This window comes from Talpa europaea (genome assembly GCF_964194135.1).
Source record: "Talpa europaea genome assembly, chromosome: 15".
Taxonomy (NCBI): Eukaryota; Metazoa; Chordata; class Mammalia; order Eulipotyphla; family Talpidae; genus Talpa; species Talpa europaea.
The window spans coordinates 1,384,042-1,521,825 of record NC_140083.1 but is presented as its reverse complement, the minus strand read 5'-3'; the positions used below and the strand labels follow the sequence as shown (position 1 = coordinate 1,521,825).

The 137,784-nt window shown below is 62.5% G+C and overlaps 2 protein-coding genes across 3 annotated transcripts; both read left to right on the top strand.

Annotated features, from left to right (window-relative positions):
- Positions 1 to 10,531: 10,531 nt before the first annotated feature.
- On the top strand, positions 10,532 to 53,592 carry FBLN1 (fibulin 1; the record flags this gene model as incomplete). 2 transcript variants are annotated; one of them, XM_084256400.1, is made up of 17 exons in its annotated part: positions 10,532 to 10,607; positions 17,641 to 17,746; positions 18,648 to 18,783; positions 20,207 to 20,378; positions 21,513 to 21,572; positions 22,765 to 22,866; positions 23,324 to 23,461; positions 24,738 to 24,875; positions 29,243 to 29,386; positions 30,242 to 30,370; positions 31,100 to 31,225; positions 31,831 to 31,950; positions 32,529 to 32,660; positions 34,053 to 34,176; positions 42,135 to 42,277; positions 43,320 to 43,451; positions 53,453 to 53,592. In XM_084256400.1, 17 exons carry the CDS (start codon positions 10,532 to 10,534, stop codon positions 53,590 to 53,592), a joined length of 2,118 nt encoding a protein of 705 aa, XP_084112526.1. The 2 variants fall into 2 exon arrangements, with proteins under 2 accessions (XP_084112526.1, XP_084112527.1); XM_084256401.1 differs by lacking the exons at positions 42,135 to 42,277; positions 43,320 to 43,451; positions 53,453 to 53,592 and adding an exon at positions 37,995 to 38,373.
- A 28,516-nt stretch (positions 53,593 to 82,108) lies between these two features.
- On the top strand, positions 82,109 to 129,678 carry ATXN10 (ataxin 10; the record flags this gene model as incomplete). The annotated part of the gene is made up of 12 exons (XM_084255556.1): positions 82,109 to 82,224; positions 86,838 to 87,029; positions 89,094 to 89,176; positions 92,167 to 92,263; positions 94,147 to 94,305; positions 100,852 to 100,932; positions 102,762 to 102,927; positions 107,281 to 107,389; positions 108,713 to 108,882; positions 124,187 to 124,250; positions 128,880 to 129,067; positions 129,434 to 129,678. 12 exons carry the CDS (start codon positions 82,109 to 82,111, stop codon positions 129,437 to 129,439), a joined length of 1,431 nt encoding a protein of 476 aa, XP_084111682.1. The 3' UTR covers positions 129,440 to 129,678.
- Between the last annotated feature and the right edge of the window lie 8,106 nt (positions 129,679 to 137,784).

Sequence of the window (137,784 nt, the reverse complement as noted above, 5' to 3'; positions counted from 1 at the left end):
CCGGATCCCGAGGACTCGGGGGGCAGGATCCTGGGGTTCTCTTTTCCTCGTATCTCTTAGACCTGGAGATGAAGAAGTAGCATCTGGAAATGCAAAAAGAGTCAGAGAAAAAGAAAAAAGCCCCACGAAACCTGCTTTCTGGACAAAGGGCTAGGACAGGGCAGTCCACGCGTGGAAACCCAACACAGGGAAAGAATTTGACATAATTCAACTGCATAATAAAAATCCTCAGAAAATAGGAACACAAGGAAACTTCCTCAAATTGATGAAGAACATTTACAGAGCACCTAGAGCTGCCCTTGTCGTCATGGAGGGAGGCAAGTGCTTTTCCCCCTAAGACCAGAAACGGGCGAAGACGTCTTTTTTCACCACTCTTATTCAAAACAGTGCTAGAAGTTATAGCCACTGCATTAAAACAAGAAAAGGAGGACCTTCCCAGTGGCGCAGCAGTTGAGTGCTGGGTTGTGAAGCTGCCCGCAGCCTCTGCAACGCCAGTTCGATCCCCGGCCACAGGGCGAGGGTCCCACATGGCGCACAGACCTCTCCTGCCGCCCGCTGCTCCCCTCAGCAGTGTATTTCATCAGTCTGCCTGTTCTGCTCCCTGCTCTGGCTCTGGTGAATTCTCTCATCCTCCCGCGCCTCTGACTGTCCCCAGTGCTTGTATAAATAAATAAATAAATCTTTAAAAAAAATAAATAAAACAAGAAAAGGAAATAAAAGGTCAATAGATGGGAAAGGAAGAAAAAGGCTACTCCTATTGGGCATGACATGATTTTCTACTAGAAATTCCCAAAGAGTCTGCAAAAACTATTAAACGAGGGCATCCCTGTGGTGCAGGGTTAAGTCTCAGCACTATGAAACTATCCGCAGTCACTGCGGCCTGAGTTCGATCCCTGGCCAAGGAGCTACCCACATGGCGCAGCAGACCTCTCCTGTCTCCCGCTGCTCCCCTCAGCAGTGTATTTCGTCAGTCTGCCTGTTCTGCTCCCTGCTCTGTCTCTGGTGAATCCTCTCTACCCCTCACCCCACACACACCTCTGGCCTGTACCCCAGTTCTTGTATGCATAAATAAATAAATCTTAAAAAAAAGTGATCAGTTTGACTCCTCAAAATGGAGAGTATTTGATTAAGACCTGGAGACAATGACAGCAGACACTGTATGTGACTGATCACTTCTAGAAACTAAAGAATGTCCCGTGTGGGTCTGCATGGACTCACCCTCCTTCCCTGCCTTGCTCTTCTCTCTCTACTGGCCTCAGGTCGCAAGCGTCAGAGGAAGGAGAGCTTAGGACTTTATGCAGCCACTGCAGCAAAGTGGCAGCTCCTTCAAAGGCTCAGCAAGTCTGATGGGGCAGGGAGGGGAGAGACCGGGGGGACGCCGAGCTGGTACAGTGGGAAATCTGCCTGTGGCCTGTCTGCTCGGGGTTAATTTTCCAGCCCCAGGACATGCGGGGAGGAGTGTGGGGAGCAGCCTCAGACCAGCCTCAGCACAGGGGAGCAAGCCCGCGGCCAGCCGTCCGGGGGGGCGAGAAGGAGCTCCGGGTGGACATGGCCGTCTGGCAGCGGGGAAGGCCTGCTCGCTGCTGAACTGTCTTTGTTCAGCTCCCTATGAAAAGGCAGCTGGATGTGGAATGTGGAGACGGTCTCTTTATGGCGTCAAGCCCCCGTCTTCCAGACGCCGGCTGTCTGACAGACAAAGCGCACTTTAAAAATTCAATTCCCGCCTCTACTTCATTGGCACTCGGTGGTGACAGGTGGCCTGAACTCCGGTCTTCTGGTTACAAGTCCAGGCCCCGTCCGGAGTCTTGCTGGCCGTGTGCAGTGTTTGGGCTTTTCCTGGCCACAGGGCACCAGTGCACAGAGCCAGAACTCTCTGGGTTGTCTCTATGGCTTCTGCCCCTGCCCCTGCAAGTGTTTGGGGAGCAGATTCACTGCGGCCAGCCCCTCTCCCTGTGTCCTTCACCTGTGTGTTTCCCACAAGGAGGGCGGTCAGCAAACCTCTGTGTGTCTGTCCTGGGCTGGGCTGGGGCTGACAGCCCGCGCTGGGAGACTCGGGCCTGCCCAGGGAAATGAACTCACACGTTTCTAAAGCCAGGAAATGTATGCTACAGCTTGGAAACCTTTCAAAATCATCAAAATGAAAAACCAAAGTCTTGTCCCTCAGAGGGACAAGCTCCGTGCTGGGGTGCCGGGGGATTGCTCCCCTGGGGCCTGGTTCTTCTCCAAGCACACCTGCTCTGTGCCTCCCACTGCAGGGGTCTGAAAGGGGAGGCAAAGCTTGTCCCGTGAAAGCACAGGGTCTCACCTCTGGCCTCGTTTTAAATCTTGGGGTGACGTCAAAGTAGAAAATGTCAGGCTGACCGGTTGATGAGTTGAAGTTGGGACGTAGCCTGCAGACTGGAAGTTTCAGGGGACAGCTGATAAGCACCCTCAAGGCCGCGCGCCTCATGCATTCCCAGCTGACTGTACCCCTTGCTTTAGTCAATTAATATCCTGTGACCTAGTTGCTCAGGGCTCAGACTTTGGAGAGAGACCTCCTCTGGGCCTGCCGGAGTAAATAAAGATCTTCCCTCCTCCTCTCTGAGCGACGCATCCTTCCCTGATGGAATTCTGCTGTAACAACATGAGCAGAACACTTCTGGGGATCAGTTCTATAATCTCATGAATTCTGTGGAATGGGAGCAAATTCTTAACTCATCTCCCAAGTAGATCTACCTTTATGGTTTGTTTCATTTTCCGTGGAAGTTTAAAAAATATATTTGAATTTTCCCTGGCTTCAGCATGAAGTCACGAGGCCTCAGAGTTGCCCACAGATGCTCTTTCTAGAACATGGGTGTGGGGAGGGGGCAATTTATTGGCATCGCTTTGTGTGCAGAAAGAGAGTCGGCCCCTAAAAAGCTGTCATAAAAATTGCATAGCTCCCTAGTGAAAGTCTCAGGCTGGATTTGGGGGTTCAGTCTGCACCAGTAGTTTGTGGTATGCGCACTTTTGTTTGCTCTTTTAGTTTGGCTTGTTCCCTGTTTGTTTGGCCTCGCTCCCCACTGTGAGTCTATCTTGTCCAGACTGAGTGAGGCCTGGGGTTTGAGATTGGCCATTGAATGCTGAGATTATATACCTCCAAGTTTTTTCACGCATTTTGGACCATTTTGGTGCCAATGTTCTTTTCTGCCAATAATGACCACATGCTGGGAGCAGAGCAGGTTGTTAAAATTGCTTGCCAAGCGTACTTGTAAATCCACCCCATTAAGACCCTGAGGAGGGGGGCAGAATCGGCCCGCGCCATGCTGGCTGGAAAGCAATTCACCAGCGGTTGGTCCCCAATTGTTCCTCATTAAGTGTCGTGGAAAGGCACGTTCCTCAGCCCTCAGGAAAGACCAGCCTGGAGGTTGTAGCTCACCTCAGGTCCGCCCAGTGCCAGGATTGAATCCAACCCAAGCCTCAGTGTACCCACGTTTCGATGCCTTTAAAAATATGATTTTTGCAATTGATCCAGCTTTTCAGAACTGATACTATGAGAACCTTGGCCTGTGAAAACCTACTACTTACTTCATTTTCCAAAGTAGAAAAAGTGTCTCCTACATGGTTTTTCCATGTATTTACTTTTCTGAGTAATAGGATTAAAATGTGGTTGACAGAATTCTCAAAGATATCATTTCAGAAAGCCAGGCTTGGCCGTCAGCGCTGCCAGAGGTCTGCTCGCGAGACGGCGGCCCCGGTCCTTGTAAACGGGCACCGGCCTCCACTCAGCCGTCCCGGCCACCCTGCGAGTCCCTGATCTTCCGGAGAACCCCACACTCACGAGGCCCCGCCACCCTCCCGGCCCCGTGGCTCTGCTGTCCGCCTGGCCCTTCTGATTGCTTTGAAGACCCCGGAGCCAGGATTGCCCCGCGGAGGAGGGCTCCCTCCCAGGGGCTGCACGGCTCCCGTGAGGCCCCCGCCTATGAGCCTCAGTTTCTCCACCTGTCGAGTGGCCTGATAGGCCATTTGTCTGCCTCCCTTCGTCTCGTTGTCCTCCCCGTCAGCGTGTCCCTCTCCCTCCCTGTCAGCCCCGCAGCGGTCACAGTGTTAAGTGACCACCTCTGGCTTTGGAAAGTGCTTTGCGCGGGCGGGTCCTTTGCTGCGTGATGGCCGGTGTTTGCTCGTGTGGCTTGACAGCCTCCGCCGCACAGAATTCTCCCCACTCCTTCCATTTTGTTGAAAACGGCTGCTCGGCGCTTCTAACTAGGGTGCGTCATCATTTTTCCGGGCTAAGCGGTGCCCTGTGTGTGGACAGACCGGGTTTCTGGACCGGCCGGCTCCCGGTGGATGTCCAGGCTGCTTCCGTGTGGGCTTGACAGTCGGTTGCCCAGAGCCATGGTGGGTTCCGCGTGGGCCCTGGGGGGCCCTGAGCCTGGAGTTGGGGTGCGAGCATGGGGCAGATGCCGGGCTCAGGCGCTCACACCCAGCCTCTGGGCTGGTGGGACCAGAGGCTCACACAGCAGGGGTGTCGCCACCCACACGGAGGCAAACGCTTGGTGTGCACGAGCTCAGGGCATGTGCACGCCCCCCAGGCCAGCTGTGAGCTGGGGCCCCCAGGGGAGCCAGGACAGGCCCCGGGCTGGGGCCTGGAAGGACCCTTGGAGGAGGGCCCGTGGGGACTCTGGTGGGACATGGGCAGAAGGACCTCCGGGGCCCCGGAGAGAGCCGAGAGGAGAGGAAGGTCGCGCCGCAGCCTGCCCACTGACTGCCCAGCCTGCGCAGCGCCGAGCCCGAGAAACCCAGGGAGGCAGGAGGCGCCTGGAGCCCAGCGCACGTAAAACACGCTCGTAAATGACGTCAGCTCGTAAACTGTGAAATCCAAGCCACAGGCGGCTTTCCCGTCAGGGCAGACACTGCACATTTTGTGTCGAGGTTGAAACGGAACTAAAGATAAAGTTGGGGCCCGTTCTGGGGCGCAGACGCTGCCCTTGCTCCGGGCCGCTTGGCCCTGGAAGCTTCTGTTGGGCAGGCTCTGTGAGGTGTCCCGGCCCTGCCTTTCCGTGGCTCTGGGGGAGTGAGGGACCACTGGGAGGGGAGGCAGCCCCAGGAACAGGGAGGGTGGCCCGGAGGATGCCCACGTCTGACGCCCTGCTGTCCTGGGCGCGGGCGTGGGGGAGCGGAGCGGGGCTGGCTGGGCCCCAGCGGTGCCACGAGCATCACAGCTCCCGGGACCGCAGGCGGCAAGGACAAGTGGCAGCCTAGTAGGGCAAGTCGGGGGCTGGAAGGAAGGGCTGCCACTCGGAGCTGTGCCGATGCCACAGGCCTGTGTCCTGGGCAGAGGCGCCTCCGCCACAGGGAGCAGAGCCCTGAGCAGAGCCATGGGGACTCCCACCCCGGCATCTGCTGTGTCTCTTAAACGGCCCCTCCCTGCCCACTGGGCTGTGAGAACCACCAGCCGACCATGTGCCCACTTGAGCTCGGTGCCCGACCAGGGGCCAGGGGTTCTGACGCCATCACAGGCTGTGGCTGAGGAGGGGCCGGGGACTGTGAGTGGGCCCAGAACTGGAGTGTGCGGATGGCAGTTCAGGGCTGGCTCTGGGGCTGGAGGTGCCCCAGTCCTGCCAGCTCCCTAAGCCGTGGTCTCCTCCACTATCTCGTGGAAGGGGATGGGCCATCTCAGTGGGGGTGCTGTGGGGGACCCCGTGGCACTGCCAGGTGCGGGGAACTGAGTTGCGCCTGCCCCACTCCTGCACTCAGCGGGGATCTACTGAGCACCCAGGAAGTGCAGCCTCACCCTGGCCCTCAGGGAGCTCAGAGCCCTGGCCCTCAGTGGGTGGACTGAAAAATCACCCTCCAGCAAAGAATGCAGGAGGATGAAGAGGGAAGGAACCCAGTCATCCTGCCGCAGCCGTGCAGGGCTGGGAGAGCGGGCTGAGCACAGAGGCCGCGAGGAGGGGAGGGTGCAAAGGCCGGTGAGGGAGGGGTGTGGGGCCTAGGTGTGCCTGGAGGGGTAGCAAGGGCAGGGGTGGGGGCAGCCACTGTCCTCAGAAAGCCCCTGAGGGTGGGTGGCACCACAAGCAAGAACCAAGAAGCCTGTCTTCTGGAGCCTGGACAGTGTCAAGGCCATTTTTTTTTTCTGACTTGGAGACAAACAGCCCAAGGGGGCCAGCAGTGACCTCTCCAACAAAGGAGAGCTAGCTGTTTTGGGGACACGGGCCAGTTGCGCTCTCTGGATGGACATAATGAATGATTTCCTGCTTGGAGGGAATCCGAGGGGCGTGTGTCCTCCTGCCCCGGACCCGGGGGTCAGACGGAGAGGGGCCTCCCCAGATGGAACCCCAGATGGGAAGCCAGTTCCGCAATCCCCAGATGGAACCTCTCAGAATTCCAGTGGCATTGTCTGCACCCTACAAGCAAACAAGCCGCTCCTCAAGCCTTGGCCTCTTACATAAAGACCCAGAGGGAAAATGAGTGGGATTCTTGCCAGAAAGGCATGAAAGCTTTTGTCTCTCCTGATAAAACCTTAAACTCTCTTTGGTCCGAAAGCAGGATTGTGTAAACGATCATAATTTGATGTTTGCTTTAGTTACTAAGAAACTCGGGGTCCCGTCTGGGAGCAGGGATTGTATCACTCTAGGTTTCCAGCTCAACGATTCCTTCTCCCCCAATGGTTTCCTAAAAAAATTAAAATAAAATTTTCACTGGTCAGACATCACTGCCACCTCCCCGAGTTCCTTCCATCTCTGGGCCTGTGCTTCTGCTCCGGCCTCCTTTGCTGCTTCTCAGCGAGATGCCATATTCTGTTGCGTCCCTGCAGATCCATGTGGTCGCGCTAGACGTAGGCCGGCCCCTTCTCCTGCACTCTGACTGCGTTTGCTCCACGGGTATTGCATTTTTTAATTTAAGATTTATTTACTTATGCATTCAAGAACTGGGGTGCAGGCCAGAGGTGCGGGGGCGAGAGGACTCACCAGAGACACAGTGGGGAGCAGAACAGGCAGATCTACGGAAATCCACTGCTGAGGGAGCAGCGGGGAGACGGGAGAGGTCTGGCGTGTGGGTCACTCCCTGGCGGCTGTGGCTGCCGATAGCTTCATGGTGCTGCGACTTAACTAACCCCTTTGGCCACGAGGGAGGCCCCTATTGCATTTTTCCTTAGTAGAAGGTCGGGGACCACAGAGCAAGTGCTGGCCCCTGTCTCTGGTAGGGCAGATCCCGTTAGGAAACCAGGAGCGCTCAGAGAAGAGGAGGGAAGATCTTTATCTACGCCCGCCTGCAGGCCCAGAGATGCTTCTCCAAAGCCTGGGCCCTGAGCAATTAGGTAACAGGGCATTGCCTACGCAGGGGCGCGCTGCACTTTGAAGCAGGCAGGGAGCACAGAAGCAGGCTTCTCAGCGGTGACCTGGGTGTAAGTCAGGTGTGTGGCCTTGAGAAAGTGTATCAGTCACTCTCTGGAACTTTCGGTCTGTACTGAGGCTTTGTTGCGACACAACCTTAGGCATTTTCCACTTCATCTCTAGGTCACACGTCACCACGCTCCCCGCCCGGGGTTTCCCACCCTGAGGCAGCAGCATGTCGTAAACGCCACCTGTGCACACACTGGGAAGCCGCCTGGTTGGGGTGAGCACTTTATCGTGGGTCCCTTTATTGGGGTGAGGTGGCACCTCACTGCCAATGCTTCTGGGGTGTGCCTGCAGGATGGGAAGACCCTGCATTTGCCCCTAGATTTTCACTGTGACTCAGAATTCTCCTAGTTCAAAAATAAATAAACAAAAGTTAGGAAAGAAATCACAAAGAGGGTCTCCCCAGTGGCGCAGTGGTTGAGCGCTGGGTTGCGAAGCTGCCCGCGGCCTCTGCAGCAACGGTTCAATCCCCAGCTGCTCCCCGGCCCCCGGAGGAGGGTCCCGCATGGCGCGCAGACCTCTCCTGCCGCCCGCTGCTCCCCTCAGCAGTGTCCTTCGGTCCTCCTGCCTGCTCTGCTCCCCGCTCTGGCTCTGGTGAATCCTCTCACCCTCCCGCGCTTCTGACTGTACCCAGTGCTTGTATAAACAAAACAAACAAACAAATAAATAAATAAATAAAACAATAAAGTCAATCATTCAATCTACATTTATTTAAAAAAAAAAAAGAAATCACAAAGAACTCACAGAGGCCGACAAACGGGTGATGTCAAACAAAGAGAGACCAGGACAAGAGGGCGGGAGGCTTTGAGCCTGGGGGCGATTCAGCGTGTATTGAAACCGCGGTGGGATGGCCCGGAGGACACTGAGCTGTGCCTCCGTGGGGTGTCCCCTGGCTGGGGTCTCTCTCCAGTGTGGGGACCAGTCTTTTTCTAGGATGTCCTAGCGCATCTGCGCTGGGAGCGGGGCCTGGCGGGCTCCGGCTTCACCGCAGCAAATGAATGGAGAGGGCGCTTGCGTAAACGCGTGGACGGCTTCATTCTGCACCCATCCCACCCGCGCAACGATTTCTGCCAAGCCAGGAGATGTTGGCGCGATACATTCGGTGAGAACGCAGCTCTCAGATGAGCGGGCCTGGACGCACGCCCCGCCCGCCCGGGCCTCACCGCTGCTGCGGGCTCCAGCCTCCTCATCCGGATGGGCATGAACGCCACGTTCACACCACGCCTTTCCCGTTCTCTTCGCTCTCTCAGGGCCCCTTGTTCTCCTGTGGCTTGAGAACAACCCCCAGGATAGCAGAGTAATCATGAGTCTCCAATCTGTCTTCAGCTCAGGGCTCCCCACGCACCCTGGATCCAACGCCTGCAGAACCTGCCACCTTCACGGGGCATCTGAGCTGCCCAGGGCCTCCAGGGCGCCCCAGTCTTTGCAGATGCTGTTCCCTTGCCCAGGAAACCTTCCGTCCTCTGCTCATCTTCCAAGGGCCAGCCCCCCGCCATCTCTTCTTGGAAGCTGCCTCGGCCTAGGGAGCGGTCAGCCAGCAGGCCCCTCTCGCGAGCTTTCCTGGGCTCTCTGCAGACCGAGGACACATCTTCTAAGGAAATGAGATGATTTTTCGTTTTTGATTTTTAAATCTAATATTTATTCAGAAGGAGGCATGTGTAACCAACACGAAGATCAAGAAAGCATCTAACCAGCCCCCAGGGCCCTGGCCGGCCCCACCGGGAAGGCCCCTCCCTTTCCTGCCTCCCGTCTCTCCTGCCCGGCTCCCGAGCCCTGGGCTCTGGGCGCTGAGGTTCAGCTGTGGCTGCCCCAAGCACAAGGCTTTCATTTTTCGCAGCTGTGTAGGGCTCTGGGGTGGGGGCGCCTTCCTTTCAGTCTTGTGCTGTGCCCCAGGCTGTGGGCTGCGGTGGGATCCCCCCTCCAACCCCCCCCCCCCACCCCCGCACCTCACGGCCCCCGGAGGCGGCTCCCCGCCTTGGGGTGCACACTACAGGCCGCTGCCAGGCCGTGCCCATCAGGTCCACACCTCAGCGATGGGTCTTGCGCCATGGCACCAGCACCTGCGCCAGGTGGGGGTTTCTTTGAAAAAGAAATGTATGCGTGGCTCCCCCAGACTGCCTCAGCCTCGGCCACCCCGGCCGGGGCGCTGCGAGCCCTCCTGGGCCCCCCAGAGTCCTGCAGGGCCAGGCCCTGCCAGGGACACCCCCGGGCGGCCCCACCCGCTGACCTCTGGACTCCGCGGGCCGGGCTGGGGCTGTGACGAGGCCCGGCCCGCGGGAGCTCCCGTGGCCGACGCGATCCGGTTCGGGATCCCGCCCAAAAGGCGCCTCCGCCCCTGGGGACCCCGGTGTCCCCAGCTCAAAGGAAAACCGGAGACCCAGCCCGCCCGGCCGCGGGTGGGGCGGGGCGGGTTTCGCGTCGCCCCAGTGTGACCTCCCCCCCCCTTCAGGGAGAGGTTTGGGGGCCTCGCCCACTCCCAGCGAGAGCCTGCGCGGCGCCCCCACCCGGGCCGAGGGGCCAGCGGGGGCGCCCAGAGCCCGGGCAGGGGGCCGGGTGGGGGGCCGGGCGGGGGGCCGGGCGGGGGGGGGGCGGCAGGGGGGGAGGGGGCCGGCAGGGGGCCGGGCGGGGGGGGGGCAGGGGGGAGGGGGCCGGGCGGGGGGCAGGGGGCCGGGCGGGGGGGGGAGGGGGCCGGCAGGGGGCCGGGCGGGGGGCGGGGGGCCGGGCGGGGGGGGGGGGGGCCGGGCGGGGGGCCGGCATGGGGGGGGGAGGGGGCCGGCAGGGGGCCGGGCGGGGGGGCGGGGGGCCGGGCGGGGGGCCGGGCGGGGGGCCGGCAGGGGGGGGAGGGGGCCGGCAGGGGGCCGGGCGGAGGGGGGGGGCGGGCGGAGGGGGGGGGCGGGCGGGGGGGGCCGGGGGGGCCGGGCGGGGGGGGGCGGCAGGGGGGGAGGGGGCCGGCAGGGGGCCGGGCGGGGGGCAGGGGGCCGGGCGGGGGGGGGGGGCCGGGCGCCCGCGGCCCCGCCCCCGCCGCGCCCCCCTCGGGGCGGGATAATTGAACCGCGCGCCCGGCCCAGCGTCTGCCGCGGAGCGGGGGACCCGGAGCCCGCGCCGCCCGCCGGAGCCGCCGACCCCGCGCCCCGAGCCGAGCCCGCGCCTTTGTCGGCCCCGCCGCCCCCATGGAGCGCCCCGCGCCCCGCCGCGCCCCGCTGCTGCCGCTGCTGCTCGGCGGCCTCGCGCTGCTGGCGGCCCCAGGTAGGGCCCCGCGGGGCGCCCCCAGACCCGCCGCCCCCAGACCCGCCGCCCGCGCGCCCCGCCTCGGCCCCCACGGCCCCGGCCTGCACCCCTCCCTTAGCCCGGGCCGGTCCCCGCGCTCACCTGGGGCTGCCTGGAAGCGCCCCCGCCCCCCCCCCGCCGCCCCCCACATCCTCTGAGGCCGCCGGTGCCACCCGCCGGGCGGTTGGGGGCGCAGCGCGCGCCCCGAGCCGGCGCCGGGGTGCCCAGCCCGCGGCTGCACCCTTGCCCCGTGGGCGCCCCCGCAGCTGGTCCAACCGCCCCCACTTCCTCCCCTCTGTGGGGGATGGGTACCCGCTAACTGATGGAGAACTGAGCCTGGGGGTCTGGGCCGGCGTCCGCCTGCCTGGGGGCGCAGGGGTGGAGGCAGGGGAGGGAATGCCGGGGTTCGCGGGGGGCGAGCCCTGCCTGCCCTCCTGGGTCCCGGGCCTGGCCGCGGCTCCATGCCCAGGGGGCTGGGCCGGGCGGGGACCTGACCCCCCCCACCCGCGGGGGTCTCCCCGGGGCTCCCCAGGGCGGGGGGCTCCCCGGGCTCCCCAGGGCCCACACAGCCGGCCCGCCTCCGGCTCCCTGAACCCTCAAGGCCCAGCCCCGCCCGGGAGGCCCCGGAGGCTGCTCAGAACCTTAACCTCTGACCTCTCCACTGACCAGGGTTCATCCAGATAAGTGTCCCCCACCCTTGGAATGCCAGTTCTTTATCTCCGGCTTAGTTTAGTTTCTTCTCAGCTCCCCGTGACCCCCTCCTTGGCCAAAAGGTCGCCTGTCCCGGCTAATCCTGCAGCCTTGGGGGTGGGGTGGGTAGGGAGACCCTGCGGCTTCCTTGGCTCCCCCCGCAGCAGACTTTCCCGGAGCCTCCTGACTGCTCCGGGCACTGACTGTCCCGGGCATGCCCGTGGGGTGGGGATGGCATGGGGCTCGGTGTTGCCTGCCAGGGCCATCCTGCCCCCTGGGGCTCTGAGAACTTTAACCCCTGGTGGCCCGGCTGGGAGTCACAGGGCTTGGGTAGGAGCTGGCCAGGCCCCTGGGACATCTGGGTGATGCTGCTGGAGTGACCGCCCAGAGGGGGCTCCGATGCGGGGCGACACAAGACTCCTGTGGGGAATTGGGGGGACCCCAGAGCCGCCTGTATTTTGCAGCCAAGGGCAGTGAGGCCCAGAGAGCAGGCGCCGTTGAACTTTCAGGAGTCTGCCCCGGGGATCCTGAGCCGCTGGTCTTCTCTGCCACTTATGCAAGAAGGGACCCCGCAGCTGGCAGTGTCTAGCTTGGCGTGAACCCCAGGACTTGCTTGGCTGAGTTCCAGGTTCACTGGAGGGTTGCAGCCACCCTCCTTCACGGAGAAGGCTCTGCCTTGAGCAGTGTGGGAGGACTCCCGGGGCTGCCTGCGTCCTGCAACGTCTGCAGTGTCCCGGGCCCTTTGTTTCTTTTGGGGAGCTCTCTCTCTTAGTTTCAACAACTCTGGCAAGATTTGGGGTGGGGAATTAGAAGACTATCTGGTTCCTCCCTGCAGACACAAATTGGAAGCTGCGAGGTTCCCTGAGGCTCTCGGGCTCGGGTGGCGCTGTCCCCCACCTCCGGAGAGTCTTGGGGTCCGCCAGGAGGCATGCAATTAAAGAGTCACAGGAAAGGCCACAGGAGGGTGAGCCCGCCAGCTCGTCTGCTGGCTCCCGAGCAGAAGGGCTCTGATCTCGCGCCAAGGGATCTGTCCCGAGTCTGTCTGTCCTTTGGGCGCATGGGGTGGGCGGGAAGGGAGGGTGTTGGGAAGGCACTTATGTTTTCTATGTTTTCTCCAAGACTTTCTTGGTCTCTGGCTCGGTTTCTGACTGATTACAGAGAGAGTTGCTGGGAGGGAGGAGGAACAAAGGCGAGCGAGGACTTGGCTTGGAGACATGTGGCCCGCGCTGCAGCTTCTTCTGGAAGTTTCCCAGGCCGGAGGCGGGAGGGCAGACAGGCTCAGGGGCTGCTACAGCTCCCAGTGCATGAGAATGAGACTGAGGGACAGAGCCGGGGCCTCTCCAGTGGCCCTGCCCCCACTCTGGCACTGCCCGAGCCCCCACCCCGGGGCTGCTTAGACTCTGGACTATGATGGAAGGTGGGGAGCAAGGCTCACTCTCTTGGGGTCCCAGCAGCTGGGGAGCATCTCCGTATCGCAGATGTCTTTCCACGCCACCCACAGCACAGGGCGGCTGGCTTGGTGGTTTTCACATCTGCAAAATGGAGAGGGCAGAGGCCGGTGTCTTTGGTCGCCTTGGGGCTGGGGGCAGGACACAGACCTGTGTTGGGAGCTCCGCCACTGTCACTTGTGGGCCCCTTTCCTGGGGCTGGAGCACATCTGTCCCCCAGGGTTGCTCTGAAAGCTCTCCTATGGAATTTCCCCGACAGGCCCGAGCCGGCAGCCTAGGTTGTCCAGGGGGGCCTCAGCTGGCCCGCTTAAGTGGCCCTTCCTCCCACGGGGTCACACCTCCCCACTGGGGCAATCCAGAAAATAGAGCAGATAATTACAAACCAACCTGACAGTCAGGGAGCCAGGAGGACTTCCCGAAGGGAGCAGCATGCAGCTGGGATGTGAAGGAGGGGGCTTAGCTAGGATTGTGGGGCCGGGAGGATGGGGCACGGGCGTTCCAGGCCGAGGGAGCAGCGGGGCATGGCCCAGGGTGCTGCTGGGAGTCCTGCCCCCCAGTGCCTAGGTGTGGCTGCGGTGGCTCCCCTCCCCCACCCCCACCCCCCCTTCAAAGGCCAGGCACTATGAGCCGCTGGCGCCCCCCCTGCAGGTCAGGTTTTCAAGAAAACAGCTCTGCGGGGAGGCTGGTGGCTTCTGTTATAGTGACTGGGTGATCAGCAGCTCGCGGACCCCGTGGGGGGTCCAGTCTCCTGTGATGGACACAGACACGGGTCTGTGTCCCAGATGTGGCTGCGGAACTGTGTGGGTGGCAGGAACACCCACGAGGCCTCCTTCCCGGGGTCAGCGCCCTTAGCTGGGACGGGAGCTGGGCCTGAAGAGGTGAGGCCAGTTAAGCTCTGCCCTGTGCGGGGGCTACAAGCCTGCAAAGGCCCAGAGAGTTCAGTGCTTGCCCGGCCCAGCGGACCCTGCACCTGCTCCCTCCACCGCCTGGCCTTGATCTTCAGGAGGGCGTGGAGACTGTCTGGCGGCACTTCCACCCCATCATGAGAGCAGGGCGCTTGAGAGGCACCCTAGGAAGAGGGGTGTTTTCCCATTTGGGGAAGACCACAGCATCAGGAGCCACGGCCTGGGCCCCTGCGGGGCACCCAGCTGACCTGACAGGAGGTGACCCAAGGTGACGAGCCTGTCCTGTGCCAGTGGGGAGGCCTGCTGACCGGGTGGCCAGCTGGGGCCTGGTGTGGCCCGACCTCTGGGACCCTGCCTCTAGGGTGGGGCTCAGGAGTCCCCCAGGGGACCTGGACTGGCAGTGTCCCCCTGTAGTTGGGGAGACGGTTTCTGGGGTGGTTGGTTTTGATTGCGGGACTGGCCATGGTCTGAGAGTGTGTGCTCGGGAGAGCTCCTGGCGCCTCTGCACAGGAAAGCGTCCTGGCCGTCCCGCGTCCCGGCGCTGCGGGGTGGCCGAGATCTGCAGAGGGCGGCCTGGAGATGGTTTAGGTCAAGTGCCTGCTGATCCCGCAGGATTCTGCGCCCGGCCTTGCCACGTGATCCTGCCGGAGGCCTGTGCCGGCCTGGCGGCTGGGGACGGGGCTCGGTGCTGGGGATTTCTTCGGGTCCTGCCCTTGGGGTGCTCTGGGGTCTGTGACTGCCGGCTGGGGTGGTTGCTGGGACTGTCCCTTGCTGTGGAACCCTGGGTACCAGCAAGGTGTGGGTGTCGCCAGGTTTTTTCCTTGCTCCCCTTTGGCAGCCTGGCCACACGCCCTGCGCGAGAGTGGGGCCCCCGCCGGGGAGCTCCGTTCTCACCCCCTTCCACCCACAGCACGGGGATCCCAGTGGGGGGTGGGGAGGTGGCGCTGGATAGGGCTCCTCTCCGTCCTCTCCAAAGCCCTCCCACCTTCCCTGGGGTTGGGGCTAGCCCCCCTCTGCTCCACGGCCCTGCCCCACTCTGGGCGATCACCCTCCACGGTGATGGCCACTGGCCGCCGCCGCCGCTTCCCCTGGTTCTGCGGCTGCTGGGGAGGGCGGGGGGGGGGGGGCGAGCAGGCAGAGCAGGTGAGAGGTGCCGCCGGGTCCTCAGCCCCCAGCCCGGGGGGCCAGGCAGGAAGCTCTGGCCGAGCACTGACCTGTCCCCGCGGTGGGGGCGGGGGTGGCGCCGCGGAGCAGGAGGCCAGAGCCCAGAGCCGGGTGGGCTGACCACAGGCCCCGCCTCCTCCTCTGTCCCGGCCCCGCCGGCTGCAGCCCTGTGGGAGAGTGTGGTTATTTTTTTTACTTTTCAGTCACCTTTATTTTCTCACGAAGCCGCAGTTGGCTCTGCTGCTGAGCGTCTTACCTGCCCGCTCCGCGGTGTCCGGGTGTGGCGTGGGACGCGTTGGACAAGAGCAGGTTCCCGAGACAGTCGCCAGGCCGGGGGAACGGGCTGGGCCTCGCGGCTGCCAGGGGACTGGGGCGGGCGGGCGCCCAGCACGACGGAGGCTACGGCTGGCGGGGAAGGGCCGCAGCCCAGAGGGGGCCCACGGCGGAGGGTGCAGCCGTCCTGGCTGGTGTGAGGTGGACACGGCTGTCCAGGGGGACGCGACCCTCATGTGACCCAGTGCCATCTTGTCTCCTGTGTTCCGTGCTCGGCCAGGGAGAGACGGTGGTGACGGAGCACGCGGCTCCCAGGGGGCTTGACTTTGTTTTTGTTTTTTTTAAAGATTTATTTATTTATACAAGCACTGGGGTACAGGCCAGAGGTGCGGGGGGTGGGGGGGGGTGAGAGGATTCACCAGAGCCAGAGCGGGGAGCAGAGCAGGCAGAAGGACCGAAGGACACTGCTGAGGGGAGCAGCGGGGAGACAGGAGGGGTCTGCTGCGCCATGTGGAATCGAACCCGCGGTGCGGAGGCTGCGGACAGCTTCACGGCTCTGCGCTCAACCCGCTGCGCCAGCAGAGAGGCCCCATTTTTAATTTTTTATTCTCTTCCCTTAAACCCGTCTGCCCTCTCTGCTCCCCCAACCCCCTTAGCCTCAGAAACCTCATTTCATTCATTAGTGTCTCTTGCCTTGTGGACTCGTCTGCGGGCTGAGTGTCCAGCGCTCCTCTGTCCTCTGACCCGCGGCCCCTCCGCGTGGCTGTAGGGGCGGGTCTGGTCTCTCCCGGGGGGAGCCGGCTCCCCGGGGTGGACGGCGCATCTCCTTGGTCCCCGCCGCGGGCCCCTGGGCGGCCCCGTGGCCTCACTGCAGTAACCGGCTCCGCCTGACCACGGTGGACACGCAGCCTCCCGAGCCGGCGGCTCCGCGTTCTCTGGGTGATGCCCGAGGGCGGGGGCGCGGGTCCTGCGGTGTTTCCCGTTCCAGTTTTCTAAGGCCGGTCGGATCCTGCCCCTCACGGCTGCAGCGGCTGAGCTCCCCGCCAGGGCCGCCGCCACCCGGGCCTGTTCGGCGTCCTTCCGACGTGTGGTAGAGGACGCTTTACAGCCCGTGGCTCATGGCCGTGCTCTGTCTCCTCTGGCTGTGTGACCCTGGGCGGGTGATTGGCCTCTCTGATTCTCAGTCACTTGGTCTGTGACGCAGAGTGCAGTCCTGCCTCGCAGCTCTGGACAGTAAATGACCGGACAGTAAATGACCGGACAGTAAAATGAGCCGAACTTTGCTCCCGGCGCAGGGTACGCACTCAAGAAGCGCCATCTGTTACTACTTTTACTATTGTTGATGTTGCTGCCAAAAAAAAAAAAAAAAAAAAAAGCTAAAATAAGTAATGTTAAAAAATTGTGCTAAAAAGTGAGGATGCTGGGACCGAAGCCCGAATCCTCTGGGTCCAGAATGAAGACATGGAACCGTGAGGTTTTTGGAAAGGGGCGGCACCACCCTCCGTCCCCCTCCCCGCGTTTCCCAGGCTCGGTGCTCGCCATGCCATTTCCTCGTGGGCCCCGGGGCCCTGGGGACTGCCGCCACGGCAGTGTGAGGCGTGTGGCTCGGGGTTGGGAGGAACAGAAACAGGGGCGCTCACAAGAACCCCATGGTTTGGTGGTCCAAGCTCCGCTCACAGGAGGTGCAGACGGACAGTGAGCCGCAGTGCTCAGACGCTGCCTGGGCCGAGGCTGCCCCCACTCCCACCCCGGGGGCCCCGGAGCCGCCCCACACATTTCAGAGGAACCTGCACAGGCCGAGGGCCCTCTGACTTTAATCTGGGCACCCAGCTCGCTGGCCGTGACCAGAAGCCCATCAACTCTGGCCGGCCGCCCCTCAGCAAGGCCCTCAGCCTAACAACCCCCTGTCCTGCTGCCCCAACCCCCCTGTTCTTGGTAGCCGAGTGGCTTGTTGTAGCCGAGGCCCCCAGGCATGTCTTCCCCGTCCTTGGCTGGCCCGCGTTGGGGTACCAGCCCTCCCAGCCGCCAGTCTCCCCACCCCTGCTCTTCAGGGACACAAACCATCTCTGACCCCCTGTGGGTTGGGCAGCGCGTGTCCTGGACACTCTGACCACTGAGATGGACGGCAGCTTAGCCTCGCCTCAGTCAGCCACCCCCGTATCTCCTGCCCTCGGGACCAAGAAGGCAGGACCCCTCAGGGCAGGGCCCACTGGAGTTGCTGCATGTGCCTCCACAGGGCCTGGGTGCTGAGCTGAGCTGGGAGGAAGTAGTGGAGGCCCCAGGCCTTCCAGGAAGGAGGACGGGTCACTCCCGGCCCCATTCAGCAGAGTCTCAGTGCGTGTGTGTTGAGCGACTAAAGGAACCCTGTGGGAGCCACAGCCCTTTCGGGCCTGCTGCCGGGCAGGGACCTTGGGACACAAAACGTGGCTGGGAGGGAGGCCCTGGCCGCCCCAAGAAGACTGGGGGACAGGGACCTGGTGTGGGGTGAATGGGGTCGCCCGCCACCAGCCCCTCCGTCTCCTCCTTGCATAGCGGCTGCAGACGTCCCGATGGAGACCTGCTGTGCTGACGGACACCGGATGGCCACGCAGCAGAGGGACTGCTCGCAGCCGGACCCCTCGGGCTCCAGGGAGTGCAGGTGCGTGTGCGGGCCCGCCACAGCCGGGCGTCTGTCTCCCCACATCCCTCGTCTTCTGGGGACGCTGCGCCTGGGGGCTGCAGGGTGTCGAGCACACGCCGCTGCCTGCCAGCACGGCGGGGGACGTCCATCCCAATTTACGAAATTCTTAGAAAGTCCAAAGCATCATCGGACAGAGAAGGGGGAACAGGAAGGTCGGTGGTTTGAGTTGCCCGGGAGACTCCACGGGGTTTCGGGAGATCTGGGGAGCGTTGGGAGAACTTTGGTCCCCAGCGTGGCCCCAGCAGCTCGTGGGCAAGGCTGGGCCTCGGGCGCGAGGGCAGCAGACTGGTAGTCACCACTCCCAGCCCTTGGCCCTGCTGCTGCCCACCGCCCCCTCCTGCCTCCCCTGCACGCTGTGCTGGTGCTCAGCTAAGGTGGGGGTCGGGATCCCTGCGGTCAGAGACCAAGCCTCTCCCATGGGCTCAGAGCGAGACCAAGTTCCTAACAGCCCAGGCAGGGTTCAGCCCGCGAGTCCCTCCTTCCCTCCCGGCCCCAGGGACCCTCTCCCTCGTGGAACGCGGCTCCTCCGGGGCCTCGTGCAGGCGCTCGCCAGGGTTTGCCCTCTTGTGCCGGCTCGTGTCCCGCGATGCCCGCACGTCCAGCCACGTGGCCACGGGCTCAGAGCTCTGTTTTCAAGGCTGAATGATATTCTGGGGCGTGGCTGTGCCTGTCCAGGCCTCCATGGGGGACGCCGGCCCCCACCTTGCGGCTGCCGTGGCTCACGCCGTGTCTGTGGGTGGAAAGGGGACGCACAGCGGCACGGGCCCCCGTCTTCCCGGGGCTGCTGCGCCCGGGTCTGTGTCCCCCCCACGAACCCCCCCTGAAGGCCTGTGACCTTGACCCGCGGCCTCTCCCGCAGGATGGTCCGGGAGCAGTGCTGCCACAACCAGCTGGAGGAGCTGCACTGCGCCACGGGCATCAACCTGGCCAGCGAGCAGGAGAGCTGCGACCCCACCCCTGCCGGCCAGGCCGGCCTCGAGGCCGTGTATGTGAAGGTGAGGACTCAGCCGCGCCCAGCCGGCAGCCGGGGCCTGTCCCTGCACCCCCTGCCCGGGGCCACCATCCCTGTCCCGCCGCACAGACGGGTGCCCACCCAGCGCGGGGAGGGCGTCTCCTCCGGTGCAGTCGGCGGCTCTGGAGGTGGCCAGTCCAGCACAGGAGACGTGGCGGGCTCGGCCTTGCTCTGAGGACCCCCAGCCCGTGGCTTTAAGCCAGGGCTCAGAGGTCAGAGCTGGGGTTCTGTGGGCTCTTCCCTCTCAAGGTAGACGCCCCCACTCCACCTGGGGGGCCTCGAGTGTCTGCTCTTCAGACCTAGTCGGAGGCCGGAGCTTAGGTGGCCACACTCCAGAGCTTCAGAGAGGCCACACTCCAAGGTGGCCGCTGGCACCAGCAGGGGAGGGGCCTGGAGGGCGGCTGGGGTGGGGTCCGTGGGCCTGGGGGACGGCTCTGAAGGGGAGCCCTGGGCATATGTGGTCACTCTGGTCTGAAAGACCAGGTCTTTCAGGGCCTCCAGCCCAGCAGCTGCCTGTGGTGGGGGTGTGCTGGGGCTCCTGGGGCTCCCGGGACAGCCAGCCCAGCCAGAGGGCTCAGGCTTGGAGGGGTAACCTGTGCAGGGGTTCCTGCCAGGGTACTGGGGTACAGAGGTGAGGTCCCTGGAAGGATTTCCCGTTTCCGCTTAGGAGAGCAGGGGGGGCTTTCAGGGAGCAGGAAGCAGAGCACAGTCCGGATTCTGGGAGGGGTGCAGGGGTTCCTCCCTGAGGGTTCACCCTCCACACAGATCGGGACCTGGAGGGAGAGATCACGTGGAGGAACTGGGGGTCCAGAGCCCCTCCCCGACCCGGCCGCTCTGGGCTTTCAGGGCGGGATGTGGGTGGGCTGGCGTGTCGGGTGCCGGGACCCAGGACTCGGTGCCCACGGTCTGCCATGTCCCCGGACTCGAGGGAGAGGGACGGGAACCTTCCGTGGGGCGGGACCTATGACGTTGGCAGAGCAAGGCCTGCACCCGGAGTGGCACTCACGGCCGCCCGGCGCTCCCGCCCCGCCACACGAGGTTGTAGACTGTGCGGGCTGCCAAATCCCGGCCTGGCCACACCTCTCAGAGCCAGAGTGGACGCTGATTCGGGTGCAACTTTGGGGAATGTGGTGTCCAGGGGACTCGAGGCCCTGAGGACACAGATCGCTTCTTGCTGCCCATCGCCCTGACCCTGGCGGGGAGAAGCGCGGCGAGCAGGCCCATCCCGGTGGCCGTGGGCGGGCCCCAGGGAGCCGCTGGTGACCCCGTGAGGGCCTCAGGCCCCTTTCCCAGAAGAGGGAGCTGAGCTGCCCACGTCCTCGCCGTCGGGCAGGGGAATGTGGGACTCGGGCCTGCACGGCCGTGGTGCCCACCGGCTTCTCCATCCCGCCCGCCTGTGTCTGCAGAGGTGCTGCCACTGCTGCCTGCTGGGCAGGGCGGCCCAGGCGCAGGGCCGGAGCTGCGAGTACAGCCTCATGGTCGGCTACCAGTGCGGGCTGGTCTTCCGGGCGTGCTGCGTCAAGGGCCAGGAGACGGCGGACTTTGCCCCGGGGGATGTCGGGGTGCTCCAGGAAACAGGTAACGTGCCCTCTCCTCCCTCTTGGGCAGCGTACTCCAGGGTGTACGTGTGTGTGTAGCTGTGTGTATAGACGCACGTGTGCACGGCCCATGCATATGTCTGCATGCATGTATATGTGCACACATGCATGTTGTGCAGACACGAGGATACAAGCGTGGATGTGTGCACGCATGCATGTCTGCACATGCACCCATAAACGCACACACACGAACATGTGTGTGCATCTACATATGTCTCCAGAGCTGCCAGTGCACACACGTGTGGACACGTGTGACAGGGAAAGGGGCCTGCACCCCACCCGGATGCCTCTGCCCCTCTGAGCCCAGCATGGCACAGGGGCCTCGTCTGTGTGAGCCGACCCCACAGCTCGCGGGTGGCCCTGTGGCTGGTGTCCAGTGCTGCTTTGGCACAAACTGCAGGAAATAAAACCGTCTTTTCCTGGGGCTGCCAGACAGCGTCCCCCAGTCTGGGGCCTGGGCAGGGGACTGGTGTCTTGTGGGCCGGAAGTCTGATGAGAGGGTGTTGGCAGGACAGTAGCACAGACTCTGTCCCCGGTCTCTGGAGCCTTGGGTGACTTTGGCTGCCGATGGCCGGCTTCCCCCCCCCCGCCCCCGTGCCTTCCCAGCACTCCCTCCTGCCTTTGCCTCTGTGTCCACTTCCCCTTACTATAAGGACACGGTCCTAGAAACACCAATCACCTTACCTGACCGTCTTCAAAGCCCCTCTCTGGAGTAGGCCACACTCACAGGCCCTGGGGGTCTGCGGCATCTTTGGGGGGCACCATTCAGCCCAGTTGGTTAGCTTGCACCAGGTGCGTAGTTTCAGGTTTGGGGGTGCAGCTTGGTTTAGAGCAGGGCATGACGGTGCTGGCTGGAATATTCCTGCAATTCGGACGACACGCGGCTCCAGCACAAAGCTGTGTGTCTGGGCCTTGTGCCAGTGCTCTTTGCTATGAGGGACCTTTCCCCTGGGATCAGCGCCTCACGAGGGGGGTCTGCTTCAGGGATGTGAGGACGCCGCTGCGGGAGGCTGGCCGGTGGGCCTGGCCGCTGGCGTTATGGAGGGTGAGCCCCCGGGTTGTGTCCGCTGCTGGAGCGCTGGGTCTGGATAAATGTGTCTGTCTCTTCCCTTAGCCAAGGTGTCCGAGCTGGAGGAGGAGCCAGAGGACCCGTACCTGAATGACCGCTGCCGAGGTGCGTGTAAGGCCCCCGGAGGGGGTCAGCGGGGCCTCGTGGGGCTGAGCTCGGTTTTGCTCAGGTCCACCTGGGAGGCCGGGAGCGGCTGGACGGTCCATCTCCAGCCTCCACTGGGCTCCTGCCTCCTTCCCTCTCTCCTCTGAGCTGGGGCCAGGGGGTACGGGGTGGGGGCTTAAGGAGAGGGGCCTCAAGGAAGCCTTCCCAGCATGGCATATGCCTGGCCACGTCCCAGCTCATGGCTTTGTGACCCTGAGCAAGTCCCCCTCAGGCCAGGAGCCCTAAGGAAGGGTGAACCCCACTATTCTGGGGCCTCTCTGTTGTCTGCTTTTGACTCATAAGTGAGACATTAGCAAATTTAAAGTAGGCTCTTACAGGTTTGTTTTCTATATGATAAAACTGTTTCTGTTTCCTGGAACCTCCCGGCATGTCTAAACTGGCAGGTTGCCTCCACAAGTTCACCCAGTGGCTGGCCCTGTGGTTGGGGTGCTAATGAGGGGGTGGGTTTGGTCACAGCATGATGTGGTCGGGGACAGTGACCGCTGGCACAGAGGCCTAGAGCCCCAGAAAGCCACACAGTCCTCTGGGGGGCATGAGCATGGATGAGCTGGGTTTGCAGGCCAGTGACGCTGACTGGGGCCTGGGCCACAGGGGTGGAGACGTGACCCTGGTGCCCTGGCGGGGTGGACTGGTGGAGGGATAGAGAAAGAGGCTGGAGAGCTGGGCAGGGCCCTGCAGACCCTGGGCAGCAGTTCGGGTCTGAACCTGGTAGGGGTCTGTCCCGATAAGATTATCTTTGGTGGGGTGGTGCCAGGGCTGCCCAGGGAGCCAGGTGGGCGGATGGCCGCAGCTGAGGCTAGGGCATTGGGAATAGGGCAGCAGGCAGTCCTGGGAGAAAGAGGTGGTCAGTTCAGGTCATCCTGGGGGGCATGTTCCCTTGGTGTTCGTGCCGAGCACGGGTCTGCCTGCCCCTTTAGTTCTGCTGGAACATCCAGAGGCCGCTGGGCCTGCTTTCATTCGGTCAGCAGCAGCCTGGGCTGTTTAGACCAGAGTCCCGGGGCTACCTCATGGGGCAGGCATCTGGGGAGCCTGCTTTTCTGTGTCAGTCCCCCAAGGGCATTTGCTCGAGTCCAGAACAGGCCAGCCCAGAGTTCTGGGTGTGCAGCTGCCCGCTCATGTCCACTCCCTCCAGGTGGCGGGCCCTGCAGGCAGCAGTGCCGGGACACGGGGGAGGAGGTGGTCTGCTCTTGCTTCGTGGGCTACCAGCTGATGCCCGACGGCGTCTCCTGTGAAGGTGAGTCCTGGGGCTCAGCGTGGTGGGTCACTGGGCGGAGCCTCTCTCCTCCCAGCTGGTCTGTTTCCATCTTGCTGGCGGTCGAAGGACAGAGCAGGACTAGCCTGGCGTGCCTGGCGCTTGCTGCTCTGGCTTCCAGCCAGGCCCCATCCTGCAGGGTGTAAACACTGTGCTGGGGAGGAGGGTTTAGATTCTGACCAGTCTCTGAAATCAGTGTCTGCTGGTTGAGTGGCCCCGGGCCTGTCCCTTGGCCCCCTCGGCCCCTCATCTGTCCAGGGGCACACGGAGGAAGTGACCGCCCAGGACTCCAGGTCAGGGCCCAGCACGGGCTCAGCAGGCACTGGGCAGTCCATGTCAGACGTAGCTGGAGAGAAATTGGCTTCTGGTGAATGTGGGGGGCAAAGGGTGGGGGGGAAGGGTCGCGGTTCCCTCTGGTCACTGCGCCCGTCTCCCCTAGATGTGAACGAGTGCATCACGGGCCGCCATGCCTGCCGGCTGGGCGAGTCCTGCATCAACACAGCCGGCTCCTTCCGCTGCCAGCGGGACAGCAGCTGCGGGACGGGCTACGAGCTCACCGAGAACAATGACTGCAAAGGTAGGCCTGGCTGCCGCAGACTCCCCTGGGGGCAGTGCAGGGGTGGGGGGTTGCTGGGCACCCGCTGGGCTCGTGGAGCTGGCCCGCGGCCGCTGGGGCAAGTCTGGGGAGGGACTGACCCTCTCTGCTGTATGTGACAATGGCAGTGGCCAGTGTGGGTTTCAGAACAGGCTCAGGGCATGGTCACTGGAAAACAAGGCCAGGGGACTTCAGGCACCCACACGTGCTGTGGAGGGGAAAAGAATCTTGTACACAATGGCTGCCTCCACCTGGCTCCAGGCCTCCTTGAAGTTCAAAGCTTGTTCCCTGGGGCCTCACTCCATGCCTGGGATGTTGCTAGGCAGATAGGGCCCCAGGGCTGATCTGCCCGGATGTAGTTCTTGGCTGAGGCCTTCGAGCCTTCAGAACAACAAAAACACTGGGGTGAACACCTGGGTGGAGTAGGAGGGTGACCCCAAGCCACGCGCCCCCGCCATGGAGGGCCTCTGCTGGGCCTGGGCACCTGCCCTGCGGCCGCTGGGGGTCATGCAGCCCAAGGGCCCGCCAGCTGAGTATACAGGATAGAACACACAGCCTTGAACTTCAAGGGCAGGGCAGCCCACGCGTCCTGACAATGGCCTCTGCTCACGTCTGGACTTTGTGACAGCTTCCCGTGAGCCGGTGTAGGGGCCGTGGCTTTGTTTCATCCAAGCCACGTTGATGAGCTTTGTGCGTATTTCTTCACAAGCTCTTTTGGATATGTACAAATCTGTAATGTTATCTATGAACATTTTCTTCAAAATCATAAATACAGATTGATCACTCACTACGAAACTTGAATTGTGCTTAAGCATGAATAAATGACAAAAATTTTTTTTGTACTGACGTGCTACAGATTTAATATTTGATGCAGGGGGCCTTGTGCTACGTGATTCTTGTATTACGGTCACTGCTTTAGGACTACAATGAAATGAGAAAATGAGAAAAAAAACCTGAAATGAGGAAAAAAAAAACCCTATATATCTGCCAGGAAAATGTCTGGGTTATTTATTATATAGCAGAGAAGTCGCCTCTCAGAGCCCAGGGCTGGAGGCAGCGGGGAGGCACGTCCGGAGACCTTGGCAATGGGGGCCTGTTTGGCTAACCACGGCCCTCAGTGTGTGACCTTATTATTACAGCATTTTGGGGATGGTCTGAGTAATGAACATTAGAAGAAAACGTTCTTGTGATTTTAAAGTGTTGTAACATGCTCTGGGAGGACTCTTGCTAACCATTTCCTTTTTTTATGATGTACCAGATATTGACGAATGTGAGAGTGGTATTCATAACTGCCTCCCCGATTTTATCTGTCAGAATACTCTGGGATCCTTCCGCTGCAGACCCAAGCTACAGTGCAAGAGCGGCTTTATACAAGATGCTCTAGGCAACTGTATTGGTAAGACTCAGCCGCCCGGCTCACAGTCACTAGGCGGGGCCGTGACCCCGCCTAGGATTTGGGGGCTACCAGTATACAGAAATGGTACCAGCCAGCCTTGGCCACAGAGGGCGGCTGTTTTAGGCAAGCTGGGCTTTGCCTAAAGCTTGTTTTAGGCAAGCTGGGTCCCTTGTTGCCTCCGCTGAGCTCTGCCACTGCAGAGCTGGAGAAAGCAGCCGGGGGTGGTATGTGAACACAAGGCAGGGGCCGGATGGCAATAAAACTTTATTTACAAAAGCAGACACAGGCTGGGTTTGGCCCGTGGTTTAGGTGAAAGCCTGAGTTTTGGAATCGGGGACACCTGGCTTTGAACTGATTGACCCAAGGTGATTTACTTCCTCTAAGCCTGTTTCCTCCTCTGTGAATGGGGAGGAATTGGAATATTTGACTTACAGGCTTGGGGTGAGGACTAAACACGGGGATTGTGAAGTGCGTGGTGTAGTGAAAATACTCTGTGTTGCTGCTGGTCAAAGTCATGGAGACAGAGAGGAGAATGGTGGGGCCGGGGCCAGGGCTGGGGTGTCAGTGTCCATGGGCAGCTTTCAGTGGGGAAAGTGAGATACTCAGTGAATGGCGGAGGCCACAGTCCACGTCCACGTCCGCGTGACAGCACCGGTGCCGCTCGTCTGTTCTTAGAAACGATTGAAATGACACACTTTGTGTCACCACCATGAAAAGAGTATTATTAATGTCAGAGGAAGGTTGAGGTGAAGCCGAAGAAAATCCCATGTGATGTTGTGGAAGCAGGAGGTCTGGGAGGGGCTGCTGGCGCAGGAGAAGCTGGTGGATGGGGGCCACGGGCGGAGGCAGCTGGATGAGGCCCTGGTCTCCGGAGGTCGCCCGGGTTAACCCCCTGATTCAGTCCCTGTTTCCGGTTGCAGATGAGTCCAGATCTGTTGCCTGCCCTGACCCGCTGCTCAGCAGAACCTTCTGGGTCCTGCCTTTGAGGTCAGGAAGACTTCTCCCCTGATCTGAGCTGCAGACCCCCTAGACACCCCTTGAGACTGTGCATCACCCCCGCCTTAAGGCAGCACCACCCAAGCAAGGGGCTGAGAGTCTATCTTGTTCTGTCCAGGCCCCTCTGGGGGAGGCTGTGCTGACCCTTGACTGGAAATGGTAGTTTGGATTGAAAACCCCCGCCCTTTTATTTTTTTACACCCCTGGCATATTAAAGACAAATAGAGCGGGGACCCCTTAAGACGGGGACCTCCTTGTCGGAACTCAGCCCAATCTTGGTCTCCGAGCTCGCCCTTCTGGGGCAGGCCCCGCACCAGCCTCCTGTCAGCCAGCCTGTCCCGCTCGGCACAGGGGGCCGTGAGCAGGAGACTGCGCCCTCCCAGGGCCAGCAAGGAGGAGGGTCCTGCCCAGGCTTGCGAGTGCTTGGAGGGGCTCAGAGGTAGAGGCTGGCATCTGCTGGGGATGGAAACCCTGACTCAGTACCACATCAGCCCCGATTTCCGCCAAAAGGAACATTAGCAAGTCTTGACGTAGCCCCACCTTGCCCTCCGCAGGGTGAGCGTCGTGCAGGGTGGCTGGTGGCAGCGGAAGGGACAGTGCCATCCCGTGTCCCCCTGGAGCAGGGGAGAGCCCACAGGGACCCAGGGCTAGCAGGAGAGGACACCCCTCTTCCCAGAATCCATTCCTTAAAAAAACGATCTTTTGAAAGTTACGTGCGCTTTTATTTGCAAGAAGGAGGGCAAAACCCGGCCGGTGGGCCAGCACCGTGCGGGGAAACCCCCAGCCCCGAATCTTGCTTCTCCCCATGTGGCAACGTGCGCTTGACGTTGGTGCCCTTATGTCTTTGATCAAGCGGCTGCCTTACCCAGGGTAGTTCTTTACAAGGAGAACGTAGACAGACAGGGTGGGAGCGATCTTTGTGTCTGCAGGCGAAGGCGGGTCCCTCGTCCGCTCGCTCCCACAGCCCGGCCCTTGGGTCTCGGGACTTTCACAGGCCCCCCCAGGCAGAAGCGAGTCCGGGCTTACTGGGTTAAACAAATGAATAGGGCCTCTGATGGCCGCATTTCCCAGGCTTTCCCACGCATGCTCCTGAGGGAGGGACTGTGGAGCGGTTCCCCCTCCCATCTGTCCATTCACCGGGGGTCGCCCGGCCCCTGCTCGTGGTGCCCATGGGCTGGAGCACCCCTCCCCGTGGGGCACATGATGTCTTGAGGCGCCCGTGTTCTGAGGGCCAGGGTTTGGGAGCTAGATGGGTTGCAGAGCCCGGGGTGCAGAGGGGAGTTACCAGTTACCAGTTACCCCAATTGTGTGCTCTTCTGGGCACAAGGAAGAGCCGCCATGCGCTCGGCCGTGTGCCAGTGGGAATGTTCTTCCAAGCCCAGGTCACTGCGCTTCATCCCCAATAAAGGCTGTCACGCTGGCTGGGGGGCTGGCTGGCCGGCCCTGGGGAGCATCCTGTCTGTAAGGTGCGGGCAGCCTGTGGCGCCTCCTGGCGGGCTGCAGCAGACAAGGCAGCCATGGACGTGGTGCGTCTGTAGCTGTGAGTGCTGTGCCGGTTGGAGGGGCGTCCCAGGAGGTGGGCTGGCTGCGAGGCAGAAGGGGGCCTCAGCTCGGGGTCTCCCGCCTCCACTCCTGCCCTGCCCCAGGTGCTCTGTGTCAGAACAAGGTGATCTGTAAGAATGCAGGTGTGTTCAGAGACTCCCTCCCGTTCAGCCTGCTGCTCCACGAGGACAGGCGGGGACGTTCTCCAGGCATTTTTTGGCTCACATGTGCGTTCACCAAAAGCAGAAGGCCACTGTCCCCACCTCAGAGGTCTGTCCGGTCCAGGAGGATGCCCTTGTGCTGTGAGCTTAGGGTGGGCAGCCTGCCCAGCTAGGCCCAAGGCTGCACAGGCCCTTCGAGCCCAGAGGGGGCACAGGCAGGAATGTCCAGGGAGGAGGTTGCTGGGCAGTAAAAGAGGCATGTTTACCAGGCCGATGAGGGAGCGGGATTCCCAGGTAGGGGGTGTGTGAGCAAAGGCACAGTGGTAGGATGCCGCCTGGTGCCACAGGTGGGCTATCCAGGTGCCACAGGTATGCTAGGTGCTGCAGGTGCGCTAACCAGGTACTGCCGGGGCGCTAGCCAGGTGCTGCAGGTGCGCTAACCAGGTACTGCTGGGGCGCTAGCCAGGTGCTGCAGGTGTGCTAGCCAGGTACTGCCGGGGCGCTGGCCAGGTGCTGCAGGTGCGCTAGCCAGGTACTGCCGGGGCGCTAGCCAGGTACTGCCGGGGTGTTAGCCAGGTGCCGCAGGTGCGCTAGCCAGGTATTGCCGGGGTGTTAGCCAGGTGCCGCAGGTGTGCTATATACAGGTGCTGCCGAGGCTGTTGCTGGGCTCGAGCGTGGGCTGTTGGAGAGACCGGTCGCAGGTGCCTGGGGAGCCAGTGGGCTGGGCAGGCCCTGGAGGAGCCAGGAGTCTTGCAGGAGCAGGCAAGGGAAGACGCGGCCTCTGGCCAGAGGCAGGAGCGCTGATGCCACCAAGCCAGCCTGGCTGCCCACACGCAGACACTGAACCATGGCGTCAGGTGTTGAGAACAGAAAACAAGCTTTACTGCAAGTCAGTTGGCCAGGAGGAAGGAGATAAAGTCAAGCTCACCTCCCTGGTTAGGAAAGGGAATGAAGGTCTGTAGGTTTTGAGGTCTGGGACGGAGAGCGCAGGCATCACTTCTGGCTGGCTCGGGAGTACGCCGAGGGCGAGAAATGTGCATGTGGCTGGGCTCACTCGCTGGGTCCGGGGCGCTTCTTAGGCGGAGACGTGTTTTCTGGGGAGAACTGAAGATGGGACTTTCGGCTGGTGGCCGCTCCCCGCGGGGCTCCGCTCCCCTGCGCGCAGTCTCCCGGCTCCAGCTGGCCCAGGGGCTTGGCTCACGGTTAATGAGCCCCCGGACTCTGCTGTGTCTGCGAAAGCAAGTCTCCCGGGAGAGTCTGAGGTTTTTCTTTCATGCTTTAGCGTCTGAGAGCAGTTGAACCACTCAACAGGGGTTACAGTCCCAGGCTGGCGCCGAAACCGCCCGCCCACCGCGTCAGCCACGCGCCCAGTGGGGCTGGGGGGGCCCTTGGAGACCGTGGAGGGGGACTGAGAGCCGGGTGGCAGCTTCGGATCCAGGGCTGGGGACGAGGGAGTGTCGAAGGCTTGGGCGGATGGCGGTGGCGAGGTGGTGTGAGCTGGTGGGGTCTGGGAGCTAATCAGGAGGCTGTGCGTGGCCTGAGGGAGGGCTCCGGTGTGCTTCTCTCAGTTGTTTTGCAAAGAGGAGGGACGCGGGCTTTCTGTGGAGATGCGCGGCTGGGGTCGGAGGCCCGTGGCTCACCGTGTTCTCCTCATCTTCCCTGCTGCAGACATCAACGAGTGTTTAAGTATCAGTGCCCCGTGCCCGGCTGGGCAGACTTGCATCAACACGGAGGGCTCCTACACGTGCCAGAAGAATGTGCCCAACTGTGGCCGTGGCTACCATCTCAATGAGGAGGGAACCCGCTGTGTTGGTTGGTGTTGAAAAAGAAAACCAAGCTGAACCGGGCTCCCCGTCCGCTGCAGCCCGCCCCCCCTGTGGAAGGGGAGAGCGTGTCCCCCAAAGGAGCCCTTTGGCTTGTCCTTCCACCCCCTTGCTGGCCTCTCTTGGCTGTTGCCTGGACTGGTGCAGTAGCACGCCAGCCACCCAGTACCCAGCTTTGTCTCCTTCAATCCATTCATCCTGAGCCGAAAGCTCGCCCACCCCTCTCTGCTCACAGCACCCTTGGAGACAGCGCCCCGTGGTGTCCGTCAAGGACAGAGCCCCAGGCTCCTACCTCAGCCCCAGCTTCACACCCTTGTAATCCAGATGAGACAGGTCTTGCTGCTCCCCACAGCAGCCTCTGCTTCCCCGTGTTTTTCCCTACATCATTCCCTTTGCCCCCTGCGCCTCTTGGCCTAGGGCGAGGGTGCATGCCCGGCTGCCCGGAATCCACAGGGGTCTCCTGCCTGTAACTCCCAGAGCCCTTCCTCAGTGTCCCGGGCACTTTCTGCCTGAACCAGGGCCCTGCAGGCCGCTCAGAGCAGCGTCCCAGAGGGTGGGGCTGCATGTCCGCCCAGCACTGGCCCGGGCAGGCGCTCTGTGGACCACATGGAGAATGACACTGGGCTGCCTTGTCAATGCGCATTTTGTTCTTCTGTCCCAGCCAGAGTCTGTGTCTTTAGTTGGTTGGTCCCAGGTCAGCGTGAGCTGCATGCCCCAGCGGCCACTCCACCTCCCTCCCTGGTCGGGGCCACCCTCCCCATCTGTGTGCATTTCAGTTTGCTCCTTTCTGGCCACCTTTGGGGGCTACTCACCAACGCTTTGCCATGTCTCTCCCCTTTGCAAGATGTGGACGAGTGTTCGCCGCCCTCCGAGCCCTGCGGGCCGGGGCACCGCTGCGTGAACTCCCCTGGAAGCTTCCGCTGCGAGTGTGAGGCTGGTTACTATTTTGACGGCATCAGCAGGACGTGTGTGGGTATGTGGTGTCCCCGCTGGCCTAGGAGGCCCAGCCAGAGCTAGGACCTGTGGAATCTCCAAGGGACCGCAGGCTACACCTCACCCAGAAGCACCAAGTGCAGGCAGGCCCAGAGAAAAGACCCCCTAGTTGGGAGCCCCCTTCTGTTCTAGGCCTGCGGGCCCTGCAGGTGCGTGGCCGTTTTCTTACCTGAAGAGCAGGTGTTCGGCCTGACCCCAGACTTCCAAGCGCTTATGGGAATGCAGCCCATGGGGCAAATGCCCAGATGAGTTAGTGATCTCCCAGCTGCTCACCAGTGGCCTGCAGAGTGGCAGGTCTGCGCTGTGTGCCCAACCCAGGGCAGGGAGACCCCGGGCTGGCCCAGCAGCCTGACCACCAGGAGCTGCACAGACCCTGCCGCTGGCCCTGCTAACACCCAGCCAGGGCGCTCAGGGGTAGCTGGCACCTGCCCTCTGGTCAGATCCCCACCGACCCTCCTCCGGTCGCCAACTGGCGGCTGGCGTGTGCCTCTGGGAAAGAGCGTGAGGCTGGCCTGGAGGGCAGAGCTGCTGGAGTGGGGTCCCAGCCCCCCTCCTTTGTCATGTACAGGACAAGTTACTTTACCTCTGGTGGAGGAATGAGTCTGAAGGAGGTGGGGACGCAGGGTGTGGGCGCCCCCCTTGAAGGAAGGCGAGTGGAGGGTTGTTGGGGTGCATGTTGCCCTGAGCCGCCCGCCCTACTGTCTTGCAGACATCAACGAGTGTCGCCGCTACCCGGGGCGGCTGTGCAGCCACAAGTGTGAGAACACACTCGGCTCCTACCGCTGTAGCTGCTCCGCGGGCTTCCGGCTGGCTGCTGATGGCCGGTCCTGCGAAGGTGAGGGGCAGGGCTAGACAGGAGCTCCTGCAGGTCATCCTGCTGTCCCCTGGGCTGCCTAGCTCCCAGGAAAGCCGTGGGAAGCTGCTCCTGCAGACGTTCAGCTCGCGTTCAGCGGCTGTAGAGCATGGTGGATGCATGGTCACATGTCAATAAAACTTTATTGACACACTGTGAGCGGTGGGCCAGGTGCCTGCATCCCTGCTCTGGGCAGAGGAAACTGCCCAAAGCTGCAGGGCACAGAGCTGCTGAGCGACCTAGTGAGGATTAGTGTGGTCGTGTCGTCCGATCTCAGAGGGCCTCCCTCGGCTGTGTTGTTTGGGAGGTGACGCTGGGAGGACATGGTCAGATTTCCACTGGAGAGCCGGGGCTGACTCCCGCGGCCCCCAGAGCCCGACGCGGGGAGGTTCTCCCTGCCTTCCTGGCGGGAGACGTGTGGCTGAATCAGGCAGGGTGGAGAGGGTCCAGATCTATCAGCCACGGGGACAGGAGTTGGGGGACATCTCCCTTGGGGCGACCCCATGCTCGTCAGCTGGAGGGAGGCGTTGTGTTGGCAGCGGGTGCGGCTGTGCTGAGCCGGGGCCCCCGGGACCCCTCTCTTGCAGATGTGAATGAATGCAGCAGCAGCCCCTGCAGCCAGGAGTGTGCCAACGTCTACGGCTCCTACCAGTGCTACTGCCGGCGCGGCTACCAGCTCAGCGACGTGGACGGGGTCACCTGTGAGGGTGAGGCCGGGTGTCCCCCCCGCCCCACGTCACACCTTTCCGGCTGGCCTCTGGGCTGAGATGTGTTGGAGCCGCCTCACCTGTTGGAAGGGAGGAGCCCACTCCCGGATTTGGCTTTAGTGGACACGGGCAGCCCTGGCTGCTCGATAACTGGGGTCAGCCCAGCCCTACCAGGCTGTCGAGGGCAAACTGGGTGATGATTTAAAAGCACCTTGCATAGTGCCTGGCACCCAGAGGTGCTCCTCTGTTAGGGAGGTGTTAGGGAGCTGTTAGGGAGGTGACTGGCTGCCCTGGGGGGTGCAGGCTGTGGCCGTCAGCCTCGGGAAGCGCCTGCAGCCCGCGGGCATGTCCTGCGTGTCCTGGGCCGTGCCCCCCTGCCTGCCACATACATGTTCACGCCTTGAACCTGCTGTGGTTCTCGGCTCGGCCTTTCCCCTCTGGGCCTCGGTGTCCCCTTAGAGTCCTGGCACTTTGAGGTGCCCGTGTCCACCCATGTGACTGCCCGTTCGGTCCTGGTCCGGCCCTGGGGACGGGCCGGCAGCGTCCATGTGGGTGCTGAGGGGACTCTGCTGTCACAGACATCGACGAATGCGCCCTGCCCACGGGTGGCCACATCTGCTCCTACCGTTGCATCAACATCCCCGGCAGTTTCCAGTGCAGCTGCCCTGCGTCCGGGTACCGGCTGGCCCCCAACGGCCGCAACTGCCAAGGTGAGCAGCTGCAGCCCGGGCCTCCTGGTTGGGGGCTCCGCGTGGCAGGGTCAGGCTGGCCGTCCCACTGCAGGGAGTGCGTTTGGGGGATGTCCCATGGTCCACGGACACCCCAAAGCCTATACCTGAACCCCAGTATACCTGTCCCGGGGTTCCCAGCCTTCCTGTCCAGCCTCCGGGGCAGCAGGGACTGGGTGTGCTCTGGGTACTTGACAGCCGTGTTGATGGACATGTTGGCTGTGAGTGTCCCGCTGGGACTGGGCCAGCTCCAGGGTGGGGCGAACGGGCCCAGTGTCTGCCTGTTTGTATGGTCCTGTACCTGTAACCGCCCCTTTGGTCGCTGAGGAGGTGCTGAGCAGACACTGTAAATGAGCCATCCCGTAGGGGACATTGGCCCCGCCTTGGAACAGCCAGAGGCTGAATCACAGTGGTGCCCGGCCCCTTCCTCCGAGCTCCCTTGGGGCTGGCGGCCCCGAGCCCCAGGCCCAGTTCTGTGCTGTGCTTCACCGTCACGGAGGAGGCCACCTGATCCAAGGGGCCAGGTGGGCATTTCCTGGGGGCACCCAGGCGGCCCTTGCAGGCTGGGGATCCAAGTCGCTCTGCTTTCGACTTTCTGACGTAGCAGATGAGTCTCCTGCCCCTGCCTGGGCGCCCTCAGGAAGCGCAGGGATTGCCCAGGCCCAGACAGTGGGTGGGGGGTTGCCACTCTTCACGGGTGTCTCCAGGCCCCACCTTTTGGCTGCTCTGGAGTCATGGTGGGAAGGGGCAGGCCCCCTGCGTCCAGGCCCCCTGTATCCAGGGCTCTCATGGCAGCCCCCCAGGCCTGCTTCCAGGCAGGTGGTCACTGACCCGGGACACTGGGCCAGGCGTTGGATGTCTTTAGGCCTCGGTTTTCTCATCTGTGACGTGGGCCAGTAGCTGCTGCTGTGTCCCTCCTGTCACGAGTCCCAGTGAGGTAAAGGGGTGGGCCTCGGGGGAGAGAGGCGCAGGCTGGTCAGCACGGCACCCGTGTCCACCCCGTACAAGGCGTGTGGCCTGAGTTAGGCAAGGCCCGTAACCTCCATGAGCTCCTCCCGAGTGAGGCTCGCAGTACTGGCCTCACTGAGCGGTTAGTCAGGTGAGCTTTCTGAGGAGGCTTCTGGGGCTGTCAGAGCGTTTGCTGCTGTCGTTACGTCCCTTCCGGGGACTGCGAGTCACTAGTAAATGCGCTCTAGAGGCGAGGAGCCTGTCGTCGAGGCATCTGGCACAGGGCCCGCTCCTGCAGCAGCCGCGGAGGGCAAGGACGGCCCGACCCCCACCCCGACCCTGCTGACCCAGCTCGTGGGAGGTCGGCCGTCGGTGGATGGGGCGCCCGGGCCGGGCCCTCACGCTGCCACCTGGGGTCTCTCGCAGACATTGACGAGTGTGTGACCGGCGTCCACAACTGCTCCATCAACGAGACCTGCTTCAACATCCAGGGTGGCTTCCGCTGCCTGGCCTTCGAGTGCCCTGAGAACTACCGCCGTTCCGCAGACACGTAAGTCCTCGGCCCGAGCGCGTCTGCCTGCGCCGGCTCCCGGGGGCCCAAATGGACCCGGTGGGCGGTAGAGAGCCGTGTCCTCCCACGAGGTCTGGGAGAAACTCCAGGACGCCAGGTTTCTGGGCCAGAGCGCCGGCCAGCGAGACTGGCTGCAGGAAGCCACGGTCGTGTGCAGAGCCTCGGGGTGTGGGGGTGGCGCTCTGGGCCTCAGCGTCCTCACCTGTGAGATGCAGACATCAGAGCCTTCTCAGACCCAGATCAAGGCAGCAGGGACTCCACGTGAGCCAATGTGACTTGTTGGGGTGTTGTTATCAAGCACCCCCACTTGAAAGACAGATTCTGTTCAGGCCAGTGAATATGTGGGAGCAGCAGAGGTTTTGTGTCTCACACGTGAAGCCGAGTGTCCCTTTGCAGGAGTGTGCAGGGCCCAGGGTAAGCCTTCCCCGTCCCACCCCTGCTTCCTTTTTTTTTTTAATGATTTCTTTATTTATGTTTACAAGAACTGGGGTGCAGGCCAGAGGTGTAGGGGGTGAGAGAATTCACCAGAGACAAGAGTGGGGAGCAGAACAGGCAGATCCACTGAGATACACTGCTGAGGGGAGCAGCGGGGAGACAAGAGAGGTCTGCTGCACCATGGGGGTAGCTCCCAGGCTGGGGATTGAACTGGTGTTGCAGGGGCTGCAGACAGCTTCACAGTGCTGTGCTTAACCCCTTGTGCCACCAGGGAGGCCCTCCCACCCCTGCTTCTACTGTCACAAGGGTCCCTCAGTGAGTGCCGCCATCAGTGCTTTCAGAGACCTTCCCCGGGGACCCGTCACAGCCCCAGCATGGGGAGGTGTAACCCTTGCAGCCCCAGCATCACGCAGAGCCAGCTCGCAGCAGGGCTGACTCAGTTTCCCAGGCTCGGCCTCTTCACCTTGAGCCCACTGCTCCCACCGAGGGAGATGTTCTTGGATAACGTCCACTTGCTGGGCCTGTGGGGTGGCCACCCCGGCTTGGGGTCCTAGGCTCCAGTTTGTAGAGTTCCAGAGCTGGAGCCACTCAGACGCCTGTCTCCCGCAGCCCCTTCCGTCCTTTCTGGCTCCGGGGCCTGCCCACTGGCCTCGCCACCCCGCCAGGCCTCTGCTCTTGGAAACCCATCCCCTCGCTTCCCGTGCCCAGTGAGGGGAAGGCCCCCAGGCCAAGGTGGGTGGGTGAGCAGCACTCCAGAGAGTGGAGGTTGCACCAGCGGGTGCTGAGGAGCAGGGGCCTCCATGTGGCCAGGGGCAGCTGTGGGGGGACGGGTCGGCAATGCTTGAATGAAGGGGGACGGAGGAGCTGAGTCCGGCAAAAAGGGAGGAGGTTGGGGGGTGGATGGAGCTGGGGTGACCTCCAGGTTTGGTTTGCCCCCACTTGTGGGCTCGTCCGCTCCCTGGGTCTGTCGGGAGGAGCGCCGTCATTTTCTGTAAGAACCAGAAGTAAAGACAAGTGCGGGGGGGGGGGGGGGGGTGAGGCCCCAGGTGGCCCTTCCAGAATGGAAGGCCCCCAAATTAACACACGTTCTCTTGGGCCTGCTCCCTCCAGCTGCCAGAGCAGAGACTGGGGGCGGGGATGGAGCTGGGATGGGGGAGCCTCCAGGCTAGGGGGCCTGGCTGAGGATGGCCTGGCTGAGCACAGTGACCGGGCCTGGTGAGGACACGGTGGCAACTGGACAGATCCCAGCTTGAGTCAGGCTGGCTGGGCTGCCTCTCGGCTCTGTCTACTCCAGCCCTGGCCCCATATGCGAGCAGGTCCCCCCTTCTCTGAGTCTCATGGTCTCGTGGTAAAGGGGTGTGGTGCTCCGGTGGTCAGCAGGGGCCTGACTAAGTGGGCAGTGGACCAGGGGGATGCAGGACCAGTCACTGTCGGATGCTGTAACTCGGCACCTGCCCCTACTCGGCCAGGCCAGTGTGGTGCTTTCAATAATCTGATCGTGCGTCTGTGCGGACCTTGGGGTTTCTGATCAAGCTTGCTGTGCTGCAGGGCCTGGTTCTCTCTGGCCTGGAGGTGGCGTGGGGCCGGGGCCGGCGTCTGTGTCTGCCGCAGGCTCAGTGCCCACAGCTCCTCCACGGACGGGCTGGCTGGCAGGTGTGGGTGCCCCCAGCCCGACAAGAGGGCTCCTGCCCAGGGTTGGGGCTTCCGGGCAGTCTTAGGAAGTTTGGGGTGTAGCGTTTAAGAGCTTGGGCTGGGTGACGCATCAGGGGTGCTGAGCCCCTGGGCTGCTGGGGGGACAGAGCGCAGGCTCCTGGGGTGCGTTGGCTGCAGGCTCTGTGCAGGACACCACACACACTTCACGCGTCCTGCCTGCTGTCCCCGTGTGCCGGACGCTGCTCCCACAGCTGCCTCCACCAGGTGCTGCCCTACAACGCGGGTGCACCCGGCGCACAGGAGGGGACTCTAGTGCCACCTGCTGGCCATGCCCACCAGGCCCGTCCTGGAGCAGCAGGGCTTTGGGTGCATGCCTTTGTGTGTGTGTGTGTGTGTGTGTGTGTGTGTGTGTGTGTGTACATGCGTGTGCTGCAGTGAGACAGGCTGACTTTGAAACCCAAACCTGCCACCTCCTGCAGACCATGGCATCGGGACAAGTTGCTCGTCTCCCGAGCGTCAGCTGGTGGGGAGAAGGGCGTGGAGCGTGACGTGAGCTAGTGGAAGAGCCCTGCGGCTCCGCGGTGACGCCCCAGAGACCCCGTTACCTCCTCCACTCCCCACGGCCGCAGAGGCTTTGGGGGCTCCAAGTCACCTGGACCTGGGTGTCTCCGGGGCTGGCCTGGCCCCGGCAGCGGCACCCTCCTCGCCTCCCCCCTGCCCCTCTGCCTCTGCGCCCCTCCTCCCTTCGGGGCCCCTGTGCTCACAGCGGCAGTACTTGGGGGCCCTTGCAAGGGCCCAGGTTGGCGGGCACCTGAGCAGACAGACGCCTGTCTGGACATAGGACGTAAAGCGAGATGTGCGGTGAAGGCCACGGGCACTCCCAGGCCACGGGACCCGGCGCAAGACGCGGGCGTGTAAAAGCCCGGAAGGGGGTGTGATGGTGACTGCATGCTCGGGTGGTGCGCCCGCCCGTCAAGGCGGCGGTCTCCCGGCACCGCCCCGCTGTGTCCACGGTTCCACCTCAGCTCTGGGGCTTTTAGGTAGCGGCCGCCAGGCTGGCGTTCGGGGCGGAGGTCGACCCTGCCCCACGTCTGCTCCCGGATTCAGCTGGGGAGCAGAGCCCGGCACACATGTAGGGGCCCGGGGCTGAGCTCACTGGCCCGGTGGCGACCCCTCCCACCTGGCATCCTCGCCCGCTCTGTGGCCTGAGAAGGCCTCGGACGACCAGCCTCCCTGTCTGCACTTGGCGCCTGCCTGGTTGGGTGCAGGCACAGCAAGGGCAACCCGGAGAGCCCGCACTCGCCAGATGGCAGCAGCGTGGCTGCTCGTGGCGGAGATGCCCTCCAGGTCGTCCTGAGACGCACCTGTGCACCCAGGGGCAGCCCTGACACTGTCGGGGTGCGGGCCGGGAACCCGGAGACAGTCGGGGCAGGTGTGCCGGGGAGCGTGGCCTGGGGCGGGGCTCTGCTGGGCGAAGGGGCACCCCTTCTCGGGGCACACGCGGCGCCCCGCGGGTGTTGGAAGAGGCTAGTGCCGGAGTCGGCGGCCTGGAGGCCCACGGCACCCCCCGCAGGTGAGTGAGGGAGGCTCTTCTGTTGGCTGCGCTGGCCAGAGGGGCGGCGGGACCGCGAGCCCCGCCCCTGCTGCTGCTTCTCCCCCGCTGGGGCTGCCCTGACCGCCTCCCTTCTCTCTGTCCACTTTTCTTGCAGCCGCTGCGAGCGCTTGCCTTGCCACGAGAACGTGGAATGTTCCAAGCTGCCCCTGAGAATAACCTCCTACCACCTCTCTTTCCCCACCAACATCCAAGTGCCCGCCGTGGTCTTCCGCATGGGCCCCTCCAGCGCCGTGCCCGGGGACAGCATGGAGCTGACCATCACCGGCGGCAACGAGGAGGGCTTTTTTACCACCCGGAAGGTGAGCCACCACAGCGGCGTGGTGGCCCTCACCAAGCCGGTCCCCGAGCCCCGGGACTTGCTCCTGACCGTCAAGATGGACCTCTACCGCCGCGGCGCCGCCAGCTCCTTTGTGGCCAGGCTTTACATCTTTGTGTCCGCGGAGCTGTGAGCGCGCTTGGGGCCGGGGCTCCTCTGTTGCTTTCTCGTCCCCCTGCGGGGTTCAATAAAGTCCTGGCGGGCCGCCCCTCAGCACGCCTCTCGTGCCGTGTCTTATTCGGCGCGCTGGAGTCTGTCCCGTTCGTCATGGGGGCGCCCGGGGCGGGGAGGGGAGCGCCTGCCCCTGTGGCCTGGGTGACCAGGGCGCTTCCCACGGGGGGTGCCCAGGGCCCTGACTGTGCCGATGGCTGGGGAGCCCCAGCTGGGGGAGCCAGATGGGGCGGGGATTGTTCTCCCGCCTTGAGCCTGCGGGAGAAGCCGCGCTGTGAGTGAGCCGTGTCCTCGCATGTGGAAACTGTGGAAACTGAGGCCCGGGGGTGGGGGGCACTGGCCTGCTCGTGGCGGAGCCGCCTGGCCCGGCTCGGTTTCCTTGCCGTGTCGCCCGAGCTGGGCATTCAGAGGATGACGCGAGCGTCTTAGTGTCCCGAGGAGAAGCCCATGCTCGTGCTGACGCGCCCCAGCAGGGTCCCTGCACCCCGCTCAGCGCCTGGCCCTGCCCGAACGGGGCAAAGCAGAGCACAGAGTGCTGCTCGTGGGAGCTCTGGGCACCCCAGTCCTTCCCTGCCTGGGGCGGGGTGTCGTCCCCGGGGCGCCAGAAAGAGGCAGTGATTTGCCCAAACCACACAGCCCCCTGGCTTGCTGATGCCACGCCCTGTCCCAAAAGCACCACGGGGGGCCTCGACCCGCCTGCCTTTCCCAGTCTCCTCCCCGGGAATCCTGCCAAGCACCACCCCAGTCCCGGTGCCCTCAAGGCCCCACGTAAGTCAGTCCATGCGTGCGCCGCAGCCCGGCCTCAAACAGCCCTCCCCTCGCTCAGCTCCTGAGCCGCTCTGGCCAACGCTGCTGCCTCGGGGCCTTTGCACGTGCTCTGCTTGCTGGGCCGGAGCCGTTAAGCCGCAGTGTCTTTCCTCCAGAGGCCTTCCCTGGCGCCCTGTTTCTCCGTCACTCCCTCCCAGCTCGGTCCCTTGGCGGCCTTTGTCCCAGCTGGCTGTCCCCACTCACCTGCGGCCCCCCATTCATCACCCATCTCCCAGGTTTGGGAAGGTGGCAGGGACCAAGTCTGTCTCACCAGCGCCGCGGCCCCAGCTCCTGACAGGCGCCTGCACAGTCATGCTTGCTCAGGGAGCAGAGGCCTTTGTGCCCACGCTGCCCGGGGTCTCGGGCATTTCTGTAACCGTCACGGCCACTGCTGCTTCTAAGCAGAAGCGTGAAGGCGAGAGCAAAACGCCAGGGCGGCATCAAGACAGGGCTGCGGGGCCCCTAGGCCTCTCCCATGCTCGCACGGACGGGAGGGGGTGCCCCTGCGCTGTCTGGCCTCAGAACGGGGACCAGGTCACCTGGCCAGCCTGCCCCCCAGCTTCTGGCCCCCGCACCAAGCCTCCCAGCGGCCGCCACGCTGTCTCTGAGCCTCCTGGCCTGGAGCAGTCTCCCGTCCCAAGTGGCCGCCACAGCCCCGCTAAGGCCAGTGCAGTCTGCCCCTCTCTGAGCACCTGCTCTGGCTCGTCTTACCAGCAGGTGGAGTTGAGCTCCTGGGAGGCATTCAAGACCCTCCCTGCCGGGCCTCTGCGGCCCCCCGTGCCGCCGCCCTCCCCAGCCCAGCCCGCCACGCTCGCCGTGCCCGGGACCTTGTCGCTGGGGTCCTTGTCACGCTCCAGGCCTGACTGCAGCACTGCTCGTCTCGGAGACTGCGCCCAGGTCACCTTCCCAGGGGGCTCCCCCAGTCCTGGGCGCACCCCCCCCCCCAAGCATTCCCTGCCACTTTGCTGTCCCATGCATTGGGGCTTTTCAGAGGCAGGGTTTGTTTCTGGTTAATTTCTGTATTCTCTTCACCTTCAGAGTGTTTGGTCTGGAGGAGCTCAGTAAATGTCCAAGTGGACGTGTGTGGATGGGTGGTGGGCGGGAGGAGGGACAGGTGGGCAGTAGGTGGGAAAGGAAGGATCAGCCTTTGCGCTGGGGAGAAAACCTGTAGTTCAGAGGACTTCGCGGCATGGCAGGAGGCGCAGCCTCAGGGCGTGTCCGGGGCCGCGCTGGTGTGACGCTCTGTGAAGACGCTCAGGACGGACAGATGGGTGGGTGGGTGGGTGGATCAGTGCGCGGGTGGATGGATGGATGGATGGATGGATGGTGTGGATGGATGGATAAATGATGACTTTTGGGATGATGGGTTGAGGGGGTAACATTTTCAAGGCTTCATTCAAGTACCGCCACCTCTGTGACGCAGCAGGGGTCAGCAGGGGCTCAGCCATTGTAGTCGGTTCTTTTGTTTATTTTAAAGACTTATTTTTTTATTTATCTGTGCATACAAGAACCGGGGTGCAGGCCAGAGGTGCAGGGTGGGGTGAGAGGAGTCACCAGAGACAGAGCAGGGAGCAGGACAGGCAGACTGACTGAAATCCACTGCTGAGGGGAGCAGCGGGAGACAGGAGAGGTCTGCTGCGCCCTGTGGGTCACTCCCTGGCGAGGGATCGAACTCGTGCTGCAGCCTGATAGCTGAGACTAACCCCTGCGCCCCAGAGAGGCCCCGTATTCAGTTCTGGCATCGTGCTCCAGATCCCTTGGGCCAGAAGGAGCACTTGTCCATGTCCATGGGAGCGGCAAGGAGGGAGGGGCCCGGGGTGATGAGGGGCAGAGAGTCCGTGATGACAGACAGGCCCCGGGGTAGGTCAGATCTGCGCCCATGGCAGAGCCCACGAGAAGCATGGAGAAAGTGGCAGGGAAGGGTCTGTCAGAATTGAGAAAACCCCAGGAAGCGGGTGAGAGAACGGAGGAAATAATCTAAGGTGAAGCAGAAGCTGTTTCACTCTGGTTTTTGAAAAGATCGTGGACCCTCCGGGTGCTGCAGGAGAGCAGCCGGTCACCCGAGAGCCTCGTCTTACCCGGCGAGCTGGAGTCTGCCATTCGTCACGGGGGCGCCGGGGCGGAGCGGCGGCCTGGCTTCCGCCTCCGTCCAGCTCCTGGTGTGCCGCTGGCCTGGGAGGGCAGCATCTCTGCAGAAATCCTCCCGCGCATCTGTGGGAAAGGAAGGATCAGCCTTTGCGCTGGGGAGAAAACCTGTAGTTCAGAGGACTTCGCGGCATGGCAGGAGGCCCGGCCTCAGGGCGTGTCCGGGAGGGACGGCGGGAGTCGGACGGGGACTCTGGGGATGCCAGGGGTGGCATGGCCCGGGACCCACGGGGGCTGGGGGGCGGTGAAGATCTTTCCTGAGCTGGGCGGCCACTTGAGGCCTATTCGCCGTCCCGTGCTCCTTGACTGTGGGCCCTCGTGCTTATGCTTCATTTCACCATCGGGAGGTTTGCACCACCCGGCACGGCGGCAGACGCAGGCCTGCGGCACCCCCACCTCTGCCTCCCCACCTGTCCCGGACACGGCACACGGGCCCTCCTGACCCAGCACCTGGGGCCCGGGAAGGCAGGAGCAGCCCCGCTGGACCCTGGGCGGTCCCCCCAGGTGCCACTATCCTGGCCAGTGAGGATAGTGCAGGAGGGAAGCTCAGCTCAGAGCTGGCGAACAGCAACGCGCCGCTCCCACCTCCTAGGCAGCTGGGGTGTGTCTCTGGTGTCTGGGTCCCGGCCTGGTTGCAGGAAGGTCCACAAAGCACCACTACTGGGCGGCCATGGCGGTACCTGGCAGAGCCGACTCCAGGCCAGGCACCCCTGCCAGCTGCCCGCTCCCCTCCCTGGCCACGGCCATGTGGGTGCCAAGGTCTGACATCCTGTCTCCTCTGTGCCGTGTCCCCAGGCCCCGCCAGGAGAGGACGGATGCCGTCCGCTGCATCAAGTCCTGCCGACCGGGCGACGTGGCCTGCATGCTGGACCCGGTACACACCGTCTCCCACACCGTTGTCTCGCTGCCCACCTTCCGCGAGTTCACCCGCCCTGAGGGTGAGTGAGCCCATGAACGCACAGGGGCCCAGCATCCCGGGGTGCTGCTGAGGCAGCCCCCCCGGTCCTCACAATCCGTGAGCTGAGAGCTTGGCCCCAAGGAGCCGTTCCCTGGCTCGACAAGAGTTTAGGGCTTGAAATGCAGGCCTCTCCTGGTCTGCTTTGCCTCATGTCACACAGCAGACACACAGCAGCATCCTGGCGCCCTGCTCTCGGTCCAGGGGTCTCTCCTTACTGGGAACAGTCATGCAGCAAATAGCTGTTAAGCGCTGATTCTGTGCCATCTGCTGAAGAATCAGGGAGGGCTTCCAGGAGGAAGTGACTTCTACGCTGGGACCTGAGTAGCCAATAGGAGAGAGTCTGGTGACAGTGAGGAGCAGGGACAGAGGAGGCTGCCAAGCAGATCAGAAGACACCTGGGAATGTCCAGCGGTGGGGAAGAGGTGTGTGGGCATTTGAGGAATTTCAGTATTTTTGGCTGGAGTGGTTGAAGCTTGGCAAGGTGGCTGAGAGGGGGAGGGAGGGTCTGAACATGGAGTTGGGGCTTCAACTCCTAGTCTTTGGGGGCCAAGAGCTGCACCTGACAATATTAGCGTATGGGAACATCACCCTGGAGGCCAGGGGCAGGTGGCCTGGAGGGGCTCGTTGGGTCTTGGAGCCCAGGAGTGACACGGCAGTGCTCCCCTGAGCCCTGCAGGGAGCACCTGCCCTGGGAAGACCTGCAACCCCAGTACCCGGTCCCTGGGGTGGGGCGAGGCTTTCAGCCACCCTCTTCCCCTGCGGAGGTCCGTCCCTGGCTTTTGGAGGAGCTGACCTTTGTTGATTCACTCAGCAAACATGGGCCCCAGTGTGCCAGGCTCCGGGCTGGGGGCTAGGATGCCGTGATCGGGCTCAGACTCGGTTTCCCCAGTGACACGGAGCTAGGCTGTGCTCTCTGGCTCTGGGGCCCCTCCACGCTCCCCATGGACCTCCTGCTGGGTTCTCTTCATGGGTGGGGTGACTTTTGGGGGCTGGGCCGCTCTCATGCCAACCTCTCCTGGCAGAGATCATCTTTCTCCGGACCATCACACCCTTGTACCCCACCAGCCAAGCCGACATCATCTTCTACATCACGGAGGGCAACCTGCGGGAGTCCTTCGACATCACCAAGCGCTACGTGGACGGCATGACCGTGGGTGAGTGTGGACGCGCCCTTGGCCCCAGCCTGCGGCTCAGTGCCCACTGATACCTCCCACCCACCTCCGGGCCCAGCTGGAGGCCCCGCGGGGCAGTGCCCACGTGAGGAGGGCTTGGGCACCGGCACTCCCTGTGGCCTCGGTCTCCCCACCTGTAAGCGGGCGGGTGCGCTGGCTGTCTGCTTCCCAGCTGAGAGTCCCAGGTAAAGAGTGGATGAGGCCCCGGGCCGGGCGCGGACCCCTGTCACAGGCTGTTACCTTGAGCGGTCGGTGACCAGCCAGTCGGCCCCGTGCCAGCCCCTGCCCGCCCGGCAGCGGGGAGGAGGCCGGCGTCTGGTCCCAGCGCACACGTGCACACGGCCCTGGAGTGTCCCTTCCCGGGGATGCAGCGCCGTGAGCATGGAGAGGGCTGGGCGCGGGAGGACAGTTGAGGAAGTTCCTGTGGGGGGAGAGCGGGGTAAGAGGAAGGGCGAGGCCCAGGGCTAGGCGGGCATCAAGGAGCCGAGTGTCTGCCTGGAGGGCCCACAGAGGCTGCTGGGGCGTCACCGTCCTCCCTGGCACCTCCCGGGAGCCGCCAGGTCGGGAAGAGTTTAAATTCATGGACGGTGAAATTGATCCCAGGCCATCTGGGGGGACGTCTCCGAGCAGCTGCAAGGCCACGGGACCCGGTGCCCCGCGGGGCCTCACTGGGCCTGGGTTCCCGGCGCCGCTGGCGCTGCGGGGTCTTGGCCGGAGCCAGCGCGGGTGCGCGTCGGGAGCGGGCCGCTAGGTGGCACCAGCGCCCCGGGCCGTGCCGCCCAGCCCGACGGTTGTGGAACTGGCAGCTGCAGCGGCGTCGTTATTTCCTGGCTGCCAAAGAGCCATTTATAGCGACTTTACAAGCTCTTAAATGGGTTTGCATGTTGTAAACATGGCTGAGTCATTTGGGGGCTGCCCACCTCTGCCTCCTCCGCTGCTTGGCAGCAGGAATAATTAGTTAATTACAATTAATGGCTCGCGGCTCTCGCGGCGCTGGGGGCGTCAGGCCTGTCACAGCCACGGCCGCCGCCTGCCCTGCAGCCGCTGCCCTCTCTGGGCCTCCCTGCCCGGGGCTGATGCGGAGCCGCAGGGGCTCCGGGCGCAGGAGGAGGGCAGCCGGGGCCTGTCCTGCCCGGGGGGTGGGGAGCACCTGAGGGGGCACCAGACCCTGCGCCTGGTGCTGGGCCTGCAGGGGCTGCCCTCGCTGGCCCCCAGGGCTGGAGTCCACCGTTGCTGTGCTCTCCGTGGCCCCATTCTTGTGGGGTCCTTCGTCGGGGATCGCGGACGCACAGCTGCACGAATACCATTCCGCTGCCCCGGGGCTGCATTCCAGCGGAGGGGGCGTCCCATAAACGCAGCGTCAGAGTATGGGGCCGAGGCGGGCAGAGGCGGCGAGAAGCCCCGGGTTGCGAGGCGCCCTCAGAGGTGGTTCCTGGGCTGAACCTTCCCAGGGCGCCTGGAGCCCAGGGGCGCGTTTCTCTCCCCGAGTCCACGCTCCAAACTGGACGACCTGGGAGCTGAACTCCTAGCTCCCCAGCCCCTGGACAGAAAACCCCGCGCGGCCTCGCTGGAGGCTCCTGGAGACCCACCGTCCCCTCCAGCTCCGGCCGTGCGCGGGGAAACCGAGGCCGGCTGGGCGTGAACTCACCCGTGCTCTCGCCGTGACTGGGGGGGGTGCGCCCGCCTGCACCTGAGTGTGCCTCCTGGGGTGTGGACGTGGGCCCGGCCTCCCTCACAGATGGCCGGTGCTGACTTGGGAAACTGCTGAGTTTAGGGGGTGCCAGGAAAAGAACTGGCGGACGAACCCCAGAACCCTGACACCGCGAGCTCGTTCTTCCCCCGAAGGACAGAGCAGAAGTGCCCGAGCGGACTGAGGGCCTGAGAGGGTCCAGTCCTGCCCCGGCGTAGCTTCCAGAGCCAGCCTCGCAGCGGGCCCAGCCTGCTGTCCTCGCAAGACCCCCCCACCCCCACACACACACACACGCGGCGTCCCTCCTCAGCGGCGGTGAAAAATGAAGAATACGCCTTCTCCGTGCACAGGTGCCCCTCGGGCCACGACAGAGCCTTCCTCCTCCGGCTCGGGGCCCCTCCTCACCCCGCGGGGCCAGCTGTAGCCAGGGGCTGCTCCTAGACAGCCTCTCAGCCACGCCAAAGGGGCCTCTGTCCCTCACTCGGCCCCTCCCGGCTGACCGCTTCCTCCACCTCTCCCCTAAGGAGGGGCAGTGGGTGTGTGGAGATGGGCTTTGCCAAGTGTCTGCTCACACCCCCAAACCAGGGGGCCGGAGAACGGAGCTGAGGTGGCTTTCTAGGCCCGCCGGGGAACTTTGCCCCCGGCCCCGGCCCTGGCTGGCGTGGCGGCCGACTGGGCCCACATAGCTGCTCGTGCAAGTTGGCGCCTCCTGTCCCCACAGGTGACATGGGACGGGCGTGCGACCACTCCCCCACGGCCACCCAGAATGCCCACATTTCAGATCACCTCCTCGATCTCATCCGTGCGCGTGTACAGATTTTTTAAATGCATGTCAAGGTTTTCTGCTTGGAAAACAGCCCTGGCTGGAGGCCCTTGGACCACAAAACGCAGTGGCATCTCTGGCCACGGCCCCGGCGCTGACCTCAGCTGAGACGTCCTGGGCTGGACTCTGGGCTGTTTCTGGCTGGTGGCCACGGGTGGGTTACACGGCCTCTCTGAGCCTCACGTCTCCCTCAGCAAAGCTGCCCTCATGGTGTCCGCCTGGCTGGGTGGTGTGCGGGGGGAATGTGTGTGTTGATGGAGCCTGGTGGGTTGTCAGGGGCCTAAATGTGCCGCTGAGGGGGGAGCCGCCCGGGGCTGGGGAGCTGGTGAGGGACAGGAGGGTAAGGCGAGGCGGCCGGGACCTCAGCCCTCAGGGGCCCCGGTCACGAGTGGGCCAGGGAGTCGGGCGAGGCTGGCGGGGGCCCTGCCTCCCGAGTCACCCTCCCTTGAATGTCTCGTTCATCCAACGAGAGCTTCCCGGGTTCCCGCCGAGCCCTGCGCTGGGTGCTGGGGAGCAGATGGCACCCCAGCCGGGTCCTGCTTTGAGAAGCTGCCTGCCAGCGTACCGGCCATCCTGCTGAGCTGTGGCTGGAAACGCCACTGTCAGCAGCGGCCGGCGCCTGGCCACGTCCCGGAGGGGGAGCACAGTGCCGCTGGCGGCTCGTGCACCGCAGGTCCCGGCGTACCAGCGCCCGGCTGGGCCCAGCTGCCCCGGGCGAGAGTTTGGGAGGGAAGGTCCTCGTCCAGCTCCCTGGCCGGGCCAGGCCGGCTTTAGACACGGAGCTTGTGACCCCGTCCCGCCGCCTGAGTTGCAGGCTCGCCAGGGCCAGCACACGGCACGGAGGAGGCTCAGAAATTCCGCCTGAAACAACAGGGCGCCGGCCCTGCGCTGCTGAGTCGGGCCTGGCCCCTCCACCCGGATCCCGGGATTAGGGCTTTCTCCTCTCGGGAGGCACAGCCCCTCTGGGGGCCACGCCCTGGCCAGCAGCCAAGTTGTTTTCCAGGGTGACAGCCCAGCCGCCTCCAGGCCTGGGACGGGCTGCGGCCTGACTTTACCTTGGGGATGGCCGTGCCACCGCAGGCTGAGGGGTGGGGGCGGCAGCAGGGGTTGGGGGCCTCCGAGGGGGTCGAGCTTGTGCCCGACTCCCTGCTGGCCCCACTGAGCAGAGAGGGGGGCGGCGGCGGCAGGCCCAGGTTGGACTGACCCTGGAGCTGTTCTGTTATCCCGCCAAAGACCCGCAGGAGGGCTGCCCACCTCTAGCTTCATAGGTGAGGAACTCCCAACGGTCACCCCACCCCCCGCCATCTTAGAGCATGGCCCCCGGAGGGAGGCACCCCCCAGGTTCAAGCTGGTCTCTCAGAAGACCCAGTGGGGCTCAGGGGGCACAGCCTCTGCCTCTGAGCCCGCCTGAGTGAGGCACACGGGAGCCCTGGGGAGCAACATGGACACTCCTGCTCCTGCCCTGGGCAGTCTGAGGGCCGAGCCGGAACCCCGTGGGGTGAATGGTGCTGGCCAGGGCGGGGCCTTGGCTGAGGAGGGAGGCGGCCCGCCCCGCCTGGCCCGGCTTCCTGCCCAAGTCTCCAGCCCCACCCCAGGGCTGGGCCAGGGAGGCCAGGGCCTGGGGACAGGCTTTGGGACGTGTCTCCGGTGAGCGGAGGCGGAGGACAGGGCAGACGAGACGGCTGTGCGTGTGCGTGTGCGTGTGGCGGTCCAGCAGGCGGGGCGACAGGGGACTCCGGGCACAGCTGGAGGTGCTGCTTGGTTTTGCTGATAAGCTGGATGTGAGTCGAGGATGGCCCCACGGCTCCGGCCCAGCCAGAAGGCGGGTCCCCATCACTGTGACGTGGCAGGTCTCTGGGAGGTCAGTAGTGGACTCTGGATGTTGGAGTTTTTGGACACACTGGTTACACACCCTGGGGAGGCCCATGAGGACAGGTGAGTGTGGAGACACTCGCCCCGGCCAGGGGAGATGGCCAGGGAGTGTGGACAGGGAGGAGAGGCCAGGGAAGTGGGCAGTAGCCTCCGTGCGCAGAGCCGTGGGGAGGGGCCCAGGGGGATGGGTGGGCCTGGCCCTGCTGTCCCGGGATGTATTTCTTGTCTACGCCGCTGAGCTGGGTCAGATGAGGATCAGGATGCAGCGACACCCGGGCTACTGATGACCTTGACATGGCATGGGCAGAGCAGGGTGGAGGGACATGGTGGTCGAGGGGTGTGGCCTGGAGCGGGGGCTGGCGGGTCTGGGGGCTTCTAGAAGACAGGCGGTGAAGGGGAGCAAGGAACATGGTGCTGGGGGAGCCCTGGCATCGGGGGTTTGGGGCTTGAATTTCTCCTCCACCAATTGTGCGCGTACAAGGGGTTCATTGGTGCCATGACCCCAGTCACCCCGTCTCTCCTGCACACCCACAGGTGCATGCACTTGGCCAGCCCCAGGCCCGGCACCCGCAGGCTGTGGGCCACGCGCGCACCTGCTGACTCCCAGGGCTGGGGGGGGTACCAGCCCTGCGTACCCTCCCCCCAGCTCTCCTGGGTGGTCTGTGACCAGCTGGGGTGACCCCCGATCCCTGGCTGTGGGTTGTGCTGGCCTGCGAAAAACCCTTGGTCGGGCCAGGTGCATCATCAATTATTCTTTTTGTAAAAACGGTTTCGGGGAGTTTCAGCAAAACAGCAGCGCAGGCGCCTTTGCAGAATTAGACAAAAGGAGCTGAAGGCCGGGGCTTCCCACGCCTCCCCGACCGCAGACACACGGAGGACGGCGACGCCCGCGGTCCCCTCGGCCAGGAGCCATCCCTGCCGCCGCCACCTCGGGGCCCAGACGACTCTCCCGGGAGCCCCAGGGACGGGCGCCGCTGATGGCTGGCCACGTCAGGCGCGGCCCCTGGACAGGCCCCAGGAAGGAACGGGGCAGCCGAGCCACCCCCGAGCCACCCCCGGCTCCGGGAAAGGGCTCCTCGCTGCTGCCGGCCCCTGCTCCTTGGTCCTTGCCCCTGAGCGCGCCCCCCGCTCCTGGCGCGCACCGTGTCCCTCTGCACGAGCCCTGCCCGCGGCCAGGACGTCATGTCCTCAAGGCCCAGCCGGAGGCCGACTCTGAGCGCCCAGCGCCCGGTCCAGGGCAAATGCCTCCCCAGCTCCTCCGAAGCGCCCGCGCTCAGCCTGCCCCCTGCCCTGCTCCGTCTGTGTCTGCTCCCCGCGGGCCGAGGCTCCATGGGGACCCACACCCCGAATAAAGAACGGGGGCGCTCTGCTCCAGCTGGAGGTGCGGGGCTCGAGGTGCCCACCTGTGCTCGCCAGGCAGCCTCTGGAGAAGGGGCGGCGTGGCGCGGAGGCTGGTCTGGCCTCTGGAGTCTCGGTCTGGCGTCAGCTGGCGAGGCTTGTGCTTGTCCTGCCCCTCTGGGCCTTTGGTCAGCGAGGGGGCTCTGGGGGCCGGGCGTGGCTGGAGCACGGCGTGTGGAGACGTCAGCTGGGCAGGGCAGCAACGGCGCGGACGGAGCTTCCAGGAGCTGGCTCTGGCGGCAGCGGGAGGGTGTGCCGGCAAGGGGGAAGCATCGTAAACCTCTGGGTAGAAATCTTGGGGCCTGGTTTGCCATAGAATGGGGTGCAGGCGGAGCAGAGAGGAGGGCCTAGAGCCTCTTGAGCACCCCAGCCCTAGCTGCCTTTGAGCAAGAGGCGGACGCCAGGTCCGGCCGGTGGCAGACGGCTGGCTGGGGGCCGGGTCGCGTGGGAGCTGCCCAGCAGGGGTGTCCGGAGAGGTTTCTGTGGGGGCAGGAGTTGGGGTCCGGGCATGGAGGAGGCCCAGGAGGCAGGTGACGGGGGCTGAGCCGGGGGTGGACACAGAGGCGGACACACCCTCCCCTCGCTGTCCCGTTTTGCCAGCTGGGTGGCAGCGGTGCCTGGGGGCCCTCCTGGGAAGTGCGTCTCCTCCTTGGAGAGGCTAAGCTCGGGGCAAAGGACAGGGCCTCACCCAGGCTCCGGGCTGGTTTGCTGCTTTGGACCCGGCCGTTTGGCACTGACCCCCCCACAGAGTCCGGTTACCCCATGAAGCAGGGGTGAGACCCTCGCGGCAGCTGGGATGACGGGGAGGAGACACAGAGGGGGGTCTTCCTCCGACTGTGCCATGGGGCGTCAGCCCCACGACAGGGAAGGCGGCCGCGAGGTCTGGGGCGAGCTGACGTTTCTCGCCCTGCGTCTCCCCGAGGGGAGGGGCCGTGGGTGCTCTCCCTGCAGCTGCCCCGTCACACGGTCCAGCGGGGCTCAGGAGCCCCTCGGAGGGGGCTCATCTATAATAATAATCGAGACACGGGGCGAGCTCTGCCGGGACATGCTGAGCGGCGGGACTATGTCAGGTATGCAGCCGCCAGCCGCCGCCCCCCGGCTCTCCTGGGTCCTCAGGACCAGCAGAGCGGCCTGGGCTCGGCGTGCTGGCCGCATGGTGGCCACTGGCAGGACGCTCCATGTGCCCAGACAGCATGTTCTGGAACTTTCCTCCGTGTCACGTGGCACTGTGAGGGAGAGACAGGGCTGCGGGGCTGTCCTGTCTGGGACACGTCCCTTGGAGCCGCAGTTCCCTGGTGAGGGGGATTCCTGTCCCCAGCCCCCTGGTGAGGCGAGGCGGCGTCCAGGCGTCCATTCCAGGCCTCTGCCCCCCCCCCCCCATCTAGCCTCCTCTCTGCTTGGTCAGCGCTGACCGGCTCTCAGGGGACTTGACCTTCCTCTTGCCCTCGGTCTGTGCTGCTCGTCTGGGCTGGGGCTTGCGCCTCCGTCGGGGAGTAGCTGGGGCCGTGATGCTCGCCTCTCTCTGGTCCATCCTGCTCGCGCTTGGCAAGGCCACGTGGTGTCCCCTGAGCTTCCACCGTCTCTGTTCCAGCACCTTGACCACACGAGCCCATGACCCCCTCCTCCTGCTGTGGCTCTCGAGCGCCCGCCGTGGTCAGCCCTGGGGCCAGGCGGGCGAGGCCTGAAGCTCAACGGCCGCAGGTCACGGCCCTTGTCCCGGTGCCCCTCAGGTGGTGAGGTCTGATGTCACGACTTGTGCCCAGGGCTGTGTCTGCAGTGTGCACCCCATCAACCGCCTGAGGGCCAAGGCCCCTGTGCTCCCAGACCAGAAATGCAAGCACCCCAGAACCCCCCAGAGCTCCAGAGCCCCCAGAACCCCCGAAAACCCCCCTGAGCTCCCCAGAGCCCTCGAGAGCCCCCAAGAGCCACATGCCCTTGGCCCCAACAGACACGGATGGGGGCGGGGGCTGAGGAAACAGGCTGGAGGAGGGGGGAGCTTCTCCTTTCTATGGTGTTGGCACTGACTCTTACCTCGGCCTTCTCCGACTCAAATCTCCATCTTCTCTGAGAAGAGGAAAGAAGACTAAAACGCCCCCCAGCATCCCTTAGCCCCCCTCCAAACCTCGGTCCTAGCCGCCCCGCCCCCCCAGTCACCCCAACCGGTCGTCAGCATCCGTGGTTTCTTTTCCCTGTGGGTCCCTCTGCGGTGCTCCTCGCGCCCCAAGACGCAGGCCGCCAGCGCACGTCTCCCTGGCTAAGCCCACGTGCACGGCCCCCCAGGCCCCCCACGCCCGGCCTCTCGGGCAGTCCTCGGTGGGGACAAGCCCCGCGCTCTGTGGGGCACCGGGGTCAGGCAGCTGAGCGACTTCCCGGGCTGTCTCCTGGGGCAGGTGCCCGCAGCGGGGGGCCGCCGACCGTGGGGAGCTCCGCCTTTCAGGTGCCCCTCCAGACGCACCCCATCCAGATTCGCTGTCTTGCTGGTGAAACCCCCGGGACCCAACTCCTGGCCCTCGCTCGCCACCCGGCCTCGGGGACCCTGCGCTGGACGCCCGCAGCTCGCACGAGGCCACACGGGCTGGTGAGGGGGCGGCTCGGGACCCGCAGACTCAGGCCCAAGCCCCAGACCGGCCTCCCCGCCTCCAGCCGCCATGGCCAGGCCTGCCCCTCCAGAGCGGGCGGGGGCGGCTCTGGGCCAGGAATGTGGCCCGCGGTGCCGAGAGGCCACGGAGGTCCCCCAGGGCCCGCGCTCGAGCTCAGGCTCCGGGACCCCGGCCTTCGGGGAGCACAGGCGAGACATGAAGGTGAAGGCCCGAGGGGACCTACATTTTTCAAAGAGAAAAAAAAGGGCTTAATTATATCTTCAAGAGGCACAGACACGCCGAGGAGGCCGTGCGTCTGAGACCCCGAGCAGAAATGCCAAGGATGGGGATTTGGGAGATTAGCGGCTGGACTGGCGCGGGGCCTCTCCCTCCCCGGGGTTTTGGGGAGGTGGGGAGGTGCACCCCCACAGTATGAGGGGGAGCGCGCCTCTGCCTTGGCCTATGAGCATTGCTGAAGCTCCTTTTGCATGGAGTTGAGTTTAATCAGTTACGCGGCGTCCGGGGCCCCCTTCTATTCAGGACAAAGGCTGGCCCCGTCCCAAGCTGCGGGGGCTCCGGGGCCGCCATCCCCCTGCCCCCCTCCCTCCTCCCCGTGCTCTCTCCGCCTTCTGTCTCCGCCGCCGCCCGCTCGGTCACCACGGCCCTCCTGCTGGCCCTGCCCAGGCCCTGGCGGGGTCGGGGGACGGAGGGGCAGGACCAGGCCTCGGCTGGCAGGCGGCGGGCCGGCCGGGCTGGCGGGTGTGGATGATGGTCCACGGCTGGTTGAACGGATGGGTCTGTGGGTGGACGGTCGGGGGTGGGTGGGGGGTGGTAGGAAACTTGCGAAGAAACGAGCGGGACGTGGAGGGAACGATGAGGCCGGGGGAGTGTGGACTGTCTTGGGGAGAGGAGCACAGGGCGGGGGGTCTGCCCCAGGCTTCCCTCGGATGCAAGCTCATCTCTGCAGCGGGGTCGCGTTTACACAGCAGTGACACGTGTGCGAGACCCCAGGGGTAACTGTGAATCAGACACCGCGCGCTAGAAAATACGTGCATTTAAATATAGTTCCCTTGGGAAGAGTGTATTTGTGTATTTAATGAATTTACGTGTTTGATTGATAGTACAGCAAACATTTGTCATTCAATTACATGTAATGTGTATCATGGAATCTATCACATATTTTAAATCTCTGTAAATATACACTTCCAGAGGTTTATGTGCATACATGAAACGGGTCATTTATATGTTAATAGATAAACCATGTGTCCTGTAAATTTACCCATGAAGTGAAAATACTATCGAGCAAGTGGGGTCCCTCACGCACTTAAGTGGGTCCCTCATGGCACGTGCTGGGGTGAGTGTCCACGTGCAGACCCACGGGTGGCCAGTGCCCCTCACAGTGCGCAGAGCCGGTCCTGGGGAGGCTGCTGGGGCAGCGAGCTCACTGTGCTGGGCCCTGGACATGCAGAGGCCAGGGCGGCCATGTGGGGGGCCACACGCAGGGGACCCAAACCTCTGGCTCCGAGCGGGACTAGGTGAGGTCTCAGTCGCCTCCGGCTGTGACAGGCCCCGAGGGGAGCCACGGGTCCCTGTGACTTCCCGCCCCCTGCTCTCTCCCCAGGTGTCGTGCGCCAGGTGCGGCCCATCGTGGGCCCGTTCCACACCGTCCTGAAGCTGGAGATGAACTACGTGGTCGGGGGTGTGATGTCCCAGCGGAATGTTGTGCATGTCCATGTCTTCGTGTCCGAGTACTGGTTCTGAGCGCCACGGTGCAGCCAAGCCCGTGCCCCAGGCCAAGTCATTGCTGCCAGTGGCGATGCCCTGTCCCTGTTCTTGCCACACAGACGTGTCTTCACTTTATCTACTGGTGTGTAGTGTTAGGCTGGGCCATGGGAGTACGTCCCTCTGACGTCTCATGGTGTCTAATGAGTCCAATTACTCAACTGTTGGGTTGGAAACCTTGGCTTATTTTTCAATGCAAAGGTCATATTTTCCTCCCCTTCTCTGCCGGGGGTGGGCATAGCTAAGGACCAAGGAAAGAAAGATAATTTTCAGGGGTCAGCCAGTCCACAAGCCGAGAAAAACCAGTTCTTGCCCTGATTGTGTGAAACCCAGCACCTGATTCCAAGGATGCGGCTGCTACGGATCAGCTTCTGCAGCGCGCTCTGCCCGGGGGCACTGGGCCTGCAGAGCCGTTCGAAGGCAAATGGCGGTTGTGTCAAAACAGAAAAGCCTTGGTATAAACACAGCCTCAGCTCTGAGGCCCCCACCCCACGTCTGTCCGCCAGGGAACGGCTGGGCTCCTCGGCCGCGGCACCAGCTTTCTTGTGGTCCTGGGAAAATAAACAGCGTCGAGATCCTCCTGACGACTGTGCACGGCCGTGTTTCACGAAGGGGGCGTCCCACTCATGAAGGGTCTGGGAATGTCCCCCGAGACCTCAGAGGCTTTCCTGCCTCCCCATATTCTGGAGGCCCTGGGGTATGTACTGGGGGAGCCCCACCCCCGTCATTTCAGGCACCATGCCCTCCCCTGTGACGCGGCTCACTCAGCCCCCGGCTCTGTGGCGTCCTGGCCCCTCAGACGGTCATCAGGGGGTGACGCTCTCTGCGCAGGAAGGAGAGAGGACCCGTGAGCACCGTGCCTGGGCTGGGGTGCTTCACCTGTTCCTCTGCAGCCCAGCCAGGTGGGGTGATCACGCTCACTTAGAGTTGAGCAAACCGGGTGCAGAGAGAACTCAACGGGCTGACGTGGCTCGACTTTTTAGACACAGAGAAGGGGTCAAGCCCCATTCCTCTAAAACCCTGTGTCACAAGAGACATGGGCCGACTGGATTTATGGGGTGTTCTGTCAGCAAACTCAGCAGGGTGGTGGGCCAGGTGCCTCTACACCCCGAGTCCACCGCGCCCACGTGGCTCAGCAGCCAGGGTCGGCACGCCTGGCTCCATCCCACTGTTGCGGGCCCCGAGCCCAGAGTTGCGCTCCTGCTGGGCCTCATCTCAGCAGCTGGGACCCTCTGCGGCACCGGCTGAGCTGTCCCCAGGCGTCACCCTCTATGGGACTCCCGTATTCGCCCCAGCACCTCCGACCCTGCGGCACTGGCCTCCAGCCCCCTCTCGGAGCTCCCCAGGCCCCTGGGGTCACTCGTCACAGGCGATGGCCCTTCAAGCCAGGCCGGCCAGCGGGCAGAGGGCCTGCAGGGGTGGGGTGGGCAGGGCACCTCAGCGGGTGGGAAGAGGGAGGACGGGTTTGGAGCGGAGAGCTGTGTCCGGGGACGAGCAGAGCACCGGGCACATCTCAGCAGCTCTTGATGCCAGTGAATTCGGGTCTGGCAGGGAAGTGGGGGGCAAGGTGGGGCAGGCTGGTGTCTGATCACAGAAACAGGCCTTGGGATAAGGGGAAAGCGATGGGGGGGGGTCAGGGAGCTGCTGGCTTGAGCGGCAGAGGGGAAGAGCAGCACAGACCTCGCTCGCAGAGTCGGAGACGCCGGGTCCCACCTCGGCAGGGGCCGCCATCCGCCACGCCTCGGGTCCCCGTCTGCACGAGGGAGCAAGGAACCTCCTCCCCGCGGCCATGCCCGGGCAGGGAGGGGCACCCTGGGCCCTGCCGCTGTGCCCGCTCTCCTGTGAGCTCATCCTCCACCTTTGCGGGAAGCCTGCAGGGGAGGGGGTGGCAGGGGCTGCACTGCCGGTCCAGCATCTTTCTGAGTCTGCGTTTCTTTTTCTTAGTCACCCCTGAGGGCCTCAAGCGTGCCCCACGCGCCCACCGACTGTCCCATTTCATGTGGCCCCGGCTGGGCCCCCCGCAGTGCCCCGGTGTTCTTGCGAAGTGGTTACTGTCAGACCCAGGGTCAGCTGCATTGGGACCCCTCAAGGGAGCCAGCACAGCCTGCGCCCCGAGGGCCGTGAGCCCCTCGTCACTGCTGCGGGACGAAGCCGCGGGGGGAGCCGCTGAGGGAAGAGCCGCTCACGGAGGGGCGGGGGCTGGGGACGGCACACGCCACGCGGGCTCGTTTTGGGTCAGGCGGCAGGAGGAACGGGCGCGAGTCCAGGTCTCCTGCTGAAATGTTTGCTTCGAACCACGGGGACCTGCGCTCGAGGTCGGAGGCGCCCCGGCGTCGGCAGGGAGGCCCGGGTCACCGGTGCCGGGGGCCAGCGCGAGGGCGACAGCCCCGGCTGCCACCTGGGCCCCTGGTCCGTCCCATCGAGGTTCTCAGACTCGTTCAGGTTCGCTCGCCTGGAAGTCACGCTGCCCTTGCTCCTTCCCTGAAACTTCATGATGAAGCGTCCTCGCGCGGCAGGGCTGAGGGGGTGACCGTGAAGGCCGGCCCGGCCCACTCGCGCCACGGGACCGGCTTGTGTTCAGAAGAAAGGATGGCTCGACGAGATGCCACACGTGACGTTAGAAGCCGGGTCTTGCAGGCTCGCGCTCCGACCCAACCTCTTCCCCCGGCTGTGCGCCGTGAGGAGAACAGGGTTAACCGGGCTTCTCCCCCCACCAGCCTCTAGGGCTGCCGCCTGCGGCCTCGCACGCCCTGGGGCTCAGGGCACACGCGATGTTGCGTTGGTGCAAAGAGCACTCGGGGGCGTGAGCACGAGACACACATGGACACCCGGGGCGGAGAGTGTGAGCACAGGGCACACGCGCCTGTGATTACAGACCCCGGGCCGAGAGGCCTGAGATGAGGCGTGACAGGTAAATGCGGACACCTGGGGGGGGACTGCCTGACCCCCCAGAGCGCTGGAGAGAGTGGGCATGGGTGCGGGGATCCGCGGGGGCTGGGAGGCTGGGCAGCCCCCAGCTTCGGCCCCAGTCCCCTCCCACCTGCCTCCCTCCCCTGCCTGGCCCCCGCATCTCGCCCCCCGAATGGCGTGATTTGGCAAGACTCCACACAGCACAGGACTGTGGCTTTGGGCTGTCACTTAGCATCTCACGCCCTCATTCTCCTCTGCTACAACACGAGACTAGCCGTACGTGGGGTGAAGGGGCGGCTCTGGAACGCGTGCCCGGGAGGGCCTGGGCCCCGGTAAGCGGCGGCGTCGCTCCAAGAGCAGGTGATGGGACATTCTTTATTCAGGGAGACGCCGCATTCAAGTTTCGAGGGGACACGCCATCGTGGCAGTGACTCGCCAGCGGGGCCTATCAAGGAATAACCTAAGGGGCTTTGTGGGACGTGGTTTCTGGGGGGTCGGGGACACCTGGGCTCAGGAATCCCTGCCCGAGGGGCACAGGCACTAATTCATGTCAGCACACCTGGCTGATGAAACCGTGCACCAGGGGGGCAGCGAGTGGCCAGAGGGAGGGGGCAGGGGCAGCCCACCTAGGGGCCAGCGGTGACTCTCGTGCCCTCTGCAGGCCAGAGCCAGGCGAGTTACCAGCGGCGAGGGGCCTGCGCGTGGAGGGCTGTCATGTCTCACGCAGCCGGCGTGCCAGCGCGCAGCAGAGCCCGCCGGGGGGAGGCTGGCATAGCACTGGTTTCTGTCATGCGTGGAACCACGTGTGGACAGGCTGACCCACGCCGGTGATTATGGGAACCCTTCGGACCTCCCAGGCTCGGTCATCTTGCCGAGAAATGGGCTCTGGCCTGTTCCCCTGTGTTCTGTGCTCTGGTTCAAGGGGCTGCCTCGGAGGGTGTGTTCGGTGCCATGTGAGGTAAACCCTGATCTCTTCCCCTCTGGAACTGGCCGACCAGCCAGCCTGCCCTGCTCCGGCCGCCTGCCCCAGGCCCTGCCCCCACCTGGAAAGCGTGGGGCCTGCCCTGGAGGCCACTCACAGGCTGGGAAGGAGGCTCCCAGCAGCAGCCGTTCCTGCCGTCTGCCCTGGCCGTCCGCCTCCGGAACCGTGAGCAGTAGCCGTCCACGGTGTTTGCCACGGAAGCCTGAGTGGACCAAGCTGTGGTGACCAAGACGGGCTGTGAGGGCAGGTGTGCAGGCGCCGCACTCAGGGCCGAGCGGGAGGGAGAGGAAGGTGGCCTGCTGGGCCGTGGGTCAGCAGAGCGGGGAGGGGCTCTTCTGACAGACGGGCCGGGGCTGAGAGTGGTGGAGGTGCCGGTGGGGGTGGTTGGGGGCCTGTTGAAAGAACAAAGTCTGGTTTAGGAGCCGTTCCCCTATGCCCAGCACGCAAAGCGCTGGGTCCAGTGGCATCCAGGACAAGACCAGGGCTGGAGCCGGGAGCAGAGGTGGCGTGGCCCCCCAAACCCGAGTGTCCCTGGGTGGGGAGCAGAGTCCCCCAACATCGTGCCTGCATCAGATCCCGGGAAGCCAGTGGGTGGGGGTGCCAGGAGCCCCAGCCAAGGCCCAGGTGTGGACCGTGGGGCAGGATGGAGAGCGAGGGAGGTGGACTCGCTTTCCAGAAGTATCTCGGGAAGCCAAAGGGACACTGGCCAGAGCCCGGGGGCGCGCCTGACTCTGCAGCCTCAAGGCGAGGAGACACCTTCCCTGCGACCCCTCACAGCGCCTCGTGCCGAGGAGCGGCCTGGCCTGGCCTGGCAGGGCCACGGCTCCTGCTGGAGCTGCTCCGTTGTCAGCTGTGAGCGTGGCGGCCCCGCCCAGACCTGGCATGGCCCAGAGCCTGGCGCCGCTCCAGAGGCGTGGGTGTCGGGCTCCACGCTCCGAACAACCACCTTCTTGGGGCGAGTTACCTGCGCGCAATCAATTCTGCAATTACCTGGGCTGGGCTGAGGAGAGCAAGCACCAGGTGGTCAAGATGGGCCTTGGAATACAATCGCTTCCTCCTGCAGAGGAGGGCGCCCCTCCCCATCAGCGTCCTCCCGGCTCCAGGCTGCCCAGCTCGGCGCGCAGTGACCGCTTGGGACCCTGACCGGAGTGGCCGCCACATGGTGACATACAGCACAGCCGTGTGGGTGCTCGGGATTGGCGTGTGGCGCTGAAGGGACGTGGCAGTCAGGGCTCAGCCAGAGGCTGGGGTCGAGGCCGGTGGGAGAAGCTGAATTTCGGGCCTTTGCTTGGCTCAGACGCACCAGTGCCCCAGGCTGATTTGGGGCGCATGTGAGCTTGGGTCTTGCACATGGGGTGCCTTGTGAATGGCGTTTCCCGGGAGAGGCTGCAGCGTAGGAGGAGAGGGGAGGCGCCATAGCACCTGTTCTCAAAAGGTCCAAAAGCTGCCTGGAAACGCTTGGCTCTCCTCCTGCTTCCTCGGCCGCTGCAGGACGTGCTGGGGCAAAACCGGTGACCTTGGTGTGGACAGCTTGTGACCGTGTAGGGCAAATGGTTGTCAGGCTTTTCTGCTCTCCCGCCGTTAGGGCTGATGATGGACCCTGCGGTCCTGAATGCATGCCCGATGGCGGGCACCTGGAGTAGGGGGTGGGCCTAGGTAGGTGGCACACCTGGGCTGAGACTGAGCTTATAAGGGCGGCGTCACGGCTCTTGAGTGTGTCCGTCCCGTCATCGTTGACCTGGCCAGGATCTACAGTTGTGTTCCCCATTTCATGCTGCCGGGTCAGTAGAGGAAAGAAAAGACGCTTTTTTCCCATTCTGTGCCACAAAAATGTGGCAATGAGTGTCACGGTGTATCACGAGAAAGCCCGAGGGCCATGTGCAGCCTCCGGCTCCTTGTGGGCTGGGAACGGGGCCAGCTCCCCGCACACAGCGCTTTGTGGGGTCTTTGCAGCTGGAAGGAAGGCCGCTGGGTGAGTTAGCACCCTGGGCTGGGAGAGGCCAGCACCCCTGGTCCCAGGGCTGCCAGGAAGAGATGAACAATAAATAATGAGAATCACCCTGACATTTTTAACTTAATTGTATCTCCCACCTTGTATCCAATCTCCATTTCCTTCCTCCATACCCTTCCAAAGCATGTTTTTGCAGGGAAGTAATTTCTATGCTTTAAAAAAAATGAAGCATAAATTAGAAATAATTTTGTAGAAGATAAAGATAAAATCGGGCCTCCCTGGTGGCGCAGGGGTTGAGGACAGCTATCAAGCTATCCGTAGCCACTGCAGCACGAGTTTGAACCCCGGCCAGGGAGCTGCAGACCTGTCCTGTCTCCCCGCTGCTCCCCTCGGCAGTGTATTTCAGTCTGTCTGCCTGTTCTGCTCCCCAATCTGCTTCTGGTGAATCCTCTCACCGCCCCACACACCTCTGGCCTGTACCCCAGCTCTTGTATGCATAAATAAAAAATAAATGTTTAAAAAAAAACAAAGCGTGGAAGCAGCCAAGTGTCCCCAGGGGAGGGGGGAGCCGCGCAGTGGAATATTACTCAGGCTTCAGCAGGAAGGAAGCCCTGACACGGCGACAGCAAGGGCCAGCCTGGAGGACGTGACGCCGGGTGAGACGGAGTATAGTCTGCTAAGAGCAGTGCTGCCGCTGGTCTCAGGTTCCCGAGGGCCAGATTCACAGACACGGAGCGCGGAGTGGGGTGGCCGTGGGGAGGGAGTGAGGGAGGAGTTTGCTGGGACAACGAGGAATGTCCCCGTGGCCGCTCGTGTGTATATGTGCTCACGGCCACCGCCCCCTGCGGCGCTGCACGGCGGCGATTCTGACGCTACGTGTGTCTTCACAGTTTTTTTTTTAAGATTTATTTATGCAAACAAGAGCTGGGACACAGGCCAGAGGTGTGGGGGTGAGAGGATCCACCAGAGACAGAGTGGGGAGCAGAACAGGCAGACTGACTGAAATCCACTGCTGAGGGGAGCAGCGGGGAGGCAGGAGAGGTCTGCGGCGCCCTGTGGGTAGCTCCCTGGCCGGGGATGGAACTCGTGCTGCAGAGGCTGTGGACAGCTTCACAGTGCGGCGCTTACCCCCTTGAGCCACCAGGGAGGCCCTTCACAATTTTTGAAAACATGATGAATGAAGGGCGAAATCGCCTGAAAACGCACGTTGGAAAGCTGAGCCGGGTGGAGCGCGCCCAGGCCGGCTTCTCCTCCCGCGCAGGGCGATGGCGCGGCCTCCACATTCTGATCCCTCCCCCGCCCCATGTTATCGTGCTCGAGGCCTCTCCGAGGCGGCACCCGAAGGACTTGCTGCTGACTGGGGAGCGCGGGGCCGCTGTGACCCCATGAGGGAGCAGCCGGCGCCCCGTCCCCCTGTGCCCCTCCCCGGCTGGTGGGAGCCGCCCGTCAAGGCGAACGCTGTCTTTCAGCAGCGGCCCTGACTGTCATCACCACTTTATTTTATCTCTGGCCCGCGGCTATTCACACTGCTCCCCCGTTATTAGTCATGTTATATCATCAGCCACAATTTTGCTTGTCAACCAGGTGGGGGAGGGAGGACGTGGTGATCCCGGGCTGGGGAGAGCAGCAGGCCCCTCTGGAACGCGGGGCAGAGGGGTGCCGGTGACAGACGGGGCCTGGGGCCTGGGGCCTGCAGAAGGGCTCCCGGCCGGGACCTCGTGGGCACCCACAGTCGCCTGCCAGGCCCCTGGGGGCCCGTTCCACTAAAGGCAGGCAGAGGCCAGGTCACCCCACTGGCTGGCGCCTCCCCCGAGCTCCAGGTGCCGCAGCCCACCGAGGCCGGCTGGACGGTCTCTTGGCAATGGGCTCCGGCAGCCGGGTGCTGTGGGGAAGGGCCCGGACTCGCAGCCAGTGGCCAGGGGGTGGGTCCTGGCTCGTCCAGGACGTGCCGTGTGATGGGGGCCGGGGCTGGCCCTCCACAGACGGCACTGGGACCACGAGGCTGCCCGTGAGGACCTGGGGTCCATCACCAGCCAAACATCGTTGAGGCCGCATGACCGCGATGCGAGGGCCTCGTCTGCTCCACACGTTCCCCGCGCTGGCTTCGCCCCTCGTGGGCGCTTTCACCATTCTTGCGGGCCACTGGCTTTGATTTCCTCAGCCTCTGCAAGTCGTGCCCCATCGTGGTTTTAACGTGACTGGTTTGTATGCCTGGTGATGAATTCCTTTTATTGTCGGACTCTGGGCTGAGATGTGCCCGCAGGCCTAGTGCCGGTTTTTAATCATGCTGCTGTCTTTTTCCTGTTGGCTCGTAATGGTCCTTTCCATAGTGTGCACCTGAGTCCTCTGTGGGACATGAGCCGTGTAAGCTTCTCCTCCCAGCCTGCCGGGGGCGTTTCTGTGAGTCTCGGTTTCCCTTAATGAACAAAAGTTCTTACTTCTTTCTGATCAAGTCCAATTTATCAATGTTTTCATGAGTATTGGGTTTGTGTTCTGTTTGAGAAGGTCTTGCTGATTGGATAATCATGAAGACATTCCCTGGATATTGTTCTGGAAGCTTGTGTTCCTTTCTCCTTAGGAATATAGTTCTTGAATCTGTGTTTGTGTGTGCTCTGGGGACACCTGGTCAAGATTTACTTTTTTTCCATATGGAGAACCCATTCAGCATCATTTGTGGACAAGACTATCCTTTCCTCTATGTCTGGCTTAAGTAACTTTATGGTAAATGAAGTGTGAGTGTGTGTGTGTGTGTGCGCGCGCGCGTGTGTGCGTGTGACCCCTCTCTTCTCTTCCATGGTCTACGTCCGCTTACTTGCAATGTCTTTGCTTAGTTGTGGTTGCTCTGCAGCAGTTCTTGATATCCATGAGGGTCAGTCTTTCGGCTTCCTTGTTCTTCAAATTGTCCTGATGATTCTAGATTTTTTGCAATTCATATAGATCAGTTTGTCAATATCCACTACAAAATCTAGAGAGTAATTTGGGACTTGACATTATCACCACACCCTTGACATCATGCAGGTCTTTCATCCCTGTTAGAAATGCTGTATAGTGTTCAGCATTTTTCCAAGGGGTATTTTATGTTTCTAGGCTATTAGGAATTGTTTTAAATTTCATTTTCTCACAGCGTGTAGAAATAAACTCATTTCATAAATTGGCATTTTATCCAGGGATCTTGCCATGTTCATTTATTAATTTGAATAGTTGTAGATTCTTTGTATTTTCTATGTACATATTATGTCATCTGAAAATAAAGTCATACTTCCCTCCTTTTGAATCTTTATACTTTTTTCTTTTTCTTGCTTTATTCCCTGGCTAAGACTTCCAACACCGTGTCGGACAGAAATGGTGAAGGTGGACACAAGCAAAGTCTCGTTTCCTTCTGAAATTTTGAAAATACTTTCATACACCTCAACAGTGGGGTGTTTACCCTTTATCAGTAAAAAGAAGTTTTAAAAAATTCTTAATCAATGAACAGTTTTTATCATGATTCATGTCGAATTTTATCAAATGGTTTTCTATGTGAATGAGCCTGATCCTGTTTTTCCCCTTTGCTCTGAGTCTATGGCAGATCACACTGACTGGCACATGTCTCACCAACCTTGGTTTCTGGAGTAAACTCTCCTTGGTCAGGCAGTACTGTTCTTTCGGTGTATCTCCTGATTTGATTTACCAATGCTTTGTTTACGATCTTTTCTCTATTCATGGGAGATGGAAGCCTATAAATTTCTTTTGTTGCAATGTTGTTATCAGGTTTTAATACCAGGGTCATGCTGGCCCCACAAAATGAGTTGGAAAATGCTCTTGATTTTTTGGTTTCTGTAAGATGGGAATGGTTGCTTCCTTGAATCTTTGGGTGATTTCCAGCGCAGCCAACTGAGTCTGGAGTTTTATCTGTGAAAGAGTTTTTAATTACAAACTTTTTATTAACAGCATAGCATTCTTTAGATGCTCTATTTCTTCTTATATTTGTTTTACTGAAATTGTTTTTTTTTTTTTCCTAAAGATTTATTTATTTATACAAGAGCCGGGGTACAGTCAGAGGCGTGGGAGGGTGAGAGAATTCACCAGAGACAGAGCGGGGAGCAGAACAGGCAGACTGACGAAGTACACTGCTGAGTGGGGCAGCGGGTGAGGCAGGAGAGGTCTGCCGCGCCATGTGGGACTCTCCCTGGCTCGCCGGGAATCGAACCCGCGCTGCAGAGTCTGCGGACAGCTTCACAGCATGGCGCTCAACCCGCTGTGCCACCGGGGAGGCCCATGAAATTGTGGTTCTTGAAGAATATTTCATCCAGGTTAACCCTTTTTTTGATAGAGAGTTGTTCGTAAGATCCTGTTATTACATTTTAAACATCGTTGGAATCTGTAGTGATGGCCTCTTTTTGTTTCAGATATTGCATGGAGAAATTGTGTTTGCTATTTTTTTTTCTATTTTTGCCTCCATCTGTCCTAACAAGACTGTCCATTTTCTCTCCATCTTTTCAAAGAGCTGTCTTTTTTGATTGCACATGTGTTCACTCGTTCAAGGACTTCTGCCTTTACCTCGATGACATTCTTCTTTCTACTTCAAGTTAAACTAACTGGAGTTTCTCTCGTTTCATGAGACAGAAGCTTACATCACCAGTTTTTCAACCTTCTTATTTTCTAGTTCATGCATTCAAAACTAAAACTTTCCACTTAGGCACTTCTTGAACTGCTTTTTACAAGTTTCAATGTGTTTATTTTCATTATCATTCAGTTCAAAGTATTTGCTAATTTCCATTGTGATTTCTTCTCTGACCCATGGGTTATTAAGACGTGTGTTGCTTAATTTCCAAACTCGTGGGGATTTTCCAATTATCTTTCTGCTATTAATCTCTTGTTTAATTGCACTGTGGTCGGACAACACACTCTGTGTGATTTCAGCCTTTTGAAATCTGTTGAGACGTGCCGCAGGGCCCAGCCTCCCGTCTGCTCTGGTAGATCTCCCAGCGCTGCACCTACCTCGCCCTCCCCGTGCCAGGGAGAGACGTGATGTGTTTCAGCATTTAGTCATTTATTATTGCTGTAAATAGTTAATATGTTGTCTATTAACCCAAGATTTACCCTCTCTGGGGTTCTTCATTCCGCTGCAGTTCCCGCTTCCGTCTGGGTCACTTTCCTTCAAGGAGATCCCCTTCCCCTGGGGTTCTGATGACTCATCCTCGGAGCTTTTGTTGGAGGACAGTTTCATTTAACCTTCACTTCTGAAGACTTCCTCCACAAGGCTGGAGGGTTTGAGTTTCTTTCAGCAATTCAAGGGACTTTTCCCATGGTCTCCCGAAGTGCAAAGGGGTGAAATGCTTGCAGCTGTGCATGTCCCTGTTGGGTGCCTGTCCAAGGCGCCCCCACCCTGTCCACCACCCACCCCCCCTCCCGCCGCTGCCTCCCGTCCTGCCCACCACCCCATGGTCGCTGCAGCTTTCATCTCGGCACCGCCAAAGCAAGCTTGTGACATGGTTTTGGGAGCAGGTATTTCATCCTTTAAATTGAATTCAAACAACCTTTCCTTGCAGCTTCTCTGCTATTTCCCTTCTCTAAACGAGGAGCAGGCAGAGCCCCCACGCGCCACGTGCCAGGGGTTTGGCTGGGTCTGGATTTCCAAAAGGGTCTAATCCATGATACCGGCCTCCCTCGCCGGGTTCTGAGGACGCTGAGGCCTGAGGAAGGTGCCACGCTAGGGGCCCCTTCATTCGGACACGGGGCCGCAAGTCCGGGTGAGGGGTGGGTATGTGGGACAGGGATGCCGCTTCCACTCTGTGTCCCCAGGTGTGCCAAGTGGCCAGCCGGGACCAGGTGCAGGCGGTCACTGAGCAGGCTTGGAAAGCAGGGCCAGCTCCTGTCCCCTCACGGTGCCCCACAGGGCAGTTGTTGAAGCAGGAGAATATGCTTTACACGTGTGTGAAACCACAGCGCAGCCGCCTTCCCCCTGGCTCAGCTGTCGGCTATGTTGCCCCCTTCTTGGCTCCTCAAACTCCCAGGCGCTTCCTCCCCAGAGCTGTGCGCGTGGATTCTGGCGAGGCGCTGTCCCGGTGACTTGCACCCCGCAGCGCTCAGCTTACACCTTTCTCGCAAGGTCTCCATGGTGGCTTCTCCTGACTGAAGTCAGGCCCCCTTCTAGACTTTCATCAAGCCCTTTTACTTCTTTCTTTCTAGAACTTTCTAGGGCTTACCTACTTTGTGTCCCATGCGGTCCTGGGCCGTCTAGCCGGGACTTGAACGAGGGGCGCGTCACTACGGCTTTGCAAACTGTGAATTGGCATCGAACATCTTCAAGTTAGGGCCCTTCTCTGCAAAGCGCTGACTGGAGCCAGTGCAGGCCGCTCTGCTGGGCGTCTCTGTGGCCCTGGTCCCGCTCTCTGGTCAAGGGCAGGGCAGGTGGCTCACGGCCAGGGGGTGGTGTGGGAGGCTGCGCCTGTCCAGGTAGGTCTCACCTGGAGCCCCTTTTCCGGAGCTGTGGTAATCAAGACAGAGCCCAGCCTCTGTGAGACTCGGCCTGCAGGCCGGGGGGGTGGGGGGCGCGCCAGGCGCTCACTCCTGGAGGAACTTTCCGGCTGTGCGGTGGGCTGGGCCGTGGCTCTTCCTCGCTGAGACTCACCTGGGCGGAGCTCACCTGGACAGTGAGGGCGCCCCGTACACTGGCTGCAGCAGCTCGCCTGGTGGCCCACGTGAGCTGCTCACGTCAGGCGGCGCAGGCGCCGGGACATGCAAGCAGCAGAACTGGACGCGTCGGGGGCTGCGGCGGCGAGGTCCTTCCCACGGCTTCCGGGACAGCCCTGGCCCAGCTCTGAGGACTCTCTGCCTTCTGGAAAGGTCCCCTTCTTTTTTCCCTTTTCTGGTGACGCTGGCATAGCTGCGAGGGTGCGGGGAGGGGGGCAAGGTCATGCTCTATGGGGGAGAAGACACAAGGCCTTGGGGATGGCTGAGCCGGAGAGCTCCCTGCCCCCTCCCTGCCCCCTCCCTGCCCTCCTCCCTCAGGCCGCCCCTCTCCTTCTTCTCCCCTCTCTCCCTTCTCTCTCTCTCTCTCTCTGTTCCCGCCTCCTTTCTGAAGGTGACCTTTCAAAGAATTGGGGCCTGTGGGGGAGACACATCCGACCACACCCACCCTCCCCTACCACACCCATTGGGAGGACCCCCGCCCCCTCCCTCCATGTCCTTCTGCCAGGCCAGGCTGATGTGAGGTTCTGGGCGGTCACCCTGCAGGCCACCTCCAGTTTGCGCGGGGGGCAGGGTGCCAGGAGCTCGCACCTGACCTGGAACCGCTGCCCCTGGGGCCTCCACTGTGCTCATGTGTGGCCGGTGCCTCCTTGAGGGTCTGCGGGGACGCCCAGCCCCGGCTCTTTAATGGCCAAGGGGAAAGCCGGGCCATAGCTCAGAGTGGCCGGGGCTCCCCAACGTTCTTGCTGACCACAGCTGATCTCGGTTAAGCTCTGCGGTCGCCTCAGAATTCACGTCTGTGATGGGGGCGGACAGGGGAGAGTCATCCCTGGACTGACACACCACGCGGCGCGGCATGAACCAGGGATGGTGATGAAGCCGCACCCAACTGGATCCACCCGAGGCCCAGGCCGCAGCGTGCTCTCAACAGGCAGCAGGGGGTGGAGGAGAGGGAGCCGTGGTGTCCACTGGCTGGGCAGAGGGCGGGCTGACCGGGCAGCGTGGGTGGTGGCGCGGGCAGAGCCGGGAGCCAGCTGAGGCGCCATGACTGGCTCCTGGTGCAGGCGGCCCTGGGGCGTGAGGAGTGACCGCCCCAGGGTTACCTGCGCCTGCTGCATTTGGCGTCACAAGACCCCAGGGTGGCCAACTGAGGGCTCGGGGCATGGGGGGAGGGACACACGCCTGGGAAGTGGGGGAGGTGGGGTGTAGAGTGAGGTAAAAAGTATCAGGCTTTTCTGCCCTCCCACCATCAGGATAGATGAGGGAACCCTGCGGTCCTGAATGCACGCCTGATGGCGGCACCTGCAGTGGGTACACCTGGGCTGAGAGACTGGGTTTATAAGGGCGGCATCACGGGGACGCCAGCAGAAGCCAAGAACAAACAGAAGCCGAGAGAACGTGAGAGAAGGCTGGAGAGCCCAGAGTGAAGACTTGCTGGGGGCTGGGAGGCCTGCCAGCCTCCCGGCTCCCCAGCGCCCCTGCCTGCCCTGTGCCTGGTAAATCTAAATAAAAGACCTGCAAAAGCCACTGAGGCCTCTGACTCCTCCTTTACCCGGTCTGCTGGGTCGGAAAACCTGCCCAGTGCCCTGTTCCTGTCCTGACACGGGGGCAGGCTCACAGGTTGCTGAGACCTTGTGGCGAAGCAGACAAAGCCAGCAGGAGGAAGCTGAGCCTGGGGTCACAGGGGTGTGGGGGCTGAGCACAGCTGGAGCCAGGCCAGGGAACCCCATCCTCCCTGACAGCCTCTCGGGGTGCCCGGCTGGAGCCCCATCACCCTGGCAACATGCCCCTTAGCTTCAGCAAATGGTAATGAGAAAGGCACATGCAGGTGAGGTAGATTGCAATTAGGGGAACCACACGTGGCCCGTCCTTGAGTGTGGGGGGCCAGCGGGGGCAGTTCGTGTGCAGATAAGGGCTGAGCCCTGAAAGGAGGAACCGGGCATCGTGGAAGAGCCTGCACCCCGCTGGGGCGCCCGGGCCTGCGGGCCTGAGCTCGCGTTCAGACTCCGGCCGCCCGAGCCGGGGCTACGCAGCCCACAGGAGGGGGTCAGCAACTGCATCTAGAACGTTCTCCTTCCAAGTGAGAAAGCACACTCGGGAGAGCCGTGACGCCCGCTGCAGGTGGTAAGAGATTTGTGTGGGGCCTCGGCCGTGAGCACAAGTTTCTGGAGGTCAGCCAGCCCCCGTGCTGAGGTCACAGGTAATGGGGCGTCTGTCCCTCTAGCCACCCCCAAACCCTCCTCTAAGGACTAACCTCCCACGCCCTGACGTCGAGGGGGTCGCTGCCCGGTCATACCCCACAGAGGCCGCCAGGTCACCGAGCTGCCCGGGGCCATCTCGGTCAGTGAGAGACGCCCAGAGAGGGGGCTGCGGGGAGTCGACCCGGAGACCGATGCGGATGAACTGGGGTGCAAAGGGATGGGAGGACAAAACAACAGAGACCCCCAAAGCCACCGCAGAGCAGCGTAGGGCGAAGACCCTGCACTCGTGGAACGGGGCAGGACATCCTGGGCGGGAACGTGCAGGACGGGCACGCCGTCCCTGGCCTGAACCGGGCAAGAAAAGAAAGATCCCATGGGGGGGGGCACTGCACGTGGCCTTGACCCCCCCACCCCCCGAGGAGGAGCAGCAGCAGCACCAGGGAGGGGCTGTCAGCCGAGAGGTTTTAAGCAGCTGGGTTTTTCCCGTCCCCCCACCGTTCTCACCCCCCACGGCCCTTGACCACAAGCATATTTGTGTTTTTTTGGCTCATTTTTCCACTTTATTTCCTTCTGTTGCATCCCGACCCTGTCTCTATCCGTCCGGCTGACTTTGCTCTCAGACCCCCGGGCACCTCTCACTTTGCAGCAAGTGGCCAAGCCCCGCCCCCCTGGGAGGGTGCTCCGTGGCGTGGACAGTCCCTCCTCACGCCTGTGCCCGGCCACGGCTGCCATGGGGGCTCATCCCCGAGCACAGGCGTGGACACCTCTCGGGGCAGGTGTCCAGGGCGGCCTGTTGCCAGCCCTGTGGACAGCCCGGGCAAGCAGCTGTGTCTGGTGCCAGCCAGAGGGCCTTTCTCCCCGCACATGGGCCGCCATGGACTCTGCGTGAGCCTCCTGAGTCGATGGGAATGGGGGGCGCCTGCCCAGAGGCTTTGGGAGGGAGAGGGACGCCCGGCAGAGCCGCCGGTCAGGTGGAGGCAGCAGCCACCAGGACCCCCAGAGCCTTCCGGCCTCTGCTCCGCGGCAGGAGGGCCGAGGGGCACGAGCCACGTGTCAGGGGTGTGGACGCTGGGCTCGGCCGCTGGCCTGCGACCGTTGGTTACAAAGTGCTGGTCACACTTGTACTGGAGAACCGGAGCAGATGGGGAGAGGACGGCTGGTTTCGGGCTCCCCGGCAAACTCTCAAGCCAGCTGGGCTTGCCCAGCAGTCGAGGGCCCGTCTGCCAAAGGCGGGGGCATCTCTGTGGTCTCCCTGCTCGCGCTCCAGGCCAGTCCCCGTGTAAACTTGGCAGAGTGGACCCGGGGAGGCAGAGAGCAGTGTTCCCGAGTCAGCTCCCCTTCCTCCCACTGCATCAGCCCAATCATGTCAGCTGTGGGGAGCGTGGGGGCGCCCCGACCCCAGGTACCTCCGGCCCCTGTGGCTGGCTGGCTGGTGGGCAGCTGAGAAGCACCGTCCTCCCCAGAGCCGACGGCTGCCTGGAGGGAGCCGGGAGGCGTCAGGCGGTGACATGGGGGCTGAGTTTACTCCTGGGCCCTTGCTCTCGTGGGGGCTGTGACAGCTTTGGAACCTGACGCGTGCCGACAAGTTCTCCCCTCGTTGTGCACCGTGAGGCTCCGGCTCAGGCGCTGCGTCCAGGCTTCGCCTCAGGCACCCCCACCTGCACAACAGCCCCCCTTCATTGCTGTCTGCATACCTGTCCTGTGAGAGACCGGGGCTACCCAAGGCAGGGCTGTGTCTCGGGGGCCCCTCCTGAGGTTGGGCCTCACCTTGACTGTGCCCCCAGGTTCCAAGGCCTGGGTGGGCGCTTCACTGACACGTAGGGGCTGTTCTGGCCACTGGGCTTCTGCTTGCTGCAAACACCAACCTCCCCTTGCTGTCTCCGTCCGTGAGCTGGTGCCCTTCCCACCACGTCTGTGTCTTTATAAGCTGCCCCCAAGAGGAAACCGCAGAATCCTCTCACATCAGAGAGACGTCAGGGCCGGGTGATGTCGCTCGCCCATCCACGCCCCACTGTCCCGCCGTCCATCAGGCGGAGTCCACTACGTGTGTGCACAGGACATGCACTCCCCGCTCGGCGTCCAGAACCTTCCATCTCCTCGCCCAGCATGCTGGAGCACTCAGTGGGCCGACGGCCGGGCCTGCACACCCCCATGGGATCACTCACGTTTCTGAAGTCACTTAAGGAAATAAATCAACACTGGCCTGTCAGCGAGGGGCGGGTGGCACACGCGCACGCGTGTGTGTGTGTGGGGGGGGTGCGTGTCGCGCACACACGGTGCCTGGCACACACCGGCGAGGGCAGCGCTGTTTGGCCGAGTCTCCGGGCATTGTTGGGAAGGAAGGCGGTGGGATTAGGTGTTGACTCAGCAGGTGTTTCAAATGTCAGATTGCGCGGTAATGGCAAGGAAGGGCAGAGAAAAACGGCTCCTTTAGAGCGGGGCAATCCATCATCTCCCCTCGGCAAACACGGAGAGAAGCTGGAGAAGCCGTCTGCCCGACTCGAGAGCTGCCCTTTGGTTCCCGGCGCTGAGGCCTGGTCTGATGTCGAGGTTGCTAAGGAAACGGTGCGTGCTCGTGAATAGCAAGGCAAATAGACATACGCGGCGCGAGTAAATCATTAATTCATTAATATTCGTACGGACGGGATCTGGAGAGCCCGGGCCGCTTTATTCCCGGGCCTGAAAGTTCCCTTTCATCGCCGAGCAAACACTCGGATGGCCACTCGGGGGGTAATTATCCCTCTCTCCTCACTCTAGAGACCAAGGAGGACTCCCTCGTGGATTTTAAGGGATCAAAGGAGACGGCCCTTGGGGTGGGAGAAGTGTGTGTGTTTTTCTTTCTTAATTGGCGGCTGTGGTTTTTGTGGAGAATGGAAAATGCATTAAGGGGAGCCCGACTTCAACACAAAGCACCTCTGGGTTGGACAAACAGGTCTGGGGGGAGAGCCATGGCCTTCGGAGGGTGCCCTCGGGCCGGTCGGGCCTCGTGGCATGGCTGGGGTGCGGAGGGGGGCAGCTGTGGGGCACCATGGGGGTTCGCGCCCCTGGGAGGCCGGGCCAGGCCAGAACCCCTCGGGGCTGAGGCTGGGGTTGCGACATGTGGGACTGTCCCGGCCCCCTGTTCCAGGGCGGCCCCAGGGAGTCGGCGTTTCCTCCTTGGGGGTCCCCAGGTCTGGGGGTCGCTGCAGAGGTCAGTGGGGGTGGATTGTCCCAGCTGGCCTTTGCCTCTAGCCCCCTGGCGCCCCAAGACCACCCTCACAGAGACCCTCCTCCACGACTGCACCCTCCTTCCCTCGGGCTGCAAAGGTCCAGAGGGCAGCGGGTCCCGAACCACCAGGGAGCAGAGGCGGGAGACGACCCCGAGGGTGGCCAAGCCGGGGTGCCAGCCAGAAGCGCGACCCACCTCCACGCCGTGTGACCGCAGCGGCCACTCAGCCGCTCTGCGCCCAGCGCCTCCGTGGAGCCAGGCCACCCACCGCAGCGGCTGTCAGGGACATGGCCAGGTGCACCTGCGGGCCCCGCTGCCACCACAGCCAGGAAGCAGAGGCCCAGGAGCCCACCTGGTTGGCACCCACACACCTGCCGGACCCTGGACGCCTGCAGCCTCCGTGGAACTTTAGATGTGGAGGGCTAGGCCTCCTGTTCATGCTTCACTTTCGACCCCGAGGGTAAATGGGGTGTCGCTCACCCCGGGGGCAGCCTCAGGGCCATTCTTCCGGCCCAGGGGGCTGCGTTTGAGGAGCCGGACCAGGGGTCCCTTCCTGGAGGAGGTGGCCTTTGAGGTGGGGCTTGAAGAACAAAGGGAGCAAACCCGTGGAGGTGCAGGCGCTGTCCGTCAGGCTGGCAGGCAGCGTGGTCATGGGGAGGGCGAGGGGACGTCTCCAGCCACTCTCCCTGGCCTTGGCCATCTCGCCAGTGAGGAGGAAGCTTCACTGTCAGAGCCCAAGGTCGCTGAGGGCAAAGCCTGACCCTCCTTAAACCCAGGGGCGGGAGGGGCTGGGAAGCCCTGCGGGGACAATGCACCCAGCTCCTTAGGGTCAGCCAGGCCTGCGGCCCCTGGACAGGAGGTCGGGGTCCTGGCAGCGGGGAGACTGACCCAAGTTGCTGGTCAGCCTCGTGGGGGTCGCAGAGGCCAGGGCAGGAGGGTGGGCTTGGGGAGGAGCCCAAGTCCAGGGGCAGGGCCTCTGCAGGCCTGGTTGGAAGCGGGGCCTGGCTTTCTCTCCCCAGGGCACCATCTCCTGCGCTAAAATGCACACATGGAGCTACGCCTTTGAAGTGGGGAGGGGGTCTCATGGGGGGGGCCGCAGACTGTGCCACGTGTGACTGGCGGGTCGATGGGTGCTTGGTACCTGTTGGGTGTGCAGGGAACCCTGGCACTCACATCTGCCCAGATGTGGGGACCAGAACTAAGTGGTGCCTGCGAGGCCCCGAGGGCACCTCCCATGCCCAACCCACACTAAAATGGGCCGGGATGGGCAGTGCCCCCTCCCCTGCCCACGGCCCGGGTGCCCTCAGCACCAGCACCAGAAGAGGCAAGGAGTGCCTGTCCCTCCCCTGGGCTGCACCCAAGTCTCAGGGTAACAAAACCCCAAGAAACCCAGCCGCAGGAGCATGGGCCTAGAAGCACCTCCAAAGCCCAGGCTGCACCCTCGGGGGCCCCTAGCCAGCTCACATGCAGCACTGGTGCTTCCTCTCCCAGCTGCAAAAAGTGGGGCTGGTGGCATTCCAGAAACACCCAGATGTGCCCCGAGGGATGGTGGCCCAGAACCTGGCTCCAACAAGTTTGAGCTGTGACTCGAGCTTCAGCCTGGGGCGGTCGTTAAGCAGTGCTGCCGGCCTCATGGGGGGTGTCTGTGGGGTTTTCACGGCCTGGAGTTGGACCCCCTCAGCAGTGGGGGGCAGGGTGGAAGGCATGCTAGCAGTGCTGCCTCTCCATGTAAGGATGGCCACGTGGTGTCTGCCCCGGACAAGGCACAGGCAGCCGGAGACCAGAGTCTGCTCTAGGGACACTTCCCAGCACCCAGGGCATGGACAGCCCCGCGCAGAAGGTCAGGGCCTGAGAATTTCAGCCCCCAGCCTGCCCGCCTGCAGCTGGGGGCCACACTCGAGGCCTCAGTCCTGGGCGGGGCTGGCTGCCAGCTGCTGGGCCCTGGCAGGCCCTGGGGTGGGGCTGGGTTTCCCCAGTTTGGGTGTGGAACCTACATGTCTGGGGCACCAAGGGAGCAGGAGTGTTTGGGGTTGTGAGCCTAGCGACCGACCCGCTCTGCTCCCCGAAGCAGGGTCACCAGGAAGAATGAAGCCCCTTCCCCCACGGCTGACCCCTGGTGACCTTGTCCTGGGCCCCCAGCTGGGGCTCCAGGCCTTTCAGAAAATCAAGTCACCGTCACATAATAGGGTTCCAAATCAAACCCCACTCCGCCCCCATCGCAGAGAGGCCTGTCTCATCCAGCCTGGGAAGGCCCTCGGGGCGCCTGTTTCTACTGGACATTCCTGTCCTGGTCATGAAGGCGACAGGTCCCTGGCGTCCTGCTTCTGTGCTGCCACCCCTGGACAGACTCCGCCTTCGGAGGCCGCTGCAACTGAGCCACGGGGGGAGGGGGTGGGGTGGGGGGGACGGGGGCGGGAAACTGAGGAAGCTCCTCCGAGCCTTCTGCAGGGTCCCCACATTCCTGAGCCGTGACCGCCGCTCCCCGGGGGATCCTCTCCGCGCGGGACAAGAACAGGCTCGTCTTCTCTCAGAAGGCTGAATTTTAACTGACAAATTGGACAGGTTCCCTAAGGCGAGGGTTACTAAGCTTTGTCATTCTCGCTAAAAATGTGATTTATAATCTATTCCTATTTGCCAGACACTCCTGTTCCCAGGAATGAGGCTCCGCACAGGATCAGGGCTACTCGCCGGCGCGCCCGTGAGGGCCCCTCGGCCAGGCCTCCCGTGCGGAGGACGGCTGTGCGTGGACGGGCCGCCAAGCCGCGTGGCTGCTCGTCACGCCTTTAATGATAGTTCAGGCAGCCAAGCACTTCAAATTCAGGACAGGGCAAGAGCAACCCACAATTTACTTAGACTTTTATATTCTAAAGGAAAGACCTAGGGGCCTGGTGGAAGGACTCTCATCCCTGGCACCTCTGCTTCCAGTTCATTCGAGAGCAGCGGCTGCTGTGCCTTCATGGCGGCGACGTTGGTGAGGACAGACGGGGCTGTGTCTGGTCCACCCGCGCCTGCCGCCAGGCTGCCCGGGGGCCTTGGTAAAAGCCACACACATGTACACACACACACACACACACACACACACACACACACACACACACACACGAGGTCACCCGGCTTCTTAGAAGTCGGCGCTAGCCTCAGCCCCTCTTGCGAGATAACCAGGCCCGTTTGAAGCGAGTGGGCGCAGCTGCATTTGATCTCCCCGACGGCTTACAGAAGTCAAGCGGCCGAGTTTTCAACAAGGTGTCCCTATCACGAAACTTCCTAAACGTCTTCAAGGGGGTAACCTGAGCTTGTGAAAAATGATCCCGAATGTCAATAGGACAAGGCTTCCTTTCCAAGATGTAATTAGGGGAGCTGAGCCCCCTTCATATTCCACTTCACAAGCGCCATTGTCTTTGTCCCGCCTGCTCTGGAGGGGTTCCGAAGGCCCCGACGCCGCTTTGCTGAGAAGAGTGGTTTTAAAAATATATATTTGTGTCATCGAAATCATTTCAATTCAACCCATGTGATGGCATGCTCGTTTTCCCCAACGAGTGTGTGAGAAGAGTACTGTCTTCCTAGGTGACGGCTGTCTTTCACTTAATCGTGAGCATGTTTGAGCTCCAACGTCCAGAAGCGCTGACCAAGGACATGCTGACCCCGGAGGTGGAGGGTGCCCAGGGCTGCTGGGTGCTCCAGCTGCCCCGAGAGACGCCCGTGGGGGCTGTGGTGCCCAGCTGAGCCCGTCTGGGGCCCTGCACTGTGGCCCCGGGACTCGGAGGTGGGAAGAGCGTGCACTGGACTCTGGGACCTAGAGAGACCCCAGCACCGGCCAGCAGGGCCTGCGACCCGCGCACCCGCCTGCACCCGCCTGCACCCGCCTGAATCGGGGCGGCGGGGTCTGGCGGGGCCGCGCTGCAGGCCTGGCGCATCTCCGCCCCTGCCCACTAGGTGGCGGTAGCAGCCTCGCTCTGGGTGCCCGGCCCAGGGTCTGCAGACCCAGCCAGATGACCCCAGGCCGAGCCGGGCCGGGTTCGGATCTGCCCCTGCGGAGAAGGAAGGATATTCAGGCAGCCCCCAAGCGAGGACGGATGTCTCGGGGATATGGAAAGCTGCCCGCAGGCACTCAGCATTGTGAATGGCTCCAGAAGGCAGACAAAGGGGGTCCCGCTGTAGGGAGGCGGCTTTCGTCTAAGAACACGGAGAACCTCCGGGAGCCGGCTCGGCCCCAGGGCTCCAGCCCCACCCCGCACCCCTCTCCTCCAGGGGGCCTTCTCGGCCCCAGGCTGGGCACCACGATGGCCCTCCGCCAGGGGCACACAGGTGTGTGAAGGGGCCCTCGTCGTCCCCAGCCCACCCACTGTTGGGGTTGCCAGCAGGGCAGGCGGGTGAGACGGGGCTGGCAGGGATGGGAACCCCTCGAGACGAGCATGAGACGTGGAGCTTCTGGTCTGAGGCCTCCCAGGCGGGTTCTGAGTCAGCACCGGGGTGGGGGGGTTCCAGAGTCCTCGCACCGCCCCCAGAATGGCTGAGGCCAGAGGCCAGGCCCCTGGGGGGCTCCTTGCCTCAGCGCCCCCAGGTCTAGGAAGGCATCCCAGCGCGGGGTGAGGAGGCCAGTCCCTGGGTGTCCACTAGGGGTCACTGTGGGGCCCCGGATGATGCAGCCTCCCCAGTCTCTGGCACAGACGCTGCAGGATCCTCCAGGCAGGTGGCTCTGCCAGGCGTTGCCGGAGCGGCTGCGCACTTTCTCCCTGCCCGGTCCCAGTGCTGGACCCCTCCCGGGCAGCACCCGGCGCCCTGCTCACCCTGCAGGGGCCGGCCCCCGCCCCCCACATGGCTTGGCTCTAGTCCTCCTCTCCACATGCCCCACCCCTCCTCTGCGCTCCCCCACTCTCCTCCGCATGCCCCCTGGCTGGCTCCCTCTGTGGAGCCCGAACACCGAACACCGGGAGGCGCAGGCAGAGGGAGGGTTCGGGGCGCAGGGAGGGAGGCATGTTTGGAGGGGCCACGGCGGGGCTGGGGGCCAGAGCCAGCCTGGGAGCCTCGGGGGTGGCCGCCCCCAGCGGCAGGATGCGGGGTGGGAGCACCGGACAGGGCTGCCTGCACGGAGCAGACAGAGCCTTTGGCTGCCGCGGGCCAGCCAGGCACTCCATGCGCGGGGGCCGTCTCCCCTCCGCCTGGGGAGGTCAGGGCCTCGCGCCTAGGAGGCCAGGTGGAGCCAAGGCCAACCCCCCATGACTGGGCTTCCTCCTGGGGGCGCTGCCCGGGGCGGTGGGACTGGATATGGCATGAAAAGAACAGTGAACAAACTTGGGGAGCAGGAAGGGCATCCTGTGAATGTGGGCCCAGCCGCCTGAGAGCAGAGGGCAGAGCTCTCCATGCATGGGGGGCTGGGGACACCACGGAGCGGGGAACACCTCCAAGTCTGGTCATAACAGCTTTCACTGATCACTGACGACCTTCCAGATAGTTCTCTAAGCTCCCTGCCCTCTCGTTGGATGCTCCAGTGACCCAGCGAGGTGGCCCTACAGCCCCCGTGCACCCCAGTTCTCAGCTGTGGGGCCGTGTGCGCCTCTCAACAAGCCTCCCTTTGGTCCAGATGGGGTAGGGTTGGCCGTGGTCAGTATTCAGAGTCCAGGCTAATAACTTGCCAACTCACTCCCGCCAGCCTCTTCATTTACGAAGTCTCTTCACGTATTTGAAGCCACGTGTGATTCTGCCAGCACCGGTGCCGGGCAGAGCTCCGAAGCCCCGATTTTCAGAGGGACGGGCAGTTGTGAGGGATGGGCGGTTGTGGGGCAGTTGCCCAGCTGGTCAGGGGCACGGTGTTCACGGGCCCAGCCCTCGGATCCCGCCTGCCCGTGGCTTCCGTGCCAGCCCCTTGGCCTCCGCCTCCGTCCCGCCCTCCTCCCGGCCTCACCCTGGACTTGCTCACGTGGACAAGGCCTCCCGCTCCCACCTCCCACCACTGGGCACATCGCTGCGGTCAGCCCCTGCTGCCGTGTCCACTTGTCCTTCCGCCCGCTCATCCGGCCACACGTGGGCCGGGGATTTGCACAGGCACCTGCCCTCCGCCCTCCAGCCCACCAGCAAGTCCCTGCCAGGAGGCCAGGACCCACAGGGCCTGCACCGAGGTCAGCGGCTCCCCGCACAGCCCGCCTCTGCCTTCACCCCGTACCCCAGCCAGCACCTCCCCCAGCGGGCAGCCCTGACTTTTGCCTCCCCAGGGAAAGAGAGGAGCTCGGGCCTGCCCGCCAGGGACTCTGTGCCCCCTCGTCCACACTCCCGTGTCTGCGTGGGATGGGGGTCTCTCACTGACCCTGGCCAAAGCCCCTTCATCCTCACCTCGCAGGCGGGAGCAGAGGCTCGGGCCAGGCACAGCGCTGACGCTGAGGGGTGGGGCCGCTGTCATCCCGGGTGCCCCACTGTCTGCTCTCTGGGGTCACTTCACAGGGATGTGGCTGCTCTCAGCTGCCCTTGCGGTGATGTCCCCGAGTTGTGCGGTGGCCCATGTACTCACGGGGTCGCAGGGCCCGAGCAGGGGTAGGAGAAGGAGCCTGGCTGGCAGGGGCTGAGGCAGAGGGCGGCAGGCCGAGGCCAACCCCGCCTTCCATCTGTGCTGGCCCGAAGGTACAGGAAGCAGCCCCGAGCCAGAGCAGGTGGGCGGCTTCTAAACTGGACCAGGCCGGAAGCAGACTGGCCCCCGGAGCCCCCGGAGGAAGTTAGGACTCGCCCGGCACCCATCTAGCCCAGCGAGGTCATGCTGGTCTCCTGGGCCCCAGAGCACAAGGGGCCAAACCTCACTGTTTCCATCCCCAGCTCGTGGAGGCCGCTCAGGTGCCTGCAGTGGCACAGCCACCTGCCTGCTGGGCCGGCCCCAGGGGCTCCAGCCAGTGGCCAGTGCTGAGGGCCTGGGCTGTGTGCCAGGGCCACAGGCGTGTTGCCCATGATGATTAGAAGTTTGGTTTTGAGTTTTTCTAACATTTGGGGTTTTTCCAGGTCACTGCATTGTTACTGATCATCACTCCCGGCCCAATGGCACAGCAGTCAGATAACACGCCATGGTCCCATCCTTCCCGATGCATCCAGACTTATTTCCTGCGCTGAGTGCGAGCGGCCACCTGGCCTGAGTGGACACCTGCCTGGGGTGCTGCCTGCTCCACAGAATCATGAGTGAACGTGGCCAGCGCGTCTCCAGACGTCCTGGGTCTGATGTCCGCCTTGTTGCAGTCGCTGCTAAGACAGAAGAGTCAGCATTCCCCATCACGGTGGTGGACCCGGGCCCCTTAAGGTCTGTGGATTGCTGCTTGTGCGCTTGCAGCTTCTCGCCGGCAGGCACCCGCGGATGCCACGTCGTCCCTGGGCTCACTTTACTGCCGGTAAACGTGGCTTTGGGAGCTGTTTCATCCGACACTGATGAAGGGCTGGGAGCTGCCACACGTCGAAGACTCCCTCCAGTGGGAGCGAGAAGAAAGGTCGAGGCAGGGCCCAGAGAGCTGGGATGACAGAGAGGCCTGAGCTCAAAATGCACCATCGGATCTACTTCAAGGTCAAGAAAATGGCTGCCACTGTCTCGGCCAAGGAGCAGGAGCGGCTTTCACTGTCTCTCGCCCACCTGTCTCTCCTCCAAGGATCTCAGCTGTCTCTCTTTCCTCCTCTGTCCACCTCAGTTTATACATTGCTCCTCTGCAGCTGCCCCCCCCCCTCCATTCAGGAAGTCTGGCACATGGCCAGCTGGGAGTGCAGTCCCAGGAGGCTGCCTGCAAGAGGGTGCAGAAAAAGGCACCCATTTCTGTGTTCAATGCGCCTTCCCCTCGCGGAGTTGCATCTAGGACAGTGATTTCACCAAATCCTGCCAGCCACTCAGTGAGTAGGTACAGAACTATCACTATTCTATTTTAAAATACTAATGATGGGCCTCCCCGGTGGTGCAGCAGTTGAGCGCTGGGCTGCGAAGCTGCCTGCAGCCTCTGCAACACCAGTTCGATCCCTGGCTGCTCCCCGGCCACGGGAGGAGGGTCCCGCATGGCGCGCAGACCTCTCCTGCCGCCCGCTGCTCCCCTCAGCAGTGTACTTCGGTCCTTCTGCCTGCTCTGCTCCCCGCTCTGGCTCTGGTGAATTCTCTCACCCTCCTGCGCTTCTGACTGTACCCAGTGCTTGTATAAATAAATAATCTTTAAATAAAAAAATAGAATACTAATGATAAAAATAACAGGTTCAAAGAGATGTCACTTGTCCAAGGTCAGGTGCAAAGAGGCAAAAGCGGGGTTCACTTCGGCCAGGTTTGTCTGAGTCCAGAATACATGCTGTACCAGAGATCGAGAGGCCTGTGCTAAGAAGGTCCAGAGAGGTAACATTTTAGGCTTCATAGACCTCAAACTAATACCCGCCCCCCACTCTGGAGGCCACTGGAGCATCGAAGGAGCCACAGTCGTGCAGGGACAGCAACTGTGACAATTCCCGGTAAACCATGAAGGTGGGTGTGGGGAAGGCAGGTCGGCTGTGGCCCACCGTCCCCACTCGCAGCCGCCACACTCCTGGTCTGCTCGGCCCTCACCTTCCCGCCCGGCTGCCCCGTCCTTCCACTCCCTTCCTTCCTACTGCCTGTTACTTCCCGATTGCTGAATCGTTGACGGGTGGCCTTGACGGTGGCCTTGACGCACCACCACTGACCACCAGTTGCGTCTGAAGTTTAGTTCACACACGCGGGCGTGCCAGCCAGGCACGAACTGTTTAAACGCGCCCGCGGCCCACATGGAATACTGACTCTGTCAGTTCAGCCAAGGCTGACGTCCTGCAGGTACCTCCCATCCTCCCGCTGGCCCGGCCTGTGAGTCTCTCTCTCTCTTTTTTTTTTTTTTTTTTGGTGGGACCCTCGCTGGACGCCGGGGATCGAACTGGTGCTGCAGAGGCTGCGGGCTGCCCCGCAATCCAGCGCTCAACGCCCACCACCAGGGGAGGCCCCCTGTGAGTCTCTTAATCCCGCATTTTCCCCTCCCCTCCCGCCCCTGCTCTTCCCCATGCTTTCAGGAATGTTGCATGTTTTCTTCTGGAGGCCTGGTGCGCCTTCTTCTTTCTGGAGTGCTCTCAAAATATTCTTTCCTACTTGAACGAACAACTGAGCAGTTGCCCGGAGTGTGCATTCTGGAAGAAAACTGAGCAATTAACAGACACAGACGCAGCTGCAGTGAGTGCCCGAGCTGCGGAGAACCCCAGGGGCAGGCATCCGAGTGTGGTAAGGGAAGCCTGACCAGGGCAACCAGGACGGCAGAGGAGCCTGTCCACGACCGACAGGAGGCCCCTGCTGGGCACGAGGAGACCCTGGGCGGGGAGATGACTACTCAGTGACTCTCCTACGGGAGCTTCGGTTTTTAACGCACATTAACTCGAAACCCTTAGAGCACTTGGGGCATAGGGACACGCTGAGTGGCGCTCCAGGCCGAGAACGCAGCTCGGGTACTGGACAGCGTCGCCGCGTCCTGGGCAACAGCCTTGGCTAAGGCGGGGAGCATGTCCGGGAAGATCGGCCGTTACTTCTGGTTGCCGCGCTGAGGCGCCAAGGCTGCCCAACCAGGGTTGCTGCCCCTGCCCCTTCCCGAGCTCTGGAGGTTGCGCCTGCCATGCAGGGGCCGCACACGTGGACGCATGGGGTGCGGCCAGGTGACCCGCCGCCCTGCCCACGGAGCCCGCGAGGGGTGACGCCCCGTGCACAGTGAGGCGGCCAGGCCCACGGCAGGCTCAGGGCCTGCGTGGCGGGTCCACACTCTCCCCACCTCAGGGTGTTGGCTGTCTTCCATCTCAGAAAAGAGCATCACAAGGGCCAGCTCACAAACACCCCCCATCTTCGCATAGGACTGCCAGGCGTGTTCACGCTTCAGCCGTGCCCCAGGATCCCTGCGCCTGCAGCTGCCCGCTGGCCCTCCACGGCCTGGGACCACCTTACTGATCCCGCAATCTCCCCTGGGCCTCACCCACGCCAGCCAGGGTCTTGTCTGACCCCCAGAAGCCGGTTCATTTCCCTTAATCTCAGCAAATGATGCGGGCTCTGGGCCCTGAGACCGCAGGCCCCGAGGGGCAGCGGCCTGGGCTCCCACAGGCGCCAGCCACTCACCCAAGCACCTCCGGGCGGGCCGGGGGCCAGTCTTCTCCGGGAGAGTCAGGGCTTCCCTCTCTCAGGGTGGCCCCCTCCATGGGGCACCCCCGCCCCGCCCTGCCCCCCCAGCAGGACCTGTGCCTGGACCCCTCGCAGGGGGAGGCCCCTGCTCACACCTGCCCGCGGGGAGGACCACCCCCGCGCGCCCTGTGGCACCCCCCTGCCCGCACCTGCCCGGGGAGGGGGGGCAGCCCCGCCCCCCACCGGCCCCGGGGAGACCCCGTCCTAGCCCCCCGGGGTGGGCCTCCCCGCGGCTCCCCCTGCAGGCCCAACCTCCTCCCGGCGGGCCCCCAGCCCCCGGGACTCCCGCCGCGCCCTCGCGCCTCCCCCGGCGGGCCGCGGGCCCCGCGCCGCCCCCTCCCGCCGCCGCGGCCCCCCGCGCCCCGCCCCGCCCCGCCGCCCGCCCCGCCCGCCGCCCGCGAGCCGGAGCGGCAAGATGGCGGCGCCCAGGCCTCCGCCCGCGCGCCTGTCGGGCGTCGCGCTGCCCGCGCCCATCCCGGACCTGGAGGCCCTGCGCGCGCTGACGGCGCTCTTCAAGGAGCCGCGCAACCGGTAACGGCGCGGGGGGCGCGGGGGCGCGGGGGGCGCGGGGGGCGCCCGCCCCCGGGGCCCGGAGGGAGCGGCCCGCGCCCCGGCCCTGCCCCGGGCCGGGCTCGGGCGGTCGCGCGGCCCCCGGAGAGGCCCCGACCGACGGCTCGGCCGGCGCGTGCCCGAAGGGGGGACGCGCCCTGAGGCGCCCGAGGCGCGGGCTGCGCCCCCGCCGCCCGCTCCCCGCCGCCCGCTCCCGGGCGCCCCGGCCGGGCCGGCCTCGGTGTGTCCCCGGCCCGGGCGCGCGGGCAGCCGGCGGAGCCGTCCGGGGTGCCCTGGGCGCGGGGGGCCGGCCCTGCGGAGGGCGGGGGCGCGGGGGGGGGGCCGGTCGGTCTGGGGGGGCGGCCGGCGAGAAGGTGCCGGCGGCCTCGATTTCCTTCCTGGCCTCCCGGGCTGAGCGGGCTTGGGCGCCTTCCCCGAAACCCAGATTTTTTGCCTAAAAATAGCGTGTGGTCCCCAACTTCACTAGGGCGCGGTCCTGAGGGGTCCCCGAAATAAAGCAGGTGAAGCTGCAACGCGTGTGGCGTCGGTGCTTGTTTTTGTTCCCGGCTGCCCGCCTGGGGGTGCCGCCGCCTGGCGCGCCCCTTTCCGTGGAGACCCTGCTGGAGGAGCGCCCCTCCTCGGCTCGCGGGGCCACGTGAACCCCCTTTGCCTGGTTTGATGCTGAGCGATGGCGTGGAAGCTGACACGTCCCTCCCTGGGGCCCCTCCCGGGAAGCCTGGAGACTTCACAATTGGGGGGGGGGGCGCGTGGTGTGCAGAGTCCAGGGAGGGGGACGGCAGGACCCGCCGGACGTGGGTGGCCCTGTGACCCCTGGACGTCTTCTGGGTGTGAAACTGCGCCCAGTCTGAGCCTTCCCGCTGGCGGCCGGCGGGCTCTGGGCCTTCAGCGGATGGGCCGGTACAGGCGGCTCCCGGGGGCGGTGCGGGTCACCCAGCGTCCTCCAATCAAGTCACCGTCGGGTGACCCGCTGCGCGTGGGGCAGCCCCGCCGGCAGGTCCCTTGTGGGGGCTGAGGGTGCCGAGCGCTGCAGTGGGCCCTTTCTCCAGTGTGCTGGGGGCTAGACTGCGCGGGTCTGCTGCAGGACCCCGGCTTGGGCTGACCCGGCTAGGAAGACGGGGGTGCTGCAGGCCATGGCGCCAGTCGTGGTGACGCAGTCCGGCTGCTGGGCAGTCCTCCCGGTAGCTCCCGGCCTCCTCTGGGCCTGGGCGCCACTGCATGGATGCTGCATCCTGCTCTCCCCTCCTCCTGCAGGGAGTCCTGGCCGGGGAGCCCCGAGGGTTCTGACCCCCACCAAGCTGGGGGCCCTTTGGAGTGGGTCCTCCCCTGGGTCAGACCAGAGAGAGCGGAGGTTCCGCTCAGCTGAGGGCAGCTGGAGGCGCTGGCCTGGGCCTGGAGTCGGCTGTATATGGACCCTTTAAAAACTGTCCAGCTATCCTGTGTTGGGGCTGAAGGGGACAGGATGTCTCCTTTGTGGCCTTTCCTAGCCCAGCCTGGTCCTCGAGGCGTGTCCACAGCTGGAGGCAGCACCCAGGGCCAGCGGCCGTGAGACAGGGCGTCTCAGCGTGAGGCCGGGTGGCTCTGATCGCTCCGAAGCCGTGACTTTGGTTCACCCACATCCTCCCTCGTCCGCGCATTTCGTCCCCTCGCCTGCGCTGTACCGGCTCTGCCGGGGCGCACGGCCAGGGCTGACCTGCTCACGTCTCACCACCGACTTAGCTACAGCGTGAAGGCAGATGTCTGAGGCTTCCTTCGTTCCTTTGCTCACGCACATGCTCCTCGCTCCCCTGCCAGATCTGGTCACCACTTCCCCACCCACCCCCAGCCTCTTCCGACCTCCGGGTGCCCCCACCTTGGGTGCCCGTCGGCTCCCGGCGAGCTCCAGGCCGACACGTGCAATGGCCGCGTTGCCCACCAGGCCTCTGGGGCGGGAGCAGCGGTGGGTCCCTCTGCCGAACTCTGTGCCTCGGCACCTCCCCGGGGCCCCGTGTAATGAGCGCCGGGTACTTTCCTTATTTCCAGAATAGGTGATCTTGTGAGTCAGCGGACTGAGAGGTGGGAGCACAGCTGCGGGGCTTGAGGGAGGTGGGTGTCGAGAAATCACGGGACTGCAGGATGGCGATGTCCGGGGTGAAAACGCCCCGGCCCCCTGACCGCTGCCGAGAGTAAGCGGCTCCCTCCCCAGGAGAGGCCGGTGGGGCCTGAGGGCAGCCGCAGGGACCGACGACCGCCCGTTTGTCCGTGCCCGCGGGGTTTCAGCAAGCGTAACAGCCCCGCCCGCAAGTGTTTGGCTGCACCCCACCAAACCAAACCCCATCTCCCGGAAAGCCCGCAGGGAGCCAGCTGTCGTCACTCGGGGTCCTGACTCAACCGTGATTCAGATGGACTTTGCTGGGGACAGCGTGAGTTAAGCAACACTATAAACAGAACCTTCTGGAGGCTGATGACAGCGTCCACTATTTTCACCTATGCCGCGAGCCGGACGCGGCCTGGAGGCATCTGGTCAGGTGTTCTGACTCAGCCTTGAAACACAGATGTGGTCGGCGTGCGCCTCTCTCACACTCAGTTTCCCCCACTGGACAGCAGACGGGAAAGCGCTTGAGCCGGCAAATCTAAACAGGCAGGGCCGGGGCGCTGTGGCCGCGAGGCAGCTGCTGAGCCTGTGATCCTCCAGCCTTTTGTAGTGGCCGGGCCAGCGAGGTCGGGCTGTGGGCAGGACGCTCACCACAGCGCAGGCCGGGCTCCCAGCTGAGTCAGCGCTGGCGGCTGCAGGCGGGCCGTGGAGTCAGGGTGAAGAGGCGCCTGCCAGCGGGACACGGCCGATGGCCTTTGGGGCGAAGCGCTGGGTGCCCAGGGAGTACGGGAAAGCCGCACCAGCGACCGTGGGGGGGTCGGAGGGTCGGAGGGTTGGCGGCCCGTCGCCCTGGGGCCCGTGGCTTGCCACAGACCTGTGGCGTCAGCGCCGCTCGGTCTCAGCCAGGTTTTTGCTAGAAGTTGGGAAGCTGATGTTCTGATCCGGAGGGGACAGGCCTCCTCGGTTCCCCTTCCCCTGGGCACCCTCGGCCTTTCCCTCCGTCTCAGACCCTCCCGTGTGTCCTCGAGGAAGCCGGCAGACCTCAGGCTGCCCAGCTCTCCCCCGTCTGCTGCGTCTCAGCCAGAGCCCTTCACTGCTCTCCCCGTGTGGCTCTGCTCCGTGCTCGCCACCCCCGCGGGCCTGGCTCCCTGGTCCTCCGCAGCCCTCACCCCGGGACTGGCGCTTGTGCTGCTGACAGAAGGCGCTGCTCAGCCGCCCTCACCAGCCCCGCGTGGCACCTGCAGTCCCGGAGCCTGGTTGCTCTGGTGCACGCAGAGGTCACGCTCCACCCGGCCTGTGTGTCCTCCGCTTCCCTCCGCTGTGGTGGGGGCGGGGCTGGCGAGCACAGGGCCTCTCCCTGGGACCCGCACACAGTAGGGCCACTCTGAACCTGCAAGGCCAGGCAGCTCCCCCCAGGCTCTCTCAGGAGGCGCAGAGGCCAGAGCGCTCAGTGTCTGCATGGCCTTTGCTGTCAGCGCGTCTCCATCTGGTGTTAATGTAGGAAAACACGGCGGCTGAAACCCGCAGCTTCCTGTTGTCACGCGGCTCCGCCCTTTATCCAGGGGCCTGGACTCCTGGGGCGTCATCCCTGCTCTCAAGAGACTCAGGCTCTGGCCGCTAGGGCTCTCCCGGCCCCCGCCTCTCATTGTGTCCCCAGTGGGGAAGGACAAGTGGGGTGTTTGCTCGGTAGCGTCATTTCTGCGAGTGCCTGCGCCCAGGGCCCGTGAGCGTCCTCCCGGGAATGGAAGACTCGGCCGATGCCTCGATGGCCCCTTCTCCCGTCGGAGCGCGGCTCCTCCCCGCCCGCGCACGCCTGCCTTCAGCTTGAGCAGCCCCAGCCCCAGTGCCGGTCCCGGGCCCCTGAGATACAGGGAGAAGAGTCCGCGCTGATTCTGGGATTTATGTCCGGTGGGGGAGCACGTCGTGTGTGGGGAGGCCCTTCCGCCCTCGGGGACCCAGCGCCCGGGGAGCAGAGGAACGGGGCCTGGTTCTTCTTGGTAAAGGAGGAGTTTTCTTCCGGGCCGTGGATTTTCAGGCCATAAAGAATTGCAGGACTGTTGCAGGGAGAGATTCGGGGTGGGGGGGCCGTCCTGGGGCGCCTGCTACTGCCTGTGAGGCGAGGAGTGACTGCAAGGGGACGGCGGGTCATCGGGGGACCCCAGGAGCCGGGGGGAGCCCTCTCACACCAGCCTCTCCTTCCGCCTCCCGATGGATGGCGGCTCCCTGGGCACTGGCATCTCGGGCTTTGGGTGGCTTCACTGCCCCATGGCCTTTCTCTTTGGGTGGACAGTGTCATGAGGAGGAGGGAGAGGGGCCTTGCGCACGGGAGCCGTGACCGCGCGCGCCGTCCTCTGCCGGGAACCCGGCCGCGGGTCTCCTATAGGCACAGCTGTCTCCGTGCCGGGGCTGAGCTGGGACAGGGCGCTCAGCTCCCCGCAGACAGAAGCCAGACGCTGGAGAGGGGGTGCTTTCCCCTGGTCGTGACCCTCTTACCCTTTTCCAGAGAGACGGCGCCCAGGACGATCTTCCAGCGGGTCCTGGACATCCTGAAACGGTCCTCCCACGCCGTGGAGCTGGCCTGCCGGGACCCGGCCCAGGCGGAGCACCTGGCCTCCAGCCTGCAGCTCATCACCGAGAGCTTCCGCTGTCTGCGCAACGCCTGCATCGAGTGCGCGGTGAACCAGAACGCCATCAGGTGGGCCACCCGCGTGGGGCCTTGTGTCGCCTCGTGTCGGTGGGCCCCCAAGGGCCCCCTGAGGGCTGTGGCTCCGTGGCACCTGCTGGGCGCGGCCTGGGCAGCCTCAGCGTCCCTGTGTGTCTCGTGTGGCCTGTGGACGCAACCTTGGTTTGGTCCCTTGACCCTGGGCCCTGGGCCCAAGTGCCTGGGCGCTAGGTTCCCTTTGCTTAGTATGAACGTCTTATTTCGCCTTAGTGTTTTCATTCATTACCCTTTTGCTTACTTTGGCCCGGGAGCCCCTCTTAAGGCTTCCTGAGATGGTGCCCGGTGTCAGGTCCCCTCCCCTCTTGGCCCCCCCCACCCCCGCTGGGCCCAGTTTTAAAAGCCGGTGTGTGGACAAGCGGGTCCTGCCTCTCAACGGCTCTCCCAGCGCCCAGGACCTCTCCCCTTTGATATCACAGCGTCCGCTTAGGACTCAGCTTTGCACTGGGATGGAGCCAGGAGCCGCACACCGGCGCCCTTTCTTCCCAGGCCTTGCTGCAGGCGGAGCCCCCAGCTCTGTGCCCTCCTGCGGGCGGATGGGCTGGTCCTGGAGCCCTGCGAGCACCCCCTCCACTGCCCAGACAGCCGCAGTCTAGGGCTGGGACGGGGGAGCAGGATCTCTAAGATCAAAGCAAGGGATGTGCTTTGGTTCACATCTAGCCCAGGCTACCCTCCTCTGCAGAGAACCAGAGAGAGCGGTCGCAGGGTGATGACGCATCAGAACTTCCCAACTGTGGGCCTGGTGGGCCAGGCGGGCTGCGCCTGCAGACGTCCAGGTGTCCACCTTGCAGCCCTGGGCAGCCGCGGCCGACCCTCAGCCCCAGGCCTTGGCCACCTGCCTCCCTTGCACCCGCTGGTGCCGTGCTGCTCTTTTCCCACTTTTACGAAAGAAGAAAGTGACTCAGTGGTTCAAGGGCTCGTCCGACTCACGCCCGAGCGAACGGGAGCCGGCACCATCCTCTGGCCTCCAGAGCGAGGCTCCCGTGGTGCCACCTTGTGACCGCCACGCGGCTGGGCAGGGCCCCGGGCTGGCTGAGTCCCAGCTCTCTCCTCTGCAAACCACTGGCGTCCCTGCCGCTGGGCTGTGAGCACGAGGTGACACGCCGGGGTGTGCTCCTGTATCTGCCGCCTCCTGAACCACAGTCCAGTTGAAGCAAAATTTCACTGCCTGAGAAAGCAATTTTTTCTTTTCTATGCAAAAGTAGCACATGAACTATAACATCCAATATCACAAACATAAACGCGATGGCACATCAGAAGCGGCTCGTCCCGGCCTGCCGCTGCTGCTGCTTGTTGTTTGCTGCTCATGGGCCCCTCGCAGGGTCAGCCTCGTCGCAGGTGTGGCTGCCGGGGGCCAGCTGTCTCTGGGCTCGCTGCCGTCTGTGGTTCCAGGCACCTCCTGGGCTTTGGACCCCCAGGATGACGGCTGTGAGCTCAGGTTGTCTGGCCACGCCCTTGGCCTGCTCTCTAGGGTCCAGGGCCCACTGGGGCGTCGTCCGGGTGTAGCATCGTTCACCGTCCGATGGACAAAGAATCCCCAGATCGAGACCCTGGTTTCCTTTTAATCCCTTTGTTTGCCTCTCTGCGCTTGCCTTTCACTGCTGGCAGCAAAGGCAGTTGCCCCTTCCCCACTGGCTGCCCCCCGAGGCCGTCTTTAAGGACCTGAATCGTTGCCCACGCGGGCGCCTCCCCCACCCGCTCCCCGCTGAAGCTCCAGAGTCAGAAGTCCAGGACGGGTCATGCGGCCGCGTTCTTGTTCCGAGACTCCAGAGAGAGTCCTGCTCCAGCCCCTTCCAGCTTCCAGAGGCCTCCACACGGCTGGCTGCCTGCTCCCCCTGACACTCCTGCCCTCTGCTCAGGACCCACGGGGTCCCCAGAGCCTCCTCCCACCCCAGGTGACAGCCCCAGGCTGGGGACAGTGGCATGGGTGCCTTGGGAGGGCCGTCCTGCGGGAAGGGCTAAGTGTCGGCCTCCGGGCCTCCATCCGAGGCACAGGCTGGAGAGGACACGCCTGACTTGTGTCTTGTCCGACCCTGACAGGAGCCTGGACACCATCTCCGTGGCCGTGGACCTGGTTCTCCTCTTCCGCGAGCTGCGCGTGGAGCAGGACTCCCTCCTGACAGGTGTGTGCCGGCGACGGACTCGCGGTGTCCCTGGAGTGGCGTCAAGGCTAGCACTTGGGGTGGCGTCTCTCACCCGCGTGCCCCTCTGACTTCCCCGACAAGCGCTGTGCCCGACTGGACGGCTTGGGGACGCGATGAGGATAGCGCCAGGGCCACCCTGGGAGGCCACGGGGAGGAGCCGGCCGGGCACAACCCAGGGCACCCACTGCCTGGACGCAGCCTCTACACGGGGGTGGGTGGATGTGAGACCGTTGGCCGGGGGTGCTGGTTTAGCGGGCGGCAGGGTCTGGCGCCGGGGGGTCTGGTGGGGTCCGCGGGGTCTGGCCTGTTCAGTGAGTCTCTGCCCTCGGAGTGTCCACCCCGCTGAGCCTTATCTCCAGCTCTCACCCACTCCAGCCGGGCCCGCACCCCCTTCCTTCACCAGGGTCCCTCGCCCCGTCCCGCCGTGGCCCCGACTCCAGGTCTCCGGGGTGTATCCGAGGGCTTGAGGCCCCGGGGCCAGTTTATGCTGGAAAGCCCGAGGCAGCGCCACGGCAGCTGAGTCACCTGCCTGCCCTGGCAGGGCTGGTTCCGTCGCCCCTTCCTGCTGACTCTCCCCCCTGCTGACTCTGGTTTTGATCTGCCCCCCAATGGTCTGTGACGGCGGCTTGCTGACGGTCCATAGACCTCGGGAAACGTCCGTGGTTCGTCTTCAATCACAGCTTTGTGCTGTGCGTGGGATGTGCGTGGCTGTCGTGGTGGGCAAGCCTCAGCTGCAGGCCCTGCCAGGGGGCTGGCACCACCAGGGCTCCCTGCACAGGGGACGGGGCTTGGCTCTTGGGGCTGGGCTGGCAGGGCTGAGGGCAGTGGGCAGGCTGCCCGGGAGGGGCATGGAGCGCAGCGACTTGATACCGCCTCGGGAGAAAGGTGAACCATGGTCTTGAGCTTTGGGTTCAGCGAAGTCTGGGTTCAGAATGAAACTAGCTTGCAGGGCGTCAGTTCAGGCCCAGCACTGACCTGTCACGGGGTGCGGGGCTCCCGACCACTGTGCTGCATCCGCGGCCTCCGCGCCCTCACCCCGGCAGGTCCCGAGAGCCGGGAGGACGCGGGCGTCCGTGCCAGGCCTGTGTTACTGCTCTTGAGGTGAGAGCTGTAATTACACTGTCAAAATAATATTTAGAGTATTATTTTCAGAGAATAATTACAGTGGTGTGACGAATATATTATGCTCATCAAATTTTATGTAAACACAGGCTTCGGTTATTTTAATTGAGTATTGGTGTTGGTTTTGGCTTTCATTCCTTTCAAATCTGTAAAGATGCTCTTGGGATTTTGAGGGGCTTTGTGACGTTTGCGATTTGTGGAGATCGCTGGTGAGCGGTGGGGTGAGGCGGCGCCGGCGGGCTGGGCTGGGGGCCTCTCTCCTAGTCTCCCGGGCGGCCGTCGGCTGCCCTCGGCCAGGCCCTGAGGAACGTGGACTTCCCAGGCGCCCGCGGCACCATCAGGTCAGCCGGTTTCCACACTGACTCGCAGCCTGGCCCTCCGGGGTCTTCGGTTCTGCAGGGTCTGCGCCATGTTCCCGCCGTCTGGTGGAAACAGGCCCTTTAGGCCTCGCTCACCGTGCGGTGGGGAGTAAAGGAGTTTTCCATTTAAGCACGCTGTGTGATTTCGTCCTTTCCTGCAGACCCAGGAGAGTGGGGGAGGGGGCAGTCTGGGGCGCTGGCCCAGGGAGGAGGAGGGGTCAGTCCGGGCTCTGCCTGAGGGCCGCCGTGTCACCCCTTTGTTCAGACGGTGGCACCACCTAGTCCCGTCTCGAGGCTCCTGCCTCCTCGTTCCTTTCGATTATGTTTTTTCATGTTTTGATTTGGGGCCACAGTCTGCACCTGCCCTTGGGGGATGGGCTTGTCCTCCAAATACCGACCTGCTGGCCCGGCCATGGCTGCTCCCCGGTTCCTGCCAGTCAGGCTTCCTGGCCTCTGGCCAGGGAGTGGGAACCAGTCTCGGGGGAGTGCCGGCCTGCTTCACGAGCCGTGATTCTGCTGTGTTCAGCTGAGGACTCGCAGATGAAGACTCCACGTTGCTGGGCAGCAGAGGGACGTGTTTCCTGGAGGCTGGAGGCTCCTGGTGGGTGGCAGGAAACTCGTGCTCTCTCTGGACCCTGCTCTGGGTCCGCCAGCCTGGACCGCGCCGGTGGGTCCCGGGTGGTGGGGGCTGCTGCTTTGTTGGGACCGTCCCACCCCTGCAGTGGCCCCTATGTGGCGAGGCAGGGGGTGGGGCTCACGCTGCAGCACAGCCGCCCCCCACCCAGGCCATCAGTGGCGTTTGTCTTCTCTTCCCCACTGGTGTTTGATAATTTGTCCTGTCTTTTTTTTTTAAAGATTGATTTATTTATACAAGAGCTGGGGTCAGGCCAGAGGCACGGGAGGGTGAGAGGATTCACCAGAGACAGAGTGGGAAACAGAACAGGCAGACGGACTGAAATTCACTGCTGAGGGAGCAGCGGGGAGACAGGAGAGGTCTGTGCGCCGTGTGGGTATCTCCCTGGCCGGCCGGGGATCCAACTGGTGCTGCAGAGGCTGCGGACAGCTCCACAGCGTTGCGCTCAACCCGCCGCACCACCGGGGAGGCCCCTTCCACCGTTCTTTAACTCCCACTGCCTCGATGGCCTCCCACTTCACGAACGCTGTAAGTGGCACGTTGTTAGAGTTTCAGCCCCCCCAGGACTAACAACGTGCGATGCAGGCGCTTCGGGCAATCAACCTCGGTGTCCCCGCGGGTGCCTGCATGTGCCCCATTTACAGCCCAAGACGTTATTCAGGTTTGCGGGCTTAACGGCGTGGGCGCCGAGTCCGGGGAGGGCTCCTGGCGCGTGTCCTGGTCTGCTGGGGCGAGAGGCTGCCGCCAGGGAGAGGCGCGCGGCTTTGTTCAGTGACGTGAAATGTTTCTGAGCAGGTCTCGTCCCCCCCCGCGCCGCGCGGCCCTAACCCCGTCTCTGTCCATCTCCCCCCCAGCCTTCCGCTGCGGCCTGCAGTTCCTGGGCAACGCGGCCTCCCGGAATGCCGAGTCCCAGGCTGTCGTCTGGATGCACGCCTTCCCGGAGCTCTTCCTGTGAGTGCTCGTCGGGTTTCCCAACCGCGGAAGAGTGTGGTTTATCGTTCGCTTTACGTCAGGTTCGGAGGCCGGTGCCACAGGCCTTCAGTGGGGGCCTCTGCGCAGCGTGTTCCTGCCCGGCGGCGGGGTGTGGGCGCCTGGCCCGGGTGCTCCTGCTCAGAGGCTTGGCTGAGCTGCCCCGAGGATGTGTGCCCTCAACTGCACGTCACCTGTGCTTTCAGAAAAGAAACATCTGGGTTAAAATAAGAATCGCTGAGGAAACTAGAGGAAGAAGGTGCAGGGCGCAGACACTGGGCCCGGGGCGGCGGGCTCTCCGAGGAGCTCCTGGCCCAGGCTCAGGCGGCATGTGTGTTCCTGGGCCCTGCCCACTTGGGTGTGGGCGCCCCTGGTGTGACACCCTTGTCAGGGTTTCAGCTCATCCGGTGCATGGAGAACTGAGCGTCCAGGGGAGGGGAGCAGGGCCCGGAGGCGGGAGAGGATAGGAGGTGCCCGCTGTCCCGGAGGCCAGTCCAGGCGCGGCCACTCAGGGGTGCTTGGGCAGCGGCAGCAGCGGGGCAGCAGGCAGCAGCTCGGCATGCACGGCCCACACGGGGCCTTGTTTGTGGCGGCCCTGGCCTGCGGACGGGTGGCTCGGCCCCCAGCACCCTTCGCGGCCCCGGCTCTGGCTGTGTCAGTGTCCTGGACTTGCGGAGAGGTTGGTCACCCTGGCGGTGCACTCTCCCTCCAGGGAGAGCTGGAGGCAGAGCATCTTCATGAGGAATGTTAATTGAACTTAGGCGAGAGGAGAGAACAGAGTTCAAGCCGTAGAAAGAGAAATGGCCAGTCTGGGGAAATCATTCCTTCACAACTTGAACCCCTAACGCCTGCGGGCGTGGCGGAGCTTGCCGGGTGAACACGGGTAACTTGGGTGTGTTCGATCCCCCCGAGCGCCCGTGCTGCTTCAGCAGGTGAGCGGGAATGAAGAGACTCAGGAGAGAGAGGCGTGGTCGCCTGCGAGCAGCGAGGCCGGGACTGGCTCGGTGCTGATGCTGGTTACCTCAGCCTGGCTGGAAGTCCTGCGAGGCTGAGCCCATGTTGGCACCGGGAGCCGCTCTGGACAAGGCTGCGTGGCGGCCCTCCCGTGTGCCCGTGAGGCAGACGTGGGCGATTGGAATCCCGGCGCTGGCGGTGCTGGCTTTGTGCGCGAGGCCAGGTGGGGGCTGACGTGTGCTCAGAGGGGGTGCCTCCTCCAGAAGAGGGTCGTGAGGTTTAAATGAGAATAAAAATCTCGACTTCGGCCTCTGACTGTAGCCCGGTGACAGCCGTGGGCCGGGCCCTGAGGTCATGCAGACGGCGGGTGGCGACCTGGACGGGCTCAAGCGCCCCCCCCCCCCCCGCCCGTCCCTCCCGCGATGGCTGTTCCTCACCGACGCCGGCCATGCCTGTGTCCCTGAAGCATCCTTTTTTCCTTTGGTTTTTCTTTCTAACAAGGACGAGCATTTTGAGGCTTTACGAAGTTAATGATTTTATGTTCTCCGATCAGATGTTATTTGCCTGTTTCACTTTGGGGTCATTAATGTTGGAGACTTTGTGTTGTGACTCATTTTGAATTCGCTACTTTTGCGGTAGTTTAACACACTCAAGGCCTCACCTAAGTCTTGGTGAGTCCAGGGACCGTGAGGTCGAGCGAGACGGCGTGCGGGGAAGGCGGGTGTGGGGCCGCCCGGTGCAGGACGAGGCCGGGCACCTGCTGTCCTGTGCCCAGTGTCGTGATTCTTTATTAAATTCTTGAAAAACACCAGCACGCACTGGGTTTGGGAACGGGGCGGGGACTGTAGCTGTGCTGTGATCGTACGTTACCGCGTTGCTAAGCCACCCCCTCCCGTTTCTCTACCCGGAAGGTCGTGCTTGAATCATCCCGACAAAAAGATCGTGGCCTACTCCTCGATGGTGCTGTTCACCACCCTGAATTCTGAGCGGATGAAAGACCTGGAAGAAAACCTCAACATCGCGATCGACGTCGTAGCCGCCCACCAAAGGCAGCCCGAGTCCGAGTGGCCGTAAGTGTCCCGGAGACTGGGCTCCCTGAGCGCCTGGGTCCCGAGGCCTTGTGGGAGGTGGGGGAGGGCGGCTGGGTTGCGGGTGGGAGGACTCTAGACACCTGCGGAGGCGCAGAGGAGACCACCTGGCTGCCGCAGGGGACCACCAAGACTTAAGTGAGGGGGCGCGGGTCTTGGGCATGTGGTCAGCTGGGAGTTCCACTGCGTCCAGGGGCTGCCCCAGGCACGCCCCAGCGTAGCCGTGCCAGGCCGGGGCTGCTGGGCGACCAGGGGGCACACAGCAGACCTCCTTTAGGTCCAGTTTGTCACCCGTGGGGGCCAGGAAGTGGCAGGGAACACTGGTGCCCTGCAGCCCTGGTTCTTGGGCAGGCACCTCGAGGGCCGGGTGGCTGGCCTTGACCCGAGACACCCTGGGCTGGGCCTCTTCTTGTCGGCCACCGTGGCCCTGTGATCCGAAGGATTGTCAGACGGCTCGCGGAAGCCTCCGGGGCACAAAGGAGACGGCTCTCCCAGCCCGGGAGGGCCGGGGCTCTGGCTCCACCTGCGTGGCCTGTGGGGCGCGTGTAGAGCAGCCCCCAGTGCTTAGCTGGTGTCTCGCTGCTGCTCGCAGGCGCCTGTCCTGGCTTCTCCCCGGTCGGGCTGCCCCTGCTGCCGCCGTCGTGGACGCCACAGCTGCGCAGTCAGGATGCGAGAGCACGGAGCTGGGGACTCCGGGTCTGCTTTGTTCTCCCTTTTCAAGATACTGTGGGTGTCTGTGTCCCCTGCACTCCATGTAAATTCAGCTCGGGGCTCCCATTTGTTCCCAAAAGCCTCTGGAATCTCAACAGGGATTGTTGCCATTTTGTAAAGATACGGTTTTCCAACCTGTGAATAGGGTTTTTTTTTCCCCCATCTATTTAGGTTTTTAATTTCTTCAACGATGTTTTATAACTTTTTATAAAACATGTCTTTAATTAAAATTTATTCCAAATATTTTATTACTTTTTGATGCTATTATAAATGGAATTTTATTATAAATGAAATTTTATTTTTTAATTTTTTTAAAGATTTATTTATTTCTGCATACAAGAACTAGGGTGTAGGCTGGAGGTGTGGCGGCTGAGGGGACTCACCAGAGACAGAGTGGGGATCAGAGCAGGCGGAGCCTCTGAGACACACTGCTGAGGGGACCAGCAGGGGGACAGGAGGGGTCTGCTGCGCTGTGTGGGTAGCTTCCTGTCCGGGGATCGACTCGTGCGGCAGAGGCTGGCAGTAGTTTGAGAGCACTAGACTTTACCCCTGTACCACCAGGGAGGCCCTAAAAATACAATTTAAAAAAAATTATTTATAGGTCTTTGATTGCTCCCATGTGGAAAGACCACGTGGGACAATTTTTAAAATATTCCTTTATCCTGCCACCTTGCTGAACTCATTTATTAGTTCAATGGATTTTTTTGTGACTTAAAGGATTTTCTGTGTTTGGGATCATGTAACCTGCAAAAAGATGACGGTTTGCACTTATCTTTCCAGCCCAGTTGTCTTTTGTTTCTTCCTCCCACCTAGTTGCTCTGGCCAGGAGCTCGGGATGGTGCCGAGCAGAGCAGGGGAGCAGGCAGCTGCGTCTCCCCCTCCTTCCGGCCTGGCCTCGGGGCTCCGCCACCCGCCTCCTGTTAGCCGCGGGTTTCTTGCGGAGACCTTGCTGGATGAGAAACTTCCCTTCTCTTCCTAATTAGTTTGTTGAATGTTTTTGTCATAAAAGATGCTTTTCTGCCCCTTTGAGGTTTCTGCCCTGGACTTTGCCATTCGCACCAAGAGTGGTTGTCACAGGAAAATCAGCAAGCCTCCTCCCGGGCCAGCCTCGTGATCTGTGGGTGATTCTGTTTCATTTGTGAAATATTTTCTGTAGAAACTTGAACCGTCCTCGGCTTTCCCGCCACATGGAATAAGGGGTGAGAGGTCATAAAGGGCCAAAGAGCGTCAGGACGGTGTAGGCTGGAGCCCGCCAGGTCGTTAGCTGTTGGGCAGGAGAGAGGCGGCCGGGCCGATGCCCCCGCGGGCTGGACGCGGAGTGCTGTGGGTGAGGACTCTCTCGCTGGCTGACAAAAGTGGGATCCCAAAACATCCAGACTTCCGACAAAATTGCTACTTTTCCTTCTTAAGTACAAGCCGTCTCTGAACGAAATAACACCCCCTCCTTGCCCTCCCGCCTGCCAGCACTGCGGGATCGTTGACACAGGACACACCTACGTGGGGTTCGGGAATTCTCGGCTCAGGAGCTTTTCTCGGACGGGGACAGATGTGACTGGGTCTCGGTGGCGGGGCCTTTCTGCTCAGGGGCCAGCAGCACAGAAAGAGTGGGCCAGAGTGTCTTTGGCAACACTTGGTTTGAATTATTGGGATAATGTCCTTCTAAAAATGTTTGTTCCCTTTGTCTGTGGGTGTGAAGATGTTTTCGTGCTCTGAGCTAACCCTGGGCGCAGCCGGGCTTGGCGTTTGGCCCCTGAGTTCTCCCTGCTCTGATGGCCCGAGTGGGTTCTGGGGAGCCAGCCGTCCGCCTGTTCATTTCCACCGTGTTCAGAAGAGGGCCCTGGGAGTGACGTCAGACTCGTCGCCATGGCCAAGGGCCCAGGACCCGTGTCCGGCAGGGATGGACGGGGTCGGGCTGAACTCTAAGGTTGGCACTTTTGACGATGTCCCGGGTCACAGGAACTGCCACTTTTCAGGGGGGAGACCCGCACTTCTGTTAAGGACGCGCTCAGCATGAATTTACCGTCCTGGTGAATTTGCATGCGGTTTCACTATGAAAGCAAATGTGTAACTGTGAGCAAAGCATTATTTTCTTCCTGTTTGGGTTGTCTCACTCATTTATTTTGCACAGAGCAAGAGCAGCAACAGTGGCTGCTCACGCAGAGGCGCGAGAGCCCCGTGGCGGCGGCGTTCCTTGCTGGGACGCCTCCCCGGGGCAGCTTCCAGGCCACTGACTGACCCACGGACACGCAGAGGCGGCCACTGTCTCGCAGGTCCTGACGCCACTTCCTCCGTCTCTGCTCTTCTGAGCGCCTTCCTCCGGGTCCGCGCCCGCCCTCCTGCTGGGGCTCCCGTCCGCGTCCGCGGCCTCCTCCCCTGGTCTCTGCCCAGACGCCCCGGAGCGAGCTTCCCATTCCCCCAGGCCCGTCTCTTCACGCGCCCCGTTTGCTGGCTGGTTTAGTGCACGCACGTCGCTCATCGCCCTGAAAAGTGCTCATTCCATTTATTTTTTGGTTCGCTCTTTGTTGCTGGAAGGTGGCGCCCACCTCACCGGCCCTGCAACTGGTCATGAACACAAACAGGCAAACGTGGCCCCACACCAGGCTCCCCCCACGCTCATTTTATAAATACAGTCTTGCTGGGGCTTGGCCATCCCCCTGGTCCCCGCGTCGGTGGCCCGTGCCCAGTGGCGGCTGAGTGGCCGGCAGAGGCCTCGGCTTGCAGAGTCCCGGGTGCTCACTGCTTGGCCCTTTGTGGAGAAGCCTGCCGGCCCCCATTTCTCTCCGTCCAGAACCGGGCTCCCGGGCCAGTGCCCCCTTGGCATGCCGGGCACATGGCTCCGGCGCACGTGCCTGGTGGCTCCACTGTTCCAGGCCTCGGGATGCCTCCGGCCCCAGGTTGCTGTTGTCTAGCAGGGCCGTCCGGCGCATGAAGGGGTGCTCTCCTGCCTCACTGTCGCTCACCGGCACCCCACGGGAGGACCCACGCATCCCCTGAGCCAGAGGAGCGTCTTCTCCAGCAGCTCGCCAGTCCCCACGCACTGGGCTGGGCCGGACGCCCTGGGGCGCCGGGGAGCGCAGCATGAGGCAGAGGTTGCATTTCGGCAGCGAAGGGCAAGGAGCCTGTGAGGCCCGTTTTCCTGTGAGCGTGACTCTGGCGCGGGGCGCAGACAAAGGCTGTCACTCAAGAGCCTCCTTGCACCCTAACTCTGGGGCGTACCTATCCCCACGGGCCGCCCCTTGGCCCCAGCCCCGGTGCCTGACAGGCTCCTGCGCCCTAGGGCTGGCGTACTAGTGCCGTGGGCACCCCCTCCGCCCGGGCTGGAGACTGAACACCCCTTACAAACGGAAGGAGTGGGATTGTGCGTGATGGTTTTCCGTGTAGTCGCTGCGGACAGGCGGAGGGTGGGGCGGGCGTTGGCAGCAGACACGTGCCCTGTGGGCGGGACTTGTCTGGACTCACTGGACCGATGGACGGGGAGCCTGGGCTCGGCTCCCCGCTGACTGTGGTGCTGGGGCTGGCGGGAGCCCTGGCGCCGGCGCGGAGAGGGAGGTGAAGAACCCGCCTCTCGGGGCCATCCGTGCGAGGCTCAGGGGAGGAGAGTGCCACGACTCTGCTGGCCACGTCCGTCCTGATGCCCCTCTGCTGCCTGGCTGCCCGGGTGGGGTGCGTTTCTCCCCGCCCTAGGACGGCTACCCACTCCCCATCCAGTCGGGGCGTTCCTGGGGTCTAACTTTCAGTCTCTAGCTGTCCTTGTGGCATTTGGGTTTCAGATTGGGGGACCCCACCTCCCTCGTATCGTGTTACCACAGAATTTCTGCTTTTACAGAAATAATAGTTCTACAGCAGAACCTAATCACAAGTCTCAGGAGCCTGCAGCCTGGAGAACGTGGAAGAGGAGCGGGTCTCTCCTCGTGAGGGGCCCCGTCTTCTCCCGTGATGGCTGCTCGGCGAGAGAGCAGATGCAGTGAATTCCGGGTGAAAGTTGAGAATTTGCGGCACCCAGGAGTGGGGAGTCGATCACTCTCAGCTAAACAGACCAGAACGGCACATTAAACTCGGGCACGAAAATTGACAACCATTTAAATTACCATTTTCAAGTTGCTAGAAACAAAACCCCCTTCCTGTGGCGCTGCAGCCGCATCCCCGGGCAGGGGTGTCCCCAGTGGGTGTCCCGGGGCGGGGGCACCGTCAGCAGCAGCAGCCTCGCTGATAGCAGGGGCCCCCCGTGTGCTGCCCACGCACGACGCCATCTTGTGTGTTTGCAGATGGATCGTCGCAGCCGTCCCTGTTCTAGACGGCTCGGACGGCCGCCCTCGGCGCTCGCTGCCGGGCCGAGTGAGCGCTCTCCCCGCTGCTTGCTTTGAGCCAGGCCCCGACGGGGTTCTGAGTCCACCCACAGGGACTGCACTGGGAGGACCTGGGGCACGAGGGTGGCTGCGATTAAGGGGGGAGGGGAGCTGACTCCTGCCTGGAGGTGGTAGCTGAAGATGCCGCTGCGCACTCGCGGCCGCGGCTGGAGCAGGACCAGGGCGTGTGGACACGCGCTCGGGCTGGCTGGCGGGTGCCGCCACCGTGTGTCCGGCCGCCCTCTCTGCTGGCGCCGTGAGGAGCAGCAAGGCCATGTGGCCAGAGCGCTGGAGGGCCAGGGAAGAGCAAGGGGTCCAGGGGTAAAGGGGGGGTAGGTGACCCCAAGTCCGGGGGGGAGCAGAGAGCACTCGAACTGGGGTGATGAGAAGGACCAGACCAGTAGCGCAGAGGCAGGAATGCGCTCCAGGCCACAGCTGCTCGGACTCTGGGCTCTGCACCCAGAGGTGCTGGGCCAGCACACAGGGTGCCCCCACACAGGCCGGTGGCACGAGCCCCTCCACGCCCAGGGGGCCGCCGGCACTCATGCTGGGCGTGGGTCCCAGGCCTTCCTCTGCCTGATAGACACGTGCCCCGGGGCCAAGGCGCAGCCAGCAGGGATGGGTACGCCCCAGAGTTCGGTGCAAGGGGACTCTCGATAGAAGTGCCTGGAAGCCCCATGTCCTCCTCCTCCCAGAGACCTGGGTGTGGGTTCGTCCTTCAGCTCAGGGTTTTCGATTGGCCTGGGGCTGTCCGTGACGAGTCGTCTCTTTAGCTGTGCCAGCTCCAGGGCTTTGGCTCTTTCTGGCTGGCGTCAGCACGGCGTCCCGGCTCAAGCGCGGTGCCAGAGAACACTGCACAGTTCCTGCCCGGTGCTTGCTCACGTGCCCCCAGCCCGGCCAGCCCGGCGGGCAGCTGAGGAGAGCTTCCCCTGCGGAGTCCACCCCCAGCTCGAGTGCTCTCTGCTTCCCCTTGGGCTCGGGGCCCCCGCTGTCCCGTGTGCCCTCTGCTGCCCGGCCCCTCCCGCCCCGTGCTGGTCGTCCCACTGCTCCTGTGTCCGTGCGTGGGGGGCACCCGGCGACCTGCCCTGCTGAGCACCTGCGCGGTGTGCCCCGCGTGGTGTAGGGGTGCACCCTGTGGCCCAGGGTGCTGCCAGCGAGCGGGCTTGTGGGAAAGCATTTCCTGTTCTACGGCGTGACCCGCGGGCCTGTGTCCCTGGCGTGAAAGGCGCCGCTTTTCGTCACTGCGGTTGGAAGACCCGCCTGAGCCGGCGCAGACCTGCAGGCGTCCGCTCTCACCTGCTGCTGCTGGAGAGACTGACGTGGCGCTGTGCCCTGGGTATTTGAGAGGTCTCGGGGGAAACGCCGTGTCTCGACTCTGTGCCGGTGGCGGCCCGCGCGGCGCGGCGTCCACGAGAGACCGTCTTCCAGAGCAGCGGCAGCTCCTCACCGGACGGTCTCCCCTCTTTTCCAGGTTCTTGATCATCACCGACCATTTTCTGAAAAGCCCGGAGCTGGTGAAAGCCATGTACGCCAAAATGAGCAATCAGGAAAGGTAACCCCCGAAGCCAGTGTGGCGGGAGCGCTCAGCATGCCGTGGAAACCCTGCGCACGTGACCGAGAGGCTGTGGTTTCCTCGCTGGCACCGGCCCTCTAAGTGCATGTTTCTGTGTCAGTAATGGTTTTAAATTGGCTGGTTAACGTTACAGCCCAGCCACGGCGGTGCGCCCGGCGGGGGGGCCCGGTGGGCGGCCAGGCCCGCGGGTGTGCGTGACTGGCCGGCGGCCGTGCGGGTGCGGGTGCCTGTGCGTGCGCGCGTGCCCCGGCGGACGGCTCGTGCTGGAGCTTCGGGGAGTGGCCTGCGGAGACACGCCCGGTGGCCCTGGTGCCCGGTGCTCCCGGCCCCCTGCGGCGCCCCCCTCCGCCGCTCGCTGCTGCGCCCTGGCCGGGTCCCTCGCCCGCGGGCTCCGGCCCCTCGCCTGCGCGGTGGGGTGGGACGAAGCAGCCCCGCTCTGCCCAGCCCGCAGCCTGAGGTCCCCCAGCCTCGTCGGACAGTAGCCTCAGGGGAGCAGAAGTATCCAGACGGCACAGCTTGGCAACGAGAAACTTTACGAAACGTTAATCTTTTGATTGAAGTCACGATCTTTTCTAACGGCGGGGCCTCGCGACTCACTAGCTCGAGGGACAGGCCCATCCCTTGGCAGTGCGGGAGGCCCCGGGCTCGGGCGTGTCTGCCCTCCCGGCCCCGCCGTGATGACCGTGCTGTGGCCGCCCCTCCCCGCTTGACCTGGGTGTCTGCTGGCCGGCCCTGCCCGACTCTCCCTCCCGAGGACACGCGAGGCCCGTCCTCACGCTCAGTGCTGGCTGCTGCTGTGGCCACTCCGGCCTAGAGGACCTGGACCCCCCAGCGGGTGTGAGGCCTGGGCCCCCCCCGCACCCCCCATGCTCATCTCCGCGGGGAGCCTGGGGCGTGCTGTGGCGCCTCCGCAGGGCCCAGCCAGGTCTCCTGGCGCCTCCCTTCACGTCAGGGCTCTTGGGGTGGCCGCGCCCTTGGGTCTCACCCCCTGCCCTGTGCCGCCTTCCGGCCTCACCCGCTGCTTCTCGCCCCCCTCGGCCCCGCAGGGTTGAGGAGAGTGAGGCCGTGCGCTGGCGGGGCCGGCCGCTTCCCTGTCCGCCGTGCTGTCCAGTCCAGAGTCCGCCAAGCGGCCTTCATCTCCTAGGGGCATCTCCCTGGCACAGCTCACAGGTGCAAGGCCCGGGACAGTGCTTTTCTCTCCAGCCCCATCGTTTATAGCTTTGGTTGAGAATAAGACGTGGGGACCTTTCCTGAACACCCAGAGATGCCCGCCGTCAAGGTCAGGCGCCTCAGGGCCCCGGGGGCCGAGGATGGGGTGCAGACTAGCTGGTGGTGGAGCCACCCGAGGCTTGCTGTCCCGTGGACATGGTCCCAGCACCCCAGACGGTCACCACAACTGGCAGGTGATGGGACGGTCTGCGATGTCGCGCGGATGGTGGCAGAATCTTGCCCCAGACATGCCGGACTCGCGGTCGGGCCCTGGTGCGTGGACTTGCTGGTTCTTGGAGCCGCAGACCTTCCCCTCGTGAGAGCAGGTGGTCTGGGCAGTGCGGCGAAGCGCACTATGGGGAAATCCCCGGGGGCACTGTCATGCCCAAATGCCGGCCATTCTGGCGCCCTGCTGGGGACGTGACAAGCGGGTCCGTCTCTGCAGCCAGGTCACATCGGCACTGATGAGATGGTTTCACTCACAAGTGTTGTCCCTGTCTGGACACTACACACAGGGCCATAAAACTCCCTCGAAACCCGGGGGAGCTTGGAGCCCTGTGGCTCCGTCCGCATTCACGTGGGGCCTCCTGTGTCTGCAGGGTGGCACTGCTGGACCTCACCATCTCCAGGATGGCGGGTGACGAGCCGCTGACCAAGGACGACGTCCCTGCCTTCCTGAGCCACGCGCAGCTGATCGCGAGCACATTCGTGGACCAGTGCAGGGTTGTGCTGAAGCTGACCTCTGAGCAGCACACGGAGGACGAGGTGAGGTGCCACACCGTAGGGCGCTCTCGGGCCCCTGCCTCTCCTGCCCTCCCGGGGGCCCCAGGGAAAGCTTGGCTCGCAGCACGCGCAGTGCATGCTCTGCAACAGGTGCGCCCACCCCCCAGTCCAGATGCCCAGGGTGGGGCGTGGGGCGCTGGGAGCCGTGAGCCCTCCGAGTGGTTGGTGGCCTTGTCAGAGACGCCCCCGAAAGCCCCCGCTCCCTCCTCCGTGTGGAAACATGGTGAGATGCGGGCAGGCTGCGCCCAGAAGACGCCCCATCAGAGCCTCGCCTGCTGGCCCCGAGTCTGGGTCTCCCTGCAGAAATGTTTGCTGTTTGGTCACCGCCCAGTTTGCACTCTTTTTGGTCCTTGTTTTTGGAAAGTTAAGAAAATGCTGATGAGGGAAAATGGTGCCGGATTCCTGCCAGCCGGGGAGGGCCTCAAACACTTGCTGGCTAGCTGACTTTCCTGGCAGGTGGCATTGAAAACGCACACACACATGCACTCACATGCACCCACAGCACCACACATGTGCACAGCAACCATGTATTCACACATGTGCACACATGTTCCTTGTACGCACAGGACACATTCACATGCACACACAGCACATGCATCAGTGCAGTCACACGGGCACATGGATAGTGTTGGCATGTGCACAGCGCAGGACACACATGCTCACATGTACACGTAGCACACACAGTGCTCACATGGACATACACCATGTGCTCGTGTGTATACACGGCATTGCACACACGTTCATGTGTATACACAGTGTTGCACTCAGTCACATGTTCACACAGCAATGCACAGATGTTTGTGTGTACACACAGCACACGTGTGCACACGGCATGGCAGAAATGGAGTGGCTCTGCACACCCTGCCTGTCGTCCCTGCCTGTCCTGAACTTCAGCTCCACAGCACAGGCGTTTTGGCTGTTGCGCTCCGAGTGTTGTGTGTGCAGTAGGCGCTCAGCAGACGAAGAAGAAACAGGGTGCTTTGTGACTGTCTCCCTGCCCCTCCCCATGGGGGGACACACTTTCTTGCTTGTGCTGTGGCCGGTGTGGCAACACAGGTCTTTGGGGTGACGTCTTTGTTACTCTGTCGACATCTCTCGTGGACGTGACCGGGAGCGGTGGGCTGGGTGGAGGGGCCCATCCGAGCTGAGAGCTTCAGGCACCCGCTGCGTGGCGCCTGGGAGCTTGCTGGTCTGTCTGCTCAGGAGCTGCCCACAGCACCTGGCAGGGCCCCGCTATCCTCCGGCTAGTTTTGTGTATTTGTTTTCCATCTTCGATCTCTGCCAGGCCCATGTGCCCAGCCTACAGGGCCAGCCCAGTCTTGAGTCTCACGCTTGTTACCTCTTGCAGCCAGCCCACCTTCCTCCAGAAAGCTGAAAAAAATCTGAGCTTCATATTTTCCTGTATCCAGATGCTGTGAAAATTACCTTCTGGTGGTGGGTTTTCCTTGTCTCACTCCTGCACCCCTGCTTAAGTTACACGGGAATGACTTACATATATACATATATACTTAACGCGTGTATATGGAGTGAGTTAAAGTTAATTTTTTTAAAAGATTTATTTATTTATTTTAAGATTTATTTATTTATACAAGCACTGGGTACAGTCAGAAGCGCGGGAGGGTGAGAGGATTCACCAGAGCCAGAGCGGGGAACAGAACAGGCAGACCAACGAAATACACTGCTGAGGGAAGCAGAGGTCTGCACGCCATGTGGGACCCTTGCTGGCGGCCGGGGATCGAACCGGCGCTGCAGAGGCTGCGGGCGGCTTCGCAGCCTGGCGCTCAACCGCTGCACCACCAGGGGAGGCCCGTTAAAGTTAATTCTTTCAGGGATTAAATTTTTATATTAAGCCAGTAGTATTTGCTTTGCTGTAAAAACAAGTATTTCAAACTGAGGTCAGTGAAATAAAAAGTTAAAAATGGCCCAGCCCTGCTGTTTTCTGCAGCGGTATCAGCATCTCCGTTTTCTTTCCCCTCTGGTGGGGTTTTTTTGAGACAGCCACAGGCATTTTTTATTTTCTTTTTTCCTAACAATCTCCCTGCCCCGCTGTCCAGCTTGCTTCTTCACCAGCTGCCGCGTGCTTCTTCCCACTGGCTCACACGCCCGTGTTCTAGCCGCGCTGGTGGCAGTCGTGTAGCCTGCGCTGCGGAGACGCGGTATGGATGTCGCCCTTGGCTTCTTCCATAGACTTGTCAGTTGCTTTCGGGTTTGTTTTTCCCACGACCTTCACACGTACCGCTGCGGTGAACATCTCTGTGTGAATATCTTTGCAATTTTACACGAGTCAAATTATAAATTCTGTTTGGGATTATCCATTCCTGGAAGTTGAGTTGCTGATTCAGGGAGTATTTGTACATAAAAATTTGAGACATTTTAAAATGGGAGCCCACAGAGCACCAGGCTGGCATAACCTACAGCCTCATGACGCTGGTGTCATTACCACTTGTCTTGCTTTTTGTTTTTTTTTTTCAGTGACCAAACTCATTCATTTGTTTTTCATATTAGGTCACCATTTAGGACACACTTTTTCACGAGCATGTGCAAAAAGAATCTTGCTGCCTTATACAGGGGAAGCTTTTCCCCAGGGTGACACTCTGCATTCTCTGCGGCCTTCAGTGGTCTCGGCGGCTGCTTGAGTCTGGTCAGGCTGTTGGCTCCGTTCTCCCAGCTCCGAGCACAGCCTCCCATTCCTCCTGTCGGTGGCCAGTCCCCAGGGGATGAGCTGGCTTGGCCACTGTCCGAGAAAACACGGGCAGGTGATCCCCTTTGAGTCCTTGGCATGAAGTCGTGGCCTTCGGGCCTTATGATGTTGCCCGTCGCTGCAGCTGTCCTCGCTGACGCCCGAAGGTGCCTCGCTGCAGCGGGGCCTGTCCGGTGGCTCCTGATTTCTCCGGACTCCGTCCCAGTGGTCTCAGGCTTGCTGGCTGCTGTGCGCCAGGTGTCTGCGAGCCTCCTGCCTGCGCTCTGCCCCAGACCAATCTTGGCCATTTTTTGGAGGAGAAAGGCTGTCTGGAGGTGGCAGCTGAGCAACCCCTCTTAAACAAGAGCCGTACGCAGCCATGGTTTACTCCAGCGTCTCCTACACGCGTGTCTTGCGCCACCCAGGAGGGCAGGTTGGTGTCGCTTCTCGCAGATGAAACGGTGACTCTGGAGCCCTGGGCTTTACTGTCGAGGCGGGACAGACGGCTTCCTCTCCCACATTCCTGGCAGCCTCCCCCTGCGGCCTCAGGGACACCCTACACCCCACACACGGTGTCCCCACTTACACACACCCACGCCCGGCTCTCTAGACCAGACATCCACAGTCAGGGAGGCCGCAAGGCCACAGGTGCCGGCCATGGCGGCTCCGGGGGGAGGGCGCAGGGGGCAGGATTTCACTCCTTTGCCCTACAACTTGGTACTAAGATCAGACTAATATTCCTCCCAACATTTTAGCTAGAAAATGAAAGCTATTAAGTAAAATGAACAAAGCAGGGCATTAAAATGTGTGTGTGTTCTTGTTATTTATTTGGAGATTCCAGTATCGGGTATTAAAATCTTACCTTTAAATCTCCCAATTACAGGACAGTAAATATGCATATAGAATTAAAAGCAGAAAGTAATTTTTTTTTGAAGGATACTAGCTTTATGATCTAAATTAATACTATGACCACAGTTTGTCAAATAATGTGTACTTTAAATAAAAGGCGGCTCAAAACCTGTGCAGAAACTGCAACCGAGCATTTTCACGCCTGACAGTGCTCTGCTGCCATTGGCTGGAAGCTTCTCGGCCGCGGCGTCTGCGCAATGATAAATTATTTGGTAGATGTGTGCGTTTGCAAGTCACGTTTCCCAGCCTTCCAGGATATTGCATGTGGGTTTATATTTACCCAGAAATAATGCAAGTTCCTGCAACCAGAGTTCTCTCAACCACAACACTTTACAGAATTCCTGTGGACGAGAAATTAATGTATTTCATGGGGTATTTGTATCTTTAAAGCAGAACTTGCTTGCTGGAAATGCTTTAAAAAGAAAGTATTTGCATAAATGTTATGTACGTAGCTAGCAATTTTGAACATTTATTCCACTGTTGGAAGGTATTTTGCTTGAATAAGAACTTTCCTGACTCTTTGCTCCAGGAAGACCCGTCCTGACACGTCTGCGGGCCTTGGCGGCTGGGCTGCCAGTGCAGAGGGTCTTTCCCACCCTTGTTTAATGCGCTGGTTTGGCTCTCGATGATTTTACTTCTCTGTGGCTGTGTCAAGGCATGGGGATCCTACGTAGTAGTCATTCCCTTAGCAATTTCTATAAATTCCTTTGCGCTTGACTTCAAAGCCCCATGTCTCTGTTGCCCAGGAGGCTCTGGCCACCATCAGGCTTCTGGACGTCCTTTGCGAAATGACGGCCCACGCAGACCTGCTCAGCGGCCTACAGGCCTTCCCCGGCCTGCTGGAAAGAGTGATCGGTGAGTGACCCTCACGTATGGCCGTTGCAAAGGAAAAAACCTGACTTGTCATGCTGTCATAGGAGCCCAAGCACAGACCCTTAATTTTTGGGGTACTGAGATTTTTTTAAGAATATTTCTTCATGAGAGGAACCTAATGGATTTATACAGCTCAGTGTTTGCCACATACCTGCTGTCTGTCTGTCTGTCTGTCTATCAGCCTGCCTGTGTGCCTCTCTACCTGTCTGTTTATCTGTCAGTAAGTCGGGGTGCCTAGACAGTAGATGAGAGTCTGATGGCTGTTCTCCCGGCGCACTTAGCAGTTGTCCCTGCCGCGAGGCCGTGGTGGTGCCGCCCCCTGCCCCGGCGCTGGGGCTGGAGGGCATGGGCTGATGTCTGACAACTGTAGTTTTACCAGATTTGTTAGCAGATTTTTCCCAATTGCGTTTATGGACCACAAAGAATAATGCCTTATACTTAGTAACTACGTTTTTGATTCTTATAACAAAACTACTTTAAACAAGAAGCCGTTGTTTAAATACCACCATCTTTGCTAAAAAGCTGCTCGCTGCAAGCTTTGCTGGAACCTGCTCCTTGCGGTTAGCCAAGCTAATGAGGTTTCTGTTCACTGTTTGCTGGGTTTTTTTTCCTTTCAAAAGATTATACTTATTCTGCAGCCCCACAGCTGAGTTTGGAGCTAGATGGGCATAGAGGAGTTAGCGAGGAGCTGTGGAATCTCCCATCAGCGCTCTGTTTTAAATATAGTGCTTTCGTGGTGATGATTAGACTAAACTACTGTGAGCCTGGGAAGCTGCACAGCGTGCCTTTGGAGCCGGCAGATGTGGGCTGTTGTCCTGCGCTGCCAAGTCACTTATCTGAGCCTGCTTTTGTCATTATAAGTTGGGGAGATAACATCTGCCCTTAATAGGCTTAGCGTGGGGTTCCAGGAGATAACGTGGAAATACTTAAATACAGCTTCTGGAAGATTCTCTGCTTTCGTAGACTGCCTAGAGGCACCTCAGAGAGTATAACATGTTATTTCTGATTATCCGGCCAATGAGAAAAAAAATCCGCGGCCCGTGTCCTGTGCTCCGCAGCCAGGTGTTGTGTTTCAGACGCGGCTGCCGTGAGGCTGGAACTGGAAACCTCTTGCTGAGGGTGGCGGTGGAAAAGGTTTAGCTCCCTTTTCATGGTGGACAAGTGACAGTTATTTAAAGCAAGTTTTCAGGACTCTCCCTTTATTGTATTTTAGTCTATTAAAGACATGAGATTTCTTTATGGAAAAGTAGTATCAAAACAACGAGTATTTCCCGTGGAAAATGGCGCTTGCTCTCTTCGGCGCAGATCTTCTGCGGCTGATCCACGTCGCTGGCCACGACACCACGAACATCTTCAGCACCGCGGGCTGCGTCACGGGGGACGGCAACGTGTCCAACATGGTCGAGGGGTTCAAGTCTCATCTCATTCGTCTGATTGGAAATCTGTGTTACAAGAATAAAGAAAACCAAGACAAGGTAGGGCGGCTCCCTGGCGTGTGCAGGACACACAGGCTGTGTCAGCACGAGTGTTTCGAATTTGGAACACACTCACCTTTTCAGAGTGAAGGTTTGGGGTCCTGAGAAAGTGGTTTGAGATGTGTGTGTACACGATGGACAGAGAGACACATGACAGAGATGCTAGCGATGCATGGCATGTCAGCTTTGTTATTTTTTACAAGATTTTATTTATTTATTTTTGCATAGACGATCTGGGGTGGAAACCAGAGGTGGGGCGGGGGAGAAGATTCCCCAAAAACAGAGTGGGGAGCAGAACAGGCAGATCTACTGAAATGCACTGCTGAGGGGAGCAGCAGGGAGACAGAGAGGTCTGCTGTGCCGTGTGGGTAGCTCCCTGTCTGGGGATCGCATTCAGGCATTTGTGGTGGTAGCCTGAGACTGAACCCCTAGGCCTCCAGGGAGGCCCTGGGTCTTGGCTATCGCGTGTCGTGTTTGTCCTTGGTGTGTTGAGCAGCCCTGTTTAGACACTCTCTGTGCTGTCCAGAGACGGTGCATTTAAACACTGTGTCACAAGGACAGTCCATGAGAACGGGTGTTGGAAAGGCCGAGATGTTTCCAAACACAAAAACATCAATAATCAGTAGTTCCTTTTGACCATTTTCTTTCTTTCCTTTTTTTTTTTTTTTTAAAGATTTTATTTATTTATTTATTTATTTATTTATACAAGCACTGGGTACAGTCAGAAGTGCAGGAGGGTGAGAGAATTCGCCAGAGCCGGGAGCAGAGCAGGCAGAAGGACCGAAGTACACTGCTGAGGGAAGCAGCGGGCGGCAGGAGAGGTCTGCGCACCATGTGGGACCCTTGCCCGGCGGCTGGGGATTGAACCGGTGCTGCAGAGGCTGCGGGCAGCTTCGCTGCCCCAGCGCTCAACCGCTGCGCCACCAGGGGAGGCCCTGACCATTTTCTTAAAAGAAAACAAACCTTAACTTGCGTGAGGGCACACAGTGACGGAGGGCCACCTTGTCGGTGTCTCAATGTTCTGACCTGGACGTAACTCGAGCGTTCCGGCTGGAAAGCCAGGCACCAGCTTCCAGCCCGTGTGCTGAACAGCTTAGCAGAGATTCTCTGGAAGACACGGGCTGGCACGGGAGGTGGGAGGACTGGCTGCTTCGGAGGGGCCACCTGCTTGTGTCTTCCTCCATGTGTTTGGACTTGGTTTGGCGGCACCAAGTGACGAGTGTGGCCAGGATGGCTGTAGACACACCTCCCGGTCAGGCTGGCCCGTGCTGCTGGGAGCAATGACAGAAGCTGGAGCAGCCCACGCGATTTCTGGGATAGCCCTGTTGCTCGCAGACTCCATGCTGGCCGGGGAGTGGCCGGTCACCGGGGAAGGGGTCCGACCCCTGAACGCCCCGGGCCGAGAGCTGCTGGGTCCGCACGGAGAGGCCCTGGAGGTGGAGCTGGTGGGGAGGGCGCCGTCAGGCTCGCGAGGGGGGCCCAGCTTGGGCCCTTCCTCACACAGCTCGCACCCCGAGAGTCAGGCCGGCCCGGCCAGCCCTTTTAGGATCCAGGACCCACGGCAGTGTGGGGAAGATGACAGCCTGGGAAGCAAACAATCGGTGTGGGTCTGTGCTCGCTGTCTATCAGTGAGGCTGGCCTGTCGGCTGACCCCTCGGACCACAGCCAGGTCTGCGGGGGCACCCAGAGCCGAGACAGGTGAGAGGAGCAGCCATGTGGGGGGCCGCCGCAGACAGACGCCCCGGCCAGAAGCTGCGAGTGCCAGGACAGCTTGGGGCACCACAGCCCCTGGGACTGAGGGGGCCCAGGATGCAGCGGCGGGTGCTGGTGTGTGCTTGGGCGTTACCCCAGGCAGGCACCAGGGCCTGCGGGCTGTGTTCTCGCGGGCCGGCCCTGCAGCGTCGGCCGAGGGCCACGGCCTGGCCTCCCAGCCCCTTCCTGCCCGGTGAGCCTGGCCCGGCCTTTAGAACTCAAGGTCACGGGTGACTTCTCTGTGACCCCTTCTCAGGTTTCGGAGGCTTTCTCCCCACGCCCTGCCACACCGTCGCCCACTCTGCTCCGCAGCCAGCGCTGCCCGCGCCCGGCTCTGTCTGTAACCACGCCGCCTTTCGGGGGTTCCTTCTGTATCTGCCCTTGTTTCACCTTGAGGCTTTCGTGTGACCGCCACGCGCGTGCGCAGGCACCCGGCACAGGGGGACACGTGCTTGGCCCCAGGGCCCTTCCCTTGCTTCGGCAGGTCACCCCGCTTCTGCCCTGGTCACCCCACCAGCCCTGCCCACCGTTTCCTCGTCTCCTCAGCCTCAAGAACCCCTTTCCCTGGGCCTCCTGGAGGAGGACGGCCCGATCTGTCCTCCCGGCACATTTTCTGTTTCTGTGGGAGGCTTCGCAGCCTGACTCTAGCTAGTCGGGGTGCAGGCAGGCCGCTGGGACTGTGAGGCAGCGGGTGCATCTGCCCAGCTCCTGGCGTGCCTCGGCTGTGATGTTGGGTCCATGGGCGTCGGTGCTCCTGGTGGAATCTTGCAGCACAGAGAAAGCTGTGGCCCGCAGGAAGAACCCAGGCGGAGCCTGCGGGTCAGAACCGCGCGGACTTGCCTCTCAGCACCCCGTTTCCATCTGTGTTGAGGGGACACCTGGCCGCACCTCTCTGATCCTCACTGCTGCTGGTGTGGCGGGGGCGATTGGCTCCCTGCTCCCGGCACAAGGGCCTGGGCTGTCTCACCCGCCTCCTCTCCGACCCCTAGCCTGCCCCGACCTGGGTCTGGCTCAGGGTCCCCCTCGTATGCGCTCAGGGAGAGACCTGCAGGCCACGCCCCTGGTTGCCCCAAGCGCAGACCCCTGGGGTGCACACTGCGGCTGGCGGGGTTCCTGAGAGGAAGTCAGGTGACAGCAACATGAGCCCTTTCTTGCGCGAGAATCATTTTTTTCTTGCCAGCTTGACCATAAATGCTTCTGAGCTCAGGTTCTCTTCTGCGATGGTGGGTAGCTGCGAGCTGTCCCTGTGGACTCCGAGTCTGCTCCGGCTCCGTCCCGGGAGCAGGGTGGGCTCTGACCCCAGCCGGGCCGGCCAGAGCAGGGGGCGCAGAGCCCCTCAGACGTGACGGTTGCAGATGTGGGCAAGGTCTGGCTTGCTCGGAATCCCTCCCCTTTGTAATGTAATCCCAGTTCAAGAAATATGTCAAATTCATAAATCAAGCTGCCACCGTTAGTTTCCTGAACTTACAGTTCCTGCTGCAGTAATGAAATTTGAATTCCTATCTGGAGGACGCGGCCTGGGTCGGTGTGTTGCACTGCAGACCTTTCTTAAAGGCCCAGAACCCCCTCTGTCTGGCCCAGGAGGATCACCTTGCAGCCGAGGTGTGCCGTCATCTAAAGGCAGACCACACCCGGCGCGCAGTGAGGCCCTGCTGTCCTGGGGCCCTTTCCGGGGCCTGGGCCTGGCCTCCTGCACCTTCTCCGACCCCTCCTTCCTGAGCCGGGGGGGCACCTGGAAGCTGCCCCCCGGGTCAGCCCTGCCCCTCCCAGGCTGGCGAGTCGGCACCCAGGACAGTTGGGTCACCCGGAATTCAGCCTGGGAAGACTGGGCTGAATCCGGGCCTCCCCACCCCCACCCGCCATCAGAGCAAGTTGCTCTCCCTAGCTGTGACGCCGTTCACTCAGCTGCAGCGGGGGTCCAGGGGGTCCCTGTAGACAAGGGGGTGGCGAGTAGATGGGGTGACCCAGGCACGTGGTGAGAGGAGGTGGCTGCAGGAGCCACATGGGCATGGGCGGGGGTGCTGGCAGGCCTCTGGGGGCTGGCAGGGGAGGGTGTGCCCGGTAGGAAGGTCCCGGCTGAGTTTGAAAACTCGGTGAGCTGCGGCGTGCTCCCTACCCTGTGGCCCAGGAGCTGCCTCAGTTTCCCCAGCCATAGTGGCAGCTGGTAGAGGTGGTGGCACTGGTAGAGGACCGGCCCCCCACTCCATTTAGGAATTTTGTTGACCCCCCGCGGCCCCGCAGGGGTTTGGAGAATGGCTTCCCAAGGGTCAGGATGTCTGCACCGGCACCAGGAGGGCACGAAGTCGGTCCTCGTAGGTTTGGTTTTGATCTTGAAAATCACATCTAACAGCTCTAGACCGCTAGCGCAGCGTTGTGGACGTGGATAAAGTGACTTCCCACACACTTAGGCTGCAAGGCGTTTGTCGTGTACTGACCTGATAAGTTAAATTGCTCTGAAGTCTTAGCTTAGTCACACGTGGGTTAGGTGCCTTATGTAAATGAAGCCGCGTTATGATCTCCTGTGAGTGCTGTTCTCTTGGGACAGCTTCGTACGCAGTTCAGCTTGTCCTTACCAGAAATCAAGGCTGGCTGCACGCTCTGCATGTTCAGCTGCGCACACTGCTTGTTCACTTTATTTAAATCTGTAAACAAGGGGCCTCCCTGGTGGCGTGAGGGGTTAAGATGCAGCCTATGAAGCTGGCCACAGCCTCTGCAGCACGAATTCCATCCCCGGCCAGGGAGCTCCCCACATGGCGCAGCAGACCTCTCCTGCCTCCCCGCCGCTCTCTCAGCAGTGGATTTCAGTCAGTCTGCTGTTCTGTTCCCCGCTCTGTCTCTGGTGAGTCCTCTCACCTCCACACCTCTGACCTGCACCCCAGCTCTTCTACGCATAAATAAATAAATCTTTAAAAAAAAAAAAAAAGTGTGAACAAGAAGAAGAACATCTCAGCTTCGTGACGAGATGCACAGGTTCAGAGTTGAATGTGATGCTTTGTGACTTACACAGCAGAGACCAGCTCCACTCTTTGCTCTGGGAGGGCCCTGGGGTGAGTGGGGTCCTCGAGGCCAGCCGGTGCGTGTGGGTGTGCGGCCCATGTGCCCACGGCGTGTGTGCCCACCCGGGCGGCACCAGGGCGGGATGGGGAGTCTCTGTGGTGGTGGCTCCTGACGGGGGCTTTGCGGGCATCTCCCGCCAGGAGCCCGGGGCCCAGTGACGCCCCCGCAGGGCTCTGAGCTCCGCATTCCTGTGTCTGCGGCTGTTGCCGGCAGATCTCCGCTCGCAGGACCATAAATCATGACAGCCTGGCTCAGACGCAGCCAACGGGATGACACTGACATCCTCACAGAGCGCCCAGGGTCTCCCGTGATTTAGAATACTCTTATCTCGGCCTGCACGTGTCTTATCTCCGCAGCAGGTCGAGGGGGGGTGGAGAGGGGGCTCGGCTCGGCCCCGAGAGCGCAGCGCCGGGAGGATGATTGTACCTGAGGAGCAGTAAGGAGCTGTCTGGGGGGCTGGGTTTGTGATGGGGCAAGCAGGCAGCCATGTGCTGAGGCGGGGCCGGCCAGAGACTGCCCCACACACGTTCCTGCACGCGGGGCCCAGGCTCAGCCCTGCCCGCCCGCTCTGCAGGCTCGGCGTGGGGGCTGGAGGGGTGTAGGATGGTTGGTCCCTGGTTTCTCTCCTGATCTTCTTTCACCCCCTTCTAATTTACATGCAACAAAATGTAAATTTTGACCAACGTGTTGGTGAGTCTTGACAAACCTGTGCCCGTGACTGTCACCCCAGTCCGCCATTGGGCCAGAGGGCCCAGCCCCACGTGCCGGCGGCACCACAGGGCGGGCGGCCCTCAGGCCTTGCTCTCCCGATGGCGGAGGCCAGAGGAGGCTGACGCAGGCCCGTCCTAGGCCTTCCTGCCAGGTTCTCGGTGGCCGGGCTGGGCTCCCGGAGCAGGCAGCCTTCCCCTGTGGGGCGCCGCTGGCCTGGCCAGGCTCTGCACTGCCCGTCGGCCAGGGGCCGGTCCCAGCAGCACAAATCCATCCCGCGTGGCCTTCATCGGCGCACGCCCCGAGCGCCTGCACATCCTGTGAAAGCCACAGGTGCGGGTCTTGCTGGTCAAAATACTGTTCTCAGAAAAGCCCCCCGCAGGGGAAGGTCCTCCGTGGACATGGGGCTGTGGGCGGGAGAGGAAGGGGCTGCGGCCGTCTCCTGCGGGGACGTCTCTCCTTCCGTTCATCTATCAGCTTCATGTGACCCGGTGACACCCCAGGTTCTGCCTCCTCTGGATAAGTTATAGGGTTGCTTAGGTGAGTCAGGGGACAATAATAGCCAGAAAAGTCCTTGAAAAAGAAAAGTGACTGGTCCCACCAGACAAGAAAACATTCCAAACCGCTATAATTACAAACAGTGTGGTATTGGCACGTGAAGAGAGGGCCTCCTGGAACGGGACGGAAAGTCCAGAAATAGAGACGCGTTCTCGGAGGGCCAGTGTGTCTTGGAGCCGGCGTCCCGGGCCGCAGAGGGAGGGAGGACGGTGGGTGGTGTAGGGGCAGCCCTGTGCCCGCCACACACGGGCTTGGGGGCTCCAAGTGGCGGAAATATAATTGTGAAAACACCTGAAGCCTGCAAGTCCCAAGGGCAGGTGACTGCATTCTGTGCGGGATTGCAGGGAACTCTGTCCCGTACAGCTCGGCCTGGAAGCAGCCAGGAGAACCCTGAGGAATTTAGATCTACTGAAAAAACAAGAAACCTTTGCTTGGCACAAAACAGATAAGCCAAGTAAAATGATAAATGACGTAATGAGGGGACATTTGCAACGTAAGTCATAAACAGAAAGCTTGTCTGTGTGGCACACGGTCTAAAAATTAAGGAGACCAGCAGCCCTGGAGACAGGCTGAGAAGAGTCCAGTCCACAGCAGGAGCTCGTGGGCCAGAGAGACGGCCTCAGGCCCTTCTGGGCAGCCAGGCCACTTCCCCACGGAGCCCCCATGTGTGGCCTGCCCGGGCTCAGCTCCCGGGCCCACCCTGTGGCCCAGCACCCTCTGCCCAGTACCCTGCTCGCAGAGCCCAGCCTGGACACCAGCTGGGACCACCCATTGCAGCATTTTTTAAATTCTGAGAAGGCGGAGATGAGCCAGGTGTGTTCCGGCCGGGGCTTGTGCTGGGGGTGAGAGGACTCACCAGAGACAGAGCGGGGAGCAGAACAGGCAGATCTACTGAAATCCACTGCTGAGGGGAGCAGCGGGCGGACAGGAGGGGTCTGCTGCGCCCTGTGGGTCAGCTCCCTGGCCGCCCGGGGATGGAACTCAGGCCATAGCTGTGATAGCCTGAGACTTAACCCCTGTGCCACCAGGGCGCCCCTTCTTAGTTGAACTTTCTGAGCCAAGTAATATTTCTATTAGTTGAAGAATGGCTAGCGTGGAACTGGAGTGATTGTGTGCGTGTGTGTATATATGCACACACACACGATTATGAACAGTGATCTTAAATAAACCAAAAAGTTGCTTTTAATATTGGAAAGTAATTGGTTTGGATTTTCCTATTGAACGAGGTGTTACTCCTAAGCGATACCTGGCTTTCGGGAGAAGTTGGTCATCCTTTGTTCCATGTTGAATAGCCTGTAATTATCAAGATTATCCAGTTAACATAAAGTGCGTTTTCGTTTTTGTTATGTCGTTACCATAGCTGGGGTTGGGTGGGTGTTCCAACGTTTGTGAACTCGAAATTCCTTTATGATGATGGAATATTTCACGTCTTAATACTCTTGGTATAGGGTTTGTGTTCAAATATTTTACCAGGTATGTGTTTTTCACGGGTTCATATAATATATAAAATGCATTTCTGTTCCAAGAAAAATATGAGCGGTAAACAGCTGGGAGGGCACTTGCAGATCTGCCTTTATTGTGCTGTCTGATGAGTAATGCGCTCAGCTATGCGCAGCCTCATGTTTAACCAGGTTAGTGTTTAGTTTCGGTTAGGCTGTTTTCCTTATGAGCACAGAAGTGGCCAATCCCGGGCCTGCCTGTCTTCCAGATGGAGTTTTGCTTTGTTTCCAGATCATGCTGCTTAACATAAGGTCAGATTTTCTTGTGAAAACAGATTTCGGATTAACCATGCCGGCGCGCTCACCCACGCCCCTCCACGCCTGCCCGTGCTCTCAGCCTCAGCTTCGAGGTGCAGAGGAGGGCGGGGACTCTGCTCCGGATCCCCCCGAAGGCCCGGAGCCTGCTTTCCTGGAGGCTTCGCAGGGAGCGTGAGCCGTGAGCTGGGGCGTCCTGCACGGCGGGGTCTCTGGCCCTGGCGAATCTGCCTTGCTCCATTATATTGAGGCAGACTCCTGCCTGCAGCCTGTTTCTGCAAATAGAGTTTTATTGAGACACGCCCGTCCCTTTGTCCGCCACTCATGGGCCGCACCAGCACCGCTGGGCAGCTGTGACAGAGCCAGCTGTGTGACTTGCAAAGCCTACATGATTTGCTTTCTGGCCCTTTAGAGAAAAAGGCTCCCCACCCAGCTCACAGTGCAGTGAACAGCGGTGGCTCGAGCCTCAGCCCGGCCGGCAGCTCTGCGCCTCGGTCGGCGTCGGCCGTGAGCACCACATGCTCGCTGCGCGTCCGGCTCTGCCCTAGGCTCACGAAACACAGGAGCAACCAGACACGCAGAGCCCTGCCTCACAGACCGTCCAGCCCAGCGGGCGCCTTCTGTCCACCGGCACAGGGTGGAATGATGGGTCCAGCCCTGCAGGTGGTGAAGCAGAGCCACGCCTCGCTCGGGCTGGAGCCTCCCGCGCCGGGTCCTCGCGCCCTTGGGTGTCATTGGAGGAGAGGGCGACTCCGAGTCAGGGGTCCGGGAGGATAGCATGGCCGCCGGGTGCTCTCGGCTGCGCTCACGCCTTTGGGATGTCCTCCCGGGCCCAGGCCACATGGCGCCGCCCTCAGCAAGTCCCCTGGACTGTTGCTGAGCAGCTGCCGACTCCACTCGTTTGAACAAAGACTGACCCGCCAGGTGAGGGAGCAGGAGAAATGCCCGCGAAGTGGAGGGGCTCGCGTTCCAGACCTGGGCATGGGATGAAAATCGCTCTCACCGTCCCGTTCTCTGCGCTTCCAGGCCGGGCTGCCTCCACCGCGCTGTCGGGAACAGCCTCTCCTGGCTGCTGTGTGCTCTGCTCTCCGTCCCTAGTGCGGCCTCGGGGGCTGGCGGGGCGCGGGGAGGGCTGCTCCGTGTCTCTATCCCGGGCCGCTCCTGCGGCCCTGACGGGGCTGGCTCGGTTGGTCGACAGAAGTTTCCTGTTAAAGGTCTTTATCTCCTAAAGCAGTTGCTTGCAAACCTGAGGCAGGCGGCAGTGCTGAGACTCCGCACACCTGTAGGGACGGCGGGGCGGGGCGGGGTCTTGGGGCAGCGAGCGCACCCACGTGTTGCTTGCTGAGAAAGCACCTGCAGTGTTGCTGCACCATCGTGAAGGTAAAGGCAGCTTGGCTCCTCGACAGAGGCGATAACAGCGGGGTCCCAGCGCTCAGCGCGGGCTGCGGGCTCTTGAGTGGAGATGCTCCGGCTGGACAGACCCACACTGGCCGTGAGGCCGCCCCTCTCGGGCCACCCCTGCAGGTGTGCGGGGCGGGTGGGGGCGAGCCCCCCTCCTGGGCCTGGCGTCCTCGCACGGGCCTGGTCACCAGCATCCAGCCGTCTTCTTGACGCCGAACTCCTCCTCCGGTCACCCGTGTGCTCCTGGCGCCAGGGCTGGGACAGTCGGTTGGAACCAAGCCGTGTCTTACCCAGGTCAGTGGGGTTTGCACGTGCTCATCTGTGCCCCCCACAGTTCAGCACAGCCAGACGCTGCGTATTTGACAGCTCACGGTCATCGGGGCTGGAAATAGCGTCCGAAAGGAGTGACCCTGACGGCGCCCCGTGGACGCTGCTCTACTGATGGCCGTGACTTGTAAGGAAATCTCGCCGTGTGTTTCGGTTACTGCCTCCTGCTGATGGCGACCATGAGCTGAGCGCCTCCGTGCCCCTGGGGCCCTGTGTCGGCCGTGGGATCTTCCCACTGCAGTGGCAGCTCGGCAGGGGCTCAGCAGACTGTCCCTGGGTCCCCGGGCTGGGTCTCCAGCAGTCACCCCCACCCCCGTGAGCCCTCGTGCCCATGGCCTGGCCCCGGCAGGCCCCCAGCTGGGCTCCCTGCTGCTGCCTGCCCCTCGCACTGCCCTGTAGGCGGCCAGGGTCGCCCTGGAAACTGGAGTGGGTTTTTCCTTCTCCTGCATAAAACCTTCAGCGGCTCATTTACACTTAGAAAAAAATATTGAAGTGATTTTCCTGATCCTTCCAGGTTATAGTCTAACACACACACCCCACACTCACCGTCGCCCCCAAGATTCACGTACAGTTGTCACGAGGCCCAGGGGGGTGCAGGCAGCCCTAGTTTTTGAGGCTCCTCCAGGGATTCACAGCAAGGATGGAGAGCCGCTGCTTCCCGCCATGATTCTGAAGTGTGGCCTGTGTTGAACCAGTAGGTAGCTACAGGCCCTTGCGCCCTGATTCAGGCAGCCCGGGAGAGACCCAAGGATCGGCATTTCCAAAGAGTGGGCTCTGAAGCCCCCGTCCCTCTGTGCCCCCTCCTCCGGGGCCAGGCTCCGCACGCACACTCTGCCGCCTCCTCCCTCCCCCGTCCCTGCCTGCCCAGCCCCTTCCTGTCGCTGCACTGTGGCCTCTGCACCTCCCTCCCTCCTGGGCGCCCAGACCTTCGGGCTCCACTCTGTGGTCTTGGTCTCCGTACAGGTGTTGTCGCTGTAGAGGCCACCGCGTCTAAAGGGCCCACCCCCTCCAGGCCACCGGTCCCCTCACGGTCAGCACAGTCCGCAGCGCAGCCTCAGGTCCGCCCACGCCCCGGCCCCCCGCCCCCCAGCTGGACCTCGGGCTGGGGCGTGTTTACCCGTGTGCCAGTGGGCCAGGGGGTGGGTGAGTCATGAGGGCTGTTTTGCCTCCTTCACACACTTGTGTTTTTTTTGGCGAGTAGTTACTGACGCCCAAGGGCGCATCGCGGCCATAGAATGAATGAACCACGCCCGTGCAGCGGGAGCTCGGAGGCTGGGGAGGATCCGCATGGCCAGGGCTCGGCTTAGCCCACAGCCTGCTGGCCAGAGGGTCAGGACGGCGCTCCCGGCCTGGGGAGAAGAGCCCCATCGGGCTCTTCTGCGGGCAGGGGTGCCCTTGTTGGGGGCGAAGCTGCGTCTGTCTGGACTGTTTGCCCCTCGATGAGGACGCCCTTGTCTGTGCCAGCCACACGCCTTTCTTTCCCCAGGATACTGGGGGGAGTGTTTGCCCCCCAGAAGACTCTTAAGTGGGTCAGACCAATCCAAGAATCAAATTAGCTCCCAAATCACTTTGACCTCAAGGCAGAAAATTCATTCCATGTGAAGGGACTGCGGGAAAGCCCCGCGCCCGCCGCAATCACACGCCGCCCGCGGGCCCTTGTGGCCGGCTGTTAATTCATCTCATTATCAAACTCCCAGGGAGATATTAAAATCCAAAGATTACATTTCATTTTAATTTAAAACCAAAGACATTAAACTCAAATTCCCTGTCCCCAGGAGTTAGGGCGCAGAGAGCGGAGTCCGGTGTGTCCTCCCAGCTTCTTGCTCTGCTCTCCTCCAGGACTCCGAGCATGGCGGGCCCGGGCACCCTCACCTGCCCGGCCGGCGGCATCTCTGGTTCACCAAGCCCAACGCCAAGTCATGATGCCCCGGGGCTTAAATTAATGGGCACACAGGTCTGTCAAAGCCCCGGCCCCCAGGAGCCCAGGGAGGCGGCCGGCCACTGCCGGTCTCTGGAAGCCGCCCCAGCCGGAGCCCATCCCTGCCGCGGTGCTCGGCGCCCCAGGAGGCAGGCGAGGGCCCGGCCAGCTTTGCCGGGTGGCGTTTCTCGGAAACACTCTCCCCTCCTGGTGTGAGCGAATCCGGGGCACCGTCCCTCCTGCCCCCACCTCTCCGAGTCCAGCACCACGTCCTCGCTCAGCTGCTCTTGGTCCGGGCCACCAAACCCAGCTGGTGGGGGGGGGGGTTCACGTCCTGGTAGTGACCTCTCTATCTGGCTGGGCTGGCCTCGAGAAGGTCCAACCTTTGCTCCTGAAATGAACCCCAACAATACAACCCTCCCTTCACCGGGATCAGCCGGTGGCTTCTGTCCCCCCGCTTCCCATACCCGCCCCCCGCGTCCCCCGAGCGAGGGCCTCCAGCGCACGCGCTCTGATCCCAGCCTGGAGTCCTGGGGTCTGGCTGAGCCAGGTCTCGCCATCGGGCGGGGACGCAGCCCTCACGTGTTTCTGGCCTCTGGTCACGATCGCTGCTGGTATGTTGTCCTTATTGCGAGTTTAATTCTCTCTCTTTTAAAAGTAAGAAGCAAGGTGGGGCTGGCCATTGTCCCCCGTCTGTAACACCGGGGCGGTCCACGTGGTGATGTGCGTCCTCGCGTCCTTGCTCGGTGTTCAGTGAGGGCACGATGAATTTGTGTGACTTGTTTGATGATTTAATATTCCTTTTTTTTTTTTGGCCTGGGGGGGCCGGTGTCTGTTGGTGGGTTAACTGGGCCTGTGGCTGTCTCCTGGCTTGGAGCCAAGTACAGCGGCCTCTCAAGCCAGCTGGGAAGCGTCTCCTCCTCCCTGCCGGTGTGCAGGGACAGCCTCACAACAGCTTATCTGGACCTTCAGAGCCCGAGAGCCGTTTGGGCCTTTGGCTATTTTTGCCAGTGAGTCCTGGTCGTTTTCTGCATTTACATCTTTCAGTTACTGTTCCATTCCGGTTTTCTGCTGTGACCCCTTGGAAATTTCCTTCTTTTGTCAGAAATATCCACCCCATGTAGGCCTGTATTTGTTTTCCACAAAATCAGTATTCTAGCAATGTTCTCTGACGCTGTTTCTCTTGTTTCATTCTATTCTGTTAAAGTAGATTGTGCTTTTCTCGGTCTTCTTGGAATTTCTCCATTCTGTTAATGTTTACAAAGAACCAGTTTTTGGTTTTGGTTAATCTTTTCTACTCCGTTGTTAATTTAAATGACCGACTCTTGCCGTCAGTCTAGATAAACAAAGATGCAGGCGGAGGCCGACATCAGAGGCGTGGCAAACTCGAGTGACATCTTCAAGGGCCAAAGGAAAACCATCAACCTAGAGTTACGCATCCAGCCCAAATATCCGTCAACACTGAGGGCATGAGAAGGACATTTCCCAAAAGACAAAAGTAGAGAGAATTTGTGGTCAGCCGAAGTAGCTGTGTGTCAGAAGGCCGAGGGGCCGCATGGGTAGGGGTGGAGGCAGAGACGGCCGGCGGGGGGCGTTGGGCGCTCCGGACTCGCACCAAGAAATCAGAGGAGAGGGTGCGTGTGTGGGAAAAATAAAACACCTTTATCGTCACTTTTGAATTCATGTAAAATAAAAGCAGGCTTAATTGTGCTGTATTTGGGGCTTCGTAACAACCCATAAGAAGAAAATGTGTACGCACCACCCTCCGGACGCCGCGTGGAGCGCAGCGGGAACGGACTCGCGCGGGTGCCGCGGTCTGCGGCTGCTTGAGAAACCACCGTCATTAGGCACTCGCTGCGCCCTAAAGCAACCACTTACAAATAAAACTGGTGGTAGGTAGTTAGTGAAGAGTAGAGGAGGAGCAGAATATCCTCTCAAGTCAGGAGAATAGGAGAAGGGGAAAAGCACAAGCAGGCGGACAGCCGCGACCCCAGCGCGCCTCGGCAGAGCACGGGCCCGGGAGGTGGCCCCGCGCCGCCGGCTTCCCAGCACCGTTCGTTAAAGACACGATGAAAAAGACCAGCCCGGCTCGTAAACGGGCAGGACGCTAGCGCCAGGCGCCCCGGGGATGGAGGCGCTGTCAGCGCCAGCCGGGGAGGGCCAGCTAGCGGGCCCCGTTCCCCATGGTCCCCTTGTGGCTCGAGCGGAACCACACGCCTGCAGAGCCCCCGTGGCCGTGGCTGGGGCGGGCGCAGGCCCCTCTGTCAGCCCCGTCCGCTGCGTCTGTCCTGGGGGAGCCCGTGTCCCCGTGCAGGGGTGCCTGGGGGCTGCCGGCAGCCCCTCGCAGCAGCTGACCCACTTGCTGTGGCTCCGGTCACCCCCCACGTGTTGGGCTGAAGAGCAGACGACTTCCTTGTTTCATGAGGTGTGAACAGAAGAAAACGCGTCGTCTCCTTGTCCCCCCCAGTTCACGCACAGGAGCCGGGTGACCCCCCCCCCCAACCTGGCCTTGACCCTCCCGAAGCTATTGCGTCCACGCGGTCTTGTCTGCGGGGCTGGCCCAAGGGTCGTGGCGCCTCTGCCCTCGCCTGCACTGGACCGAGCATTGCGCACGCTGGATGAGCTCCCGTGGGACGGCGCGGCCTGACCCGACTCAGGGCTCCGGATCCGCCCTTGGTGCCTCCCCGTGCCATGCCGTGGCCTCTCCTGTGCCCCGGGAGACTGCGCCCTCGGACCGTTGGGGGGTTCTGCTTTCCCAGCCCTGCGAGGAGGCGTTTGCATGCGCCGAACACACTCGAAGGCTTTTGTTTCTCGCTCGCCAGGATATGAGCGCTGACCCTAGCCCAGTAGGGCATCCCCGGCTGGGAACGTGGCTTTGGTTGGCCCGCGTCCTGCTGCGGGGCTGCCCTGACCCCGGGGCCCCACCTTGTGCAGGGCCCAGGCCGGCCCTTCACATGCCCAAACCTCATGGGCGAGCCGCACCCCCCTTGGAGAAGCTGGTGCTGTTCTGGGGGCGCAGCTGTGTCGCCCTCACCTGCTCAGGGCACAGCCAGGGAGAACGGCCTCTGCAAGGAGAAAATGACGTCATTGATTTCACGCTCATCTTCCTAATTTAGCTTTGAAGGTAAAATTCACTTCTTTGCCTCGGTGCTTTTCCGTGCTGAGAATCCAGTGACAGTCACTGTCCACCCATTGCTTCCAGCCAAATACACGAGCAGAGCCTGGAGTCGGGGACCGGCCCCTGTGTCCTGCCCGCTGGGGGGCGTCGAGGGTCCTCTGGCCGCGAGCGTCCCCCAGGGCGCAGGCACGGGCCGCTGCTGCTCTGTCCCGCGGTCTGTTTCTTGTTGGCGTTTCATGTCGTCAGATGAACGCGTGTCTGTCTTCCCGTTACACAGTTTACAGATTTAGTGTTTGAGCCCTCTGACATGTATGCAGGGTTCAGAAGCCAGAACCCCGCAGCCGGGTGTGCCAGAGGCCGCCCCCCCACCACCCCGGCCGCGTCCTCCCTGTGCCCCCCGCGCCCTCCGTCGCGCGCCGGCCCTTCGCCGGTTTTGGGGATGGAAGAAATACGTGCCCCTCCCCACAGGGTCGCAGAAGACTCACCCTCGAGCCCCCGCCCTGCTCGTCGGTCGCCCGAGACTCCCCCACTCACTGCAGCCCCCCACCCCTCCCGATCACGTGACCAGCGAGCGCGCCCTCCTTGTTTCACTGTCTTTAAGTGTTTCTGGGTTGAGCGGTGAGTAGCAAGGCGGAGACGGAAAACAAGTCGCCCACGGTCTCCGCCCCACCGGGCTCTGCCACGCGCGTAAATCTGTCTGCTCCTCCCCAGGTGAACGAGCTGGACGGCATCCCCTTGATCCTGGACGGCTGCAGCGTGGACGACAGCAACCCCTGTATCCTTCCCGTGACCCCTCCCCCGCGAGGTGTGGGGGGCGGCCGCAGGCGCTGCCCCGAGCCGTGTCTCCAGCCCCCGCTCCCCTGACAGACCCTCCCAGCCGGCTCGGGGGAAGCCCCGGCAGAGACCTCCCCGTGGCCCGGTGTGTGCCGCCGTCGCCTTCCCAGGCCGTGACCGCTCCTGGCAGTCCTGGGCCGCGCCTCTCGGGGCCGCTGTGACGTGACAGTGGTTCCGCCACCTCGGACACGGGCGCCCGTGACCCCGGGAGCAGGAGGCACATTCAGTGGGGGAGGGGGGCCTCGTGTCCTTCAGAAATGATTCTGAAGCTGAGGGGCGGCCTTGCCCTGACGTGGGTTGGCCCCTTGGCAGGTGGTCTGCTGGCGCCTGCTCGATGCCCGCGCGGGTCTGAGGTGTCACCTCCCCAGGTGAGCCGGGGCGGCCGAGTGCCCTGGCCTGGCTGCCCGGGCCTGCGCTGAGTGGTGGGCTGAGGACGCAGACGCCGAGAGCACGACGCGTGGTGCGTGGGGGTGTCAGTTGCGGGGGCTGTGCCTGCTCTCGGCACAGGACAGCTTCTCCCACAAAGTCTCTGCTGCTCCTGAGGGCTGGTGAGCGGCTCGCCATGCTGCCACCCCCGGGGTTGGGCGCCGCCCTTCTTTGCCGGACGTGCCGTGAGGCTTTGCGCTGCACGAGAGGCCGAGGTGGTCAGGCGGGCGTGACGCCGACATGCGTGTCCCTGGTGGGCTCCCGCCTCCCCCGGCCCCCTGCGGCCCTGGGCACTGGTCTCCTGTGGGCCTTTCCACCCAGGCGCGGCCTGAGGCCAGGAGGCGCAGGGCTGGTGTCTGGCCGCGGCCGCCGCGTGATGGCCGGTGCCGGCCGCGCTGCGTCCCAGCTGCCCGCCAGGAGCGGGTTTCTCCTCGGTGGTGTTTCCAAGCAGAAACAGCTGAGCTTTATTGGAAATGTTTTTCTTTCATTCTTTTTGATCTGTGTTTGCCGATGGCCTTGATGTGGGCCTTTTTAACGCTGTTTTCATTGGAGGGGCCGGGCAGGGACCAGCCGAGCCCTGAGCTCGGTTTTCCCCTTTTCCTGCCCCTCTTCCTCCTCCCTCGCCTGCGCCTCTTTCCCCTTGGTGCTGGCGGCCTCCGTGGTGCCTGCGACCTGCGAGCAGAAACCCGGTTTATAGGAATAAGCGGGCGCTGTCTTCATGGCCCGGGAGGCGGGGCGGGTCTGCCCTGGGGCCTGCGGGGGGGGGGGGCGGGTGCAGGCCGGGGTCTGGGAGGTGCCGGGAGCGGGACTCGATGCCTGGTTGTTCACACCGATAGCCCGGGAGGGCGCGTCCCCAGGGGGAGAGCCCGGGAGCCCTCGCGGCAGGCGGGCAGGCCGGGCTCCCCACGAGGGTGAGCAGGGCGAGCCCACCCTACTCACAGCCGCTCGCGCCCGTGAGTCAGCCCCGGAGTGAGGGGTAAAACGGGGCTTTGGAAGGAGTCTTAGGAGACTGTAGCTTTTTTCTTGGGAAGGCAGCGATTTCTTAAACACGACCTTGTGGCCGTGACCGATGAGCGCTCCCTGTGCAAGAAGGACTTGCAGCACCTCCTGATGCATCTGAGAAGGATGCAGGGCCACCACACATGAGCAGGGGGCTGGGGCTGGGGCTGGGCCTGGGGCTCGGGGTGGAGCTGGGGGCTGGAGCTGGGAGTGGGGCTGCGGATGGGCTTGGGGCTGGGGCTGGGGCTGGGGAATGCTCTGGTGCTCCCAGGCCAGGGAGAGGTAGGTAACACGCTGTCCCCAGCACCCCATCCCCTGCACCCAGATCAAGTCAGCATCTAAATAGACCCATTCAAAAGTGAAAGAGGAAGAAGGGTCTGTTTTCTGTAGCTTTTAGGGTATCCTGGCAACGGCTTCCCAGGGCTTGAACCCGAAAGTTGGAGGCTCAGCTTCCCCAGAGTGGCCCCTTCCTGGCTCGGGCCGCTCTGGCAGCTGGTGCTCTGCTTCCCCCGCCCCGCAGCTCCCGCCCCCCAGGGCAGAAACCGGAAGCAGAAGGATTTTCACCCAGAGGAGACAGGTGCCCCGGCCCCCACTGGCCAGCCATGCCTCACAGCCTCCCTGCTCTGCCTGTTCTGCGCTGGCTCCCTGTCCCGCGAGGCCGGAGGGGGTGGGTGCTGCCTGGGCTGCTTGCACAGAGAGCGGACGGCCTGAGGTCTCTCTCCTAAGTCAGCAGCTGGAAGGCGGCCCTTGGCCAGGCGAAGTGCCGCCTGGACCCCAGGCCTGCGGTGCCCTCCCTCTCACCCGGGTGCTGCCTGGCTGTGAAAGCTGACGTTGCCTGGCATCTACTCAGCGGCCCTGCCAGCCTGGACAGACCACGCCGGGCGCCCCTCCTGAGCAGGTGTCCAGCAGACACCCCTGCCCTGTCCCTGCTGGGAGCTGACCGGGAGCGGCCCCGCGGCTCACAGGCCTTAGGTGCGGCTTCGGTCAGCAGTGGTGGGGCTGGGGCTGGCCCTGGAACCCGTCTGGACGTGGGTGCCCGACTGTGGCTGCGTCTCCCCTGCTGCACTTTTAAGCGGTCGGTAAAATGATCCCAGAAAACGCAACGTACAAAATTAGTTCCAGTGCGTCGGGCCTTTGCCACCAGCACCTGCGGCTGTGAGCACCTGCGAGCACCTCACGGGGTCCTGGGGCAACGCTTTGGCAATTGCCTCCCGCTTTGCTCCCCCTGCCCGCGCCCTGGCAGGGTTGACCCGTGACTAGGCGCCAGGCGAGAATCGCCCCTTCAGCAGGAAGCAGGGCGCCAGGCCGGTGCTCTGCCTGGTGGGCAGGGCGCGTTTGCCAGTGTTCCGGGCCTTGGCGCCGGAAGCGCTTCCAGAACAGTCTAGAAGCTGGACAGCTTCTTTGCACCCTGAAAAATCTGTGCAGATGCTTCTGCATGGTCTGAGGAGACTATTTGAGATGGGAAAGCTGCTCCTTAAGCACCTTTGTTTTGGGGAACCTTGTCGTAGCTTTTCACCCCGTGAAGCGGGTGTGCCCGGCCCCGCTCTCAGACAGCCCCCAGACGCCTTCTTTCGGGGGTGCTCCTGCCCCCACCCGGGGCAGTGCTCTGTGGAGTCGGCCGCATCATCCACGGGTTTGTGGCCGTATGTGGGCCTTTTGTATAAAAATAAACCTGAGGGCCATATCCTGGAGCAGGATGCAGGCGCGGCCCGCGCTGTGCTGGTGTGGTGAGTGGCAGGAGCCGCGTCCCCTGCAGACGCCTGTGGCCGCCTCCGCGCTCGAGCTGCGTGGCGTGCAGACCCCGACCCCGCAGAGCAGTGAGCTCTTTTGAGCATATTTAACTCGTTTTTATTCAAATAAAGTCACGTTTTCAGTGCCAGAACGTTTAAAAGCTCATGTATTCATTCAGCAGATACTTGCTGGTGCCTTCCATGGCCGAGGTTGGCAGACCCGGAGTGTAGAGATCTAAATCCAGTAAATATTTTTGGCTCTGCGGCTGCATTTTCTCTGCCGCGGCTCAGCCTGGAAGCAGCCTCGGGGGGTCCAAGAAAACGGGCCGGGCTGGGCGCCAGTCAAGTTTTATTATGGAGACGGAATTTAAATTTCAGATAATCTTCATGTGTCACAAGGTGCTATTCTGCATTTTCCCAGCTGTTAAAAATGTAAGACCGCCTCAGCCAGCGGCCTCCCCAGCGGGCCACTCAGCATGGCCGGGGCCAGCCCCACCCGCCTCGGGGCGTGGGCGCCTTTCCTGGCGGGGGCATCTTCCCTTCAGTTCGGCCTTAGCTCACCTGACTCGGCGGTGACCTGTCACCTTAGCAGGATCCTTCCTTGTCGTGAAAGGGCTTTCCGGGTCGCGCTGTCGCCCCACCTGGAGTCTCCCCCGCCACCGCCGCCGCCCTCCCGTGCCAGGACACTGCTGGTCCTCCCCTCACCGGGGAGTCCCCGGGCAGTTCCGGGCACCAGCCTGGCGCCCCCCCCCCCCCGTCAGCAGCCACGGGACCCGTGAGCTCTCTCTGAAGCTCAGCGCAGCGCGGGCGTCTGTGGGGGGCTCACTCTGTTTCCTCTGCGGCGGGGGGGGGTCATCTGGGTGGGAGGCGCCCCCCCCCCCGTCATGTGGTTGGAGCTCACACAGTCTGAGAACCCGCCTCGCCATAGGTGGGGGACTAGGTCAGCTTCAGGGGTCCTGACTACCCAAAGGCTGATATCTTAGGGGCCAGACACCCATTTCTGGTGTGAGAAATGCCCCAGTGGGAAACACCTGCTGGTGGGGAGGACTTTGTTTCTCCTGATCCCTTTCGTGGCAGGGAGGGTGGGTGGGCCCTTCACTGGAAAAGTGAGTGTATGTGTGTGCATGAGTGCGTGCGTGTGTGTGTGTGCGTGTCCATCAACAGCAGAGGTGGCTGTTCTGAGTCCCTGCTTCTCGTTCCTTCTTTCAACAAGTAGGTACCGTGCCTGCGTGCGCTTGTCGTGGGTGTCCCATGCTCACACGCAGACATGTGTGCACATGCCTGTGCTGCATCTCCAGCTCCTCCCACTTGGGTGCCCATCCTGAGCACAGTCCCCAGAAAGCGGGTGCTGGGTGGGGTGCCCGCGGAGGGGCTGGAGCGGACGCTGTGCCCGGAGATTCCTTCACTCTGCCCAGTTCTGACCCAGTGGGTGGTGTACGCCATCCGGAACCTGACGGAAGACAACAGCCGCAACCAGGACTTGATCGCCAAGATGGAGGAGCAGGGCCTGGCAGACACATCCCTGCTTAAAAAGATGGGGTTTGAAGTGGAGAAGAGGGGTGACAAGCTGATTCTGAGATCCACCAGCGACAAGCCTCCGCAGGTGAGTCCTGAGCCTCGTGTCCCCAGGGCGCCCCAGCCCCGGTCACGCCGGCTTCCGTGACACGCGGTGGGCCCGTCCGGCCTGCGGAGAAGGCCGGCCTCTGCGCTGCCGTTTCCTTCGAAGAGTTAAAATTTCAAACTCCTCCTAGGGGAGAGAATAAAAAGGCCATCGTTTTCACATGGTCCAGAAGGTTCTAGCCGGAGTTAGGGTCTCCCGAAAGGGAGCAGATGCGGCTGCGGGGCGAGGCAGGAGCGGGAGCGGGAGCAGGTCTCCCGGCGTCCGGCCCCTGGACTGTCCTTGTTCTCTGGTGGACGAGTCTCACGGAGAGACTGTCAGACCTGCAGCCCGCCTCCCTTTTCTCCTCAGGAGTGAGCTCTCCAGACACCCGGATCTTCGCCTCCTGCCTGCGGAGTTTGTCCTTCTGTGGACGTGACGTCGCCCGTGTCCGGAGAGTCCCCAGTCGGATTCGGGAACATGTGAAACTCTTAGATGATAGATGACCGCACGTGTAGAAGCTTAAATGTGCCCGTACAGGAGCGTCCCGGCTTTTTCGTTTTTGTTTTTTGCTTTAAAAGTGTAGCCGTCGGGTTTGCCTTTGTCCCTGAGGACTCGTGTGCACCTGAGTGGTTTCTTGTGCTGACCTGTGGCGGCAAATAATAAACTCGCCTCACTGAGGGCGCCTCCCGGCTCGGGAAGACCTCGGGCTCCGTTCCTGCCTCTCCCTTTCATTTTCCTCTCTCGGCAGGTTTTCTGAGCCCTGGCGGGCGCTGAAGTGGTTTCTCACTGATTAATTCTAAGTCTCTTTTCACCCTTTCTGCCTTTCCCAAACATTGACAAGACTCACTTCCAGTTAATTAATTGGAGAGAGGCTGAGAGCAGCAGCTCCCCTTCGGGGCCTGTGTGGGGCTGGGCCCTCCCTCTGGAATGCTGCTGGGGCTGGGGAGGGACTGGCCGTTAACTCTTCTCCTTCCAGACCCGCATCTCCCCTCCCTCCTGCCCTGTGAAGGGGTGCCCCGAGGTCGGCTCTGTGCGCTGGGCCCCGCGTGCGGTGCGGCTGGAGGGGCCCGGAACCGCACGGGGCTCTGGGGCGGGAGTGACCAGTGTGTCTGCGGGCGCCTCTCTCTCTCCACGCCCACTCACATCAGGGGCAGGGCCAGTGGCAGGAGTCCTGAAGCCTTGGAAGCATCCAGATGTTCAGGACGGGCAGAGCCTCTCGTGGGGAGGGTGCTGGGAATGCTGAGCCACCCAGCCCTGGGCCACCGCCTCACCGAACTCCAGTAGTGAGGGGTTTGCATGGGGCACCTTGAGCTCCTAAACAAAGCAGACAGACACCGCCGAAGTCCTGCAGAAATGCGGGCCGCTCCGCAGTACAGCGCTGTGAGTCTCTGGGGTCACGCCCGCGTGGCCTGGCCTGGTAGTGGGGGCAGTTTCCCCGCTGGCTCCCTGTGTGCTCTGTGACGGAGGCGTCACCGAGTAACATTTTTCTCTTGCCAATGAAACTCCACCAGCAGAGGAGCTATGCGGGGTTGTAAACACACAGAGAAGCCATTCTGCCTAGAGCACAAAGAGTTAACACCCGGTTCTCTAAATAGAAGCTTGACCTGGGGGGGTGGGGGGGCATGGGGGGGTCCCTTTCTTCCTTTCAACAAGTCTGCAACAGACCCTGCTCTCCCCTTGGTGGGTGCACACACCCCGGGGCCCAGGAGCGGGTGGTGTGAGCCTGCAGCGGACACCCTGACAGGAGGGAGGCTGTGCCTGCGGGGAGGTGGGCTGTGCGTTCTGAACAGGGGTGTGGCTGGCCTGGGAGAAGAGCTGGGGGCCTTGTCGTGGCTGCCGGTGCCTTCGGGTGATTCCCTCCGGCACAACAGCTTCCTTGTCCTCCCAGTCAGCCATTCAGAAGAAGCCGGGCCCTGCAGGCTCTGTGGAGACGCAAGATCACAGCGAGTTTTATGAGTCTATTGTCGCCTTCAAGAGCAAAGGGGCAAAGCAGCTCCATCTTGAAGCCTCTTCATTCTGCAAGAGCAGAGAAAGGCACTTTCTTGCTTGACACTGAATCCAAATATTTGCAGAATGTTGCTTTGACAGTGGGCGTTAAGAGTCAGAATACTTACTTGCACAGTCTTGACGACACACTGTCGGGATGTGTCTGGCGCGTGCTCACGCACAGGTAGCACGGCAGTGCACCTCGCCGGGGTTCAGAAACTACCAACAAGGTACTTTTTTGTGCAGTAACTTCTAGATCTAACTGTAGGGCTTTGGGGACTAGTAAAATACGTTCACTTTGCAACATGGGGCATAGAGAAATAATTGAAGTATTTGGGGCTATCGGATAGCAAGCTTTCAGTCAGGGCAGCATCTAGTGTGTCTGGTGTCCACCCTCTTCCGGAGGGGTTGATACGCTTCTCCTGTAACACCGGAGACTTCCATATCATTTAAATGACTTTCTACTACCCCTCAATTTCTATTCTTGAATGAACAGAGGTGAGGGGACAGAAGCGCCAGTCTTTGCAGGAGGGAAACTTTTGCAAACATACGAATCTCCTCATCGTTGACACCTGCATGCAGAGGAGGCGGCCTGTCTGGAGAGGCGTAGAGTGAAGGTGGATTCTAAAAGGCAGAGAAGTCCAGCAAGGACCTGCCGGGGCCAGGTCTCCGCGCGCCTGGCGGGCGCTGTCCAAGGTCCTGACGCCCGGGGCCGGGGCCGGGGCCGGGGCCGGAGCTCAGACTTGCCCCTCGCGCTTGTGGGATGCGGGATGCGGGATGCGGATGCCTTTTCTTCTTCCCCACGCGTCTTTACGTGTCCTTCGGCTCTCTCAAGTCACACCTGACCTCGGTGACGGTTGACGCCGTGCGTCTGACTGACCGCCTACAAAATAGGTGAATTTTAAAAATAACTTCTCCTGTAAACAGAATGGTGGTCCCCGCCCGCTCAGCAGACTTTCACCGGAGGCGGATGTGCCCACGGAACGGACTCCGAAGGGCCTGATGTTTCCTCTGGCTTAAATCAGAAACACGAAACGCGTTTCTTTTTCCTGGACACGTGACTGCCTCCCTCCCTCACGCTCCTGACGTCAGCCGAGCCCCAGCCTACATGGCCACGCCGGGCCGCCCGTGCCTGGGCCACCGCGTGCGGCTTCTGTGCCCTCAGTTTCCTCCGAAACGGGCCCAACACCGCCACCGCCTGGAGCGCAACGAACGAGAGGAAGCGAGCGCTCCGAGTGCTGGGGTCCCGTGACCGGGCCTGTGGGGCCCTTGTTCAGCTCTGGCCCCCGAGGGCGTCTGACGGACATGTCTCCTGCCCCCCAGGTGGAAACGGCACCTGCAGGCCGCGTTCTGTGTGCCAGGCTGTGTTGAGACAGTTCAGCCTCTGCAGCCCCCCGGCCCCACAGCAACTGCACCCCGAGTTCTACCGTGGAGCTCGTGTCCTGAGGAGGATGCCAGAAAAGGCACCAGCAAGCCAGGAGATGGAACGAGAGCCCCGCGGCTGGGGTGATGCTGTGAGGAAGACGCACACGGTGCTGACAGAGTGGTAAGTCGGACACTTACAATGGAGGGTCAGCCAGGACCCAGGCCCGGGGCCTGGCGCGGGGCACGGAGCAGGAGCACGGACAGAGCGCGCTGACCGGGGTGCAGGGGAGCCGGCGGTGTCCTGGCCGCACGTGCTGGGGCAGAGGAGGGGACACCCACGCGAGGCTCTTCAGGCCCGCCTGCCACGTGGGAACGGACTGAAGAGGGAGAAGCGCTTGGGCGGGGTGGGCAAGCCTGCGGCTGCGGGACACAGAACAGCTTGGGTGTGAGGAACTCGCTGGAGGCAGAATCCGCGGGAAGGGGCTGAGTCGGCCACGGGGCCCGGGAGAGCGCGGGCACAGGGCTTCCGCCTGAGGCCTTGGGGGCCGTGTGCGCCCAGGTGGGAGAGCTCCGGCAGGAATGATCGCGTGGTCCCCGTGTGGGGTCGAGGTCTTCGGACCCTGTGGGCCGCGGGGAGAGGCGCGTTCCAAGCCCACACCCGACGCCCTCGCCCAGGAACCCGGGGCGGCAGACCTCGTGGAGGGAAATGGGTTCATCAGGCTTCTGCACCGCTGGCCTCCGTGGCCGTCACCCGCAGCCCTGACGGTGCTGACGCAGGGGGCACCGGGCTGAGGGTGGACAGGACATCTGGGGCAGGAGTGGGCGCACCGGGTGGGCACTCCTGAGGCCGGAGAGCCCAGGGAGAGCAGAAAGATTCGCCACCCCGCCCCCGGCCCCCGCCTGCCTCGTAGGCACTCGGCCGCTGTGTCACCGAGACGGGCCAGGCCGGCCTGACCTCCCGTCACTGCCATTTCGGAGACGCACGGTCCGCGTGGCCTGTTTGTAAACTCAGCTGAGGAGCGTCCCCACATTAGCAAAGCAAAAACTCACGCTCAAAAAAGCTGATGAACATCCGGAGGCGACAAAACCCAGCAAGCCAGGAGCAGGGAGCGCCTTGCTGAGAGCGCCTCTGCAGCCCCCCAGGACCCAGGGAGGGGGGCGGGCGAGGGGCAGCTTCCGGTCACCCCCACCCTGGGCGGGACAGATGGCGAGTCTGGGCGGACGGAGGGGCGAGCGCGGCACCGCGCCCGGGTGGCCTGCAGAGCTCTGTGACCGTGTGCTCGGCCGCCACGGGGGTCGGGAAGCACAGCCCGTGCCTGCAGGGCATCCGGAAGCGCAGCGCCCAGGCGCGGGCAGAGCCACGCCAGCACTGCTGGGAGCAAGACGGGCCGGGTGCGTCCACCTGAGGACAGAGCCGCGCCCTGAGGCCTGGGGCCTCGCTGGGGGCCCAGACAGGCGGGAGCGAGGGCCAGGGCAGGCATCGGCCACACCGTGGGGGCCGGGGAACGGCTGTAGCTGCCCCCACCCAGGTGTCCGTTCCGGGGACTGCAGGTCTGGGCGCGGAAAGCTCACAGCTAAAGCATTTGAAAACAGCAGCCCCGGCCTAAGCGCGAGATTCTTAAGTTTCTTAACAAGGTCGCCCTGATGGGCTGCAGAGGCTGCTGGGGAGGCCCTGAGGGCCGGCAGAGGGCTCGCCTGCGGCAGCAGGAAGGCCAGGGAGGCAGCAGGTCGCACAGGGGGACCGAGGAAGCAGCTCAGCCAGGACCAGCCCGCCACCGCGCGAGTGGATCCCAGGGGCCAGGGTGTGGGCTGGGCCGGCCCTCACTCCAGGGGGGCAGAAACGGCGGCCGCCTCCGAGTTTGAGGTTCCTCACGGAGCGTGACTGGGGACCCTGCGCCCAGGCGCACCAGCCCGCGGGCTGACCGACCGCCTTGGAGAGGGGACGAGGACACATGGGGCTGCTAAGGCGGCCCCTTGCTCAGACCTCAGGCTCCAGGCCGGGGAAGGAGGGGCCTCTGCCTGTGGGTCTTGGCTGGCGTGGCCCAGCCGCGGGAGGACACAGCCAAGGCCGCGCTGCAGGTGAGATCGGGGTGGGGCCGCCGGGAGGGCAGGGCAGGCCGGTAAGCCAAGAAGCGGCTCCGCGGGCTGTCCCGGGAGCAGAGGCGCTCAGGGAAGGCTTCCTGGAGGAGGCTGCCTGCGGGGCTCACCCCCCAGCCCTCCTCCAGCTCAGTCTCCCACGTCGCCTCCCGGTAACAGGACTTTGGGAAAACTCTGCCCGCATGCAGAGCTGAGGTCTAAACTTCTTCATCTTAACTCTTTATAGCTGCACATAGTCTAAACTGCAGCGGCTAGTAGGCCCAGCACCTCAAAACGGAACTAGCACATCATCCCTGACAATTTCAGTAGCTTCAAGGCGCAGCGGCCGGGCGCCCGCGTCCCCGTGACCCGCTTCCTCCTCGGCCTCGCGGCCCCTGTCCACACCCAGGGTTTTATCCTGGTGCGAAATTTTTGCGCTTCAAATCAGATGGGATGTGTGTGATTTCACGTACACGTCTAACTCTGACCGTAACAGAATTAAATTAAAATCTGTAACAAAATACCCGAGAAGTCGCTAACTGTTTAGAAATGTCTTAAAATTTACAAATAACTCGTGGGTCAGAGGAGAAGTTGTAAGGCATGTTCGCGTACGCGATAATGCTTGAAATGCGGTTCGAGCCGTGCTCAAGGCGAGTCTAGAACTTGGTAGAAAAGGGAGATTTAAATTTAAGGATCTGAGTCTCCCTGACGGGGCGGCAGACGGAGAGCAAGCGCCGGGTGCTGGGGGGTGGGGGGACACGCCAAGAAAAGCTGAAGTCGCTGGAATAGAAAGTGGGCAAGCGAGAGAGGCCCCAGCGCACCCCAGAGCGCACCCCAAAGCTGGCTCTGGCAGGGTCACCAAGCGACTGACTCCGGGAAGGCCGCTAAGCAGACCCCGGGCTCGCTGGACGCAGCGGCTGCCCCTGGCCAGGGCGTGCGCGGGGAACGCCAGCGCCCTGAGGCTGGGAGAAGAAACAGGCATGATCGAGAAGGACACAGGGAGTGGGGGAGGCCCCTGGCTCATGTCCCCGGGGCCGCCTGCCCCGCTGCCCACCGTGGCCCTGGCCGCTCCCTGTCTCGGTGCCGACCGCAGCCGGAGCTGCCCGCCCCGCGGCCTCCCCCTGTGACATGGAAGCGGCTCACCCCTGGGCTCGTTGCCCCTGAGCGCTGGCCCCAGTGGCCAGCTTGCCTGTGCGCACGCACATGCACACACGCGCACGCACATGCACACACGCGCACACATACACACGCACGCACATGCACACACACGCACACACTCACATGCAGACACACGCGGACACGCACGCACGCCCCCCCACTTCTGCCCCGGCGCGGTGGCAGTACCCCCGGCGCCCACCAGGGGGCACGCGCGGCCGCGCGGGAGGCCGGCGGGCTCCGGAATGCCCTGGGCTTCCTGGGTGCGGCAGGCCCCACCTTGAGGAACTGCCCCTTGGGGATCCCTGCGTGGGACTCGCCCCTCCCCCGCGCCCCCTATATGAAATACAAGCCCAGCTCCAGGGCGGGAACTTTGAATCTTGGGGTGTTTGCGAAATTTTAGTATTTTTCATTTTGTTTTCTTGGTGTGTCTCCCCCTCCGCCCTGGCTCTGGCCCCCCCTGCCCCGGCCTCCCCGGCCCGGCCTCGCGGTCCCCGCTGGCCAGGGCCTCCGGCGGGCTCGGGGTAGCGGCTGCTCCATTGTCCCGCCCGGCCCCGGCCCCCGTTTCTCCGTGGGACAGAGACTTTTAATTTGAACGTGCTCGGAAAAGTACCAAGAAGGGGGAAGAGGAAGCAGCAGTGTTTACCCTGTCACCATGGAGAGCCCTCCCGCCCTGCAGGGAGGTTTCCCTGTCCCCTCCCGGGTGCTGGGGCTCCCCACGCACCTGGCCCCGCCCCGCTCCCCCTTCCTGCTCCCCGTTCGCCTCTGCTCCGGCCGGCCTCCCCCTTCCTGCCCAGACCCCGGCTCCCTGCGCCCCCGAACGGACCTCGGCGGGGCGGGGTGTCCGCACCAAGTCCTCCCTCCGCCCGTCCATCCGCACCCGCCAGACGCAGGCCGGGACCGGCCCGGCCTCAGGTCCAGGACCACTTCGAAGCCCTCTGGTGGGTCATCGTGGCCGCGGCCCTGCTGACACCTGACGGGCGGGAGGGGCCGCTGCGGGCCCGGCCCTGTCAGTCAGGGCAGATTAGCCTCGCCCATAAGAAGGAAAATCGAGAAGAAAAAAAAAAAACCTTGTCTGAACTTGAAAATAAAAATGCTGATGCGGTTTTTATTCCAGAAACATATCTTACTGATTAAGAGCATGGGGAGCTACCGGCTCGTGGGTGGGCCGCTGCGCTGCCTCCCTCCAGGCCGGGCGGCCGCCAGGGTACAGGACGGGGCTCGGCCCACCGTGGGCTTCCCTGCAGGGGCGCGGCGGGCCGGGCTGGGCCTTAGAGCAGGCGCCGAGCCCCCACGGGCCGCCCTCCGCGTGTGGGTCTGCTCGGCGGGAGGCAGAGCGCGTGCAGCGGCGAGGCGGAGCCAGGTAGGACCCGGAGGCCACTTACCCGCCGGGAGGCCTCGGGCAGGGCCGGCCCTGGGGTTTCGTCATCCGTGAAACGGGGACGGTGGCCCCGGCGCAGTCGAGGCGGCGAGGTCGGCGAGGGCAGCCGTTGCCACGCGCCCTCGGGGTGGACGTCGTGTGGGTGTTGACCTGCAGCGGCCGGCCCCCCGCCTCCTCCAGGCAGCCCTCCTGCCCGGGCCCTGGCCCGGCCTCCCGGGCAGGAGCGCCTTGGCCCGGTGGGCCCGAGTTTCCATGACTGTGACGGGCCGCACCTCCGCACGCCTGGACCACACAGGGCTTGTGGCTTGGCCTGACCCGGGAGGCCGCTGCCAGGAAGGCAGCCTCCGCCAAGGGCTGATTCCACCCGGCCCGGCCCAGCTGGCACTTTCTCCAGTTTCATTGGGTTGGGTTACGGCGCGATGCGGCGATTGATAATGCTGTAATTGGGGTGACTTGGGTATTTTCCGAGGCAGAGCGCGATGACTCAGGCTCGGAACGCGGCATCCCACTGTCACCCGCTCCCGCCCGAGAGGCCCTCGTCAGGTATTCGGGTTTCACAACCGTCTGAATGTGAGGTCCTGAGTCACCGGGTCCCACACCTCGGAGGCGCACACGGGAGGCCTTTGTTCCCAGGCCTGACGAGGAGAGGGCTTGCCGGAGGCCTGGAGCCCTGGCCCGAGAGCGAGAATCGAGAATCGGCTGGGCCCAGCTCCGGCTGCCGGGCCTCGCCCGCTGCCTCTCCGGGCTCTCGCCTTCT